This window comes from Gobio gobio (genome assembly GCF_949357685.1).
Source record: "Gobio gobio genome assembly, chromosome: 1".
Classification (NCBI taxonomy): domain Eukaryota; kingdom Metazoa; phylum Chordata; class Actinopteri; order Cypriniformes; family Gobionidae; genus Gobio; species Gobio gobio.
This window is the reverse complement of record NC_137097.1, coordinates 36,232,212-36,376,390: the sequence shown is the minus strand read 5'-3', so window position 1 is coordinate 36,376,390 and position 144,179 is coordinate 36,232,212. Positions and strand designations below refer to the sequence as shown.

Here is a 144,179-nt window from a genome sequence, read left to right as displayed (position 1 = left end):
TGTCAATATTTGCTTTGAGAGCTGATGTTCCAAATATGGTAAGAGATTTCCGTCAGACGCTTAAGGTATTCGGGCCAATCACAATCCACTGGATCGCTGGCTTTTCAGAACGATAATCGAATGGCCAATCACAGGCTTTGAAGTTAGAATCCAGCTAGAATCTACTTTTTGTCCAGTTCTGCATGTGCACAAATCCTCTCTAACAAAGTTTAGACATTATATAATTAAGAGATTCATTGTGTCGTCAGCTTCACCGACTAATATAACAGAACTTAGTGAGATTGCGTTCATTGAATGAGAGACAGCTTTTAGTGATTATAAAGGGAGCGTTCTTTGCGCGCAAAAAAAAAAATGAATAGGCCTATAATGTACTCACCTAAAGGATTATTAGGAACACCTGTTCAATTTCTCATTAATGCAATTATCTAATCAACCAATCACATGGCAGTTGCTTCAATGCATTTAGGGGTGTGGTCCTGGTCAAGACAATCTCCTGAACTCCAAACTGAATGTCAGAATGGGAAAGAAAGGTGATTTAAGCCATTTTGAGCGTGGCATGGTTGTTGGTGCCAGACAGGTCGGTCTGAGTATTTCACAATCTGCTCAGTTACTGGGATTTTCACGCACAACCATTTCTAGGGTTTACAAAGAATGGTGTGAAAAGGGAAAAACATCCAGTATGCGGCAGTCCTGTGGGCAAAAATGCCTTGTTGATGCTAGAGGTCAGAGGAGAATGGGCCGACTGATTCAAGCTGATAGAAGAGGACAGTTGAAGACTGGAAAAATGTTGCCTGGTCTGATGAGTCTCGATTTCTGTTGAGAAATTCAGATGGTAGAGTCAAAATTTGGCGTAAACAGAATGAGAACATGGATCCATCATGACTTGTTACCACTGTGCAGGGTGGTGGTGGTGGTGTAATGGTGTGGGGGATGTTTTCTTGGCACACTTTAGGCCCCTTAGTGCAAATTGGGCATCGTTTAAATGCCACGGCCTACCTGAGCATTGTTTCTGACCATGTCCTTCCCTTTATGACCACCATGTACCCATCCTCTGATGGCTACTTCCAGCAGGATAATGCACCATGTCACAAAGCTCGAATCATTTCAAATTGGTTTCTTGAACATGACAATGAGTTCACTGTACTAAAATGGCCCCCACAGTCACCAGATCTCAACCCAATAGAGCATCTTTGGGATGTGGTGGAACGGGAGCTTCGTGCCCTGGATGTGCATCCCACAAATCTCCATCACCTACAAGATGCTATCCTATCAATATGGGCCAACATTTCTAAAGAATGCTTTCAGCACCTTGTTTAATCAATGCCACGTAGAAATAAGGCAGTTCTGAAGGCGAAAGGGGGTCAAACACAGTATTAGTATGGTGTTCCTAATAATCCTTTAGGTGAGTGTATATTCAGAATTTGAATAAAACTTTTGTTTTCCATTCTTGACAAGTGGCCACATACACACTTCAATACATAGGCCCATCCGTATATAAATACGGGATTCACTCTTGAAATTGTCACTAAACAGGGTTATACTCAGAAAAAAACTTTCCGAAACTTGTTTAAATCCTGAAGCATTTTGCACAAAATGTGGCCATGTTTAGCATGAGAATCACACTCATTAACAGTGTAAATAAGTCAGAATGCATGGAATAGCATCAGATTAAATTTATTTGACGATTCACTCATGTATGCTACACTTACAAAACATGGGTACCATGGTTATTTCTTTTTAACTGCTATAATAAAATATAGGATATAAATACACGACAGTGATTCAGACCATTTGTTATACTGTAAGGAAATGTGATATTATTATACAGCAACTATGTTTTTTTTAAATGTTTTTTTAAAGCCAATTTTACTTGTTGGAGCTATGTCTGCCTGTCTTGGCTCTTAAAATTACTTTTCTTGGTGTACCCTATTGTGCTCAGGTAGATTCTGACATATTAAATGTTATTTTTGAAAAAAATAATAAGTTCATAGATGCTACCACAAGATTGTAACCAGGCAGCACCAATACCCCCAGTAGGCTATTCAGATTAGCATTAACATGGGTTTAATATAATGATTCTGGGGAAAACTGTGGTTACATTATTGCCATAGTCATTAAATAGCACTGTCATTAATTTCTCACCCTCATGTCGTTCCAAAACAAGACTTTCGTTCATCTTCAGAACACAGATTTTTTTTAATGAAATCTGAGAGATTTCTGTCTAACTCTTATTTTGCTATGTTGGTATTGTAACTACGCTTATTTCCATCAGAAATGTAGCCTAGTTTTATGCCAATCATACTGATAATGTTTCTTAGTCATTCTGCAATCCTGCAGCCTGAACCATTTTAGGCAAAGCACCTTTACAAAAGCATCTGCCAAATGCATAGACGTGAATGTAAATAATGAAGAGATTCGAGCCCCTGCTGGACTACTTAAAGAAGAAATATAAATGGATAGATAATGTGAACACATGGAATTGATTTTTGCTTCACAGTGTGTGATGACTAGCATAATTGCAAGTATTTATAATAAGTTCAGTACATTGCCTGCATTTGATGTGTTCTTTATTTTTTTCTTAATGGTTGATAATGATTTCACTTTTTAAAATTTAGTTAGTGTGTAATGTTGCTGTTTGAGCATCTGCAAAGTTACAAAATTCAAAACAAAGGGAGTTCTGTCAGGATCACTATCGTCAAAGTGATAGAAAATTAGCATATAGTTTAGATTGGTGGTATGGTTCTGTTCTGGGCAAGAACTCCCTGCTCATCCATGCAGCCTAGCATGGATAAGAGAAGGGAGAGCAGTGATAAACCCCCCTTAGGGTAAACAGAACAGAAGCAACGATGTATGAGGATATCACATTTATTACAACACAGTACGTAACACAAATGCAATAGCATGTCATAAAGCAAGATGACAACATAACCATAATTAAACTAAACTATACCTGATCTATCTTCATGCAGCATATATTCTCTGGATCTGCATATTTTACAACAGTTCCCGCACAAGCGATTTATAGATTATCATGACAGAATATGCTAATCAGTGACTTGAAGATAGTAACTCCACATCAACAACATAAATTCATCAACTAACCATTCAGAAACGTCCTGTTGGATTCTACATCTTGTCACTTCTTCTTGAGTCTCTCCATTATTGTCAGACTCAGGTTTGAACATAAAAGGCTAAACAGATTCTGAACTTTTCGTTGTGTGTCTGCGTGAAGTAATCTGAGCTGCTAACACAAGCTCTTGAAGTTCCGCACTCTTCCTGAAAGGGGGCCGGGAGCAGCGGCTCATTTGCATTTAAAGGGACAAAAGTGTTTTTGCTCACCCTCAAAAAGTGACAATTTTAACATGCTATAAAAATTATCTGTGGGGTATTTTGAGCTAAAACTTCACATACACACTCTGGGGACATCAGAGGCTTATTTTACATATTGTAAAAGGGGAATTATAGGACCCCTTTAAAGGGTAACTTCAGTGATTTAGCATTAGGCTTTGTATCAGTAGAAACCCGGTAGTATATTCAAATTATGGTACTTTCCCCCCTCATATCCCCCTGAGACGAGAGAATCATGCATTTTATTTCTGGAAAAAAAAACTCTGATGACGCAAATATCGTCATTTTACATCATCTGAGGATTTTTTGGCCAGAGGCTAAAGACTACAGCCACTAGATGGAGCTGTTCCGCATGTTATCAACCCGCCCATAGGGGAGAGATCTCACGCACAGAATGTAAGACACAGACGGCCGCACGGACAATTATAATGGAGCACGGTGCAGAGTAAAGTGAGTGTTTCAACTTTTCAATGAATTACTGTGATAGTTTAGCTTCCATATGCGATCTGAAAATATGCCAGACTGGCGCTTAACGTTATCTCAGCTCTACTCAGCTCGAATGAAATCTGACACTGCTGCGTCTGTGCAGTGACTTTCATTCGGCTCACTCACACTTTGTTGAAAAGACACGTTCAGTTTTTAATTGTAGTGTTTATTCTCTAACTGAACGAAATGATTGTATTACTATGAAGATCAAAACAACGGTGTATGGAGTGGCCTCGTAGGGCAGTGAAGCAAGTGCATTCTGGGAGTTGTTGTCTTTCATCCAAATGAGACAAAAATACATGTTCTGTCTTTTCTCAGTCTAGAAGGCACCAAATTAAAAAATAATGTCACATTTCTACTGCATAAATGACCCAGTTTAAATACAAAGCTTAATGCTAAATCACTGAAGTAACCCTTTAAGTACAGAACACATTTTGTCAGACACTGCGACTGCATGTCTATTTCCCAACATCCTCACACTCTAAAAAAAAAGTCTCGTAATCATAAGGGAACCTTTTTTAGTGCTATATAGCACCAATTTTGGTGCTTCAGTGGTTCTTCAGAGGTGCTATATAGCACCTTAGTCAAAGAACCGGTGAAGAACCTCTGAAGAACCGCTGAAGAACCACTGAAGCACCAAAAATTGTGCTATATAGCACTAAAAAAGGTTCCCCTATGATTACGAGCCAAGAACTATTTTTGGTGCCATATAGAACCTTTTTTCTTTTAGAGTGCATCGTTGTGTCGGTGCATATTTAGGGATTTCCAGGGGCTGTTCCTGATTCACATATAAATTTCAAAAGCTGAATGCCGCATGAATATGCAGAGATAAATTAAGAGCTCCGTTTTGTTCAGACAAGTCCGTGTGACGTGATCACGACAAGCTTTGCACTTCAAACACTTGCCCATCTGCCTCTCTCATTAATACTATTCTTTCAAAAGCATCAAAAACCTCAGGAAAGGTTGGACAGCTTTTATTTCCCTTTATTAAAAAGGAGGAGCATTAAACCTCGATCTCTAAACCTTCAGAAGTGTTTATTAAACCATTCATCTCCTCACATCTCCATTTATTGCTAGTTAGTGCGTTATTAATGATTGTTTAATGTATTCTGTCTCTCTTGGGCTCTGTGCTGCTCATCTCTCTCCCCGCAGCCTTGATCTGTGTGAGCTGTGACTGAATAAACAGTGTTTTAACACCCCAGACAAAAAACTACTTAATCTGAGGATGCATCTACAAAACAACAAAGTCAGGCTGACATCTATTGAACTTGAGTGGAGGCCACTGTGAAACATTCAAAGCAAGACTGCAGCTATTTGTGCATTTGACAAAAGGGTTTTTCCACATTTACAACGTGATCTCATGAGCATACGTGTGAATTTTCACATAAAGTGTAGTACCACACGTACATTTATTTATGTTTTCATACTCATAATATATTGACATATTGACAGCGCTAAAACGTAAATTATTTCTGTATGAACAACTTTCCCAATTTACAAATTTGTACATATTCCTATTTATGAATATTAAAATAGCGGCATTAATGTTTTGACTCTATTATTCAATTGTCATGTCAATGACATGTTTTCAGTCGCATTTATTAAACACATACTCATCTGCTTAAGAAATAATAACATTTCGCTCTGTTCATGACTTCTGCTGCAAACATAATGTTAAACAAGACTATAATAACATTTCTGTAATTGTTTAACCATTTTGTAATATTTTGTTTGTTTACCGTGAGACAAAACAGCGTTTTCTCCTATACAGTGACTGCCAATAGGTCCATATACAATTTTGTTGGCTGTTATCCAAATCTTTTGGATTTTGTGAGGAACAGATCCAAATTCAGCCATTTATCCAGCGATCTTCATCTCCATTCTCAGCACCAACTGTAAACGTCAAATCCCGTGCTCATTATAATTAATTCAAATTCAAAAATTGCACCCTGAAGAAGCATTACGGCATGTTTTATGGCAGTGATGTCAAACGCTCATTGGCTCTTGTCTGCTTCACTATAGATTGTGACATGTCGTTTTTCAGTCGACGTACATTTGAAAATGGGAAATGCGTGCCTTCAGTGAACATTTTAATGGATTAATAACTTAAATTCTTAAATTACATTTATCTGCCTGTTATGCTTTTCTTGATAACTGTATGTAGTTTAAAGAAATAGTACACAAGTACACTGTACACTGTACACCGAAGTTGGCAAAACTAAAAAAAATGTAGGCAATCAAATCAAGTTACATCAAATTTTTTAAGTTAAGAAATTTAAAGTTTAAGTAAGCAGAACTTGCAGATTTTTATTTTGTACTATACATTTTAATTGCTCTTAACTTCAAATGTTTGAGTAAGCTAATTCATACATTTAAATTAAAATGATCAACTTCAATATTTTTAGAAGTGGAAACTAGCTAGATAGTTTAGATAGATAGGAAGCTAGATTTAACTAGCTAATTCTATAGATGCTACCTTGCTAATTGGTAACACGATGCTTTGTTAGTATTAGTATAGCACTTGCTGAATAAGTTCAGTAACATAGAACATTTAACATAATATATATCTCTACTCTCATCCTAAGCTCATGCTCCACTCGTCACCATGATGGTAACCCTACCAAAAAACCCAACATAACTTCTTCTCAACTAACATAGCAAAAAGCTTCGGTTACTAACATAACCTCGGTTCCCTGAGATGAGGGAACGAGTATTGCGTTTGCTAAACGCTATGGGGAATTCCTTTCCTCGAGATATTGAAGCAAATTTTTATCCAAAAATACCATATACACGCAGTGCAGCTGCACAGCTCTCAGCAGGAAGCAGCTGCGTGCTGATTGGCTGTGCCACTGCAACTGCAGCAACCTATGGTGAGACCGCTGGGCGGGACGGACCAATCAGGTCCTTCTATATTCCCGCCACAAGGGGCAACAGAATTTGCATAGCCAAGGGTATATAAGACCCTGGCTGTGTTCGAAATCGCCCCCTATACCCTTAAATAGGGCACTATTTGAGTGAACATCCATTTTTAATGGTGTCCGAAACAATAGTGGACGTCTTTGAGTGCACTTATTCAATCCCACCATGCACCGCAATAACGAGTGTACATTAGATGTACGCGCTGGAGAATATGCTTGTTCGATGCCCGATCGGCGTATGACAGCAAAGTCCCGCGAGAGCATTTCGAGAGCAAACGAGAAACAACTCCTTATGCGTTTGAAACGTTCTCTCACTCAACCAGACGGTGTACTCTCAACGCACTGAGAGTCGCGCACTGAATGAATGAACTTACCGCTGTCCGATTCGCCCCATGTACCCTCATTCTCCATTACTCCAAAAACGAGCCAACAAGCTTAAAGTTAACCCTATAACTCTTTACTTGTGTGGCACTGAACTTACTTGGAAAGGGGAATAATAAAGTAACTAATAAGCATTTAATTAAAAAAAATAATAATAATATTTGTAGTAGGCCTATATATTTCATACTTTATAGTAGGCTACTATTAATATTATGGGCGTCAGAAGCAAAAAAAATGTCGGTGGGTCCTTTAACAGAAACATTTTACTGGAGTAGATGCAATTTACAAAAAATATATTTAAATATATCGGCTTGTTTAAACGTCTGGTTGAGGAAGACACACCTACGGAATACACAATCTTCATCAGCAGCAATAGTGTAGGGGTAAGAGGCTTGACGATAAGATTTGACTTAAATCGATCAGAGGTTCGAATTCGCCTTTTGCCAAACTCGCACTGATCCTTTTTTCCATCATATATCAGATCGGAAAGGATTTTATTTTCTATGAATATGAAGAAAATATTAGAAAAGTGAAAATAAAGCTACTAACGCGTTTAATCAGTGTTTATCAGGGTATGTAAACAGACGTGCTCAATTAGAGGCGATAAGTGAGTGGGTCCAATATCATTGGTCTTAAAAAGTGTGTGAGTCGATGCCATCTCCTGGCGAAACGCGGGAATTCATTCAGTGCACGGCGCGACTCTCACAGTGCATTATGGGTATTCTCTAGCCGTCGAGCATACATCGGTTGCAAACTCGTTATTGTGGTGCATTGTGGGATTGTATGAGTGCACTTAATAACGTCCACTATGGTTTCGGACACCACTAAATGGCTGTTCCCTCAAATAGTGCCCACAGCTGAATCAATCATCCATCCATCTTCCGAACCGCACTGGTCCAGCCCAATATCATGCATACAGGTATAAATGATCCTTTTTAAGATGATTATTATATTGTTTGATTAAGGTTACATGCTAGTTTCCGTAGCAGAGTTCAGGATAAATCTTTTCATTATAACTGGAGCTGCCAAACAGCAAGCACAAACTGCAAAAACGGCTGCCTTTCCGGCGACTTAGTGTCCGAAATCACTCACTCGTTTTCGAAGTGGACTATATCAGTGGACTAATGTAGGGAATAGTGAATGAGGGTATAGGGGGCGATTTCGGAAACAGCCCCTGTCTCGCAAGGTTAGTCAGGTTAATCGACTGAAGCGACTCCTGAGCAAGCAAAGCACGGTCAAGCAAACGCAATACTTGTTCCCTCATCTCAGGGTAACCGACACAGACAGAAATTCATTGAGGTTTGGAATGACATTAGGGTGAGTAAACGTTCACATGTTTTGGTTGAACTATACCCCTTTAAAAACAATAAAAAATGCTCGAGAGTTAACTCCTAATTTATGTAACACACTGATATGATATCTATCTTTCATGAGGTTCTCATTGAAATAACATTTTGTTAAATTTCATTAGATCTAATAAAAAGTTCATAAAACATTTACAGAGAAAAAAAGCTTTGTCCTTAAAGGTATAGTTCACCCAAAAATGAAAATTGTGTCATCATTTACTCACCCTCAAGTTGTTCCAAACCTGTATGAGTTTCTTTGTTCTGCTGAACACAAAAGAAGATATTTAGAAGAATGTTTGTAACAAAGCAGATAGAGCAACTATTGACTATCATAGTATTTTTTTTCCTATGGTAGTCAATGGTTGCTCTCTCTGCTTGGTTACAAACATTCTTCAAAATATCTTCTTTTGTGTTCAGCAGAACAAAGAAACTCATACAGGTTTGGAACAACTTGAGGGTGAGTAAATGATGACATCATTTTCATTTTTGGGTGAACTATCCCTTTAATGCATGGGATCCAGGCTTTAAAGCTGTTTTGTTGAATTATAATTTAATTACCCTACACTCTAAAAAAAAAAAAAAGGTTCTATGTGGCACCAAAAATGGTTCTTGGCTCGTAATGATAGGGGAAACTTTTTTAGTGCTATATAGCACCAATTTTGGTGCTTCAGTGGTTCTTCAGAGGTTCTTCAGAGGTGCTATATAGCACCTTAGTCAAAGAACGGTGAAGAACTTCTGAAGAACCGCTGAAGAACCACTGAAGCACCAAAATTGGTGCTATATAGCACTAAAAAAGGTTCCCCTATCATTACGAGCCAAGAACCATTTTTGGTGCCATATAGAAACTTTTTTTTGGAGTGTAATGACATTTTAACTGAGTTTAACTGTAGGTCAGTTTCATTTAACTGTATGGGCATGGTAGTCACAGGTAAAATCATGCTCCTCATTACCGTAGGTTTATGGTTTTGAAAATAAATAAATAAATAAATAATAATAAACTATTGAATTTGGTTGTGCTAGAGTTACAGGTTTGTAGTTGTGTGTATTGCTGTTTTCCAATTTACCTCGTGATGTATTTACATGGTCGCGGCTGTTTTCAGCTGATTCACCACAGAACCTTTAATGTTCATATATCACACGATTGTATAAAACAACATTCGGAGTCAAAGTGCCGGTTCATCACTTCATAGAGCAGCAGAAATGCAGCGCACGTTCGTCAGCGGCAGCGCTGTTGCGCGGATATTCGCCTTTTGCAGTTTCATGCGCCCAAATATTTAAACAACATGGACACAGTCTATGGAGGAGGGAAGGTCTCTCTCGCTTTGGCCTGAAAATTCAGAAGACAAACCAATGGGCCGCTGTCCCTGCATGATGGGCCAGTCCGTGGCAAAAAATTAAATAAATAAATAACCTTGTATCGGCCCCAAAGTGCGTCGGCCCACCGGGAAAATGCCCGGTATGCCAGATTACCAGTCCAGCCCTGCCTATAGGGCAGCTGAGATCTTTAGACTCATAAGCCAGTGAGATAGCATCCACTATCCATCGTGACAAGGTCTGCTTTGTAACCGCGCACCCTCGGGTGCGGCAGCCAAGCATACAAAGAGCTGTTCAGTTTGCCTGTAAGCAGCGGAGCGCTCTATGTATATTCTCAGTGCTCTGACAGTACAGAGCAAATTAGCATCTTCTTCATCTAACGATGATGAAAGTGCTGAAAGTGAAATGACCTGTGCTCTGAACGGAGTTGAAAGCACTTTAGTTACATATCCATGTCTTGGTTTGAGGACGACTTGGAGTCGTTTGGCCCAAATTCCAGACAAGAGGCACTCACTGAGAGCGCGTGCAGATCACCCACTCGCTTAACTGACGCGATCGCTAACAGAAAAGCGGTCTTTAGTGACAGGAGCTTTAAGCTCACCGAATGCAGAGGCTCAAATGTAGAGCTCTTCATGGCATCCAGGACCGTGGACAGGTCCCATATAGGGACTGAAGGGGGGCAAGGTGGGTGAAGCCTTCTAGCCCCTTTAAGGAAGCGAACAGTAAGATCGTTCTTTCCCAGTGACAGTCCGTTCACTTGAATGTGATATGCTGCTATAGCGGCCACATAAACTTTGAGCGTGGAGGGGGAACGACCCGCGTCCAGTAGCTCTTGTAAAAAAGTGAGCACTTCTGACACTTCACAATTATGTGGGGTCAGGCTTCGTGCTTTACACCAGTCCGAAAAGACTGACCATTTGCCTGAATAGAGCCGCCTGGTCGCGGGGGCTCTAGCTTCAGTAATAGTATTCAATACATTTTCAGAGAGGTTCTCATGTACCCGTTGATGGGCCAGACATGAAGCGCCCATAGATCGGGACGGGGATGCCAGATCTGCCGTTCCGCCTGCATGAGGAGCATGAAAGTTTACCAAAACACCCTGTTTTGGTAAACTTTCCCCTCGAAGGCGAATCTCAAAAATGGCCTGCGATGCGGGGGCTATTTGTATGTGGAAAAAGGCATCCTCTAGATCCACAGTGAAAAACCAATCTCCCGGGCGAATGCGCGCAAGGATTTGTTTTATTTTCAACATTTTGAACGGGCGCTTCATAAGGGCCAGTTCAGATGTCTGAGATCTAGAATGGCCTGAGACCACCACCCTTCTTTTGGCACAAGGAAGTAGCGACTGTAAAAGCCTGACTCGCTCTGTGAGGGGTGCACGGTTTCCACCGCTCCCTTTATTTATTTTACAACTACAAACGTGACTCATGTCGCTTCTCACCGCTGTCTCTACCACAGTGCGAAAGCACGGTGGTCTGCGAGCGAACTGTAGCGAGTAACCTTGTTATCGAAGCCAAGGGTTGAATTAATTTGTGGGGCGGGTCACTGAGTAACAGGGACCTGTTAGCCCGTTTGCACTGTGAGAGGCGGCGTGCACTGAATGGTGACGCACGCTTTATTTGGGTCGCCGTGGAAGTGGCGCTTACCAAGGGGATTGTGTTTGTGTACAGGAGAGCACGTTGCTCACGGGCTCGTAGACTGTGGAAATAATGTTCCCAGCCGCCTGAGTGCAGGGGGCCGGAGAACGCAGAATAGCGGGCGAACACTTTAATTGTGTCGCCGGGGAAATGGTGCATGTGTACAGGTGAGCGCGTTTGTTTGCGGGCTCGTCAATTGTGGGAATAATGTTTCCAGACGCCTGGGTGCAGGGAGCTGGGGACATAGGGAAGTGCTTGAGTGTAGGGGTACAACTTTGATGTTGGCACACTGCCTACTGTGTCCACGTGCACATTAGCGGCAGGGCTAATGGATAGCGCATGCTCCGCAGGCGCGGGTCTGCCTAGCCACTAGAAAAGCTCTGATTCATTGTAAATAATGTGTGGTGGCGCGCACTGTATAATGGGCGCCACTACATTAGAGTACTCGCGGCGTACGCCAGCGAGCGAATTCACAGAGGTAAACGCATAACAGCGTTAATGTGCAACCGAGCATGTTTGACCACAGGCTAGTTATTGCAATATTACATCTCCAGTCACCTGAACTAAGGGAACTGGGAGAATATCAGGTTTATTGAGTGATTTTGTGGCACTGAATTAACAGTGCTTATGCAGGAGTGCACACTATGTAGTGGACACATTACTTACAGTGTTGAACCACTCCAGCCGCCTGAATAGGGGGACTGGGAGAAGTGATATTTCAGGGAAAAAAGGCGCAGGCTTGGCAGCCATTTTACGACACCGTTATGCTCTAGACGGAGAGTGCGTGTTATGACGTAGGACGCGCTCTAGTCAGCGAACGCGCGCTGTGCAGAGAGTGCGCGCTGCCATATAAGGCTGTTTACCTTTGGCAGCAAGCGCGCGCTGCAGCGAGAACGGCTGTGACGTAAGCGCGTTCTCGATATATCCAGCAGCCTGAGTTCGCTTGTCTACTCTAGCATTCTCTGTCTGCGGCCATATCAGAGCGGCGGAGCGAGAGAGAAGGAAGAGTGAGGAGAGCTTATGTTGAGTTCACTCGTGTGCAGAAGTGCACATCATCTGTCCGCAGCGCTATCCGCGTGGCGGCAGTATAACATTCTCTGTCCGCGGCCATTTTCAGGGCGGCGGAAGTGAGAGAGGAAGGCGAGTGAAGAGCCGTGGCGCCGCGGGGATATAACATTCTCTGTCCGCGGCCATTTTAGAGCGGAGGAGGGGAGAGAAGAGAAGAGCTCCGTATGTCCACGGCGTCATTAGCGCGGCGGGGATATAACATTCTCTGCCCGCGGCGCTTCTCAGCGCGACGGAACGAGAGAAAGGGAGAGCTCCGTATGTCCGCGCCGCCATTAGCGCGGTGGGGATATAACGTCCTCTGTCTGCGGCCATCTTCAGCGCAATGGAACGAGAGAAGAGGAGCGTTCCGTATGTCCGCGGCTTTATTTGAAGAGGCGGAAGACTAATGTTCTCTGTTCGAGGCGTAAAACACGCGGCGGACACGAGAGAAGAGAGGTGGAGAGCTAGTAAGCTCTTAGAAGTGGCGTTGCCAGCAACGCACACACACGTACACACATATACACAGTATAAAGGATATTTGAACGCCGGATGGCACAGCTGGAACAGCAGGCGGCTGAAGGCGGAGACCAGGTTGGAATCCGGCATCCTCAGGGCTGCAGGGATTCCGCTGGTAGCGGTTCGACGGCGGGCTTCAATCGATCCAGAGCTCAGCGAAGGCAAGTCGCTGAAGAAGAATTAATCTGACTAACCTTGCGAGACCGGGTCTTATATACCCTTGGCTATGCAAATTCTGTTGCCCCTTGTGGCGGGAATATAGAAGGACCTGATTGGTCCGTCCCGCCCAGCGGTCTCGCGATAGGTTGCTGCAGTTGCAGCGGCACAGCCAATCATCACGCAGCTGCTTCCTGCTGAGAGCTGTGCAGCTGAACTGCGTGTATATGGTATTTTTGGATAAAAATTTGCTTCAATATCTCGAGGAAAGGAATTCCCCATAGCGTTTAGCAAACGCAATACGAGAGTACTCTCGAAAGGGAACAATAAACACTACTAAATTAATCCCACTTCACATTAATCTTGCACAAAAATTTTTTTTAGCATTTGTTTTCTCTTTTGTGTATCATGGCAAAGCATGCTGGGAAATAGAAATCCCAGCCCAGTTTCATTTAAATTTAATTTTGTCTAAATTAAAAGAAACAAGTTCATAAAACTCAAAACAATGAAACAATTCAGATGATTCAAAAGAAAAAGAAAGTACTCATAAACGTTAATTTGATTGAATTAATTTGTTTAATTTGAGTTGGCTCTACTCAAACCAATTAATTATTTTCAGCTTTGGGGTTTACAGTGGGATAAGCGGCTCAAAATACCTCTTTAATGCTATATTGTTGCTAAAATTGTAGCAATATCTCTGTCCATTACATTTTATTATTTTTATACTCTGTATAAAATGGGTATGTTTAGGTTTTGGAGTGGGGTTAAGGAAGCTTACGTTTATTTATAAAATGGTAGAAGGGAAAATTATACAGATATCTTTATGATATGAAAAATTCGTAAATATTACGTTTTTGTAGCTGTAAAAATGTAATGCTACGTTTAAATGTTGTCGATACATCCATATTCTATGTTTCAGCATCTATCCAAATGTACAAAATGTAACTTTTGTGAATTTGAAAGTTACGTATTAATACCTGCGTATTAACAATGAGACCAGGCTGACATTTAGGGTGCTTTCACAATTGCCTGGACTGAACCCGAGTTCGATTGCTTCCCCTTCCCCCTGCCCCTGCCCACTGGACTGTGTTCAGATTATATTATTTGGGTCCGTACCAGGGTGCGTTTTCGTCATCAAAGCAGCAGCTGTATACCCCATTGCCTAGTAACGACTGCGAGTGAGAAGGTGGCAAAATGCATAGCGTTGCTCACCTCACTTTTAAATTTTTGTTTTTGACCCGTTGGTTTTGTTACCAAAGCTTCAGGACATAATGGCACTTGCATCCATCTGCCATGAATGTACTGCAAATGCTCTAAAGAACGCTGAAGGCGAGCAGAAATGAGATTTACAGCTCTCTGCTTGCAGTACATCAGTCACGCTCGCCAGGAAAATGAGTGAAACTCACACAAACACACCTTTTTATCAAATCATACGTCATTAATAGCGGTTCACTTCCGCAATGAATACGATTGCATTCACATCAGCAGCAAACCATACCGGAGTTCACATGAACCGTACCCCAGACCACCTTTTCAAGCGGACTCTTTTCAAGGTACGGTTCGCAGGTGCGCACCAGAGTTCGGAAGACAGTGTTCACATCATCCAAACGAACCGAACTCTGACGTCAATCGAACCCGGGTGCACACCAAAAGTGCTAGTGTGAAAGCACCCTTACCCTGGGTTGACAGAATCTTGGTTATTTTATCCCCATAGCTCACACTGTTTGGATAGGCTATCCAGGCTATTCAGGTTTCACAATGTTTGTACCACTGAAATGGCTTTTTCAGTATAACTGTTCTTCATTCCAATTAACATGGATGAACGTTTCTGTGATTGTAGAAAGCTCTTGAATAAGGCAAGGGGTGTACAGTTTATAATTGGTTATTTTGCTAACAGCTGCCCATTACAGGTTAATACGGCATCGTTATATACCTTTGCTACTGCAATGCAGGGTTAACATCGCAAAAGCAAGGGTTAAAAATGATGCTAACCCCATTTAAAAATGTCTAAAGTTGCTTTATATTCAAGGGATTAAAAGTGAAGTTTAAAAACACGGGAACCCCATGGTTTGCTGGTTTGATTATCTCTAAATCTACATGATCCCTTAATTACAAGCTGTATTTGCATTCCTCTTTGATTAATATCTTCTCTCACTTTTCTTCTATTTGCTATTGTCTTTCGCATCAGACCGTCCAGTTTAATGGTGTTCGGAGTGAAACATTAATGAGGTCATAGCTGCAAGGTTATAGAAACAGCTTTGTTTACTTTTCAGAGCTCTCGTCTGATTATATTCTATTATATCTGATTTTCTAACCCTTAAACTGATCTCTCTAGGTTTGGATGGTCAGATTGCCTCATAATGAAATGGCTGGATTATTTGCTATTTCTAGTCAGTAGCAGGTATAATTAGGAGGAGGGACATCAACATTCTTGGTGAGCATTTAATTGGACAAAACTTTAGACAAGCCCATGAGTGCAACTTGAGTTACATTTTCCAGGAAGGGAAAGATTAAAATCTGTTTATAGTAAAATCCAAATTTTGGAGTACACTAGCTAGCATATAGCAGGATTCTTTAATATGGAGTAAAAGCCAGAAAACTGTCTCTAGAGGAATTGTTTAATAGTTTGCCCATGTCATCTTATGCCCAAATTGTGTGGCTTTTTGAGGAGAGTTGTTGTAATGTCTGGTGTTTTGGTTTTGGTTTTGGTTTTGTTTCATGTTCATGTTCATGTTCATGTTCATGTTCATGTTCATGTTCTTGTTCATGTTAATGTTCATTGTCTTGTTTCCTGGTTGGTCATGTGATTCCATTGTACCCTAAAGTATGCAAACACAGCGCGAGCGTCACTGCGGGAAGCAGAAAGTGTCCGACTTCACGTCTCCGTTTGCAGCTCCTACCCGCCTGCACGCGGCTACTCTCGGCTCCATCCAGCCGCAGCTGATGTCGAACACACCTGTTGTCATTGGTTGATTTAGTCATGTGGGTTCTCAGTTCAGTTCTGTCATTGGTTCATTGTCTTTATTGTTCACAGGTGTGTCTTGTTAGTCATTAGTCTTTATGTATTTATGTATTTAAGCCCTCATGTTTGCCTTGTTCCCTTGTCGAGTATTGTTTCCTGTAACCACAGTTGGTGAATGTCTGTTCTCAAGTCAAGTCTGTTTGTGTTTCAAGTCAAGTCTTAGTTTGTTTTGGATTCTGTTTATCACTATGTAAATAAACTGCACTTGGGTTCATCCCTTCAACTTGCCTCCAGTGGAAATACGTTACAGAATACCAGGGTTGCCAACTCTCACGCACTTGGCATGAGACACACGCTTTCAGGCTCTGTCTCACGGTCTCACTCTGCCCAACTTAATCTCACGCCAAATTGGCAAATTGAAATTCAAACAATAAATATCATTTTGGCGCACTTAATGAGGCATACAGTTAAAGCCAGAGGCGTTGGAAAAACAGAGTTGCGACATGCTCTCATCTTGCGGCGGCATGCGCAGCCACGTGGTTCATGGAGCTCTCAATACTTCTAAGTGTCAATACATTTGAATGGCTTAAGAGGAGACACATCAGCTTCACTATACATGTATTTGTAAGTTTTGGTAAACAGTACAGCATAGTGTGCATTGATTATTACATCAACCATATTTACAGGATCATTTTATTATGGAGAGTGATTGAGATGCAACATTGTTAACATTCATTTTAATGTTTTTCTTGTCTTTGGCCCTCAGGTAGGCTATTCCTAACCAATTGCTCACACTCATACTCATTCGTGGTCAAATGTGACCATACACCTTAACCATTTTTCAATTAAATAAATGTTCTGTATTTCAGTTCAATAATATTTATTGAATATTTTGAGAAGATCGTTTGGTATTAAATACTATTTGTGCAATAATTATAGTCAATCAATGACCACTTAAAATATTTTCCTTCTAATATTTGTATTATTTATATTACAATTAGTGTAGTAATTAAGGTTAAAATAGAGAATTCCAATTCAAAGAGGCAAATTGGTAAAGTTATTTTGTGGCTAGAAAAATAATAATTTTCATTTGTAATGCCATTACCCACTGGTGCCTGTATGGCTCTTTAATAAATATACATGCATCTAGTCTAGTTGCTCAAAAAAGTATTGTAGATCATAACTGCTTACTTATTTTTAGGTTTTGCATTTTAATAAATATTTAGATATGATCAAACACTAGATTTCTTCAAATGTGAAATTTTAAAACGTTAATAACGTGCATCCTAATATTTGTAATGATACTTATATAAGCACACACAAGTGAATATTAATGAATGCGAGCACATATAATTAAACCCAAGAAACGTTTAAAATAGTGCTACGGCGAACTTATTTTTCCTTATATGTACAGTAGGCTATATACATATGAATTGATACTGAATCAAAATCAAAAATAAAATCTCACTTCAACCTGAACTTAAAAGTTGGCAACCCTGGAATAGTCGACCGCCAACCACCCAGCAGTTGCCTTAATTGCTTCGTCTCCGTCAAGGAGAACGGACTATCGAGGACTATGTGGCTGAATTTTGTGGATTATGCCATGCGGTGGATTTTAATGATGTTGCCCTCAAGGACATTTTTAGATTTGGACTAAATGAGGCCATTTGTTCACGGTTGCCTTGGGGAAAAATTCCTTGGTCACAATATATTGATCATGCCCTTTTGCTGAGCGGCTCATCATTTACTGTGGGAATGGTGGAGGAGGAGCCCTGCCATTCCATAATACCCACCACACCAGAGTGCCTCCATGCCACCACTGTCATGTCTGGATTAGTTCACGTCATGCCTGCCACGCCTGATCTCGTTCACGTCATGCCTGCCCTGCCACAGCCTGTCCACGTCCAGAGCCAAGGGACGCCTCCTGTCCCCGTCCAGTGGCGTCTCCAGCCCCTGACCAGCATCCAGAGACGGCTCCAGCCACTGACCAGCGTCCAGAGACGGCTCCAGCTAATTGTGCAAGCTAAATTTATCCATTAGATAGAAAAATCTGAATAAAGCCCATACATTTACCCTACCCATACACCCTCCCCTTGAAGAAATCAGGACAGAAGTGGTCAAAAGTGGACAAAAGAGACTGATTAAAACACAAGGTTTATGTCTCTCAGGTAGGTCTCCCTAGTCTACTTGGGATTCGATCGACCAAAACGCATCTTAATACAAGGTCTAAACAGGGCCTATGCTATTGACAGTGGAACCTAGCTTGTTTTCTCTCTTGCTTCAGATCGTTTTCGAATTTTGGCAATTCCACTCGGATCCACACCAAAATAATTGTTCCGAGACTATCTGAAGGTCTTGGTCCATTTTAAAACTAAATCTGGAGCAGTTCGCTTATGAGAAAGCAAACCGACCCAACGGACCAACGAAACAAGCTGTATTGTAATTTAAAATGGGATAGAGACTTATGAATTGTTAGTGTGCAAACACCTTAGAGTAAACAATATGTATTACTTGTCAGTGGCATTGCATGTTAAGTGCAAATGAAATAAATGAGCTGTCATTACAGATACTTAATTGAAATTGTGCATATAAATTAGTTCATATCAGCACAGATGGTTGGGGCCGGATGTCATTTTAGTCATGCATAATATCTCAGTACAGTACAGTACATATAAAGGTATTAGTATTGTGTGTGTGTGTGTGTGTGTGTGTGTGCTATCATGTGGGTGTTGTTTACAGTTGCAGTAGACCTCTGTGTTGCCCCCCATCCCTCCCTATGAAAGGAGCAAGCTAAAGGTCACCGCCTCCCACATGTGAGGATGTTACAGTTAAAACAGTGCAGCTCCACACGCACCGTTTCATGTCCCCCGGGGGTTTTCTTTGAGCCGTGGGCCCCTCTGGCCACACGCGAGGCCCCGGCAACGCAACTCTTTGAGGGATGAAATGATAAGGTTTTATTATAGAGTGATTATATCTGACACTAGCCAGCCATGAAAGGCGTTTGTTTCAGAGGAGCCTTGTTTTCGAGGTCCGGTTTAACATCAAAGACAAAGAGGACATATGATATTTATTAAAAGGGAAAAGAGCAATGGCAGGGCACTTTCATTTCCTTACAGTATGTCATTTTCTGACTCGACCGACTGGACTTTCTTATCTTCCATAGAAACAAATAAAAAACAGGGGAAAAAAAACATTCTATGTTGTTGGTCAGATATAGCCCAGCTTGAAATCTGTATAATGGTCGGCCGTATGACCTAATAAAATAAAGAGAAAACCAATGCAAATAATAAACTATATAGTGATAGTCATGCCTAGTTAAGTAATAAAGTTTAAAAAAAGAATGTTTAAGGGAACGTTGGAATGTTTTTTTATTCATCGCAGTACAAACAATGGTTTAGCATTACAAGTCTTCTGAAATTGTTTAAATATGCAAATTAGGCATTATCTAATTAATTAAGCTGAACTGATTTTCATACATTTCCAGAACAGAAATCTGAACTTTAGACAAAGTCAGGTTCAAAATTCTTGTTTTATTTTGTTGACATAAAGGTTTTAGACTTCTTAGGTTTTGCATGAGGGGGAAAAAAACTTACTTTTAAGAAACTGCCTTTAAAGGTATTGTAACTTCAGAGGTGGACAGTAGTGAAGTATTTTTAGTTTCTACTCCTCAAGTACATATTTCAAGTATATGTGCTTTATCACTGTTTTTCTTTGGAAAACTTTTACTTCACTACATTCCAAAGCATAATGTCATACTTTTTACTGCACTACATTTCATAAATTAGTGTTTTTTTACCTTTAATACTTAATTACATTAAAAAAATGTAATACTTTCTTATTTGTACTCAAGTAAAACTTTGAATTTCTTTTACTTGAGTAAGAAAGTAAGAAAGTACTACATTTTAAATGTAAATAAGTATTAAATTATATTCAATATGAAACATAGTGCAGTAAAAATTACAATATTATGTTTTGTAATGTTGTGAAGTAAAAGTTTTCTAAAGAAGAACACTGATACATATACTTGAAAAATAAAATTACTTGGAAAGTAAAAATACTTCACTACTGTCCGCCTCTGTAAATTAAATCGGTAACACTTTAGAATAATGGTCTGTCATTAACTATGCAGGAAGTAATGCAGGACTAATGAGTATACTACATTAACATTTCAGCTACTACTATTAACTAATACAGAAACAAGCTTAACTAATCAGTAAGTATTTAAGACTAAGATAGTTCCTTATTGGGTAATCCATAATTACTCAATGGGATTGGCATCACTAAGAACTAATAGGTAACTATGACAAATTATAAATAATTACTAATTAAATACTAATCACAACATTAACGGGTCTGAGATGTGAGAAATTGTCTTTTTTTACTCTCAATATGGTCATAAAATGCATCACTAATTACTCAAGTGTTACCTAGCCACTACGCAGGAAGTATTAGTGACCTGCCATTATTTTAAATTGAAAAAGTTTTTCACTTTAAAATCATGGTCCAGATCACTAGTAGTTCTTGAAGATTCTCCTTCTTTACTCTGAATAAAGTCATAAAATGCATCAGTAATTACTCAATTACCTAGTCACTACCTTTTTCACTTTAAAATAATGGTCCAGATCACTAGTAGTCCTTGAAGAGTGACTAGGTAACCCTTGAGTAACTAGTGATGCATTTTATGAATTTATTCAGGGTTAAAAAAGATGATTGATTACGTCTCAGAAACACAATAATGTTCTTTATAATTTGTCAGTTAGTTCCCTTTCGAAAGGGAACTCGCGCTGCGTCAGCTGACGCTACGGGGAACGCCTCCAGCGTGACAGGTGCCTGAAATCACAATTACAAAACGTCAATCCTATTGACCGGCGACAGCCTATGACGTCATCAAGGTGCAACCAGGAAGTATAAAAGGGCGCCTTGCCAACATGACAGCATCTTTTCGTCTTCAGGGACTGTTTACCGATTTCACGTAAAGCGTCAAGAAAGTTACAATCGAGAGAATGAAGTGTGCTCAGAAGCAACGCCACTTCCGCAGATGTGTGGACCCGTGTACCAGGTATGTTACACCTGAGGATACACACACACTCTGTGTTTACTGTCTGGGTGAGGAGCATGCACGGGAAGTTCTCGAGGGAGCTTCCTGTGCAAACTGCGAGCGTTTTCCCCTGAAGACGCTCCGCTCTCGTCTGGCTCTCTTCTCGAGGGGAGAGAGTTCAGCATCTGGGGACGGCCCCGCTCGAGCTGAGGCTGAGCGGTGTCTGAAGTCCTAGGGTTCCCAGATGGATCTGGCTCGTCGTCTGGAGACTGGTGTGGTGCTCGCAGATGACGATCCAGATCGCGAGGGGCAGACATCGGAGGAGGAGCGGGATTTGGGCTCCTCCTCGTCTGCGGCTCTTCTGACTGAGCAAAGGATGGATGAAGAGGTTGGTGAGTCAGCTGAAGCTGAAACCTCACATCAATCCTGTCCCATGTACGGGGAGCTGGTGGAGGTCATGGAGCGCGCTGCAGGTAGACTGCAGCTGCCGTGGCAGCGCGCGAGGAGAGAGGTTGTGCATCCAAATCGTTTGGATGACCGGTTTCTCTCCGCTCATGACCGCCCAGCTCCCGGGAGTCTTCCATTTCTTCCAGATCTCCATCAGCAGATCTCGAAGGGATGGAAGAAGCCTTATTCAGCCCGCATCCATCGGCATCAGCGAGCTAACTTCGCTGATGTCGAGGGACTGGCTGAGGCTGGATATGTGTCGTTGCCGCCCGTGGACGAGATGTTTGCGAACTATCTCGCCTCTGGGCGGCCATCGACACTGAGGGCTCCCACCCTGCCGACCAAACCTCTCAGGACAACATCACGTTTGAACGGCAGGGCGTACATGTCAGCTGGTCACGCTGGGGCGACTTTGCACACCATGGCGGTGTTACAAGCCTACCAGGCGGACCTGCTGAGGGACCTCGATCAGGGGGAGGGATTAACCCCTGATGCGGTGACCGAGTTGCGCGGGACCACGGATCTCGCTCTCCGGGCTGCCAAACAAACCGCGTTTGCCATCGGTCTTTCGATGGTGGCGATGGTAGCCACGGAGAGACATCTGTGTTTGAACCTGGCGGACATCGGGGAGAAAGAGAAGTCCTTTCTCCTGGATGCCCCGGTTTCGCCCTCTGAACTTTTCGGCACCTCCGTGGAGGCGGTGGTCGGAAAGTTCAGGGAGGTGAAGGCGCGCTCGGCGGCATTTAGAACATGCATCCCGCTGAGGTCCGGGACTGCGCCCAGGCAGCCGGGTGTCCCTGGCCCGTCACGATCGGAGGACTGGAGACGGGACCAGCGAACCAGCATCGCCTCTCGAGCGCCCCCTCCGTGGAGGACTGGTGCGCAGAGAAGGCGGGACACCCTCAACAGGAGAAGGAAGGAAGCCGGTGCTGGTAACCGGAACCAGCGTAGGCAGCGGACTCCGCCTCCCAGGGCGCACAGATGAGCGCTGCCTTTTTCCCTTCCTCCTGTGTTTTCCCCTGGGCGCTTTACATCAGGCCGGTAGGCCAATGACGAGCAGAAAATGTAAGATTCTGACGGCCCGCCTGGTTTGTTTGGTGAAAGCGACCCCATCAGGATGGTGGTTGTATACTAGCTTGATGGCTGGTTTGAAGCGCCGAGAAGAGCGAGTGGTGAGTCCCCCTCGAGAAGGGTGAAACATTTTCTACTAATGTTTTCAGGACTCCGTTTTTCGCTCTCCTGAGAGGGCTCGGGGGATTATGGAACATCGCTGGACATCGCAGGGCCTGCAGCTCCCCGTGAGAAAGCTAAGAACGATCTTCTTTGCAACATTATATGTTTGTGCATAATGCTATACTTTAGCTAGTAGAGATCTACCGCCTCTCCGTGTTATCTCTCTCACTTATGTGAGTGTTTGTATTTGCCGCTCTTGCTCGCGGGCTTGTGGCGCGCGGGGGCGAGTTGTTTGTTTTCCTAGCTTTAAGTATAAAGTAGCATTACGACCGGGTTAAGCACTAATGCGTGAGCTGTAGTGAGTTCTGCGCCCAGCCCTGTTGGGCTTTTAAATGGGTTTCGGGGCCCCGTTGTTTATGTAAGGGGTGATAATATTTCTTTCCTGAGCCCTGGGTAGATCTAGTGCAGGTTTAGCACCGCACCACTTGGCCTAGGCTTTGCTAAGGATGGGGGGCACTTCCTTTAAAAGCAGGTATGTCGCCCTAGGCCCTGTCTTTAAGATATAAGAACAGTGCATGTTTTACTGCATCCTTGATTCAGCCTCCTCTTATTACAGAGTAGTCCGGCCAAGGCCCGCCCCCTTTTCTGCGTTCTGGGGTTATTTAGTAATGCAGTGTAGGTGTTGCAGCGGGGATAGCGACCTTGCCAGTGGTCGTGGGGCCGGGCTGAGCGTCTTTCGCTGTGTGCGTCTAAGACTTTAGTTTTGCTGTGCCCCGCCTTTCAGAGCTGGTGTGGCCACCACCTTCTGGTGGCCCCCGGCCTCATCCTGGAGGATGGTACGGCCGGTGGGTTACATTTTTGTATGATGTGTTTTACCCTCTGCTCTATGTCCTCTGCTCCACCTTCTTTAGGGCTCGGGTCGAGCTGAACATCGCAACCTTCTGCAAAAAGCGGCGGTTTGATCGAATGCTCCCCTGAGGCCCGAGCATTACCAATGGCTGACGTCCTTGCACGAACGGCAGACCGCTGTATGAGAAAGTAAGGCGGCCGCCCTGAAGCAGGTGACGTAAGTTGTACTCCCCTCACTTTAGAGGGTTCCTAAGCATTTGTTTGCTGAGTGCACTGCTGTTGGCAATGTGATTAGGTTCATGTCTGTAGGCACTGCCCTGTGAGACTGCGCTATCGCGGAGGCCCTTTAGCCTCTGGGATGGAGCCAGCCCCAGGTGCGGGCATATGAAGGCCAGCTGGTTGTGAGTAGCCAGCTTGGGCAGTCTGGGCAGCGGACTCTAGGACAAGAGAGTCTCAACGTCGTGGCCCATAGGTGGGCCCCAGAGGATTTTTTCCGTCGACGTCAACTTCAGCAGTAACCTCGTCAACTAGTAGGCCCTCTTTGGCCTCCTTGGGGATGAGTCCCCAGGTGATAACTGGATGTCCAGTTCTTCATCAGCAGCAGACAGCTACCGTCAGCCCGGGTGCAGCAGCCAGCCTTCTTCTATCCGCGGCAGGGTTCATAGAACCTGCAGACCTCCTATTTGGAGGTAGGCCCTGCCAGGCCTCCCTGAGGGGTAGGCTCCCGTTTTTGGGTTACCCTGGCTCAGATGGTAGGCCCCATCAGGCCTCCCTGAGAGCCTGCTGTGAGTAGCAGGCCTTGCCCGGTCTCCCCCGAGGGGGTATTCCTGGGCATAGTCCCTCGACGGCTGGCACGAGCTGCTAGTAGGTGGTAGGCGCTACCAAGCCTCCCTAAGGGCCTGCTGTGGGGTAAGCAGGCTCACTGGACCTCCTCTGAGGGGTTGGTCCCGGGCTCCAGTCACTGGATGGCTAGCACGAGCTGCTAGTAGGTAGTAGGCCTCACCCGGCCTCCCTGAGGGCGAGTTCCCGGTTCCCAGTCTCTGTGGCGGTGAGCGTGGAGTGCTAGCAGGTAGTAGGCCTCACTAGGCCTCCCTGGAGGACTAGCACGTTCTGCTATCAGGTGGTAGGCGGCGAGCCTCCCTGAGATCGTTCCCCGGTCCCCAGTTCCGGTACCACATGGTGGCATGGATTGATAACAGGTAGCAAGCGGCACGGGCTTCCCTGGGGGATTCGCTATTGGATTGTAGGCCTCATCTGGCCTCCTCTAAGGGCATGTTCTGGTTTCGCAGTCTCTAGATGAGTCTAGTCACTGTGAAAAAGCTATCTGTAGCGCACCTATTGTCAGGTGGCAGGCCTAACTAAGCCTCCCTGAAGGAACGCCCAACGACTAAACAGGTGGTAGGCCTCACTAGGCCTCCCTGACGGAGCGAGTCCCTGTTCTCCCAGCTACCTCGAGGGCTAGCTCGACTGCGGTCAGGTGGTAGGCCTGCTAGGCCTCCCTGAGGGCGAGCTCCGTGGTTTGGACACGCGAGCAGTCGGCACAGGTTACCAGGTGGAGGCCCCTTCTGGCCTCCCTGGGGGACGAGTTCCCTAGGAGGGAACACATAACTGGCTTTACGCTGACAGCTGGTGGTCACCTGCTATCAGGCGCCGGTTTCTAGCCGGTAGCACCTGAAGGCGGTGTTCATACCCTAGCATGACGAGACGACGCTGCTACTATGCGGTCCCTACAGGAAGGGACTCTCATAGATCGCCTACAGCATGGTTACCTACCAGGTAGGCTTGGGAGCTCCTCTCATGTGAGAGTCTTCTGTGAGCTGATAGCCGCTTGGCACTGATCCGTCGGTTGTAGGCCCATCGAGGCCTCCCAGCAAGGATCAGCCTGTAGGCCTGTTTGGCCTCCTGAGCACGTTTTAAAATAAGTGCTTGGTAGATCCTAGGATCGAGTGGCTAAACTCCCCTCGCTAGCAAGGGTTAGAAAGCACTTCGCTGAGCGCTGCTCTCCAGGATAACCCGTCTCTGAGGTCCGGCTGGTGGAGGACACTGCCTTTTTTGCAGTACCCTAGCAGGATGTCTCTCCAGAGGCAAGTACCAGAGGCTCTGTACTTAAGCAGACAGGGGTTGGCCGAACTGACGTGTTCCACATAGAGGTCGCTAGGTCAGGCCTCCCTGGTGGCATTCGGTGAATTCTTCCCGAATAGTGACTGGCACGGGTTCCCTCGGGTCCCCCTGCCACGTTCCCTTAAAGGAACCCCTTCTGTCGAACGGGCTGGTTCCAGGCCTTTGAGCGGCCAGGGTAGGACTTCATGTAGTATGCAAAGTTTCCTTCTAAGGTTTATAGCTTGGGCTTTGACCGTAGGGAGCGCTGTCACTGACAGCCTAATGTGACCAGAAGGGGAGTGGTTCAGGCTTTTCAGTTGAATTTGCTTGTCCTGACAGTTGTCACTGCCAGTGGGCATGCACTCCTTTCGGCATGGCGGCGTTGGTATATCGTTCCCCGTAGCGTCAGCTGACGCAGCGCGAGTTCCCTTTCGAAAGGGAACGTCTCTGGTTACGAATGTAACCATTGTTCCCTGAGAACAGGGAACGAGACGCTGCGTCGCTTTGCCATGCCTCAAGGCTTGCCTGCCAAACAGTCCCTTCAGACGTTTAGATACTGTCATGTTGGCAAGGCGCCCTTTAATACTTCCTGGTTGCACCTTGATGACGTCATAGGCTGTCGCCTGTCAATAGGATTGACGTTTTGTAATTGTGATTTCAGGCACCTGTCACGCTGGAGGCGTTCCCCGTAGCGTCAGCTGACGCAGCGTCTCGTTCCCTGTTCTCAGGGAACATAGGTTACATTCGTATCCAGAGACGTTAATAGTTATTAATGAGGCCAATCTCCTTCAGTAGGTATTGATTACTTAACAATGTACAATCTCCTAAATTCAATATTACTTACTGATTAGTTTTTCTATATTAGTTAGTAGTAGTAGCTGAAGTGTTCATATAGTACTACTCATTAGTCCTGCATTACTTCCTGCAAAGTTACCTATTAATGACGGACCATTATTCTAAAGTGTTACCATTAACTCTACTGACGCAAATAGATAATGTAATAAAATAAACACCTAAATGTGTATTTTATAGAAGCAAAGCAGCCCAAAATTGACTAGTGCCTGAAAAAGAACTAAGGATTTGCCTGCAATTTTTCTTTTATGCAAAAAATCATTAGGATATTAAGTAAAAATCCATGTTCCATGAAGATATTTTGTAAATTTCCTACCGTAAATATATCAAAAGGGTATTATATGCATTGCTAAGGACTTCATTTGGACAATATTTCAATTTCAGATTCCAGATTTTTAAATAGTTGTATCTCGGCCAAATATTGTATAATTAAAAAAAAAAAGACCCTTATGACTGGTTTTGTGGTCCAGGGTCACATATTATTTGTTGTTGATGTCATAAGTTGTACATTCAACCAAGCTTGGTATATTGGTATAAAATACATAATTTCTAAAGAATGTGTTCAAATCCTTGCAATGAAGCAACAGTAGTGATGGTTAACTTGGCAAACAACACCACTAATGAAAGATAAATGGGCCATTGTAGCTTTTGTCTTTCCTACAAAGTGAAGGGGTGGTGTGGGGTTTGTCTGGCAGATTTGAGGCTCTAAACAGAGCCCTGGAAGTCTCCCCCTCCAGCTTTTCCTTTGATTTATTTTCTGAATCGGGAGACACAAATGGATGATCATTGACAGGTTATCAGTCAGTGGGGTCGCCTCTCCCTTCTGTTCCCTGCGGTGGGCCTGCAGCACCTGTCTGCAGATGCATGGACGCCCAGAGGAACGTTTAGAGCTCATATGTTCACCTTTCATGGCTCACAAGACTTACAGTTTTTTTCGATTGCTAAACGACAGTGGGCACAACTGGAGTCACATGTGTTGGACCACCTTGTATTTGTCATCATCTCACAAAATCTGTGATATAGTTGAAGAAATGTTAATTCTACCATGAAGACTCGGGAGACCAGATAAAGTATGATAACACCACAAGTTTATTAGCAGACCAGCAAGTATTAAATTAGAGGTTCTTTGGCGTAGGCCCCGTCCGTAGCGCTCGTCACGAGGGTAACGGACTCTGCATTTCCTGCCTGAAGATGAAGGCAGGGGAGCAGCCGACCCCCGGGAGGTATAGACAGGGACCGACCTGGTGGTGGTGGGGAGGATGGAGGCAATGCTGGCGTCAGCATCTGTGAACTCAGACATGTGTTAATTACCGATCTTTTATACTCTGAGAATTATGACTTGATTGGATAGGTCTGAATGTGATAAGTGACGTAACATTGCATCTTCCTGCCAGAACTTGCGCATAAGCTTCATTTCTTGCCATTTGTAGTAGACAAATGTGGGTACTTTACCTAAAAGTTTCAGATGTGTCGCAAAAAAAGGGTAGTTTTAGGTGCTGAAGAAAAAAGTGTTACGACCATACCCGGTCTCCCCTATATATTTTACAAGATAGTACTATTTTAGGCTTCCTACTTCAAAATTATACATTTAATTCAATGTGTTACTTGCAATTTCTTTGTGATTATGTGATACTAGTGATTTCTGAGTGAAAATTGTTTCAAAGTTGTATTTTCTTTCAGTGTGAAAATAGATGTGCACATGTGAAATTAGTCCAATGGCGTGACGGTACGCCATAGGCGGGTGACGTCATTGACCAGGAAACTATAAAGCACCCCAATGTCAGCTAATGTTGTCTTCAGCAAACGCTCTGTGTGAAATTGTATTGTGCAAAAACTGTGTGTGTGTAAAAAGAAATATATAAAATGGCGACTAAGCAGCAATTCAGGCAATATGTTCCTCCATTAGGGCTGTCAACGAATATTCTAAATTCGAATATGTATTCGAATAGTTTTTAAAAAAACACATTTCGAAGGTGAAAATTATTATTCGAATAAAATTTTTTTTGGAAAAAAACGCCTGCGGTTGTAGAGGCGTGGCTGTCTGCTTTGTGAGTGGGCGCGCTAGCGCACCTGAAGCCTTGTTTATACTTGTGCCTGGCTCCGCGACGCGAGCCCCTGCTGACTGCGCGTGCTCCACCCCAAACGGACGAGGCGTTTATACTTGACACGCTCGCCTTTGTGCTATTCTTTGAAACGACAGAGGGCGACTCGGAGTAATTGTTCTATAAACCATCAGGAAAAAGCGTTGAGAAGAAGTGGGCTAATGTACACAGATGACGATATTTATTTTAGTACACTTCACCGAAAACCACACTACAAAAGAATCATGTAAAACAGATAAAAATAAACCTTGATACTACTTGTGACATAAGAACAAAATGTATGTAGAAATGTAACGTTAACTTATACAACTCAAAAAAATCAAAAAAAATTATGATCTCTTAAATGCTTCCTAATTTCACTAAACACTTTCGTGAGTTTTCACTTAGTTTCGTGAACTTTTCTTTATTAAACGGGCTTGTTTATGCTTTTGTAGGCTCGTTTTGTAAATATAAGCAACTAATTTGTAAGTGCAAACTGGACCACCCTTACTTTGCAACGCCCGCCACAAGCTCTTTGTCTGCAACACGACAAGAGGCCAGAACGGAGAAATTAATTTTGTTCATTTGTATGGACATGAGACCGATCAGTGTCGTGGATGGGGCAGGCTTCAGGGAGTTCTGTCAAGCAATGGAACCGAGGTACTTACTGAATAGATATTGCATGAATAAAGGATAAATGCACTGCTTCCACTGGTTTGATTATTTACCGTTTCATGTCAAGGAAAAGTTCCATGTTTACCACAGCACAGCACGCTCTGAGCGTTCAATATGCTGTAAAACTTCAACTAATATTTGTTTCAATCACTGAATGAAGCCTGCTATATTTGGGACAAGAGTCGCAACTTTAAATTGCTTGCACAAAACTCTTGATCAAAATGTGTTTTTTCATTTAAACCGTTATGCGCAGAGAGTGTGAAGGTAAGGGCGAGAGAGAGTGAGGTCTGCGGTCTTGGCCATTAGTTGATTTACTTGTTTTTGTGTAGGTAATACATTGTCAAATATGTTTAAACTTAAATAGACTACCTATACAAGTAGTTATGTCTCTTTGTATTCATTTGTCCTGTTATTGACGTAATGCGCATCATTGACAAAATGCGCAACCAGATGTTCGAATAGAACAAACATTTTTAGAGGGAATATTCGAACGTCATTTTTGAGCAATTTTGACAGCCCTATCCTCCATGCCCTCATTTCCTTACGGGTGGGGATACACATTTGCTTTGTGTTGTTTTTTTGGGACCTGAGCACGCGCATGCAGCCCTCGAGGGGGCTGGTTTTGAGCATTGCGAGCTGTTGTCAATGAAAACACTCTGGTCCCGCCGAGCACTCTTCGGCTCGCGTTCCTCAAGGCTTAGGTCCCGCTGCTGCTGAGGCACAGCGAAGGCTCACATCTTGGGGTCTGCAAATGGATCTAACAGCGGGGTTGCCCTTACCTGTTGGACCCAACGTTTCAGATCGCGAGTCAGAAGCACGCTTTACGGTTTCTTCTGCTCGTGCCGAAACGCAGGTGCAGCAGCATTCCAGTTCTGAGGAACTGGATGCTGTGAGCCAGGATCCTGTTGATGAGGATTCGCCACCTCACACACACTCTCATGAGGAGCTTATGGATGTTATGACTCATGCTGTAGCTGGATTAAAAATAGATTGGCCAGCCGAGAAACAGGAGGTTTGTACGTTCCATAAATTCCTCCCCCGAAAGTCTGATGTCTCTGGGGTTGCTAGGCGGCTGCAGCCCCAGCCGAGTGTGTCCTTCTCATACAGAGCACAGCAGAAAGATATTGTTGCATCCCAAGCCCCCCCACAGAAAGACTGTGGGTCGGGCAGCGCTCACAGCTGAGGTCCTTCCAGAATAAACCAGATTTGAGATCAGTCATTATTTCTAGGAAGGCAAAGAAATCCTGACGCCAGAAGGGTCAGACTTCTGATGGCAGTCCCCTTCGGAGGGAGTCGGTGTTCACCACATTACATGGTGGCCGTCTTCCTTCGGTGCCATCAGGGGGCCGTTCTGTCAACCCTGCCACTTCGTGTGCTTCAGGGCACAGCGGTCCTCAGCGAACACATGTCTCTGTGTCCGCAGCCGGTACTTCATAGCTCCGAAGAAGGATGGAGGGCTGCGTCCTATTCTAGATCTGCGCCAGCTAAATCGCGCTGTCAAGAGGCTAAAATTCAAAATGCTCACCCTAAAACAGATTGTGGGTCAGGTCAGGTCCGAGCACTGGTGTGTCACAGATTTAAAGGATGCGTACTTCCATGTCTCTATCCTACTTCAGCACAGGAAGTTCCTAGGAACTGCCTAGCGTTCCTGAAATGCGCGGATGCAGCTCTGGCTCCATTGCGACTTCAGGGCATACACGTGTTGAACTAAATAGACGATTGGCTCATTCTGGCACAGTCAAGACAATTAGCGGATCAACATCAAGATGTTCACATGAAAGTGTTGGGGCTGAGGCTAAATTCCAAGAAAAGTTTTTGGTCTCCACTACAGAGTTCCACATTTCTAGGCAAAGTTTGGGATTCAAAGACCATGAAGGCTCATCTAGCGCCCGCTCGGGTAAAAGCGATTCTCATAGCCATAAACAAAGTCAAGCTAGGCCAGTTACTTACTATGAAACAGTTTCAGAGACTGTTAGGTCTGATGGCAGCAGCATCCAATGTGATAATAATAATAATACATTTTATTTCTAACGCGCTTTTCTCAAAACTCAAAGCTCTACACGTCATACAATAAAGAATAATAACAATAAAATACAATAAAATAGTTACATTTAGTTACAATAAGCAGCTCTAAAAAGGTGTGTCTTTAAAGACTTCTTAAAACAATCTAATGTTGGATAGACTCTAATTTCCGGTGGTAGAGTATTCCATAGACGTGGTGCTGAGACCGAGAATGCTCGACCACCCTTGGAATTTAGATTATGTCGGGGCTGCTGGAGGATGCAAGACCTGGAAGAGCGCAAAGAGCGTGCAGGAGTATGAGCGGTGACCAAACTGCAGAGATAAGCAGGGGCCGTCCCATGAATGGCTTTATAAGTTAAAACCAAGGTTTTGAATTCGATACGCGCTTGTATCGGCAGCCAATGCAAATCAAAGAGTACTGGAGATATATGTTGACAAGTATTTGTGTGTGTCAATAACCGGGCGGCTGAATTTTGTATATATTGTAATTTTTTGATGGACTGATTTGGAAGACCCGAATAGAGCGCATTGCAGTAATCAAGCCTCGATGTAATGAAGGCGTGAATTAGCCTTTCTGCATCTGGCCGCGATAGAAATGGTCGTAATCTAGCGATATTTCTAAGATGAAAAAATTCAGTTTTTGAGACATTTTTAATATGAGCGTCGAACATAAGTTCAGTGTCAAAAATAACGCCAAGATTACGCACTTGAAAAGACGGGGTAACAAAGTCATTGACAGTAATCAGATCTGGAATATTTAGTTTAAGGACAGATGTTGATGTGCCGACGAAGAGAAGTTCTGTCTTTGCCTGGTTGAGCTTAAGAAAATTCTCGTGCATCCAGGTTTTTATCTCATCCAAGCAGTTGCTAAGGGCTGTGACCGCAAGGTTTGGGTTAGGGTGCATGCTGATGTAGATCTGCGTATCGTCAGCATAAAAATGAAATCCTAACCCAAACTTACGAATTATGTTACCCAGAGGCAACATATAGATGTTGAATAAGATGGGACCAAGCACAGACCCTTGTGGGACACCCTGCTGAACTAATGATGGTAAAGATTTGTTTTCCCCCAAAGACACAAACTGAAATCGATTTGTGAGATAAGATGTAAACCATTCTAATACAGTACCAGAGATTCCTAGCCATACAGACAATCTTTCAAGAAGGACAGCATGAGATATTGTATCAAATGCAGCAGTGATGTCTAACAATACTAAGATGCTACAGGCACCCATATCAGCAGAAATAAGAAGATCATTTGTGACCAATGGTGGCCCCTCAGGTCTGGGAGATACCTTTTGGCCTGCTTTACATGAGACCATTTCAGTGGGTGTTCAAAACCAAGGGGTTCTCCTCGAGGGGAAATCCGTTTTGGATGATCAAGGTCACACGCCGATGCCTTCGTGCCTTGGTTATGTGGAAGAATCCTTGGTTTCTGTCCCAAGGACCGGTGCTGGGGGCTCCTTGTCGTCGCTTGATGCTAATGACAGATGCATCCCTCACCGATTATTAGTGGTCGCTCAGTTCAGGGCCTGTGGAGCGGCACATAAACCAGTTGGAGATGGTCTCTGCCCTCAGGTCTGAGTGCCAGAAACTTCTCCCAGACCTGAGGGCCCACCATGTGTTGGTCCACACGGACAACACAGCGGTGGTCTCATATATAAATCACCAAGGGGGTCTGTGCTTGTGCCCACTATGCAAATTGGCTCACCAGATCCTCTTGTGGGCCCAAGGGAAGTTGCTGTCAGTCAGAGCATTATACATCCCAGGGCACATGAATCAGGGGGCAGATTTTCTGTTGAGGCAGGTATTGACACCCGGGAAGTGGAGACTCCACCCCGAGGTGGTGGAGCTCCTTTGGGAGCGCTTCGGGTGAGCTCAGGTGCATCTGTTTGCATCTCGAGAGACGACTCACTGTTCACTATTTTAATCCCTCTCTTATCCAGCCCTTCTGGGGTTGGATGCCATGATGCAGACGTGGCCGCATGCATACTTGTTCCCTAAAGAAGGGTATGTGCCTAAGGTCCCCACTAATGTGGTGGGCCCTATAATGCTGCAGGCCTTCTCACCGCCTCCATTTCAGAATTCAGACCAGGAGAAGTTAAATCTGCTCTGCCCAGTAAGGGCTTTACTGCCGTTACTGGGCATTGACATTGTTTTATGTCCACAGAGCTGCCCTGTGGCGTAAGACCGATCAGTTGTTTGTGTGTTTTAGGACCCCTAGTAAGGGGAAGCTCGCATCTAAGCAGACCTTGAGCAAATGGATAGTCTAGGCTATATCAGTTGCTTATGAGTTGGCCGGTCAACCTTCACCGTTAAGGGTCCGAGCCCATTCAACCCGGAGTATGGCTGCCTCTAGAGCGTCACTTTCAGGAGTATCTCTTCAGGAAGTGTGTGATGCAGCAGGTTGGTCCTCACCGCATACCTTTGTGAGGTTTTATAACCTTGATGTGGCGTCGACTCCAGGGTCTCGAGTGCTTGTGCCATAGTGTGCACGAAAATTTCAGACAGACAGACACTTGGTATTATGGCGGCGTGGGTATTAAGTTCCCACAGCGCTTTGACACAGCCCTTGAAAGGGAACGTCTCAGGTTACGTATGTAACCATGGTTCCCTGAGAGGGAACGAGATGCTGCGTCGCTTTGCCATACTCCCAGCATGCCAGTGACCTGTGACCAACTTGCTTCGACCTTAGAAGCTGACATTGTTTGGTTCAGGGGTGCTTTATAGTTTCCTGGTTAATGACGTCACCCGCCTATGACGTACCGTCACGCCATTGGACTGATTTCCCGTGCTTCACGACGCAATCATACAGAGGCGTTCCCGCAGTGCTTTGGCGCAGCGTCTCGTTTCCTCTCAGGGAACCATGGTTATATACGCAACCTGAGAAATTTTATATTCTTAAACTCTAGGAGACGCAATAGATTATTGGGGTTTATTTCACAGGAGAACATTGGAAAAGTAGACATTGTTTTTACTTCTAAAATCTCTGAAAATGTGAGTGGTTGCTGCTGTGAATGTTTGCTTGACTAGAACATTTCAGAAAGGTATTTGCCATAAGAGCCTTTAGAATTCTTTGTTTTCCTTCCTTCACTCTTAAAAATAAAGGTTCCAAACAGGGTTTTTGGTTCCACAAAGAACAGTTCTTTTGTGCAATGAAAAGGTTCCATGGATATCTAAGGTTCTTCATTGAACTATCGATGCCAATAAACAACCTTCATATTTTGGAGTGTACAAATGTTAAACAAGTTTCAAAAAGGTGTCCACCAAAGTCTTTGCTGTCCTCCCTTGTGTTACAGTACCTCGGATCTTGAGGGTGTTTAACACTGCCGCTCATCTGCTTTAACTCCACCTGTGCTCCATCTTCAGCCCTGGTTCACTGGGTTCATACAGTTCAGCAGTGTTGGCACACTAATCTCTCTCTCACCTCACGCCTTTCTACACCTCTCTGCCTGACACAGTTTGATTAATTAGTATTGCATACAGCAGAGTGGTGGCCACCATTCCCCTTACGGCTCACACACACCCACCCACACACACACACACACACACACACAGGCTCTCATTGCCATTTCTCTTTTACTCTTTTTTCTATCATAAAGATTTTATGTGGCACCAAATCGGATGATAATATTTCCTGGTAGACTATGCAGAGTAATTATAATGCAAAAGAACAGTGATAATGATAAAGACGATTCTTCTTTTTTTTATCATTCTCATAGCTTGGGCTCTATTGGGTTTTGTGGAAAGTTTTACCATATGTTTTTTTTAGTCAGCTGGTAAAATTCAATGCTGATGATGCGAAGCTTATATAGTCCATGCTAGTAATATTAGTAATGTTAGTAATATTACTTTAATCACTTTTTGTCTTATTCTGCAACATGCATTCTTGGCAGACATTTAGTTGAAATAAAACTGAAATCTCAATATGGCCTAGTTTTTTTTTTTTCTTTAGTTTTACGTAGTCATTTTAGTACTCCAACTACAAGTTGCATTTCTAATTTAAACATTTTTCATGTAATATTTTGTTTTTTTCAGCTTTATTTCAAATATTATTTTGTTTTTAGAATATATATATATATATATATATATATATATATATATATATATATATATATATATATATATATATATATATATATATATTATTATTATTATTATTATATATTTTTTAAATAAGTAAATTACATTAAAATGAGTTTCTTGTCTGTGTTCAACAGAGTGACTTGCTTTTGCTTTCTACGCCATCTATTGTTTCTTGGACAGATCGCAGGCAAACAGTTGTGTTTTTTTTTTTAATCTTTTTTAATGTACTTTAATCTCAAACAAACCTGCAGAGCACAGATCAATGGTACTGGTACTGTCATGGTTATGCTTCATTGATTTCAGCATTTACAGAGGATATGTATGTCAAATATTGATGAATGTGTTTATCTTCATTGAAACAGTTGCTGTTCCAGAATTTCACAGAGCCTGAATACTTTAATAATATTTTATAGATCATTTCAGCCTCTCTTGGCCCTTGAAATGAAGAAACATTTTTTAATTTCTGTATGAATGTAAATTCAAATTTTACATAATTATTTCAGTGTAATCAACTTATTCAATCAGGCTACCCTGTAAATCTCTCTGGGGAAAAGAGTCTAAATTACAGGAAACCAAACAACATGTTATGAAATGTAGGTCACAATCAACAAAATTGCTGTTGATAAAAGCGGTTTGCTTCATTGTGGTTTACTCATTCTTTCTAGGAAGAACTCACTATATTTAGTTTGATTTCTTTAAACCATCTAATAAGCTCCATTTTATTGATAAAAACAGTTATTAACCCTGAAAACCCTTCATTTAAGTGAGCTAATTGAAAGGTTGAGGCTGCATGAGAGGTGAAGATTAGTAGAACTGGATAGAATAGCAACATAATATAACCTTTTATAAGCTTGTAAATGTTAATAAATGTAACATTTATAACATTAACCCATATCAGACTGACACAAATGCTATGTTAGTTTACTTATTTACTTTAAAAGGTGCATTAAAATGACAAAGCACTAAAAGACTTAACTGCGATCTACATTTACAGGCACAGTTGAATGCAAAGCTTTAAAACGGTTATTGAATATTCTATTTCGTACAATATGTTTATTTGTAAATGTCGTATTAAATATTTCATACAATGTGAACACATAGTCTTACTACCAGTAGCTTTTGCATTCACTTAAGTGATCAAATTAGTTATGTGAAAACCCTTTTCTTAGAAACTTGTGTTGGAATTTAATTTCACATAGGCTGTAAAGTGTTGTGAAATGAAATTCAGATATATCCCTTTTTCTTGTACCCATTAGATCCCATTAAATTCAAAGACCAAGAGGGACATGTTTGCATCCAGATCACAGGCGCTTGTAGAAAGACAAGACGTTGTTGCAGTTGGGGCAGCGATGCTCAACATCTTTACAAGAATCCATCCAGAAAGGCGCTATACAGCATGGCCAGCACCTGCAAAACAGACATGAGAGTCAATCAATCGCCTGTCTAAATTTGTCTAATTGACTTGAACAAGCTGCTCTCTAACTCTCTGTTCTTGCAGTATTACAAAAGGATATGATGTACAACATGGAGTCCCTGATATTGAAACTTTCAGGCCTATTTTATCTAATAAGGGAGACCAAGTACACTCTTAAAAATAAAGGTTCTAAAAAGGAGTGATGCAATAGAACAACCATTTTTGCTTCCCCAAAGAACCTTTCAGTGATCAGTTCCTAAAAGAGCCATTTTAAAGGGGTGGTTGATTATGATTTCAATTTTTAAACTTTAGTTAGTGTGTAATGTTGCTGTTTGAGCATAAACAACATCTGCAAAGTTACGACGCTCAAAGTTCAAAGCAAAGGGAGATCGTTTTTGTTAAAGAAATTGCTTTTTAAAGACTACAACAAACGGCTGGTAGGGACTACATGAGCTTCCTCCTGGGTTAGTGACACCACTAACTCTAAAATGTACATAAATCCTACCCCCGGGAACACACAACAAAGGGGGTGAGGCCATGTTGGGCTGCGTTAGAGAAGTGGAAGAGTTATGTTGAAGTGTTGTTGCTGGGCCGTCGAAACGGTTTGCAGGTCCTCTGTGTTTTGCCTGCCTAGGGACACTGGACTGACACCGTGTCTACACCGAACGCGAGTGATGCAATGCAACAGGAAAAATATTGAAACTCTTTGGTCATTTTTTGAGCGAGATGCCAACGGTCTAATCAGACTCAATCTATGCTAAGCTATGCTAAAAGTGCTACCACCAGACCCGGAGATCGGCTGAATGGATTAGAAAAGGGTTAAACTCTAGGGGAGTTTGAAAATTAGCAAAAATAGTGGAGTGTTCCGTTAAAACCTCTTTTTAATCCCACCAGCGAACGTTGAGCAAATGGATAATTTGGGTGTTTGTTGCCTTTTACATGGTCAGTGTAAATTATTCTTTGATTAATTTATTCTCTGGGTCTGATTCGGGCTCAAATTGACACAGCAATATTGACGCTAGGGATGCAACAATACAGTTAGTCCACGGTTCAATACATACCTCGGTTTTTAACCACGGTTTTCGGTTCGGTTCGGTTCTGATGGCTTGTTATATCAGTTTTTTGCTATTCTATTCTTAAGCGACAGGAACAGCAAGAGGTTAAGGAGAAAAAAGACAATTTTTTAATTGCAAAACCTTACTTAAACTTAAAACTTTACTTAAAAAAAAACCCTTGTACACATTCCTAGTGTATGTATAATATAAAATAAAAAATATTTGCATATATATATATATATATATATATATAAAGATTTACACTGGCAGCTCAGAGCTGTACAGCAGCATTTAAGTATGAAATTGAATGAATAAATGTTCAAATAAAACGCTACAGAGACTTCACTATAAAATATACATTGATTCTTATTAAAGCTACTGTATTAAAGTTTTTCGGTCAAGAGCAGTGAGTGATTTTCTCTTTGTCTTTTGTTGTTGTATTAATGAGAAATGAATACAGGTTTGGAACAACATTAGAGTGAGTAAATAATGACATCATTTTATAGGTGAACTGTCCCTTTAAGGACAGCGTGTTCACCAGTGATGCCAGTAACGCGTTACTTAGTAACGCGTTACTCTAATTTGACCACTTTTTCCAGTAATGAGTAATCTAACGCGTTACTATTTCCAAACCAGTAATCCGATTAAAGTAACTTATCCAAGTCACTGTGAGTTACTTTTTTTTGTCATTTTCCTTAGTAAAAATATATATTTTTGCTTTCTTGTTTAGTCTCACAGGGTTTTTCCTGCATAGAGAATTATGAGGCGGCCGCCTCCGTCTGTCGACAAAACTCAAGACAGGCAGACACTTGCTCAGATTAGGCATGTCGTGATAATTAAATAATCATCAGAAATATATATTGTCACATTATCCTTCAGCAATCATTATTAGTATATTATTATTTGCTAGTAGCCTACAAAGTCATCTAAAGCCATTCCATAGCTGAATGTCTTTCCTCCGCTGTAGCTGTCAATCATTCTCTGTTCAGCATTCAAACTGCGCGTCGCGTTCGGTTCCAGTCAGCAGCAGCACGGTAAAGCTCACTCCAATATGATATATTCCCGTTATAATACTTGATTTGTTGATAAAATAATTTATCTTCCTGGAGTTTATATAGCGGTTTTCTGAAAGATGTTGTGCTCGCTACTCAGGTGACAACACAAGGACTTAATTAGCATCACACGCATAATAACCAGAATTAAAAACTGTGAAGAAACAAATAATCAGTGAATGTTTGGACCGATATAGGCTACATAGTAGACTAGGATTTGTGGGCTCAACGCTCATCTTCTCTTTATGCCGTGAACTTTTCAATGTGCACTCGCGCTGCACTGTGCACACTGATTCCATGTTGCTTTAAGCGCATTATTCTGCACCCGGGATGCGCATAAGCGCTTTGTTGCCGCTCTGTTTTGAAGCGTTTCATATATTTTCATAGTTTTGTGCACTTAAAGATTATTAAAGAATATATTGTTCTCACGTATCAATCATATATTTGTTGTCCCTTTACAGAGCTGCACATTACGTTTACAATACAATATAAATCTTGTAATTTTATATTATTTGTGTAGGCCCATATAATTATTTACATTCATATATAAATATATATATTAAAAATTAAATATAAATTGTTTTTCATGAATGTATTTAATAAGAACACAAAGTAATTTGTACCTTTTCATTAACATGTTTAGGGTTTTATGTTTAGTGTTTTATGTTTAGTGTTTTATGTTTAGTGTAGTGTAACATGTTTTATGTTTAGTGTTGGTAAAAACGGTTGTCATTTTTATGTTGAGGCTGCAGAGGTGTTGTCGGCAACTGATGAATGTAACTAATAAAGTAACTTGTAATCTAACTTAGTTACTTTTAAAATCAAGTAATCTGTAAAGTAACTTAGTTACTTTTAAAATCAAGTAATCTGTAAAGTAACTAAGTTACTTTTTCAAAGTAACTGTGGCAACACTGGTGTTCACTAGGCTGCTGCTGTCAATGTAAGACCTGCGTGCATCTAATACAGACACGCGCCGATTTTACTTTCACTTTAGACATAACCGACTGTGTTTATGTAAACCTTGTGTGTATTTGACAGTATTAGCGCAGTAAGACAACTAGTCCAGTAATCACGTGTTTGACAAGCGTTTAGTGCGCGCGTTCGGAAAAGCGCATGTTAAAACCGCGCACATGCCGGCAAGGCTTTAAAACGCATGCAAATAATGAACTTTCGTGATTGTGAATTACTATAGTGTTCCGTGAGTATAACTCTACCACCAACGTGTGATGTGAATGTATGTCGCGTTGTTCAGTGTATTGGGATTGGAGGCAAATGATAGAATTTGTCGAAAAATACTTAATTAAATGCAAAACCGAAAAACCGCAATTCACAGGCGCGTATTGAACAGTGAAGGCCGTACCGAACGGTTCAATATTATATTGAGAATTGTGGCATCCCTAATTGACGCCATTGTTTATTACAGTACACCTGAGCATTTGCAATTAACCATAATGGTAAGGGGTGTGACGTTTCCGGACAACATGCACTAGGCGGTTAGCGAATCACAACTCTCTGGGCCAGCTAACCAATCAGAGCCCATTGTGTATTTCTGAGGGAGGGTTTTCGTAGAACCAGAAAGCTATCTGGCTGTTTTTCCGAGAAGGGACACAGTGGTGTAGAATAAAGCTAAATTATGTGAAAAATAATGTATCGAAGCATGAACACATGTTAGACTCCACCCCATAAACACAATCAAGCCTTCGAAAAAGCTGATCAACCATCCCTTTAAAAATCTAAAGAACTTTTTGTGGAATGGAAAGGTTCCACACTCTAAAAAAAAGATGGTTATTTAAAGGTTCTTTACATGTAGTAACAGTTCTATTTAGAACCGTATCATCCTGAAGAACCCTGTTAAATGTTGAAATGGCTCTTTGTGTTGGAGTCCAGGGTTATTTTTTTCCCGCCTTTGTGTTTATCAAATCTGTAACTGTCAAATCCACCTCATTACTGATTTTCTGGAGCTCAGTTATACAAACTACACAGACTGTCAACACACTCTCGACAAGTAAAGTATTTATTTGTTAAAATGTCTAAATGTTAACTGTCAAAATTGTAACTGGTTTCCTACTAATCATGTCTTTTTCTCTTTTTTAGTGTAGTGAAACATGCAAGTATGAGCAGCTCTGCTCAGTTAAGGATAATGATCTTCTCTTCTCCACAGAGATCTTGAATTTATGATCCATATTGTTAGGTTTGTTTTTACTTTATGCCTAAACATACCCAGTCAAGAAAAAAAAAAGCTATCCAATGACTTTATACCACTTTTTCCTTTTACCATGGTACAATACATAAGGTACGAGGTTTACATAATTGTTTACATAATTGTTTACATAATCAAGTGGAAGAGACTAATTATAACTCTAAACTCAACTGTATTTCAGATGCTGTCACGTACCAGCCTCATCATCTGCAGAGAAAAACTGCCACACACAATAAAGTACTACATAATGAAGTATTTTGTAATTTGGTACTTGTTTAGAACCATTTTTCTTAAGGTTCTTCAAGCAACCATCAATGCCAATAAAGAACCTTTATTTTTAAGAGTGCGTAGTAAGTTCTATGAAATTAACAAGGAGTAAGAAAGCTGAATTTTACCCGATGAGGGCAAGGCAGCCGCAGGCCATCCAGGCCATGAGTCCGGAGTAGTGATCTGTTATAGTGATCACCTGGTGCTTACAGTGAGGGCACATGGTCTGACCAGGTAATTCACGCAGGCTAGGCAGTATCACTGAGGTTGTTACGGCTGTAATGCACATAAACACAATAAACCATATTGTCTCTGTTGATAATCAAACAGCTGCTGAACTACTTCTAAAATTGCACAGCATCATTTATCTTTATTTTTTCGAATGCTATAGGAGATATTTTATTGACAATCTAACAACTTAACCCTCTGGTGCTGGTAAAGCATTCATCTGAATGGTACGAAACTTGGTTAAAGTTTTGGCACTTGCTATGTGAACACACACAAAAAAACATGGACATGATTTGAAAAGGTTAAATGGTCCTGAAAAAATTGTCACACTTGTCTTGTTCGCAGTCAAAAATGAGCGTATTGGAAATGAATAGGAGACGAATTACATCTAGTGGAAGCATTTGGTACTGCGCCCAAATAAAATCTGACTGAAAGCTCATTTTTTAAAAATATAAACCTCAAATGGGAACACAACTTGTTTAGATTTATGGCTTTGATTTTCTCAGTTTTAAATTAAAACGTATTTTGGAAAATATATATTTCATATAAAAAAAATAAAATTAAAAAGTTAGCTTTTTAAACTTTTTTCACTTTAGCAATAATCTGCCAAGTGACTTTTTTAAAAAGAGACCAAACTGTTGGAAAAAGCTGGAAATTAATTTTTTCAGGTCCATGCTCAAAAAGTGAATAAATGGATTATAACTACTGCATAAATATAATTTAGTACCATAAAAACCCTACAAATACAAAATATTAAATAAAAAAACATTATCAAACTAAAGTATTATTTTTTAAATTATTTTTTGGAATAAAAAAGAAAAAATTCTGTCAATTTTGACCGACACACGAACAGTACCAGAGGGTTAAATGGTAGCATTACCATATTGTTTCTTTGTCATTATTTGAACTGAATTTGAAAAATTGCTTGTAAATTTCACAAATAATTACAAAGAAATGTTTACAAGTATCACATTGAATTACAAGTAGTGCTGTCAAATGATTAATCACGATTAATCGCATCCAAAATAAAAGTTTGTGTTTACATAATATATGTGTCTGTACGGTGTATAATTAATATATATATATATATATATTTAAATACACAATGATACATGTATATATTTTTTTTTAAATGTGACCCTGGACCACAAAACCAGTCATATGGGTAAATTTTTTTGAATAAATAATATTTCCATTGATGTAAGGTTTCATTGGTTTGTTAGGATAGGACAATATTTGGCCGAGATCCAACTATTTGAAAATCTGGAATCTGAGGGTGCGAAAAAAATCTAAATATTGAGAAAATCACCTTTAAAGTTGTCCAAATGAAGTCCTTAGCAATGGATATTACTACTAATAATAATTTTTATATATATTTATGGTATGAAATTTAAAAAATATCTTCACTGAACATGATCTTGACTTAATATCCTAATGATTTTTGGCATAAAAGAAAAATGGATACTTTTTACCCATACAGTGTATTGTTAGCTATTGCCACAAATATACCCGTGCGACTTATGACTGGTTTTGTGGTCCAGGGTCACATATATGTTTATATTTAAAATATTTTTATATAATATAAATGATATATAAATAAATACATACATATTTACATGTGTGTGTATATATATATATATATATATATATATATATATATATATATATATATATATATATATATATATATATATATATATATATATATATATATATATATATACACACACATATATATATACACACACACACACATATATATATATATATATGCAAATATTTTTAAATATAAATATACATGTATCTGTGTGTATTAAAATATACATAATAATTATACACAGACACAAATATTATTTAAACAATCTTTTATTTTGGATGCGATTAATCGTTAAATCGAAAAAAGTTTGGCTGCACTAAAGTATCATGAATTACAAGTACCACATTAAATTGAACATGAAGTTTTGAAGCAGAAAGATTGAAATAGTATTTTCTTGTAAAACACTCAAATAATCATTAAAAATTATTAAAAGATTAAAATAATCAAATAAAAAAATAAAGATGTCTTTGTCTGAGATCGATAGTTGAAAACTGTCACTTACTTGTAGTTTGAGGGTACATCCCAGGGTTTGGACCTTTAGAAAGATATTAAAAGTGTGTTATTGCACTAATATCAGTGATTTAGATATTGACTTGAGTCAATTGGGAGTTTATCTGAAATAACTTTTTGAGAATGATCATCAAAAACTGTAACTTACCGGTAACTTGAGGGTACATCCCAGGGTTTGGACCTTTAGAAAGATATTAAAAGTGTGTTATTGCACTAATATCAGTGATTTAGATATTGATTTGAGTCATTTGGGAGTTTATCTGAAACAACTTTTTGAGAATGATCATCAAAAACTGTAACTTACCGGTAACTTGAGGGTACATCCCAGGGTGTGGAGCTTTAGAAAAACATTGAAAAAGATTGTTACTGTGACTGAAAGATTGCCAATACCAGTGTAGTAACTATTAAGTCATTTTAAGCTTTTATATTGTTTGATAGTTAAATACTGCAACATACTGTTAAATTTAGGATATATCCCTTGATGCTGACCTTTAGAAAAAGATTTTAAAGCTGTCACTGGCAGTAGATAAAGTTTGTTTTGTGGAATTTCATGGATTTACATGGTCAACTGAGAGGCCATCACTGGATATTCAGAAATCACTTCACTTGTAATGAGTATTTTCTCAGCATTGCAACACTGCATATCTAATAATTAATTTGAATTATCTAAATATTTTGAATTATCACTCAGTAAGTCATTTAACCATCTTTTTTTAATTAAAAAAAATTAAATACATTTTTATTATGATTTATTTAATTATTAGTTTTTTATTAAACTCACAAACCCCTGTTTGGGAAACCCTGATGTAATGTAATATTTAATGCATCATGTTGATTATAACAAATAATTGAATTTCTTTCTTTCTCTTTGTATTTTTTTATCAATATGGAACAAGATTACCCTAGTAGTCAATTAAAATTTATAAACAGGTTAGGTCAAAAGTAGTGCTGTCAATCGACATTATTTCTGTAATTAATTGTGATTAAAAGTTTTACAAAATTTTATATTGTAATAATTTCACAGTTACACAGTAATTAATGTAGAAACAACTTAAAGACAGTATATTTTAAATATCTGTTGTAATGCCATCTTTTTATGAATGAAGGCCAGTACCACTGATACTAATACTGATGTCTCTGTGAAACATTCATAATAGACATTCAACATTACAGTATAATTGAAAGCTATACATTTCAACATTTATTAGGCTTTCAAAATTTTTTACTTTTAACTTCAGTGAACTAAACAATCTTCACATAAACCTATTATAATAACTGTGATATTTACCTGTGACCTTCTGTCTAACAGGTAGGAATTATACAGAAATTGAATAAAGTTATCAAACAGTCTGCACTGAAAAATTAATAAATTAAATATAGATTAATCTTTATTGAAGCTACAGTTTTCTCTGTTACCTTTGTTCTTTGTTCAACTGGTTTATTAGGCTGCTGTCACTTTAAGATCTGCCAAACATGACATGGATCTGACGCGCATCTAATTTTCTCACAACTCTTTAAGTTAATTTAAGTTATTCAACTAATTTAAGACTGCTCTTTTCTTGCGCGTCTTTCTGTGCGTTGTGTGTCACATAGACAGGACATTCACAGTCAGCGCGCTCTCTTTTGTCTTGTCGCGCTTGAATGGTTTAAAAGCATTTGCATGAATAAGAGCGTGATCATGTAACGCTAGCCCAAGGATGACAGAAAAAAAGTATGCTGCGTTAATTGTGTAAATATTTTTTACGCGTTTAACTGAAAAAAATAATCACATGCGTTAACATGCTAATTTTGGCAGCACTAGTCAAAAGTAATCTAAAAGTAATCAAATAGGAGTCAGATTATATTACCTCAAATGTGTAATGTAATGGATTACGTTACTAACCACAATTTTTGTCATGTAATTTGGTATCAGACTGCAATTTGTAAGTAAATCAACCCAGCAATGTATAGCTATTTATACTATACAGATCGTTTTAAAGCAGCTTTACAGGGATAAACAGGAAAATAATGATGATTCAGTGATGCAAACAGAGTTCAATTCTGCTGTAAAGCAAATCTAAAAAGAAAATAGTAAACAGTTATTATTCAGCTGAAGTCAGTTCAGTGTTGATTCGGTTCTGTTCAATATTGTGTAAAGTTCATCCATTATGGAATGAGTTTAATTCTGCTATAAAGCAGTTCTGTAGAAAACAGTAACCGCGTTTCCATTACCCTTCAAATTGCGCGAATTGAAATTGCGAATTGAAAATACGCCCAATGGAAACGCGTCCATATATCACAAAAATGTTTTTTATGCTCGCATGAGGTGGTCTTTCAGGCAATTCGAAAAAGAAAATTTTTCGCAAACCTGCAATGGAATCACATTTACAGGTCACCTGGCGTATGTAAATGTGGATCATTCTTTACAGATGATGCTGTGTGTTTGGACAGAAGACGAGACAGAGTTCTTTATTAAACTCATAAAAGACAATAGAATTACAGGAATACTGGATTCTAACCACAGAAATACCACATTATCATGAAGACCTTGAAGCAGGGAGGGAGAAACACACACACACACCTCATACGCTTAAGTGTAAGGGGCTTTCCTAGCCATTAATGCTTGGATAACACACAAGTCTCCTTCCATTAAAAATAATGGCCGGTGGAGTGGATGGGATAGGCTACATAAACCTACAAACATGTGGCATAATTTTTTAATGTCTTATCGCGAGAAGAAAAAAAACACAAGTTTTAGCCCATAACATCGGTCAATAGAAATGCTGACATTTAGAGAATATCTGTAATGGAAACGCGGCTAGTGAGAACATCGTCCAGCTCGATTCAGTTCTCATCTAGCGCATTCAAGTCAATAATATTGCTGAAAATTTGAAAAAAAGAAGACATTTTTACTAATAATTTAAGAAAACTATGATACAATAGCACAATAACCATATTTATTGTTCTCACTAGAAATATTTTACCCATCAAGATATTTGCGTGTTTCTAAAATGTTCGATTAGCGCTTTAGCCCTTGCTTGGCCATACCTTTTCATGAATAACAATCATTCTGTTTCCACAGATGTATATGTGCTTAAATTTGTTGCAAATCTAATATGTGTATATCATTCACAGCTGGCTTTTATTCATTGACACCACAGATTTTCTTCTCAACAAGAAAAAAAAATTACCATTGTCTTCCATCATGTTCAGAAAAAATATTTATAAAATAATTGTCCAAATACATTTTACATGAAAATATTATTTCAGTCTGTGTAATTTACTACATTATTTTTTTTTAGTGAAGGCTGCCTTATATTTTATAGGCTTTTTACTTAATTTCACCCCTTTTAATGCATGCAACCAACATGGTTTATCAGAAGAAACGTACCTCCCTGATAGTTAGGATTGGCTCCGGGCTCTGGGTACGAGGTGTATCCCATATTAATATTGGGATATGGAGATGAGTGGTAACCTGGGTTATGGGTCACATCCTTTCCTCCGTAATCGACTGGAGGACCTGGGTAGGGTGGAGCAGATTCAAGAGCATCAATGGCTTCCAAAGCTTCTATAGCCTCCAAATCCTCCAGATATTCCTCCGTTATTCCATCATCCGATGCGGCATCATCGTTATTATCCATATTCTTAGTTCCCTAAACGATAAGTCATAGAAGAATGACACAGAAAATGAGTTACAAGTGAGGTTCACTGTAGTTCTTAGGTGTTTGGACTACTTGCACACCAATGCAAATGGCAACAAAAAAATGTTGACAAGACACATTCAAATTTCCACAGTCCATCCAAATTTCTTTCCGACATGGAAATGCTCTGTTTGTAAAGTATTTTGCGTTGCTTTTCCATCATGGAAACATGCTTTAGTTTTCCACCACATCACCAAGACCAGGAACTGAAGACATATGTAGTTTCACTTGTACTAACCAACCTGTAAAACTTCCATTTGAAAATCCAATTGAGTCACACAGAATTGTCACCTCATTTACAGGTAAGGTTGTTGTTTCACGAATAACAAACATATTTTTTTCTGTCAAACTTTCTCTGTTTTGAAGAAGTGAGACTTAAACCAGGTAGTTTTGTGTTTTGGGGGCTGAACTAGTGACTACAAAAGAATGACAGAAATGATGAATTGTCCTTCTTTACAGACTTTTCCCCACTCCATTCAATGGCAAAAAGTGTCCCAATCACCTTGAATTCACCTACATTATACATGTACATGCAACACTGATTTAGGGTGTGTTCACACACGTTTGGTTGGATTAAAATTAACTCTGGTGCGATTGCTCTGTTAGTGCGGTTCATTTGAATAAGTGTGAAAGCTGCCATCTGAACCCTGGGTGTGCATCAAACAAGCGAAAAGATGGGTCTCGGTCCGCTTCCAAACGAACTCTGGTGCGGTTCGACTGAAATGTGATCGCAGCACGGACCAAAGACATGTAAATGAACCAAAAACAAGGAGATGAGACCCTGAAAAAGGACAGAATTCTCACTCATACCTGTTTTTTCTTGTCAATGGTCGCGTTGTTGCCCATCACAGTTTAGTACACGCGTCAGAACCGCATCTCCTCTCAGCAGATCTTGGTTTGTGTGTGACAGAGGGATTCTTGACACTGTTTGACTCCTTTGCACATTTTATAAGCTCTTCACGAGTTCTCAGCTGGTCAAAATACCATCATATGTAGCTACGCACATACAACAAGTGCATTTAGCCCATTGTTTTAGATGTTCGGTAAGTTCTATCATTAAATATAGTAATAAAAGCCGACCAATCAGGTTGTGAACACATCCCTATGCCTTTAGGTTTGGTATCTTTAGGTTCGGTGTTAAAATGCCAATGTGAACACGAAGCGGACCAGGACTAAATGTTTTTTTTTTTCAAGCGAACCAAGCAAACTGAACTATAAGTGTGAACACACACTAAATGGTGAGCTACAAATTGCGAATGTTGGTTGTGTTACCATTTCAAGAACACTGTTGCCCAACAATGAGTCTTCCAGACTGTTTCTCTCATGCTTTGTCAAAGACTTCTCTCTGTCATCATTCACACAAAGGCAGAAAACTGAGCTCTTAGCCACAGATGCTGAATATACTTTCAAATTCACTGACCGAATCATTGAAAATGAATGCATATAGACTAACTGTCATATTTCTTTCTGGCTAACTTATCTGCTGGTCATTAGATTATATCTCAAAACCAACCAAAGGAAAGTATCAGAGATATCTCTCTTCTGTATAATTAATCTTTATCTCTTTCTCACAATGATAAAATCTGCTTCCAGACCAACTTACCTACAGGAATGAGAGGTCAGTGAATTTTGAGGGTGGGTGTTGTATTTTCTTGGAGACCAGAAGAAACTGAGTTCAGGAAAAGGAGAAACGGGTGTGTATGAGTTCTAGAGGAGGGTGAAGAAAGGAAGCAAAAAAGGGAGGAGATTTTAGACCGAATCCAGACCATGTACGCTTCCGGTGACTTCAGATGACTCTGAAATAGTTTTTTGGTGGCTAAATACTAATTCAATCAACATACTCAATCAGGTGACAGTGGTAGGCCTGGAAATGAATATTTTATTTATTTTATCCAGAAGGTCTCATAATAGACATATATTGCTGTGTCATCTGCTTTTGTGCTTATTTGTTGTTTATTTAGTTTTCTATTTCTGTCCTACTGAACACCACTGCCCTTCGCTGTCTTTGCTCTATTTGATCGGCCAATTTTCTGTGGTTATGTATTCATGCTTATATGCATTAGTTTTGTTTTTTTCCTGATCCTTGCCGTGCCATTAGTTTTGCTGCATGCAGAGTTGTTTGAATATCTTTGCATTCACAAATTGTTTGACAGAATTGCTAAAAGAAGTGAATATAGTGCTTAGTCATGTAGTTGTAATTTTGTGTGAGATTATGGAAAATATATCTATATTAAACCTTTTGTGTGTGTGTGTGTGTGTGTGTGTGTGTGTGTGTGTGTGTGTGTGTGTGTGTGTGTGTGTGTGTGTGTGTGTGTGTGTGTGTGTGTGTGTGTGTGTGTGTGTGTGTGTGTGTGTGTGTGAGCGCGTGCGTGCGTGCGTGCGTGTGTGTGTGTGTGTGTGTGTGTGTGTGTGCACGTGTGGTTCAAATGATTGTTTTCAGACTTATGTGGTCTTTAATTTATTTTTTAGCTGTCAGCTATTTTATTGTATAACTAATGTTATGATTGAACCCAACCTCACAGCCATGATCAAATCTTTTTAGCATCTGTGATTCATAACCTTTAGCCAATGACCTAGAAACAAATTAGGTGCAAGATGGAATTTAAAGGATTAGTTCACTTAAAATGAAAATGATCCCATGATTTACTCACTCTCAAGCCATACTAGGTGTATTTGACTTTTTTTTCTTTCTGACACAATCGGAGTTATATTAATAAATGCCCTGGCTCTTCCAAACTTTATAATGGCAGTGACGGGGCCCACAAGTTTGAAGCTCAAAAAAGTGCATTCATACATCATAAAGGTACTCCACACGGCTCCGGGGGGTTAATAAAGGCCTTCTGAAGTGAACCAATGGGTTTGTGTAAGAAAAATATCCATATTTAAAACCAACTGCCTTCCGTAACTTACGAAGAAAAAAAAACACTCTTACAAAAACCCATCGCTTCGCTTCAGAAAGCCTTTATTAACCCCCGGAGCCGTGTGGAGAATGTTTATGATGGATGAATGCACTTTTTTTGAGTTCACTGCCATGATAAAGCTTGGAAATATCAGAATATTTATCTCTGATTGTGTTTATCAGAAAGAAGAAAATCGTATTCACCTAGATGGCTTGAGGGAGAGTAAATTTTCATTTTAAAGTGAACTAATCTTTTAAAGGGGGGGGGGGGGAACACTCAGTTTCAGTCAGTCTCATGTCAATCTTGAGTACCTATAGAGTAGCACTGCATCCTGCATATCTCCGAAAAGTCTTTATTTTCATTATAATTATAAAAGAAAGATGCGCTGTTCCGAGTCTTTCCGGAAAAAGCCGTGCGGCTGGGGGCGTATCGTGTGGGCGGAGCTAAAGAATGTCGAGCGCGCGCCGCTGTTACTGTGTTGAATGCGTCTGAAAGCTGCGTCATCCCTAAAAGCGGGGAAAAACTTTATTCAACATAAAAAATGGCTTTTAATCAGATACAGCCATACATCTATGATCCGGAATCAGACCCAGAGGCTGAAGTTGAACAGGAGCAGCAGCAAAAACGACTAGAGCAGGACGTCAACTATGTGGTATAAGTTACACTAACTATATAATATGTTTAGCGGCTTGTGTTATTTAGAACACTGTGTCAAGCGCGAGTGTTACAATGTGTGTGTGTGTGTGTGTGTGTGTGTGTGTGTGTGTGTGTGTGTGTGTGTGTGTGTGTGTGTGTGTGTATGTGTATGTGTGTGTGTGTTTACGCGTGGTTTGTGAAGACATGATTTGTAGTAAGCGGACTGGTTTTGCGCGTCAGGCTAGTGTTTACATAGAAAGACATGGAATAGTAGCGCATTTGAATGAAGAACCGCGCTTATTTAGTTCAACATATTTCCCCATTCTTTGTGTATTGTTGTTTGGAGTGCTTTTACAATACACAAACATACACATATAGTGGCCAGCTAAACAAATGTACACACTATACATCGCATGCTCCATTGATCAATACGTGATCATGTTTGGGCTTGATGGGCATAGGCAAAAACAGACATTTGAAGCAGTCAAACCTGCGGTTCCAACGTTGGGACCTTTATCGTTGGGACCGCTCCATCCTTCAGTATTAGGCGATCTGAAAATCCGGCGTCGAACTGGGCCTTGTTTATAAAACAATCGGCACCGAAATGCAGGGAACAGACATAAATATTTGCGCAACTCAGTTGTTGATCCGGAAAAGCAAATTCCATCTGTACGAGCCAGCGCTTTGATGGGCGTAGCCTATTGCTTTCACGCTCTCTCTCTCTCGCGCGCGCTCTTCCGGTAGAATTGTCCGTACGGCCCATACAAGGAAATTCCGCCCTGTTGACGTCAAGCGGACCCATGATCGAAAAAAACTTTCCGAAACTTATGACTAACAGGAAGTACTAATTTTGGCAAAGAAATACTCCCATCAAACGTCCACCTTAGCTTATGAAACGGTGTCCATGTTTAGCATGGGAATCCAAGTCTTTAACAGTGCCAAAAGATCAGTATGCATGAAACAGCATTTCACCCCCCCTTTAAATGTTTCCACTCTTTTAACCACTAGATGTCGCTCTCACCTAACTATTGTGTGCTGCTAAGCTTTTTGGCACCATTTTTCTAACTAATGCACTCCAGCACGGTCAGCAAGATTGAAGATTGTTGTAGCAAGATTGAACGTACGATATGATTAAACAGAATTTACATTGTTAAAATGTATGACACTTTTTATGTCAGCTTGTAGATGTCTGCTAACATCTCACCTAAATATTCCGTTTCCTTTCCACTTTGTACAAAAACATAGGAGCCTTAAAAAGCAACAACCAAAACATTTCTTCACTGACAGATACAAACTGCCTTCAAAAAAATTTTGAACTATAGCGTTTTGTACTTACAGTCTGAAGTAAGATAATGGGTTTAAATAATGGGCAGTTAGAGTTAGCTCTAGAATTTTCTCGTGAACTTTGAGGCAGGATGTGTCTTCTGTAAAGTCTTTTAAACCAAGTGGATATTTCGTCTTTGTGTAGATTCATTGGACTCTAAAACCAGCCTACCTTCACTAACTGAGTAACTGACAGTTCTACTTTTTTTACGTTTTACACTTTTTATGAAACGATTCCCAGACAGCAACATAGTGTTGGCCCAGGTCCGAACCACTAGCCTGGATGCCAGCCGAATTTAGCCCCGCCCACAACATTTAAGTTCAGGAAATTCGGTCTGGACTTGATCCGTTGTGGAGCAACTATGCTTGAGTCGAACCAGAGCTGTTCGGACCAATCAAATTGTCAGGGTGGGCTGTATAAAGATGATCCACAGTAACGTAATCCACATCACCAAAGAGCGCTTGAGTTGAATTCGTTCTAATCCTAAACAGAGAATATGTTCGTATATGCATTCACCTTTACTATTTCTCTCAAAAATAATGATCGTGTTGGCAATTACTCCGTGTATCCTTAAATTATTTTACAACACCGGCAAAGACCGTTTACACTCATCTTGGCCCGGATCTGGGTGACACTATGTTGATGTCTGGGATAGTTCCAGTCCTTGATTTGTTTGGCTGGTTCACTTTTGAAGGTGTTGTAAAATACTCTTTCCCCCGGTTTCACAGACAAGGCTTAAGCTAGTACTAGACTAAAATGCATATTTGAGCTGTTTAAACAGAAGGCAAACAATTTGTAAATATGCCATTGTTTTGTCTCAAGATTAATGTTAGAAATGTTAGAAAACACCAGTAATGTTTTCTAAGGCACGTTTATAAAAAATACTTAAATGCCCTAATTGAACTAAGGCCTAATCCTGACTTAATCTAAGTCCTGTCTGTGAAAACGGGCCATAATATTTTAAAACGGATAGTTCCAGTCCTTGATTCTGATTGGTTGAGCCACAAATACACACCTGTGACCTATCAGTATTACTTTATCCGGTATTTTATTATAACCTTTTAAGCCCAATGAAGCCGTGGTTTATAGTGAAGTTAGAACAAGTGGGTTTTAACAATGCCCCAGCTGTTCTTAATTCACTATAAACCATGGCTTCATAGGGCTTATTGCTTTATTACCTGTGACCTCTTTACATCAGTATTGCTACATGGCTGTGTCCGAAATCCCCCCTTATACCCTTAAATAGGGCACTATTTAAGTGGCAGCCAAGAGTTCAAGATAAATCTTTTCATCTTACTATTGGCGCTGCCAGTTTGTTAAGTTTCAAATGGTTATTAAAGGGAGTGATAGACTTGTGTTTTCAATGGCATCCGCTGTATAAAGATCCTAGATCATGTATGCTCAAATTGTCTGGTGTTTTATGTCTACTGAAGTTTCTTGGAAAGATATTTGTGCAATATTTCATCAGCAGTCCAAAAACAATCTCAAAACATACATATATGATCGGCGTTGTGTCATAGCTGGGGCGTGGTGTGGAATGCATGGAATGCACACTTGAAATGCATGATGGTAACCCAGTATAGCCTATTTAGAATCACTTCTGCCACTTGACAGAGCAAGATACATAGAAAAACTGAGCCGTATTGGGTCGCATTGTCCGTACAGTATCTGTGACTGGAAAAACGACCCAACGCAATGGCCAGAGGTGTCATTTTCTCATCAAAATGCATGCTGTTCCCCCAAATATTACTTACCTGTCACATGCCTGTCCTGTCTTGTGCTGCACATGGGTGTTTTGTTATTTTGGGCCATGTGCTCGTGTCGTTGTCTGATCCCTCCCCCTTGTTATTTGATTAGTGTTTGATTTCAACCACCTGTTCTCCCTCGATCATTTATCCTTTTTAAGGCCCTGTCCCAAATGGCACTCTTCATGTGCACTTTCGGTCTTGTGGACTTACAATGGCCGCTGCGTGCGCGTGTCCGTTAAGTCCACGAGACCACAGGGTGTCCCATTTGTCATTTCAGGTCTCAGAAGGGTGCTTGCGAGCGCCCCCTTTGAGGTCGATATGCGCACTCGATGCGCACTTCTGCCGAGCCCGCACTGGTGCGAGCTACGCAGCGGACTTCTTCCCGGCAGTCAAATCGGCATTACGTCATGAAAGTGCGGACTCAGAGGAAGACCGTGAGGGTTTAGGGTGCCATTTGGGACAGGGCCAGAGTCCCCTTATGTTTGCAGTCTGTGTCAGTACGTTGTCTAATGTCTCCCGTTTCCCCCATGATCCCGTTTGGTATGTTTTCTGTTTGGTGTATTTCTAGTTTTATGTTTTCCCCCTCGTGAGTTTTGTTTTGTTATTATGTTTAGTTTTGTTAATAAAATCATCCTTTCTGCACATGAGATCTCACTCCAGTTTTTTCCTTTGATTTTGACGTAACATAATGTACCGTCCATAAGAGGACTCAGCAGAAGATGAAAACCTTCCTTTTCCCATCTCCCTGCCCCTCTGCTGCACAGAGCGTGAGGGAGTTTGCTTACCGGTTTGTCTTCGCAGCGGAGGGGCTCAACATCAGTGACACAGGGCGTAAGGGCATTTTTAACAACGGCCTGAATGAGCCTATCAGCACCTGGGAGAAGGGAATGCTGGGGATTTTATCATTCTGGCAGTTTGTGGGGTTCATATACAATCGGGGTGGTGGAGAAGAGTTCTGGAAGGGTGGTATTTCACCTCTTGGTCCTCCCCCACTTATCCTCCCAGACTGCCAGGTCCCTAGTCCTCCAATGACCCCTTCAGGGAGAGGGAGGAGGAAGGACGGGGTCGCCATATCGGCCACTTACCCTGTTCCGGTGGTCCCAGTTCCGGTGGTTCCAGTTCTGGGGGTCTCGAAACGGAGGAGGAGAAGGAAGGCTCTCTCCGTGACTGTTCCAGTGGTCCCAGTTCCGGTGGTCCCAGTCCCGGTGGACCCAGTTCCGGTGGTTCCTGTTCCGGTGGACCCTGTTCCGGTGGACCCTGTTCCGGTGGTCCCTGTTCTGGTGGTCCCTGTTCCGGTGAACCCAGTTCCGGTGGTCCCAGTTCCGGGGGACCCAGTTCCGATGGACCCAGTTCCGGTGGTCCCAGTTCCGGTGGTCTCAAAACGGAGGAGGAGAAGGAAGGCTCCCTCCGTGACTGTTCCTGTGGTCCAGGTTCCGCTGGTCCCTGTTCCGGTGGTCCCTGTTCCGGTGAACCCAGTTCCGGTGATCCCAGTTCCGGTGGACCCAGTTCCGGTGGACCCAGTTCCGGTGGTCCCAGTTCCGGTGGTCTCAAAACAGAGAAGGAGAAGGAAGGCTCCCTCCGTGACTTTTCCTGTGGTCCCAGTTCCGCTGGTCCCTGTTCCGGTGGTCCCAGTTCCAGTGGTCCTAGTTCCGGTGGTCCCAGTTCCGTTGGTCCCGAAACAGAGGAGGAGGAGAAAGGCTCTCTCTGTGGAGGTACTAACAAGAAACACGAATAAATAAACACATAAAGCTTATGTGTTTATTTATTAGTGTTTCTTGTTATTACAACCATGTACGAATGAATTAGTTTAGCATTTACATTTTTACAAAGCAAATTTGGAGTTTACATGTCAGTGTCTATTTTCAAATTACTGACAATAGCAAGGTTTTTTGTTTTTTTTATAGCAACCGTCTTGATCGAAAGACTGCATGGATAATTTATGCAGTAGGCCTAGGCTATTATATTATATTTGGGGGAGCAGCATGTATTCTGACGAGAAAATCTTGAAATCTTGAAGCACAAACATGAGCCCAGACATTCCCCTAATGAATAAAGACTTTTGCATGTTTTGTACATTAATAACCTCACACACTATGTGATAGCTTGCGTGAAAACTGCTTTAATGCCAAGTTGATTGCTTTTTGATGCAGTTCGAGTCCTGTGACAAACTTATGACTATATTGGCGTTTTTGTTAAACAAACTTTTGCGATTGCAGTAATTAAATCTCTTATGTTTTCATATTTACAATAATATATCATGTAGTGCAAATGTTTTATTTGTAATGGACGTATTGCACAGGATTTCGGAATTGATGAACGTTATCAATCTCTGTTATTCGGGAGTATAAAACTTCAGATTTATATTAGAGGTGCAGAACGCCATACAGCAACTTTTTGGCATTGCACCAAGCAAAAATCAATCGTAAAGATTGAAAAATAAATCGTAATCGTTACAAAAAGTAAAGATAAAGCATCTAACAAGGTCGACACATGTTCATTCAAATGGGTTGTTTTCACAGCATAAACGGATATGACGTTTTTGTGGGCATTCCCAGTAATGCCGACTTATGCACCTTGATCTTGTTCAAGCAGCCCCACTTGAACATTTCACTGTTACCCACTAGATGTCACTGCCAGATAATTACTGTGAGCTGCCAATGTTTATTTTTTATTATACATGCAGTTTACAAAAATCACTTTAAATCCTTAAAAATTAAATGAAACTCAGTTATTAATTATACAGATTACAATGTTCACTTGAAATCCTTTAAATTAAATTAAATTCAGAGAATAAGGACACACACCAAAACCACATAATTATAAAAAAATATATATATAATTAAAAAATAAATAAATAAATAATAATAATATATATATATATATATATATATATATATATATATATATATATATATATATATATATATATATATATTTATTTTCTGCATTTTAACATTTGTTTTATATCACAAACAACAAATTGATTTTCTTCTAAGCAAAGCTAAAATAAGATTAAATGCACGTATGTTCAGATAGCTATGTTTACATACAACACGATTTTTTCTACTTACATTTATAGCGGCTCCATTACAGTGCAAATAGCATGTGTGGTAAACAGACACGTCTTTTGACTTGCAGTTGGATGTTAACACATTTGCCTGCTTGAATACATTTTATTTTGGTCAAAACAGTGGCATATTATCTTTCAGTTTTTGCTGAGACGGAAACAGAATTTATCAAAATATGTTTTTGTCTTTGTTTTTCAAGTCTCCTCGTTTAAAGTGCGCCTACCTCTTTTTGCAGTCAATTATTTTAGTTATTTTTTGCCTCTCTAATGCTCTGTTCTTTATCCTTGCAACCCTGCAGTCATTTTCCATAACAGTTTAATCCCTTGCATGTAGACCTTGATGCACAGGTGAAATAATGTAGGACAAATTATGATTATTTCCTATCAGGAGAAAATTGATTCCAGGAAATGCCATGCCATTTGACGGACATGTTATTGATGTTTGACCTCCTCGTATTTGCTACTTTTTTAATGGGTTCAGGTGCTGCTTGGAAAATATCAATGTTTTCTTGGAATGATTTGCATAAGCAGTCCTCAAACCGCTTTGATCTTTTGCTTTGATAAGTGGAGTCAAAGACAAGTGTATCAGATATTATAGTCAATACTGAGACAGAAACGTGAGACAAACATACGATCTTCTGCCCTTTCGGTAAAGTTCACAGTGAATCCGTCAGCATGAAAATGAATACCAAATGTGATTTTGAGCTGCAGGGTCTAAGGCGACTCAACTGGTTTTCCAATTCAATCCCTTCAGAAAAATGCAATTTGCTAACAGCATCCCAAAATAATCTACAATCCATCTCTATTCAAATTAAATGAAGGGAAGGTAAAATGTCTTATTTGCTGCATAGTACCTGAAATTGCATTTTCTCATAAACCCTTATCAATGGGGCTTAACACCACACTAAATTGTCCAATTTAAATACAATGGGACTTAGAGGGCGCTGGACAATGTTATTTTCGCTCTCCCATCTATCCGTCTTTGTGTGTGTAAGGGTTCAGGTGACCGAATGCAATTTTCTCCAGCAGGGCGTTTCCCTCGTCCACTTTAAAGGAACTAAAGGTGCATTCACGCACGCTGTGTCGTAATTACCGTAACATAACGATTCTGAACAGTAAGACTTCACGTGCTTGTCGAATTTTTTTACTTTATAAAAAAATGTCCTGGCTCTTGTAAGCATTATAATGGCAGTGAATGGCTGTTTCTGTTTTGAAGTCTATAAAGTGCATCTATCCATCATAAAACTAATTCACATCGGGGGGGTTAATAAAGACCTTCTGAAGTGAAGCCATGCATTTGTGTGAGAAAAATATCCGTAAAACTTTATATACTAAAATAACTAGCTTCCGACAGACATTGTTTTATATAACTCTGATTGTATTCGTCTGAAAGAAGAATGTCATATACACCGGATGACTTGAGGGTGAGTAAATCATGGGCTAATTTAAATTTTTGGATGAACTATCCCTTTCCTAAAAACCCAAACTTAGATTTACTAACAGTTTGTGCCAATGCAAAACGTTAAAAAATCCCTGTCAGGATTTACTAAAGACACGCAGTGATAAATTAGCGCTGAAAAGGCATGGCCAGGGTTATTTTTGTGGCTGATCTTATTACATTTGCATTTGTAGGAGTTTCCCTTTAAGACGCAACATTTATGGGAGGAGAGTATTTAAATGAATCACGCAAGGTGATTTACTAAGGTTTATGCTCGTCAATTTACTGGTATTTGCAGCATTATTTACAGCCCCAAAAAATATGTCTTAAAGACGCTAATTTGCGCTGCTCTTGGTACATTGTGTTGGTCATTATGGAAACTTCTTGAGCAATTTGAGCTACAGTAGCTCGTCTGTTTATAGACCAGGAACACCCCACAAGAGCTGCAGTTTTGGAGATGCTCTGACCCAGTCGTCTAGCCATCACAATTTGGACCTTGTCAAACACAGGTTGAAATGGGGTATTCAGTATTAGAATAGAGTATTAGAACAAGCACTTCTGGACTGTCACTTAGTTGTATATAATGGAGGTTGTAGTTTGCAGGGAATGGAGAACACGAGGAACTGGAGACGAGGAAGACTTGGAAGAAGATGGTGGATACTCAGGTGAGTATACTCAGGATTCCAGGTACGTTTGACGAGACCAGACACTGTAGTGAAGGGAGTATGAGTCTATATAGTGTCTGTGATGAGGAGGTGCAGGTGCAGGTGATTAGTATTCAGGGGATTGTGAACAAGTGGGCCGAGCGTGGAGATCTGGTGATGATGCATGGATGTTGGTGGGTGTTGGCTGTGACTCTGTGACAGTACCCCCTCCTCCACGGACGACTCCTGACGACTGGATGGGGCGACGACGACGGAGTCTACCTCAAGCAGGGCGGTCCGGATGTCCAGCATGGAATTGAGTAAGGAGCAAGGGGTCGAGGATGTCGTTATGGTTGAACAAGGAACGTTCCTCTGGGCCGTAGTCTTACCAACCAAGGAGGTATTCAATACGGGGACCCCGTCGTCGGGAGTCAAGGATCGCCCGGTAGGTGGCTTCTTCCTCAGTGACGTCAGGAGGAGGAGGTACTCTGCCCAGGGTAGGTACTGGCTCCAGCGGTCCTGGTTCCGGTGGCAATATGACCTCAGGTATCTCCTGATTTCCTGGATCTTGTGATCAGTTTAGCCGTTGGTCTGCGGGTGGTATCCAGATGACAGGCTGACTGACACTCCTAGGAGCTTGAAAAAGGCATGCCACACACAGGAGATGAACTGTGGTCCACAGTCGGACACAATGTCTTCCGGAATACCAAAATGATGGAACACATTGTGGAATAGGGCTTTGGCGGCTTCGAACGCAGTGGGCAGGCCTTTGAGGGGTATGAGTTTAGATGCTTTGGAGAATCGGTCCACGATTACCAGTACGCAGGTGAAGTTATTGGATGGTGGTAAGTCAGTCATGAAATCTATTCCCAGGTGTGTCCATGGTCAGCGAGGGATAGGTAAAGGGACTAGTTTACCTTCAGGGAGCCTCCTAGGAGTGTTGGCAACGGTGCAAACTGAGCAGCCCCTGATGTAGCGGGAGACATCCTGAGGCATGGAGGGCCACTAGTAGTGTTGCCACAAGAGCGAGAGGGTACGTGTGCTGCCTGGGTGTCCAGAGCCCAGAGACGTGTGAGCCAAGTCCATGAGGGTCTGACGGTGGGCCGATGGAACATAGAGAAGCCCCTCAGGACCTCCCAGGGGAGCAGGTTCGGAGCGGTTGGCTTGGGCGATGCATTGGTTGATGGACCATTGGATAGGGCTTACGATCATGGAGGGAGGACAGGTTCAGGATCAAAGTTCTCAGGATCGGGTCGATATAGACGGTATAAGGCGTCTGCCTTGCAATTCTTGGTTCCGGGCCGTTAGGAAACTGTGAAGTTGAATCGAGTGAAGAAGAGGGCCCAACGGGCTTGGTGAGGGTTCAGTCTCTTGGTGTCACAAGGTATTCTAGATTACGATGATCGGTGATCACTTCGAACATGTGGTTAGCCCCGTCCAGCCAGTGTCTCCACTCCTCCAAGGCTAGCTTGATGGCAAGCAGTTCCCTGTCCCCAATGTCGTAGTTCTGCTCTGCCGGGGATAGCTTCTTGGAGAAGATGGCACATGCGTGGAGTCGTGAAGGATCACCCTGCCGCTGGGATAACACCGCCCGACCCCAGTAGATGAGGCATCGACTTCGACAACGAAAGGGAGGTCAGGGTTTGGATGAACTAGGATCGGGGTGATCTGGAAGGCTTCTTGGAGCTGGTGGAAAGCTTCTCGGGCAGATGACTTGGGTCAGCCTTTGAGGAGCGAGGTGAGGGGTGAACTGAGCAGACTGTAGCTGTGGATGAAGCGACGATAGAAGTTTGCAAACCCCAGGAATCTTTGGAGCTATTTCACGGTAGTGGGTAAGGGCCAGTTTGGATGGTCTTCCTCTGGTCCATCTGGATGCTGTGTTGGTCGATGACATAACTCAGGAACTGCACAGACGGGATATGGAAATCGCACTTCTCCAGCTTGAGGTACAGGAGGTGTTGGCGTATTTTCTCGAGGACCTGGGAGACGTGTTGGCGATGTTTGCCCAGGTTCCGGGAGAAAATGAGGATGTCATCTATGTAGACTACTACAAATCTCCTGGAACACCTCATTCATATAGTTCTAGAACACGGAAGGAGAGATGGACAGGCCATAAGGCATGACCCGGTATTCGTAGTGACCTGACGATGTAATGAAAGCAGTCTTCCACTCATCCCCCCGGCGAATACGAATGAGTTTGTACGCACTCCGCAGGTCCAGCTTGGAGAAAATACAAGCTCCTCACAGCTGTTCCAGAGCTGCCGGGACCAGAGGAAGGGGATAACTGAATTTCACCGTCTGGGAGTTCAGGTGGCGTAGTCAATGCACGGCCTCAAGCCTCCGTCCATCTTGGCCACGAAGAAGAAGCTTGAAGCGACAGGGGATGTGGATGGTCAGATGAAACGTTGTTTAAGTGCTTCTTGCATGTACTCTTGCACATGCCCTTCTGTTCCGGGATGGACAATGGGTAAACTCTACCCTTGGGTAGAGTAGCCCCAGGCAGCAGGTCAATGGCGCAGTCCCATGGCTGGTGAGGTGGTAGCTGCGTTTCCAACTGCTTCCTGAACACATCCTGGAACGCCTTGTATTCAGGAGGAATTTCCACGTGGTGGCTGGTTTCAGGACTTTTGATGGAAGTGGAGAGGAGAGGAAGGACTTCGGAGTCAGGAGAAGAGGGCCGGAGAATCACAGAAGATTTATTGATTGGAGATAAACAGTTCTGGAAGCATTCATCACTCCACTTGAGGATCTCACCCGTGCTCCATTGGATGTCAGGCTGGTGTTGCATGAGCCAGGGGCGTCCCAGGATGATGTCCACGGTGGAGCCTTCCAGCACCATGAACGTGATATCTTCAGTATGCAGACAGCCTATGCGGAGTGTCAGTGTGGGGTAGTAATGGCGGATGTGGCCACGGCCCAGCGGTTTTTCTTGGATCGTATGGACATGGAGATCCTGTTGGCAGCATTTACGACGGACTTAAATTTTTTGGAGATTTTGGGGGCTGATGAAGTTCCCTGCGGAGCCGGAAACAATGAGGGCTTGTGCTGAAACACAGACATGAGGATTATGGAGATACACTGTGGTACTGGTGAGAGATGCTATACGGGGAGGTAGTTGGATGGTACTCACCGCTGGGCTTGGTGGCCGGATGGGACATGCGTGTGTACATGAGTACTCCCCCACAGTACAGACTGAGATGGTGTAGGATTCTTCTCTGACGCTCCGCACGAGACAGGCGATTAAAATCCCCTTGCATGGGTTCTGGTGCTGGAAGGGCGTCAGATGGTGTGGCGGGCAGAGGATTGGCAGTGGGCATGTGAAGAGTGCATGCTGAAAAGCGTTGAGCCACACGGATGTTTTTTTGGATCAGGTTTTCAAGCCCCATGGTATCATCGTACACGACCATTAACTGTCTCACATGAGGATTTAGGCCCTGTCAAAAGGCTGTTATAAGTGCAGATTCATTCTAGCCACTAGCGGCCGCTAGGGTACGAAACTGAAACTGACATACTCACAGTCTCTTCACCTTGGCGAATGTAGTAGAGTTGGTCATGTCCAGCGAGATTGGCGGTGCTTTGACTGAACAGTAGTAATAGTAGTGGTTACGGGAACATTCGATTCCCAGGGAGGTTTAGCCCATTGTAATGCTCATCCCGAGAGCAAGGAAACCACAAATGCCACTCGGGCACGTTCGGTTGGGAAGAGTTGAGACTGGGCTTCCAGGTAGAGTGAGCACTGCAGAAGGAACCCACTGCAATCCTCCACCGCGCCGGAGAATGTCGCTGGTCGGGCCATGGGACTGACAGAAGCAGCTGGTGAAGAAGCAGCGGGTGCTGGGTGCAGGAGTGCATGGCGGGTGGCGTAGGGATCCAAGATCCGTAGGGACTGTGGGAGAAGTGCTGGTGGATGGCAGTTGTAATGAAGATCACACAGCTTCGACCAGGGTGGCGAATGGATCCGTGGCGAGGATGAGTTGAAATTATATTTATTGACAGATATATATATTAATATATATATATATATATATTAGGGATGCCACAATTCTCAATATAATATTGAACCATTCGGTGCGGCCTTCACGGTTCAATACGCGCCTGTGAATTGCGGTTTTTCAGTTTTGCATTTAATTAAGTATTTTTCTACACATTCTATCATTTGCCTCCAATCCCAATACACTGAACAACGCGACATACATTCACATCACACGTTAGTGGTAGAGTTATACTCACGGAACACTATAGTTATTCACAATCACGAAAGTTCATTATTTGCATGCGTTTTAAAGCCTTGCCGGCGCGTGCACGGTTTTAACATGCGCTTTTCCGAACGTGCGCACTAAACGCCTGTCAAACACGTGATTACTGGACTAAGTCGTCTTACTGCGCTAATACTGTCAAATACATACAAGGTTTACATAAACACAGTCGGTTATGTCTAAAGTGAAAGTAAAATCGCCTGTGTCTGTATATTAGCACGCAGGTCTTACATTGACAGCAGGCAACCTAGTGAACACGCTGTCCTTAAAGGGACAGTTCACCTATAAAATGATGTCATTATTTACTCACTCTAATGTTGTTCCAAACCTGTATTCATTTCTAATTTTTGAGTGAACTATCCATTTAATGTTAATACAACAACAAAAGACAAAGAGAAAATCACTCACTGCTCTTGACCAAAAAACTTTAATACAGTAGCTTTAATAAGAATCAATGTATATTTTATAGTGAAGTCTATGTAGCGTTTTATTTGTACATTTATTCACTCAATTTCATACTTAAATGCTGCTGTACAGCTCTGAGCTGCCAGTGTAAATCTTTTTATATATATATATATATATATATATATATATATATATATATATATATATATATATATATATATATATATATATATATATATATATATAATTTATATTATACAATACACTAGGAATGTGTACAAGGGTTTTTTTTAAGTAAAGTTTTAAGTTTAAGTAAGGTTTTTTAATTATTTTAAGTAAAATAAAGAAAGAGTATTGCAATTAAAAAATTGTCTTTTTTCTCCTTAACCTCTTGCTGTTCCTGTCGCTTAAGAATAGAATAACAAAAAACTGATGTGACAAGCCATCAGAACCGAACCGAACCGAAAACCGTGGTTAAAAACCGAGGTATGTATTGAACCGTGAACTAACTGTATTGTTGCATCCCTAATATATATATATATACATATATATATATACATATATATATATATATATATATATATATATATATATATATATATATATATATATATATATATATATATATATATATATATATATATATATATATATATATATAGCCATAGGAATTTTGAGTCTACACCCAGATGGGAGCATTTCAAAAGTAGAGTAAAGGGGATTAGTATGATATTTTTAAATATAGTTTCTTTCCATAAAATGAACAAATTTCCTGGAGTGAATGTTGCTTGTGTTCAGAGATTACTGTACCATATATCTCAATCACTGATCTATAAACCATGTTTAAAATATGTGTGCTAACATTACATTACATCTACATTACTTTGAAAATTAAGTTTGTTGTCGATATAATTGTTCCTAAGTATTTACAATTTTAGATCTGCTCTATATTTTTCCCTTTATGCTTTACTATCTGCTGCATTGTCCTCAAACTGACTATTTATTCAATCAGTATATTAGTGTGAACAACTCGTTCTCTATTTCTCTTAATTCTCCTCATGCTGTTTGTGCATCGCCAACTGTTTTGCTTCACTCAGCAACACTTCAACTGCAAATTATGTCACCACATGACTCACCTCTCACACAGAGAAAATATGTAAAGAGAAACCCTGTCTATTTGTTTTACTATTAATGTATGGATAAAATGGAATTTCATACATTATTTTTTATGTCATTTGACCGACTAGTATCCAAATACATTTCATAATGTAAAAAATGACCCAGTCTTTTTTCAGTAAACTCTATTGGTGCTAAATGTCAAGTTTATTTGCATTAGAGTACAAATGAAAAAGTATATAATCACACAACTGCAATGAGAGGAACCAGTGTGAATAAACCTTAAAAAAAGAAGAGGCAAAAACACAGCCAACACGTCACATCAAATTTGGATAGATCTAGCAAGAGGCTGGGCTGATGCAAAAATGCAATGCAAACAAAGGGACATTTAGCACCAATATCAGTTTTTTGCTGGTTTTTCAGTATAATTAAAATAAGTAAATGCAACGCAATTCTTGAATTTAGCCAAATTAATTGAAAACGAATCGCATTGCATGCAATCTATTCAAATTGGTAAAACAGAAGTTCACTTTATCCATTTCTGTACACAAATTAATTTGTTTTTGCATTAACTGAAACTGGGCAGGGAATCCTTAGTTCCCAGCATGCTTTGTTTGAGAGTTATGGGAGAATGTATGTTGAATATAAATGCAACATTGAATTTAAGTGTTATTTTATGTGTTTTAGAGAAAGGGGAGACATGAACAGTATGACATGTTCTGACTTAATTGTTGAGAAATTACTTTTTAGCATGCTACTGTGTGTTATAGTAAGCAGGCTTTTTCCTTCTTTTTTTCCTCATTATCTGCACCTGTCTTGTGTGATGAGCCCCAGTGATCCATTTTGGGACCTTTGTTGCTTCCCTTGGCCCACATTTTTACAACATTTCATATCACTGTCGATTCACATCGAATTAAACTTTTATTTTGTTTCATTCGATGTGTTATTGAAATGTGTACGTGATATCAAGAGGTGGATGACAAATAATTTTCTACAACCAATTGAGGACAAAACTGAGGTTTTAATTCTAGGTTGGGTTTTAAAGCCCAGTTCGGCCCTCTCTCAACAAGTGTATGCAAACAAGTCAAAAACATTGGAGTGATCTTTGACTCTTTACGATAAACAAATTAGTGCTGTAATTAGAGGAAGCTTTTAATCCTTTTGAGATGTATTGCAAAGTTGAAGCATCTTCTTTCAAGTAAAGATTTAGCAGTTGTGATTCGTGCAGTTGTAACATCACGATTGGATTATTCTGGTCTCCCTCAATCTTCATTATCACAATTGGAAGTCATTCAAAATGTAGCCGCAAGACTTTTGACTAGGTCTAAAAAGAGGGAATTCAAATCCTTATGTTTGTACAAGGCATTGTCTGACCAAGAAATATTAGTGATATTGCTCCTTTATTAAACATTTTTAAATCTATTTCTTAAAATCTTAAATCATATTTTAAATCTAAATCTTTAATCTTAAATCATTTTAATCTCTAGCTTTTGCAAACCGGTAATTGTTGTTTTTATTGTGTAGACCTGCTTTGTACAATGTACAGCACTTTGGATCAATTTATATTGTGTTTAAATGTGCTTTATAAATATTTTGTTGTTGTTGTTGTTAGAAGCTATACAAAAGATTATACAAAGATAAAGATATGAATCATGTGCATGCATACACTGAATAAAATGATTGTTGGTTTATCTTAAAAAATGAAGTTACCTGGTTGCCTTAAAATTTTGAGTTCATTGAAATTTAACATTTTAGTTAATACAATGTAGGTGATCGGTTTAATCAACAGAAACTCAAAATATTATGTAATCCGAACCACATCAATTATCTAAGTTGATTTGACAAAAGAAAAAAGTTGTCATAACAAATCATGAAAATATTTTTTTACAGTGTAGAATCACCAATTTGGTTACTAAAATAATTGTATTTCAGTACATTGAATTTTTGCGAACAAATAGTGTTCTGACAAAGAAAACTAAGAGGGAAAAAAATAGCTTGATTAATTTCACTGATTTGTGTAACTGTAATGTAAATGGTGTAAATTTAAAGCATTTTTGTTCAGTGCATGATGGGTACTGTCCTCTGCTTTGACATTGAGAGTTTGTGTACAGCATGTGTATATAAAAGAAAAGGACAAGTGACACTAGCAAAATCCTGCACCCTGAGAGAGGAATTGTCAGTAAACAAAATGATGATAGGGGTAGAGACGGCAAAAAAAAGGGGGCCTATGGACAAAGAGATAGAGAGTGGAAAGACAGTGTTTTGGACAAACTGGTTTGTCAAGGCTGTGGTTGGTAAACGTGTCTTTCACATTAACAAGTCAAGCTAGTAGCTCCATCTGCAAATGAGTGACTCAAAACAAACACTTGAAAACATATGACCAGAAACACTAACGGCCAGAGCCTGTTGATGATACATCAACAATAAACACTTTTTTGAGCATCATTGTGCAGCATAATGAAACATTTAAGAGATGTAAAAAAAAAAAAAAAAGAAAGAGTATGCACTTGTAAAGACGGTATGATCTGTAGATTTGCAGGAATTCACATGTGAAAGGGCACGGTGTTGCATTCCTTCGGTAGTCTTATAGAGTCCAAAGTTCAATGGTGACCATTTAATAGAAATGTCTTGAACCCTATTTCAGAAAATCTGTGTGCTTTTTAGCGAAACACAATAAATCTTACTGGGTGGTGATGTAATGTAAAACCAGATCTGATCTTGCTGGAGTTTTTTTAGTTGGAGAAAGTACATCATCTAAGTTGCATAACCATGTTTAAGGGTCAGTTCAGGCAAAAATTTGAATTCTGTCTTTGTCGACCCTCATGTCATTATGACTTTCTTCTGTGGAACATAAAAGAAGATATTTTGAAAAATGTCTTTGTTTCGTCTATATGATGAAAGTCAATCAAGTCCAGAATATGCCAAAAAGAATACACTATATTGCCAAAAGCTTTGGGATGCCTACCTTTACATGTACATGAACTTTAATGACATCACATTCTTAATCTGTCGGGTTTAATATGGAGTTGGCCCACCCTTTGCAGCTATAACAGCTTCAACTCTTCTGGGAAGGCTTTCCACAAGGTTTAGGAGTGTGTTTATGGGAATGTTTGACCATTCTTCAAGAAGCGCATTTGTGAGGTCAGACACTGATGTTGGACGAGAAGGCCTGGCTCGCAGTCTCCGCTCTAATTCATCCCAAAGGTGTTCTATCGGGTTGAGGTCAGGACTCTGTGCAGGCCAGTTGAGTTCCTCCACACCAAACTCACTCATCCATGTCTTTATGGACCTTGCTTTGTGCACTGGTGCGCAGTCATGTTGGAACAGGAAGGGGCCATCCCCAAACTGTTCCCACAAAGTTGGGAGCATGAAATTGTCCAAAATGTCTTGGTATGCTGAAGCATTAAGAGTTCCTTTCACTGAAACTAAGGGACCAAGCCCAACCCCTGAAAAACAACCCCACACCATAATCCCCCCTCCACCAAACTTTACATTGGGAACCATGCCATGGGAACGTTATCGTCATGATGAAATTATATAGTGGGTTATGATTTTGCCATTATGACATGTTGGAGTGTGATTCTCAATTTAATCAGACATTTTATTTACATTATATTATTCAGACATGTTTGAACATGTAACCCAACCCCATCCCATCCCTAAACCTACCCATTTGTGTTTTATATGATATAAAATACAGGATATAACAAGCAGATGCAACTGAATGCACAATTTATAAAAAAAATTACAAATATTCCAAGTGTTCCGAGGCCAAAAGATTGATTTGTGTGAAGAAAATCCCCAAAAGCGATCGGCGTCTCCATCCTCCGAAGATCATGCACACATTCAAATTTAAAAAAATTGCCGTCTGAAGAAACGTTACGTCAGATTTCATGGTGAAATTGCATTGGCTCTCATATGTCTGTCTCGTGACCATTACGTCAGCTTTGATTGTAAAATATCATTGGCTCTTGTGTGTCTTGTGACCGATTGCGTCATGCTAAAGAGTCGTGTGTAACTGTGTATCATTTGAATGAGATATGAATGAATGCGTTGCGTTCACAGAGCGGCAGGATCATCATTTCAGCGATTAAAACATTAAGATCAACTCTGTTCTTTACATAAAGATATCGCATGACTTCAGAAGACTTGGAATGCAACATGAGTTAATACTTTTATACTGTTTTGCAGTATTAGTTTTTGCAATAAATACCTGTGAATGTTCTTTTATTTGCCTGTTATGTGTTTTATATTGTCTAGAAGTGGGTAGGTTTAGGGCAGGAGTGGGGTTAGTTGCTCCAAAATATAAAAGTAGCCTATAAATATTCATAAAATCATGTCTGCTTTTACAAATGCAAAACATTAAATGCGTCTTGATCTGACGCATTGGGCAAACAACTGAAATCTATGGAGTACCCTTTGCGTTGATATAGTGACGCCTAGGGGTGCCTTTAGCGTCTTTAATGTGACGTGAAAGGCAATCGGCTTCAGAATTTGACGCCTTGGGAGTGAGAACGGGTTGAGTGGTGGTGTGCTTTACACCACTGCATCCGACGCTTTGCATTACACTTGGTGATGTAAGGCTTGGATGCAGCTGCTCGGCCATGGAAACCCAAAAAACTGATCTTAAGCTCATCTGAAGGACACACGAAGTTTGGAGGTCTGGAGCTATTGACTCTGTAGAAAGTTGGTGACTTCTGCTCAGTCTGCACCTCAGCATGCGCTGACCCCACTCTGTGATTTTACGTGGCCTAGTTGTTGTTGTTCCCAATTGCTTCCACTTTGTTATAATACCACAAACAGTTGACCGTGGAATATTTAGTAATGAGGAAATGTCACGAATGGACTTATTGCACTGGTGGCAACCTACCACGGTACAACGGTTGAATTCACTGAGCTCCTGAGAGCGACCCATTCTTTCTCAAATGTTTGTAGAAGCGTCTGCATGCCTAGGTGCTTGATTTTATACATCTGTGGCCATGGACGTGATTGGAACACCTGAATTCAATTATTTGGAGGGGTGTCCCAATACTTTTGGCAATATAGTGTATATTAGAAGCACAGTTATGCTGCTTACCTTTTGAAATGGCCATTTCTCTCTTCTTAAAATAAGCTCAATGCTACTGACCACATCTTACTTCTAACACCGTTTGTCTAGGCGGTATGAAGGGCACCCTAATTAAAAAAATAAAAAATAAAATTGGAAATAAAATTTAAAAAAACTATTAAAATACATTTTACAAGAAAATAGGCTACTATTTTATTTTCTCTACTTCAAAATTCAATTCAATGTTACATGCCATTTATTTGTAACTGTTTGTGAAATTCATTAGCAATTTGGAAATGTTTCTACTACACCATTTTTTTTTTGTATTTGGTGAATGTTGACTGTAATGAATGTAACATTTTGCACATGTTATTGTTACTGAATGTTACTGAATGTAACATTTTGTCTGTATGCTTCTTGTTTTGAGTATTCTCACCTCTGTGTGCCTCTCTGTTTCATTGCACCAGCCCGGGGGATATAGTTGAAAATTGTCTAAACTGACCCATTTACTATTGTGTCTATTAATGTGTACAGTCTCTGTAAATCTAAAGTCAATAAAGTACGGAAAAGTCAGCTGACCTTTTTGGCCCTGGACACAAAAATGGAATCGGATGATGTTGAGCTGAGTCAGAAATAAAATAAGTCTTATGTCTGCAATTAAAAAAAAACAAGCTAAAACAAGTCATGAGATGTTAATGTTTAAACTGAGGTGAATGGAGTTTTTTGAAGGTAAGCGACTGTTTATGTACCTTTAGAACTGTGCTTGAACTGTGATGACAGGATTATACAAATAAGCCCCTCCTACCATTTTGCTAGGACTCTAATTTAAAGCAATTAACTTTACAGAATTGTTTACAATACACAGCACATAATAATCAAATAATAGGCATGTCTTAATATTATAATATTATAAAATATCAATGTTTGGATTTGAAACGGATTGTATTTCTGTATCTCAGGTTTATTAGCAATGATACAAACATCAACATTATGGCACAATACAGGTATATACGTTTTCCATCCCTATTAAAGAAAGACATATCTCAATTTCTGCCTGTGCAGATTCCTACTGCTCTGAGGACGTCTGCTCCAACTAGGGAACTTCTTCATCCGTCATAAATAGGTTTGTGTACAGACTTGAATAAATAAGCTATTTGGCGTTTCCACCAAATTCATATGAAATGCAAGTCTGCGCTTTGTTTCTTTGTTCATCACTCTGCTTTGAGAGGAAAATTGAATTTTTTGAGAGTGAATATTTTCAGAACCGCCACCAAATTATCAATGATCCATCAAAATGTAACAGCAGAAGGCACACTTCCTCTCTTAACCGTCCAAATTGGTCCAAAGGTCGTGGATGAACAGTTTCCCAGTTTCATTCAGTCATGCTGAACAAAATGATGAGCCATTATAATACATATTTACAGTCACATATAACATCACTTATTTTTACAGTCACATATAACATTACTGATTTCTTCTCACAGAAGAATTATATTTATATGGAAATGTATCGCCTTTGTGCACCAGAGAGTGTTTGATCTAGGCATATACAACACAAAAATACATATATGCAGTATTGTTTGTATGCAGAAATGACTTCACTTAGACGACATACTTGAACAGAACAAAAAGCATACATGTGTGTAAAATCCATCCAACTTTCCTGCCACATAACTTTTATATGGACTGGCTGATCACTTGTGGTCCAGGTCGCTGGATTTCTGTTTTGGCACAGAGCTCGGCATCCAAACCATTGGACTGAAAAGGAAAAGGTAGGTGTAGAATTTCAGAAAGCAAAAAAACAATGGTAAGAATAAAGCGTTTTGCCTCGTAGCAGCTATTCTAAGAATTGTACTCTTCAAGTGCAGTTCAGATGTAATCTGACTATTTGTTTTCCCTGAGATCTACTTTTGAGGGGGATTTACTTACAGAACAACCAGATGAAATATACATGCCTTCAGTATAGTTATAGGGTCCAAAATACAATACTGACCATTTAACAAAAATGTTGACAAACACCAAATTTCAAAAGTTCCAGCTTCCATGTTTCACAGAACTCTAAATGGGTTCTAATAGAATGTTTGGAATGTCGTCCCCTTGGAATTATAAGGTTCTATCTGACATTTTTGTCAAAATTGAGTTATTCACATATTCTTATTCTGTGACAACTTATTTTCATTATGTGATGTAGTTTTTTAAGTTTTTTGGAACTTTTTATTTAGAAAACAAAAAGGTTCTTTCTACACAGTCAAATGGAATGCAAAAAACTTTAAAGCTCAATATCTCCAAACCAGTCAGAATGCAGATAGAACCTTATAATTCCAAGGTGGCGATGTTGGTGCTGCATGAAAAATGAACACGTTTTGTGTTAAGCTGAATCACTTCTTCCGGTATAGTGTTTCATAAATTGATGACTAAGGTGTGAATTGGTCAGACCGGTGTGATTCGAGAAGATTTAGTGATGTTCTACTTGTGATGTTCTCTGCTGTTTGCTCAGATAAGCCTGACGTTTATGACCGTAATCAATGAGCATCCTTCCCTCTTTACTCACAGTGTTATCACTAATGAACGATAAAATGAAGGCCTTAGAGAAACTGAAAAATTGCAATGACTGTGTTGCAAGAACCTTGGGAACAGAGTGAGGGGCTGCTGCTTTACTTTCGCTTTGTTGTATGTTTATTTTTGGATTCAAATTTACGTTGAGCGTTTGCCAGTTCCCGCCACCTCCATCCCTTATTCCCTTACTGGTTTTCAGTTTTAGATGTAATCAATTTGATGTTGCTGAAAGTTTTTTCAGACTTTATAGCTTTATTTAAATTAACTAAAATGATTTTTAATAGTTTTAGTTAACAATAACAACATTGACCTTTGTCTTCATAATACTGTATGTGAATGTCTATGCATTGTGATTTCAAAATGTAAAGAAGCTGTTTCGAAGGCCCTGTTTACACCTGGTATTAAGATGAGTTTTGGTCGATCAGATCACAAGTGGGGTCTAAACACAAAACGGGCTCTAAAACATTATGAGCTTGTCCACTTTCGACCACTTCCAGAGGTAGTCGGAAACCAGAGCCACAAAAGACTGTCTACTCTCCAACTACTGACCTAATGCGGAAACATTATGAGACGCGCGCTACCCAGACGGGATTTAAACTTTGTTGGCTGGAGACCCAAGTTTAGTTTGGAGACGAAAAACGTACAATGTTCAGCACAATGTTCTCTCACCATTATTGATTTCTAACACGCGTTCACCACGTTCGGTGTGGTCTTGTGGATATCAGAGCAGAAATGAAAGCTGATTCTCTCCGCGTGTCGTCTCCGGTCGTGTTTATATGTAAATTGAGTGAGCTTATTTCGTCCATTAGTTCGAAAGATCTAAAAAAAAACGCCCACAGACCCTCACCTCGAAGAAATCAGGACAGAAGTGAATTAAAGTGGACAAAAGAGATGGATTAAAACACCAGGTGTAAACGGGAATGGATCTACTTGTGATTCAATCGACCAAACCGCATCTTAATCCCAGGTGTAAACAGGGCCTAGGTGTTTTAGAAACATAATAATGATAATATATTGAATGAAAGGAGCTTACTTGATAGCTCTGGACATGGCCGTTGTAGTCAAAGCTCCTTGGAGGGATGAAGGGCTCATTATGAAGGTTCCTGCTGAGGCGTGCGCGACTAGGGAGACCGTCGCTGACCCCGTTGACCCTGTGGATGCACAGCACTTTCTGGAAGCTCCGCTTGAAGTTTTCCGACAGAAATCCGTAGAGCAGCGGATTGGCGCAGCTGTTGACGTAGGTCAGGATGACAGTGAAAAAGTAGATGCCGGAGACGACGCCGTTCTCTGGGAGTGTGCTGATCACATTGATGATGTTGAGCATGAAAAACGGCAGCCAGCACAGGACGAACACCACCACGATGATCACCACCATTCTCGTTACTTTCTTCTCAGACTTGCGGCGTTTGGAGAGTCCGGCCCGCGCCCCGGCGGACTTCACCTTGATCACGATGAGCAGGTAACACAGGCAGATGACCAGCAGCGGACAGAAGAAACCTAGTATGCAGGTGTAGAGGATGAAGGCAGTCGACCACACGTCATGCGGTTCAGGCCAGCTCAGGTTGCAGGTGTTGCGCTCCGGCTGAACGTCACAGTAAATGATGACTGGCAGTGTCAGCAGACAGGACAGTGCCCATACCATGCTATTTATCACCTTGGCAACACTGGGTCGCCGCCACCTTGCACTGCGGATAGGATGTACCACAGCCATATAGCGATCAATGCTCATTACTGTCAGACAGAATGTGCTAGTAAATTGACTGATGGAGTCCGTCCACATCAGAATACGACAGAGGAAGTTTCCAAATGGCCAGTAGGTGAGCACATTGTGGGTGGTCTGAAATGGAATTCCCAGAATGTACAGCTCGTCGGCCACTGCCAGGTTTAAGATGTACATATTAGTGACCGTCTTCATTTTGGTGTAGCGCAGGACCACGAAAATGGCTAGAGAGTTTCCTGTCAAACCCACGACAAACACGACAAGGTATATTACGGCCATGACCTTCGTGCTGTCTTCCCCGATCAGCGAGCTTTCATTCAGGCGATGGCTTATTTCATTAGACTGGTTTGTGTAGTTCAAGACTGACGTGTTGCACATGGGCTCCTGGGTTTCCATATTTAGATTTCTGAGTCACTGAAGGGCTAAAAACAAGAAAATGAGAATGCCAAAATAGTGGGTTATCTCAAATGCACAAAATGAAACATGTGAAATTAAACTTGACTCTTATGCACACACTAATGACACAGTCTCACAAGCTCTTTCAATCTTAAAAGGTTCCTCAATGTTTGTTGTTTTTTTAATTTTATTGATATTATAGGTTCTTAGGATCAGCATACGGTTGAGTGCATCAATGGTTTTCGACAGCTCTAGAGAATAACAGCTCTTTGTGGATTTCCAAGGTTCTTCTATTTGGTTCTATCAGGAATCTTTATTTTTAAACTTAAACCCCTAAAAACTCCCCACACAAAACTACATACACATAGGCTGTAGCATTTAGTTGGTGTAGCGAGGACTATGGACAAGACCCCTTATTCACATTTTTTTTTTTTTAAATCAATGACCTTATTTGCCTTTTTGCCTTCCTTCTCTCTTTTTTTTCCAATTAATTAGTATCATATTGTTTTTTTTAAAAAAACATGCATATTCATACTGCATTGCCATAAAAATTGTTTAAACTTTCAAGCAAAACTCTGATGTCCGGTTGTCTCCTCCCCTATTTTTAAAATAGCCAATAGTTTTGTTAATATCACAGCTCGGCCAGAGCCGTTGAGCTCGGTAAAGCCGCAGTTTCCTTTTAACTTCTAATCTAATCCTAATCTCCTCCATATCTCTTTGAAATACAGAATTCTCTGCCGAATTCAAATGTATGTTTTCTGGTCAGACTGTGTGCGCTGCGTCGATTCGCGTGACACTAACATGCCCCAGACTTCATTCGCTCCAATGGAAAGCATATTTACACTGTCTGAATCGTTCCCTATACCCTATATGATGCAGTATGTACCATTCACCATGTAGAAAATAGTAAATGTGTGAACAAGTGACTGATTTCAGCCGCTTCAGGGTTTATTTAGTGTAGGGGGCTGGACTCTTCAGATTCTAGAAAGCATTTGATTGGACAGAAAATCTGATGAGAAGCTGAAGTGCAGTGATGTCATCAAAATCATTGATCCATAATGGCGAAAGTGAGAGACCGTAAGTTTTGAACACTTATATCTTCTAAATGTGAATTTTGACATTGTTGTAGAGCACACTAGCTTATAGGCTAACATATTCATACTAAAAGCCATAAAAAAAAGTTATTTTACGAGACGTTAATTTAAGACAGGAGTGGGCCTTAATCTAGAATAGTTAATCATGTTCTAGGGGATGTTTATGCGGCACCGTTTTTTAACCGAAAACGGAAAACTGCGTTTTTAGGGGCATAAAAACGCAAACTTTTGAAAACGTTCTGTTTTTAGTACATCATTGTCGTGTAAACGGAGTTGAAACACAGATTAAGTACAGTTTACTTACACCTGGACTATGCAGTCCTGAACTAAAATAAACAAGATTAATTTAAAACCAACTGTGCTAATCTGAATTAGCATGATTGAGGTTGTCTATAAAACATATGAACCAAGAAAAGATTAAAAGTATGTGTGTGTTTAATTTAAGGCACAATTTAGTCCTGTAGTAGCTCTAGTCTTCTAGACTATGGCAGAGAAAGCATATGTTTGTTAATCTGAACATTTAAGTCTAGGACTAGGTTTAATCTCTGTCTTGGGAAACTGCCCCTGAGTGTATTGCATGACCTTGACTTTAAGTGGCACTAGCGCTGGATATGAGGCGTGCAAAGTGAGCTGCGACACAATGTGTTGCACAAATAAAGCTCTGCCTTCAGAAACGCTCTGAACCATAAATCGAAACAAAGGGTAACGATGTCACTGTTATGAGTACAAACAGTCCAGTGGACACCATTTATATGAACTGTCTGCATTTCCACCACACCGGTCAATATTTAACTGGTCTTCTATGCCACACGCTCTCATTATAAGCAAGTGCGTGACCGTGACAAAAGGCCATGTTGATGTGCCGACACATCTACTTATTTTCCATCTTCTGTCTCCAGTCCCTAAATGACAGCTGTAATATATAGGGGAGAGTGTGGCCGGTTGCAACATGGGCCAGTTGCAACATGGCTTATTTCTCCAATCAGGAATGAGCTAGAGAGATGATATTCATATTACACTGCTTAATTAACCCCTCTTCCTTGAAGAAAGCAGCCACATGTGACCATTCCTTCTGCAAAAGATACATTTCAAGTTAAAAAGGATTTTTTTTTTGTCATGCTGTCTAAACTGTTTGCATGAAGCATCGTGGAGTCATATAATTTTATTCAGTGTTTTCCTAGATGTTAAAGAATTATTTTATTACATTTTAATGAATGTTGACACTGCCCTTGTTATAGGGTACTTTGCAACATTTGACTTAATCAAATTGTTCATATATTATCATAATGTGTACACATGTTGCAGCAGCGTGGGTGGGTAGCTGACAGTCAGATGTGGGCATATTGTATTAAAAATGTGGCTTTCCAATACAGTCTCTGAGAGACTAAACAAATTGCAACCGTGTACAGACTGTTTACTTAATCACAAACCCTTGTTCTCTTTTACTCATCTTATGAATCAAACCAGTCAGCAGAATATATTTGTACATGATGATGGTGGTGGTCTAAATCTCCAATTCTTAAAAGGTAAAATTATTGTATATGTTTATTTGTATATGGTTTCAAACGTTTCGATAACTATCTGGTGTTATCTGGTGCTGATTTTAATTTGACCAAATGAGTAACCATAGCAACAGGGCAACAATAGCAACAATACATTTTTATCACAATAATATATATATATATATATTATATAACTTTTTTATTATATATATATATATATATATATATATATATATATATATATATATATATATATATATATATATATATATATATATATATATATATATATATATATATATATATATATATATATATATATAACTTTATAATAATTGCCTTTTAGATAAAAAATGACCCATTGAAATTCTTTACAAGCCCATAAGGAATTATAAATCTAATACAGTTATAAAATAATATATTCATGGGAAAACTAACTGAATATTTATAATATTTAAACTAACAAAACGCACATTTAACGGCAAGTTTAGTTTTTTTTTTTACTTTTTAAGATTTTTAAGTTCAAGTTTAGGCTATGTTTCTGTTGCACAAGTTTAAAGGGGGTAAATGTCATCTATAAGGTTGCAGTTGTAGTCGATTAAATGTTAGCTATTTCGTGGAAATTGTCTTGTTAAGTAGCCTAGTAATCAAATGTTTTCACTGTTAGGTTATAGTGTGTATAATCTTACCTCAAACGCAACGCATCGTCCTCTGGTTTTCAGGCGCGGTTCCACTAATTGACTCTTCCCAGTTTCAGTAATCAATAAAGATTTGATGACTGAATGTCTCTTTGTCTGAGATCCAACATCAAGAGCCAGCACATCACCTTCATCCCCGTTTTCAGTTTAAAAGACTGCACTATAAAGCGTAATAGAGCGCCCACATAATCCGCATTGTTTTTCTGGAGAAACCCCACAATCTATGACAAAAACTTTGACATACGGCAAACCATTTACGCGGCTATCGGTTCCCAAGTACCTAATAAATGTAAAACTATGCTTGTTGTGTTTTCCTCCGAGAGAAGGTTGAATTATCCAGCTCGGTTCAGGTGGAGAGGTGCTGCTCTCTCCATGCGCTCGCGCGTGTAATGGGTTCGGCTGGTCACCCGCGCGCAACAGGACCAGAGCAGAGGACTTCTTACGTCACAGGCATATACGACTTTCTGTTTTTCTGACCAACACTATACCCTAGTCATGCACAGACTACACTATGCTGGATTTATTGATTAGATTGGAGTAGGCTATATTAATGCGTCAGGATCATTCCCTGTGACAGCTCATAAACTGTCTTGCACGAAAACGTAGCAGTGTAAAATTTTATTGTCTTTTTATGATCCTGTGATCCTATGATCACGCCTTTGAAAACACACTACTGTACATGTATGTTCCTTGCCGTGTCATGTGCATAAAAAATAAATTCTCCTAAATTACACCAGAATTAGCTACATAAGAAATGTGTCTGGACACTGTTATTCTGGACGCACGTGTTATTCATTGGGCACTTAGAAGGATATTTAAGAAAACCTTCATATTTTTTGTGCCTCAAATATACATTTTTGTACTTAAGTGACTTTAATATTTGTTTATAAAGTTCCTCAAAGTCTCTTATGGAATTATGATGTCTTTAGAGTGCAGGGTTCCGTTTTGTAAGTTCTTCAGTGATTTGTCCTTTTTAAAAAAGGTTGAATGTCTCAGTAAATCTTTACTGCCAAGGTGAACGACCCGGTGTGCAAAACCAGTGAAAAACTCTATTGTCTGAACTTTAAGGGCAACTTTTACTGGTGTCATGAAATGACAAGGGTGTGTATGACTGCATTCCAGTTTCACAATATAGACCTACAGTTCTAATAGCAAATGAAGTTTACTATACAGTAAAAGAGAAATGCTTTGTATTTTTGTTAGTTTACAAAGCTTTGATGTCAGTTTAGATCGTCAGGCAATTGCATTTCTTTCAGTTGCATAAAGAAATATTTTTTTGACAGTTTCTGAATTTCATCATTAATTTTGAGACATTCTCCTTAATAATTTAGCGATTGTTGCACCTGCTGTTTTGACGTGGACTTGTATGTATATGTATATTTTTTTTCTGATAGCACTTTATTTCCTTTTCTGCAACTGGCTAACGTATGGTGTGTGATTGGCAGGCTTTATAAGAGCATGTTCCTCACAGTTTGAACCCCATGATGTCCTTGCATCTGTGGAGACTCTGAAAGCAGTTACATCAGTGGTTAATTCAGACTAGTTCTTATCAAAGTGACTTACGTGAAAGTGCACAAATTACATATAAGTGGTAGTAACTACAGGTAGCGATAGTAATAAAAGTTACTCACTGAGCTGAAATCACAGAAGGCAAGATACATCTGAGAGGCAGATAACATTTTACAGCACAGTGATGGTAATTTGTCCATCAGAGGTGCTTCTTCTGTAGAGTGGACATGTTAGAGGATATATATTTAGACGTATAGCAAATATCCATGTGCTAATTTGACTAAGAGTCACTCTTTCCTTCTTTCATTTTTTATTTATTTAATGAAAATGGACAAGTATGAAAGTCCAAAAATAACGTTTTGGTATATAAAAGTCAAAATGGAAGTCACAAATATGACTTTTTAATCTCACAAATATGACATAATTCATAATTATGAGATATAAAGTTGAAATTATTACATAAAAGTAGACATTTGTCATTTCTGTCAACTTTTTATCTCATATACTGTAAAAAAAAAAAAAAAAGTTGCCTTGGTACTATCAACTTGGATTTTTCAGTAATTGCAACTTAAATCACATTAAAATTGTTGAATCTTGTATGAAAATCGCTCAACTTATTTTGACGAGTTAAAGCAATGTAAAACCATATATTGTCATAACTTGACGATCATATTTTTTACAGTGTATATGTCATATTTTTGACTTAGAATGTCGCAATTTCCCCTATTTATGTAATAATGTTGACTTTTTATCTCACACATATCATAAATGGGTTTCCAATGGTAGTGTTCTTGAGTCTAAACTAAAAACAAAAAGCTGGAGCCTGGAGAGTATGGCAGGCAGTTAAGGAGGAAATGGAAGTTTCATATCATCCATGTGTTGGTATTACTGTGGTTTCTAATCAGTCTGTGCTTGACTTGGAAGTCTTAAAGGGATAGTTTTGTTTAATATAAAACAGAAAGACAGACACATCTGTGGAGTTTCCACCGATCAATAGAGAAAGGGGATCATAAAGATGTTAAAATAAAATGCAGGATGATCTGGAAAGCAGGGAAACAGGACAGATACAGGAAGAGGAGGAGCAGCTTCCTTCCTACCCAGCATGAGACTTTGAGAAAGGTCAAACACACATGAGAATCATACCTAAATCATCCTGCATTTATATTTTTGACTGCATGTATGATCACATCACAGCCTCTCATAGTCAAATTTATTTGTATAGTGCTTTCCACAATACACATTATTTTTACAGAAAATCATGATGTAAATGTTTAGAGTACCTTAATATTTTCATATAAATAAAGGTTATTTTTTTGGCTTCTATGGATCCATAAATAACTTTTAAAGGAACAAGACGACTTTTGGGGACTTTAGCTTATTCACCATATCCCCCAGAGTTAGATAAGTCCATACATGCTATTCTCATCTCTGTGCGTGCCATAACTCTGTCTGACGCACCCACCGCTAGCCTAGCTTAGCACAAAGACTGGAGGTAAATGGCTCCAGCTAGCCTACTGCTCAATAAGTGACAAAATAATGCCAACATTTTCCTATTTACATGTTGTGATGTGTATAGTTACATCGTGTACTAAGACCGATGGAAAATGAAAAGTTGCGATTTTCTATAGATATGGCTAGGAACTATACTCTAATTCCTGCGTAATAATCGAGGAACTTTGCACCGTACCATGGGTGCAGTGGCACAATGATATTACGCAGCGCCTGAAAATAGGCTAACTTCCGTCAACATAGCCAATGTGACAACCTGCTTGCACAGAGAGCGTACTGGGGACTATGGTACTTGGTACTAACCTATCGCGAAGTGTAGGAGCTCTCTTAAAACTAATTTTTGGAAGTGCAGAAAATACTTCTCTAAGCACAGGGTCACACTTACTAAGTTTCCCATTTGAATTTATTATCCTTTTTATGGGATTGGCCAAAGAGTTATACCTTGTAACAAAAATAAGCCTGGTTTGGTTTAGAAGATCGTTTTTTCTTTTTCTGGAGTAGCTTTGATCTAGGAATGGACTGGGCTTTCCTATAAGCATTATGTACAATTTCTGTGTGATAGCCCCTTTGTGAAAATCGGTTAGACTTTTGCTTGCACTTCATATTCACTGTCAGTATCACAAATACGTCTAAGACGTTGGAACTGGCCAAAAGGTATGTTATTTTTGAGCCAATTTGGATGGAAGCTATCTGCTTTTAACATGGTGCTTCTATGTTGTTTTTCGATATACAGTAGTATGGAGCTTCCCATCTTTACTGTTAGAAATGGTCAAATCTAAAAAGTTAATGATCGTTTTGGAATGTTCCATGCACAGTTTTACATTCCTGTCATTGTTGTTCAAGTGATCATAAAACTGTAACAGTTCTTCATAAGAACCACTCCATGTCAAGAAAATATCATCAATGTACCTCCCCCACCATTTTATCTTGTCACTGTTGTTAGAATAGACAAAATCCTTCTCCCATAAACCTAAAAAAAAAAAAAGGCTAGCATAGTTAGGGGCAAAGCATGCTCCCATTGCAGTACCCCGAACCTGAAAATACAATAGGTCTTGGAAAAGGAAAACATTATTTTTAAGTGTCCATTCAGTGAGCTGAATAATGAATTCAGTCTATAGGCCTATTCATTAGAAAATGTTGTAAAGCTTTCAGTCCGTCATCATGAGTAATATGTGTGTACAAGGACTCCACATCCAATGTGGCTAAAAAACTGTTTTCTGGAACAGGCATGTCACTTAAGACCTTCAACACATGAGTAGTATCCTGTATATAGGAGGGAAGCAGTTGAGCCAATGACTTGATAAGGAAGTCTATAAATTGCGAGGCTGGCTCTGTGAGAGAACCATTAGGCGAAATGACGGGCCTGCCCGGAGGAGATTCGAGAGACTTATGAACCTTTGGGAGCATGTAGAAGGTGGATATTCTAGGATGTTGACATGGTGTTGATGTCCACCCAGTATCCTTGGCTGTGAGCAACAGTTCTTTTAATCCCTCTTTTGTGTTGTTTATTGGATTGGACAATAGCCGCTGATAATAGTCTTGATTGTTCAGTTGCCGTAAGGCTTTTTCAACATATTTGTCTTTGTCCATTACCACAACAGCTCCCCCTTTGTCTGCACATTTTATAATTATACATTCATTCTTTGCCAAGTGATCTCTGGCCAGCTTTTGGGATTTGGTCAAATTCTCCCTGATTCTTTGATTGGATGATTGAAACAGCCTCTCAATATCAAAGTCCACCTTTTTAGTAAAAGCAGTCAAAGTCGCATTCGAAACTGGAGGCATAAAGTACGATTTTGGTCTAAAGGGAGATCTTTGGGCTGTAATGTCATTTCTCTGATTATTTTGGTAATAACAAACTTTTGAGGTGGAGGCTTCGGTAGAATCTAAATAGATCCACCTTGGTGTTAAACTCATTTGTATGGTAAGTGGGAGAGAAAGAGAGTCCTTTAGACAACACACTGACACAGTCAGGGGCTAGGGATGTTTTAGATTGAATTGCCGTCTTCTCTTGTTCCGGTCCTTGAGAATCCAGGGTGGTTGTCTTTGTCCTTTACTGTTTTCTGCCTCTCCTTGTTTTCTTCTTTTTATGTTGGATCTTTTGTGTTTGGGTCTTTCATCTGAAAAAATCAGACGTGGTAGAAGCAGCTGGTGAAGACATATTGGAGATTGGGGTGGATTCTTCATCACTGGTAGTAAAATTGAAGGACACTGATCTCTGCCTTTCTCTGTCTCTGTGATTTGGCCTAGTCCACTTGTAGACTCTATCATGTTTGTAATTGTTTTCATCTCTCTTACATTTCTAAATCCTTTGTTGTCTGACCCAATCTGTAAGTTTCTCAAAGTCATGTTTCAATTTGTTTTCAAATGGCAATTTTATATCATCATTAATCATTCCAGAGATTTGTGCTTTTATCTCATTGAGTTTTTCTTCTTTTTCTTTCTTACTATGTTCAATAATTAGCAAGATCAGATCTAGAGAACATTTGTTCAAAATGGCCTCCCATTTAGATCTAAACCTAGGGTGCGTCTCAAACAGCTCCCTAGTTCAGCAGTCAGGGCACTGATCAGGGAAACAGCCCATTGACTTATGTATATCAGTGCCCTGACTGCTGAACTAGGGAGCTGATTGAGACGCACGCTCAGTGTCTTCTGTGCCAAATGAGGGGATTTTTTTATTTTATTTTTATTTTTTTTTGTGGACTGTTGTTCTTTGTTTTCTTTTCTTTTTTTTTGCATGTGAGTATTTACAGCCTGCCATCTAGTGGACTGTTTTGGCATGATTCATGTGGTAATGTACTATGTTACTCAGGTGTTTCTAATTAGTATACACAAAAGGGGAAAGTGTTTGTCTGGGAAGCACACCCTGAAGAAGGCTGTATGTGCCGCTACAGGTGGGATGCTTTTCCCCCCATGTCTTTTAAATAATTATTTTGGTGATTTGGCTTCATGAAAGTTGCATTGATACATATTGTTTGGCTTTAATATTTGTATTGTGTGGTAACCATTTTATAAAAGCAATAAGGTACTCAAGGCTAGTGCTGTATTATGAATAAGTCACGACTGAAGGGGTTGCAGGCCCTGCATGTAAATGAATATGAATATTATTTATGTCAAGGTAAATTATAAAACATATTTGGATAGGTTGACCATATTTTGATTACCGAAAACCAGGACACTCGGCCTGGCAATGAGATACTCAAATGATACTCAAAGTTTACTCAAAGATTCCTTATTAATTTCAATACATTTCAAGTATGCCGTCTCTGTATGGATAGAAAATTGTTATATTAGGGCCAGGACAGGACTTGAAAACAGGACATGTCCTGGGAAAACAGGACGTTTGGTCACCCTATATTTAGAATGTGTTTTCAGATTAGCCTAACACCAAATCATTACAATAGTCCAAACAGCAGGTATCCCTCATTTAGTACAGCACACTTGCACCAAGGTAAGCTGCAGAATGAGGAATGTAAGGGATGTGAAATGGCAGAAATTCCGCATCAGCCTTTCTATTCCTCAAGGACATCATGAAACTCTTCTCTGTATCTCTACTACTCAAATGTGACAACAGGCTAGTTTTGACCATGTTGACACAAGCATAAAAACATCGTTAGAGCCATTTTGAGCTTATCAGTTTTTTATGGCATCATTCCACGTTCTCATTGGATGCTGCTCTGCTTTTGTCCTGCATCATTCCAAACTCTGGACTCTGGCTGCTGCTAATGTTGCTTAAATGAATTCAGTCCCACCTCAGGAAACCTAAATTACATTTGTAAGGTAGAATGAGGATGACAGCAGACATCTAGGTTATTCTTTTACTTTTGCTGATAAGAGTATTGATATGATTCAGGGCTCAGTTAAATATTTTAAATCAATTCAAATGGAATTTATTAAATAGAACTGCACATTCTCAACTGCATTTTCCCAAAAGTTTTGGGACGCCTGCCTTTACATGTACATGAACTTTAATGACATCCCATTCAAAATCCATAGGGTTTAATATGGAGTTGGCCCACCCTTTGCAGCTATAACAGCTTCTCTTCTGGGAAGGCTTTCCACAAGGTTTAGGAGTGTGTTTATGGGAATTTTTGACAATTCTTCTAGAGGCGCATTTGTGAGGTCAGGCACTGATGTTGGATGAGAAGGCCTGGTTCGATCCGCTCTAATTCATCCCAAAGGTGTTCTATCGGGTTGAGGTCAGGACTCTGTGCAGGCCAGTCAAGTTCCTCCACACCAAACTCGCTCATCCATGTCTTTATGCGCCTTGATTTGTGCACTGGAGCGGAGTCATGTTGGAACAGGAAAGGGCCATCCCCAAACTGTTCCCACAAAGTTGGGAGCATCAAATTCGCCACCAAACTTTACACTTGGCACAATGCAGTCAGGCAAGTACCGTTCTCCTGGCAACCGCCAAACCCGGAAGCGTCCATCAGATTGCCAGACATAGAAGCATGATTCATCACTCCAGAGAACACGTCTCCACTGCTCTAGTTGCAGTCCAGTCCAGTTGCAGCGTGCTTTACACCACTGCATCCCACGCTTTGGTGATGTAAGGCTTGGATGCAGCTGCTCGGCTATGGAAACCCATTCCATGAAGCTCTCTACACACTGTTCTTGAGCTCATCTGAAGGCCACATGAAGTTTGGAGGTCTGTAGCTATTGACTCTGCAGAAAGTTGGTGACTTCTGCTCTCTTTGCACCTCAGCATTCGCTGACCCTGCTCTGTGATTTTACATGGCCTACCACTTTGTGGCTGAGTTGCTGTTGTTCCCAATTGCTTCCACTTTGTTATAATACCACTAACAGTTGACCGTGGGATACTTAGTAGTGAGGAAATGTCACAAATGGACTAATTGCACAGGTGGCAACCTATCACGGTACCACACTTGAATTCACTGAGCTCCTGAGAGCGACCCATTCTTTCACAAATGTTTGTAGAAGCGTCTGCATGCCTAGTGCTTGATTTTATACACATGTGGCCATGGAAGTGATTGGAACACCTGAATTCAATGATTTGGAGGGGTGTCCCAATACTTTTGGCAATATAGTGTATATAGTACCTGTCAACAGTTTGGAAACATTGCAATTTTTCTCTTTTTTTTTTTTTTTTCTTCTGCTCACCAAGGCTGCATATATTTGATTGAAAATACAGTAATATTGTGAAATATTTTTCCAATTTTAAATAACTGTTTTCTATGTGAATATATTTTAAAATGTAATTTATTCCTTAATTCAAGAAACATTTTTGATTATCATTAATAAAGGTTTAAAACTTCTTTTAAAACTGTTTTTGCTGCTTACGTGTCACCATATTCACGAGAATATAAAGCAGCAGTTTTCAGCACTGAACATAATCATAAATGTTTCTTGAGCAGCAAATCATCATATCAGAATGATTTATGAAGGATCATGTGACACTGAAAACTGGAATAATGATGCTGAAAATTCAGCTTTGATCACAGGAATAAATTACATTTTAACATATATTACAATACAAAACAGTTATTTTAAATTGTAATAATATTTCACAATTATACTGTTTTTACTGTATTTTTTACAGCCTTGGTGAGCAGAAGAGACTTCTTTGAAAAACATTTTAAAAAATGTAATGTTTCCAAACTTTTGACAAGTACTGTAATAGCATTATTTAAAATGTTCTTGTGGTTTAAGATACTCTAGCATCATGAGACTTTTTATGATATGAAAACTCTCTTTTTTGGCGTTCTTAATAAAGACATTTTGTCATTCTACTCATTGGTGCAGATGAGGTCTCTCTAGGTATGATCTTTGAGGACATGGCATTCCCAAGACTTCCACCTTTACTTCTTTCTTCAAAAACTTTCAGATGAGTTCCACTCTGTTAACCACTAGATGGCACTATTAGACCACATGTTTTAACAGTGTAATAACGTCACAAGTGGGCTACAATATCAAAACTAGCCCTATATACTATTTTTGTGGCCGCTTATGGCCGTAAAGTAAATCAGTTGAACAATTTTTGTTTGAGACAATTTTTTAACTTTGCTCTGGAGATCTTCACAGAAGAGAAAAGTTCCTGTTTGGATCATCTGGTCTTGTTTTAGTGAACTCTGTTGCAGTGATGACAGAAGGGAATGCAGGTGAGTTTACATAATTCATAAGGCCATGCAGGAGCCCACAGTATGGCTGGGACCATCATTTCATTAGCAAAACATGTTTGTTATGAATCTCCATCCACAGTTAATGGCAAGTCTGGAAGGAGATTTGAGAATTGTTGTTGTTCCATCTGAGTGGCTTTTTCCCATACCTCTGCTGATTTGATCCATGTTTGCACCCTGAGAGTATGAAATGTTGGACACTTCATACACTCATACGTCATATCTTTAATTATCATACTCTGATGGGTAATGACAAAATAACCTTATACAACGCATACACGCACAGTTGTGTAGTGCATAGTTTAAGTGCATTGTGTGTCAACCTTTTTTCCCTCTTCGGGAAAAATATAACTTAAATATAACTTCAAATAGCCTATATTGTTTTTATACATATAAATGACAATCAATTATAGTTTTATATAATAATGCTGCTTCTTATTTATTGATTACAGTCATGTGAAAATGTTAGGATACACTCTAAAAAAAAGGCTCGTAATCATAGGGGAACCTTTTTTAGTGCTATAGCACCAATTTTGGTGCTTCAGTGGTTCTTCAGCGGTTCTTCAGAGGTGCTACATAGCACCTTAGTCAAAGAACCGGTGAAGAACCTCTGAAGAACCGCTGAAGAACCTCTGAAGAACCGCTGAAGAACCACTGAAGCACCAAAATTGGTGCTATATAGCACTAAAAAAGGTTCCCCTATGATTACGAGCCAAGAACCATTTTTGGTGCAATATAGAACCTTTTTTTTTAGAGTGTACCCTATTAAATTCCATGGTTTTTTGTATCATCTAGTGCTTGGCAAGTCTTAAAATTTGGAAAATAAAACCTCAGATGAACAACAACACATGACATATTACATTATTTAGCAAAAATAAAGTCAAGATGGAAAACCCATGGGTTTTCAAGTAAGGACACCCTGCCATTCAATTGCCTGTAGATCCACTTTTAGCTGCAATAACTTGAGGTAATAATTTTCTGCATAATGTATCAGTTTCTCACATCATTCTGGAGGAATTGTGGTCCACTCTTTACAACACTGCTTCAGTTTGTTCAGGTTGGTGGGCATTTGTTTATGCACAACTCTTGCCACAGCATTTCGGTCTGGACTTCGACTGGGCCATTGCAACACCTTCATCCTTTTCTTTTTCAGCCGCTGTGTTGTAGATTTGCTGGTGATCTTCGGATCATTGTCTGGTTGCATCAGTGGCGTGCACAAGCCCCTGCCCCTTTTGTCTCAAAATGTAATGTGCCCCACCCTGGTAATAGTAAATAATATTTATTACTATTATTATAAATATTTTAATAAATAACAATACGCTTCTATACCATTTTACCTCATATTTTACAAAAAGTATTTTTTTCTTTTTTTCTTTTCGGAGGTAGTTGGTAGGCGGATTTTATTAGGCATTACTAATTTTAGTCAAGCTTTAGCTGTCGGACAGATGGTCTCACATTTGACTCTAGAATACTTTGGTTTACAGAGGAGTTCATGGTTGATTCAGTTACTGTGAGGTGCCCAGGTCCAGTGGCTACAAAGCATGCCCAAAGTCATCACCCCTTCACCAGCATGCTTGACTTTTTGTATGAGGTGTTTGTGCTGATCTGCTCTTTTGGATTTCACCAAACTTGGTGCTGTGCATTATGGCCAAACATCTCCACTTTGGTCTCGTCTGTCCAAAGGACATTGTACTAGAAGTCTTATGGTTTGTTCAGATGCAACTTTGCAAACCTAAGCCGTGCTGCCATGTTTTTTGAGCCCCTTCCAAACATGCCATACTTGACCCATTTTTTTTTCTAATTGTGTCATTAACTTTAATATTAAACATGTTAACTGAGGCCTGTAGAGTGTTAGGTTCTTGGGTTGTCTGCAATTTTTCTGAGCATTACACAGTCTGATCTTGGGGTGAATTTGCTGGGATGTCCACTCATGGGAAGATTGGTGTCTGTTTTGAATGTCTTCCACTTGTGAATAATCTTCCTCGCTGTAGAATGATGGACTTCAGATTATTTGGTAATGACCTTGTAACCCTTCCCAGATTGATGGCTGCAACAACTGCTCCTCTAAGATCATTGTTGATGTCTTCCTCCTTGGCATTGTGTTAATACACATTAGCAGTGCCTGGCCGTCACTTACCCTCTTAATTGATTTGTTTTCATTTTGATTTGATTAAAAAAAAAAAAAAATTCTAGCATGTGTACAAGTGTTCAGCATTATGGTAACACTTTACAATAAGGTTCATTAGTTAACATTAGCTAACTACACTAGTTAACATGAACTAATAATGAACTTCACTTTTAAAGAATTTATTTATCTTTGTTAATTTCAACATTTACTAATGCATTATTAAAATCTTGTTAACATTAGTTAATGCACTGTGAACTAACATTAACAAATCACGAACAGCTGTATGTTTTATTAATTTACATTAACAAAGATTAAATAATGCTGAACAGAGGTGTCGTTCATGGTTAGTTAATGTTAACTAATGCATTAACTAATGTTAACTAATGCAACCTAATTGTAAAGTGTTACCAGCATTATGAACTAAATTAGGGCTGCACAAGCGCCTCCAAAGAGACAGACCACGTAATCAATATTAAATTACCTTTCAGCCAATCAGTTAGGTCAACCGAGTCAACGTCACGTTACGTAATTAATATTCATAAGTCTAGTTTACTGGACAGAGACTGACTGCGGGAGATGAACCGGGGATTGAGATAACATTTGAGTTTGCTTCTCAGGTTTTTAAAGTAAGTTTTTTTTTGTCCTTATGAACATGCAATATTAATCCCCTTCTCCAAACCACATATGCGTTAGTGTTGTTTACTGTTTGACACCCGCTGTTTTGAATGGTGTTGAATGAATGCTCGTGGCATTTGTGTAAAAGAGTGTGAATGCGTGTCTTACTGAGCGGTTTTTATGACTTCTGAGTAGTTTAGACGTCCATATGTTCGTATCTAGATAGAATAACTAAACAAAAGTGTAAAGTATTTCTTCACTAAACCTCCTTCATTAATGATTTCGATGGCACGTGAAAGTAAAGTTACAGTTGATTCTACCACTGGCTCATTGGGTCAGCAGTTTATCATGATGAAAGTGGCACTGTGTTTGCCCGGTTGTCCTAATCCCTTTATCCCTTTAACACACGAGCTGCTCGGATTCCCTTTCAACTTCAGACTGACGACGCCACATATTTCACACATGATCTGTTTCACCACAGCACAACGACAATATGGCAATAATGTGTTATTGGCCTTAGTTACATTGTCATTAACTACTAGAACTTGGCTATGCAACTAATAAGACAACTAATTTACAAAAGTCAATATTGGGACTCGAATTGATTTTAAGGGGTATTAACCTTTCTCACAGGAATATGTTCATACACAAAATTTAAACATATTTCTCATAAAGTCACTTCATATTAGTTTTACATTCAACAAAACTTACTTCAAAGCCAGCAAATACATGTATCTGCCAACTACAGGGCACTATGGTTTTAAACCCATAACTAGAATTAAATGTAAACACTATTGGACATTTTACCCTGATCCCTGCAGTACTTTTTATTGTTGTGCTTTTGCTAAATAAACTTAATTTTAGCAGAGCGAGTATTGTTCACTGTGGCTTTAAAAAATGTGCTCTTGGGCCTAATATTTTGAGCATTATTTTTCACTATGGTCATGATTTTATAGGCAACACTTTAAGATGATGCAGACAGGAGAGGTTGACTATTGGTGTTGCTGGTAGTTTGTTTCTTGTTTATTGTAGCTCAACTTCATTTGTTCTCCCTCATTGCTGTTTCAGACTAAATGTACATTGCTTCAGATATTTGCTATGGCAGTAAACCGGATCTCATGTGCCCGAAGGTCAGTTATTGATTGACTGATCAATTGATTGACTCTCTTTCCATATTAACAGAATGGAGAACTCCTCTAAAGAAGATTACAAGATCCAGTCGTTTGATTTGGAGAATCAGAAACTCCTCAAAACTGCCTTGAAAGGTCATTATGTTGGATATGCAGTGGTTTTTGTCTTGATTTACTGTTAGCCTCAAATGTTGTTGACTAAAATATCTTTTTTCACTCAGACCCAGGTTCAGTTGACCTGGAGAAAGTGTCCAGTGTAATAGTGGATCAGTCTCTGAAGGACCAGATCTTCAGCAGGGAGGCCGGACGCATCTGTTTCACCATTGTGCAGGTAAACAAATGCACCATATGTAAACTTGAATTGAGTGTGCTTATCAGTTTTGCATGTTGCATTGTCTTGAATGCATGGAAAAGTGGGACATTTAGCTTGTAGTTTGTTAGGACTGATTTGTAAGCATTTGACTCGCTCGATTCAGGCAGAGGCCAAACAGACCAACGGGAGCGTGTTTCGGCGTAACCTGCTGAACCGCCTGCAGCTGGAGTTTAAAGCCAGGGAAGAGACACGGACGAGATCCACTCAGGAGTGGGTTTGCCTCGTATCCTTCATCTGCAACGTCTTTGACAACCTCAAGGTGAAGAGTTGCCTTCGTTTTAACGATTAAGTTCACAGAATCACAATTTGGAAGGTAACTTATTTAAGTTTGTATGGAGTGCTTCCTAACTTTTTACTTTATTCTGTCGACTGCAGGTGAACAACATGCCCATGATGGCACTGGTGCATCCCGTCTATGACTGTTTGTTCAGACTGGCCCAGTCTGACGCACTGATGAATGAGGACGAGGTGAATCTTAAACATTATTTTTCACAGGTCGAGGGCACCGATCAGGCATAACTTTATGACTACCTTCCTAATATTGTGTTGGTACCACTTTTGCTGTCAAAACAGCCCTGACCCATCGAGGCATGGACTCCACTAGACCCCTGAAGGTGTGCTGAGGTATCTGGCACCAAGATGTTAGCAGCAGCTCCTTTAAGTCCTGCAAGATGGGGCCTCCATGGATTGGACTTGTTTGTTCAGCACATCCCACATATGCTCGATTGGATTGAGATCTGGGGAATTTGGAGGCCAAGTCAACACCTCAAACTCGTGCTAAAAGTAACATCCACATGGATGGCAGGACCCAAGGTTTCCCACCAACATTGCCCAAAGCATCACACTGCCTCCGCCAGCTTGCCTTCTTCCGATCTTGCCGCATCCTGGTGCCATGTGTTCCCCAGCTAAGCAACGCACACGCACCCAAGCTACAGTAGCTCGTCTGTGTGATCGGACCACAAGGGCCAGCCTTCGCTCCCCACGTGCATCAATGAGTCTTGGCCACCCATGACCCTGTCGCCGGTTCAAGACTGTTCCTTCCTTGGAGCACTTTTGATAGATACTGACCACTGCAGACCGGGAACACCCCACAAGAGCTGCAGTTTTGGAGATGCTTTCTTTTTCTATTTTTTCTATATTCTAGTTTCTATTTTTTTAAAAAATTCAGAAGTGTGGACACAAATTATGCTAAATTTTTTGTTGAAATTGTTCTACTGAAATATCAAGCGGTGGCTAGTTGCTAAAGAATTTTACTGACTGGTTTAATTTATCACCTGAAAACACACTGAACACCATAGTTAATAAATGTAAAAATAAATTTTAAAAAAGAATTAGGCTTTCAGACTTTTCACTAAACGAAAACTTCATTTAATCCCGATTGGATTCACTAATGGTTCTGGTGGTTCAGTGCAAAATTCATTTTGGTGCGTCACTATTTAATAAAAACTGAATAAAAGTTAACTATTAGTTTTGTAAAAAAAAAAAATTCATACATAGGCCCAATTTATATTTGTATACAAAATATGTGTATATTTAAGCATATGTTGTTAGATAAAAACATTTTTTTTAAGGCACATTGTTTCCAGAAGTTTTGACACTTGTATGAGAAACCTGGTAAAGTAATAACCAGGTCTTGTGGATCATTGGTTTCTGTTTACTCATTTTTATTTTAATATCCATATTATTTCATTGTTCAGAGACCAGAATTAATTATCAGCTCTCCATCATTTATCTGTTGGTTTTTAACTATGTTTGATTTCTCTCCCTCTCTGTCTCTCTCAGGTGGACTGTCTAGTGTTACAGTTGCATCGTATTGGAGATCAGCTGGAGAAGATGAACATGCATCTGATGGACGAGCTGTTCAATCTGCTGAGGGACGGGTTTCTCCTGCAGGAGGACCTGAGCTCCATGGGTCGCCTGCTCCTGCTGGAGATCCTGGAGTTTCGCGCGGGAGGCTGGACTCTCAGCGACACGGCTCAGAAATATTACTACAGCGAATTGACAGACTGAGGCCTCCACCAATTAGGAGAGAGGAACACAGGAAGAAATTGCTTTAGAAATGAACCCAAAGTGGAGGTTTTATATTTATAATGATCTTTAATGAGGGCTGGGTAATTAACTAGGATTGAAAAATGGTTAAAGTTAGATGCAGTTCTGGGGTTTGGTGTTGTTTTCACTTGGTTACGGGGAGTTTGTGGTCTTTTAAAAAACACAGCACCCCCAACCAAAAACATCTTCCCGCGCCCCTGACATAGTGCGTTTTTCTGTCGGCGCGAGCAAGAAAAATTATTTCACATGATGTGGTGGTCATCTGCACAGTCAAGAATAACTTAAATAGGTTGCCGTTTATTAGACTCAAGACTAGCGTGACTGTCTGAACAGTGAGAGGTGGCATTTTTTTCCATTGTAGATGGTTTTAACATCAATATATTTATGGTTTGATTTTCTAACAAATTATTACTAATAAATGATATTCACCTCAGGAGAATGAAAAGCTATTTTTATTGTATAGTGCAGGATTATTTATATAACAATATATTTATGTTCTATAATTTGTAATGGACCAAAACAGTTTACAAAAGTTTCCTATAGGGATAATATTTGTATACTATGAAAAGAAGAGTGGCTATACACGGTCTGACAACTTAAACAGGTGCTGGATGAAGGAATAAAGCATTACGTTTGCACAGTTACAATAATATTTTTTGCATCATTTCTATCTGATTCATAGAGATCCACTGGATTGAAATGTTAACATGAAGTCAGGTAATATGCCAACATTTTCTATTTGAAAGTATAAAAATAAGCTCCTGCTCAGCTGTTTTTGGTCTGATTGATTCCTCAGGCTCTTGCAGATTAGACAATGACTTGTCAAGTTGTTTTGATGCCACTTAAATAAGTATTTAACACTTTATCCTGTAATGAGATATTTTAGATTTGTTTCATATTTTAATTGTTAGTTAATGTAAAGTCGTTAACACTGTTCAACTCTTGAAAATAATTGGTCAAAAATGGAAATTAAACTTTTTATAGCATGTATACAAAGACAATCTGTATTCTCATGTCCTTTTTGTCAGAGTGATGCTCATCCAAACTCCTGATGCCCTCAGTCCAAAACAAACTAGGAGTCCAGATCTGTCTCTACCACCAGCGGTAGTGAGCATATGCCCTGTTGGCTTCGGCCATCTTGTGAAGGTCGTGTTTGCGTTTCACCACATTTCCCTCATTAGTGAAGGCGGCCAGCAGCTCCTGCGAGAGTTTCTCGTACATGTGTGTGCGACGGTGCTTGTTGTCTCTGCATTCTGTGATCAACCACTTCATGGCCAGAAAACGCCGCCGATTATCCGTGAGAGGGACGGGCACCTGCAAGACCAATGACAGAGTAAGATTCAAAATTTCATCTGGGATTCCTGGAGCTTGACAACATCGTACATAGCATGGAAAAGATCAGAATAGACTTTCTGCTTAACATCCGTTTTTGTGTTTCACAGAAGAAAGAAAGTCATACAGGTTTGGAACAACATGAAGGTGAGTAAATTATTATTTATTATCCCTTTACAATTATTCATAAACTTCAGAGAGCTCCAAAATATTGCAAATAAAATCCACATACTAAAAATCCCTCCGAATAAAATTATACATTTTTCCATTATATAAAATGTTAAACATAACCAGTCAAAAACTTGCTGTACATTCTGTTCATCACAATTTTGTGCATTTCTGATGCCATCATTTTGTTATATACGTACAATTAAATATTCAGTCACATTTCTCAAGATATTTCTATCAGTGTTGGCCATTTAAAAGCATCAGTTTAAAACTGATTCTGAATTTGAACTGAGAATTGTATATACATGCAACTTCTGGGGCCTCATGTATAAAACTTTACAGATTTCATCCTAAAAGTGTGCATACATCAGAAGCACAAAATTCACTTTTTAAAACCCAGTCAGTGTGAGATTGCACGTGCATCTCCACCCCGAAAGAACAATATATAGAGCTTACAACACCTAGTTTAACTGTGCATAACAAGTGTTGGGGGAAGTTACTTTTAAAAGTAGTGCATTCAAATATTGCGTTACTCCTTAAAAAAGTAACTAAGTGTGTTACTTACAGTAGTTACTTTTCATGGAAAGTAATGCATTACATTACTTTTGCGTTACTTTTCTCACTTCCTTTCACACCAAAAGTGACATGAATAAGCATCCAGCTAAAAGAAATGCAAATTCATATCTGTACAGTAGAGGGTGCAGTTTAAAAAAAAAACGTTCAGCTGTGCTGCCATTCTGGATCACAGAAGAATAGGACGCAGGAGAAGAAAGTTCAACACACTTACTTCAGCGATAAAACAAAAAACACAAATGTGATGTTTCTCAAAGTGTGGGGCGGGCCTCACTGGTGGGGAATAGAGACATGACAAGTGCGGCGCGACAAATGGGAGGAAATTTTGTCATTTTTGTCTCTTAATTATTCATCTCTATTAATTCCTTTATTTATTGACCATACACTAAAACAAAACAGTGACACATTTAAATGCAAGCTTTAGCCTACTTAAAACAACATTAGACTGCAAAGAAAATGTCACGTGGAACCATAGGGGAATGATTTAATGTTAACGTTGGCATGTTAATTGAAGCGAACACAAACTTTAATGTGGAGAGGCGGTAGCAGGTATAAAAGGTAGCAATGGATAAGTTTGTGACATGGAATGATTAGAAAACTGATTCGACACCAGCAGAGAAAACCAAGACAGACAGTGGACCTAATCAACCAAAAAGCCAGCCGAAAAGAAAATATGATAAGGCATATCTTGGTCTTGGATTTACGGTTGGTGCGGTGGGGGCCGATGAGAGACCTGTGTGTGTTCTCTGCCTCAAAACATTAGCAGCAGATAGCATGAGGCCCAACAAATTAAGACGACATTTAGAGACAAAACATCAGCAGAAAAGTCGAATGCTAAAATCTACAGCAGTTAATAGATATGCACAAATGGCGTCTTTCAAAGTTGCGTACAGGATTGCCCAGAGCAAGAAACCACATACGATAACCGAGCAGCTCATTCTCCCCGCTGCTCAGGACATGGTGTCAATTATGCTGGATGAGACCAGCACTGCCAAATTGAAAGCTATACCCCTGTCAATCGACACAGTTGCACAACGAATAAACGACATTTCAGATGATCTTGAGGACCAACTCGTGGAAAAACTCAGAGACACACGATTTGCACTGCAAGTAGACGAGGCTACTGTCAGCAATCAAGATTGTTTGTTCATTTCATATGTCCGCTTTGTATATTCTGAGTCACTGAGAGAGGATTTGCTGTTTTGCAAATATGTCCAAACTAGGGCGACGGCTGATGAACTCTTTAAGATTCTTGACAGTCATCTCATAGAACATGATCTGAAATGGGAAAACTGTTTAGGCTTTTGCTCCGATGGTGCTCAGACCATGGCAGGAAGAAGGAAATGACTGCAGGCGCTTATAAAGCGGGACGCTCCACAAGCGTAATGGACACACTGTGTTATTCACAGGGAGGCGCTCGCGTCAAAGCAGCTCAGCCCCGAACTAAACAAGGTCTTGACGGACGTTGTGGCTGTGGTCAATTTCATCAAAACCCGACCCTTGAAAGCGCAAATGTTCTCCGCACTATGTGAGGAGATGGGAGCTGATCATACAGCTGTGTTATTTCACAGCGAGGCAAGGTGGCTGTCCCGAGGCAAAGTGTTGTCGCGAGTTTGAGCTTAGAGTGGAGATTAGGGCCTTTTTGGAAGAGGAACGCATGCATGACGCTGCAGGCAAGTTCAGTGATGAACAATTTCGGATGAAACTGGCCTATCTTAGCGATGTATTTGGAAAGCTGAACAAATTAAATATTCAACTTCAAGGAAGAGACAAGCATCTACCTCACCTAGCAGACAAGATCACTGCATTCATCCCAAAGCTCACCTTGATCAAAGAAGTACTGATGCCTTTGAAATAGCTGAAACCAGTACTTCTGGAGCCACCACAGTGATCCCATATATAAAACAGCACATCTCTACATTGACAGAATTGTTTAATAAATACTTTCCAAACAACAGCGTCCAGTATGACTGGATAATCGATCCATTCAATACAGCAGGTTGGTATTTTCATTTTATTGACTTACTTTTTTTATTATAGTCATATATTGTTCATTTATTTATAATGTATGTTATTTAAAAAGACTGTTGTCAAAATTCATATTCTATCTGCAGCACCTGCAGATTTCAGCCCTGCAGAAGAGGACCAATTCTCTGAGATGACGAGTGACTCCACTCTTAGGCTGAGGTTTCCAGTTCAGACACTGAGTGAATTCTGGCTTGGAGTGGAGAAAGAGTATCCGCTCATTGGCCAGAGGAGTCTGACCATTCTTCTTCCCTTTGCTACAACTTATCTCTTTGAGATGGGATTTTCAGCTGTTGCTTCGCTGAAAACAAAATACAGATCTCATCTTAAGATTGAACATGACTTGAGAGTGGCAGTATCAAGCCTACAACCTCGCTTTGAAAAGATGTGTACTACAAAACAGGCTCATTGAAGATAAAAAATTTTTTATTATTATTTTGTTTGTTCTTTTTGCTAGCAGTTTGCAAAGGGAAAAAATGAAGCAAAGCAAAATGTAACATTTGCATTATTTTATTATTTATTATTATTTAAGTCTTCATGCAAAGTGATAATACAGCTGCACTTATTTTCTCTATTTGAAAGTTTTTAATACTGTTAAAATTAGTTATTTGATGTTATGTTTTTTAAATTTGATGTTAAAGCTACACTATGTACATTTTCCGTCCACTAGAGGTCGCCTGTTCAAAACAAAGGCGTAGTTTGATGACGCCACATTTGAGCGCAGAATCTTGGGATATGTGGTCTTCACCTCACACAGCCGGTGGAAAAGAGTCAGGATAGGACTCGAGCAGAAATCATGTTCATGGATGCGATTATTAACATTACTGTAGTCTGAAACAGAGCAGGGACGAGTGTTGTGGAGCTGAGCAAGGCCGCAGGAGCGATTGAAGAGTGGGACTGTTATTATGGCATAGTCGCCGGCGGGACTTTTATTATGACATGGTCGCCGGCGCCAATTCCTCTTTTCAAGTCATGAGTATGAGGTAACGCAACTCTGTTTATCTTATTAGATATATCTGAGTGTGTTGAAAAGGAAGTTATGGTGTTCGCTCAGCGGCGGCTACGACACTTGTTCACACTGCAGTGAGAGTACAGAGTTTCTTCTAAATAAAACCGGAAACCGAGGGTAACGCAGATATGACGCAATCGACAGGCGACTCCCTCAAACGCATAGCTCACACGTCCCGGTTCCTTGGTTAAAAAAGCAATTTCTCACGATTTACAAATAGTTGGAAACATTTGGGATATTCTAAGTACTAAATATATACAAAATATATAACACTGGCCTAGTGGTTTTTGGATATTTTAACTGCAAAAATCTTACATAGTTCACCTTTAATTAAATAAATTCTTAAAGCCTAGTGTACTACCATTTTGTCGGGGCGATTGGGGAGAGGTGGGGCTCGGAACCCGCTTCCCTACCTCCAAAGTGGGGAATGGCAGAAAAAGTTTGAGAAACACTGATCTAAAGTAATTTTTGCTTCGTATGTTTGAAGAGGATCAACGAAGATCTGCAGCAAAGACATTGGTTAATAAAGTGAGATTAAATACATAGTATATTTGAGTAATTAAATACATGTAATTACTGCAGGTTAGCGTAATATTCTGAGATTGCATTTCACTGTTTTTATTCAATCAATCAATCAATACAATTTTATTTCTATAGCGCCTTACAACAACCAAAAGGAACACAAGGCGCTTTCCAGTAAAACATCCTTTATATTCACTTTTAAGAATACTGAATCAGTTTTTTTTTGCAAGTGAGTTGAGTAAAACATTTATTCTAAAATTACTAGGGCTGCAACTAGTCGATAAAATCGATAATAAAAATAGATTCTCATTATCGATTAGTCGGGTCTTCCCTCTGTGCATGCAAAACTTCCACCAGTTGTGCCAAATTACAGCACTGAGTACCGCATTTCTATGGACAAAATGCATCTTAAAATAGTGGAGTGGAGTGGAAACACAGTGAGCTGCGGGAAAGGTAAATGATCCAAGCGCCCAAAATTCTTTATTCTTTATTTTCAAAAAAATATATATTTTAAGTGTAAAGCTAAATGCATTAGCGTTTAACATACCCTGTCACACGCTTTGACAGATGCGTCTGTGTCCTCAGCACAAGTTATATCCACTGATCTATATAGAGAATAGTGGGTATATCCTCATCTGTAAATGTTACTAATTCACGCGAGGGTTTCCATTTTGGGTGAAAGCGTGTCCTGACAGTGAACTTCACTGAAGGAGCGCTGGTGCGGCGGGCGCATCAAACAGACAGAATGCAGTCGAGAGGGAGACCATTAATATTCGGCGCAAAAACATTAATTTATCTGCTGTTGGACCCTAATTTAGGTTTAAAAGTCAACACGTAATTGAAGTATTTTATGATAGTAGTAACTGTAAAGGATAACAGCGTGTATTGAATATAAATGTAAGACAGGATAAAGACATGACAGTAACAGGTTACTTTGTCCATAGCGTGTGTGTGTGTGTGTGTGTGTGCGTGCGTGTGTTCCTGCAGAACATTCCTCTAATCTGGTAACAGTGAGTTTGTGTTTTTCTTTAATATCATTATAATGCAGGGATTTAAAGTGTCCTTTTGCATAGTAACTTTTTTGCACATAATGTAGGCTATAGCACGTGTATACCCTAACGAAAATGTACCATGGTTCTATTAGATAGTAAAACCATGTGTTTTGGCGTATTGATTACAATTTGTATAACCACACTAATACCACATAGTTAAACTATGGATTGAAGCAAAACTATGGTCAATGTGTGGTTACCATGGAATAACTACAATGTTTTATTTATTTATTATTATTATTAGTTTGTTTTATTCGTTGTAAAACCATGGTTCATTTTTTTAATTTGTATTTTGTAACGTATTCATAGCACTCAGCTGCCGCGTTTGTTTGAAGGACAGCATTAGACAGGATGTGAATTGTGTTTTGTCAGGGGAAACAAAAGGGCTCTTTTATCCGATTAATCAAAAAAAATTATCGGCCAACTAATCACACAGCACAAAATGCCTCTGCATTTACAATTTCTCTCAACATAGGCCCTGTCCCAAATGGCACACTTCATATGCCCTTTAGGTCCTGTAGAATTGCAATGTACATGAGACCGTAGGATGTCCCATTTGTCATTTTAAGTTCAAACGCGTGCTCGCGAGTGTCCCCTTTGCGGTCAATGGGCCTCATTTATGAAATGGACGTACGGCAGAAAAATGTGCGTACGGTCGTTGATCGTGAGCGGTGGCTACGATCAAATCTCACGTCAGGTTTCAGCTCGTGTACACAACCAAAGCACAATTGATCACTAACCATTAAGATTAGAGTGGAACATTTTAATTCAATTAAATTGAATAGATGGGGTGTCTGTGACCCAATAGAAATAGAATAGAAAGTCTTTGGAGGGAGCTAAAAGTCCGTATTGCCTAGCCTGACAAGCCAGACCCACATCAAGATGTTGGGTCTGGAAACTCACCATTGGCAGGGCTCAATCCGAGGGGCGGGATAAACGGTTGTCTTTCAAATTCCCTCTGCACGCAATTGGACAGCGCCATGAGAGCCACAACCAACCAAAGCAAAGAAGAAGGTGAAGCCGAGCTAACATTAGTGGATAGACTTTTGCCGTATCCGGTGGGCAAAACTTCGAACATATCTTCTTTTCTTAAGAATGACTTCAGTGCCGTTCTTTGTTCTTTTTTCTCAAAGAAAAGCTTAACTCCACATCTTCCAGAGTCGAGGCCAAAGCCAATTCAAAAGACCGCTGTTCGTCAGCTTCTATGTTTACGAGTAGCAGAACCTCCGCAAGTCTGCCGTGACGTACCTTCATTATGTTAAGCCCTCCCACCGACTCCACACACGCTGTGATTGGCCTGACCAGAGTTTGGTTTTTCCAGCTCTCAGGTCTGCCGAGAGTTGCTAGACTATACTCGCGGCAAAATACATATTTTCTGCCGCTAGGGTGCGTCTAGATTTCTAGGCTACATATTGCCCAGCGACAGCCCCGAAACTTGAAGGATCTGGAGAAGGTCTGTATGGAGGAGTGGGCCAAAATCCCTGCTGCAGTGTGTGCAAACCTGGTCAAGAACTACAGGAAAAGTATGATCTCTGTTATTGCAAACAAAGGTTTCTGTACCAAATATTAAGTTCTGCTTTTCTGATGTATCAAATACTTATGTCATGCAATAAAATGCAAATTAATTACTTAAAAATCATACAATGTGATTTTCTGGATTTGATTCCGTCACTCACAGTTGCAGACATCCCAAGTCTGCCGGAAGTTCCGGGAGTCTCCCGCATATTTACAGCGGCTCCCTGATGCCCGCAAATTAGTTAAATTCTCCCGCAATCTAGAGCGAGCGAGCAAGAGCGCACATGCAAGACACAAACTGTGCACGCGCGCACGGCAGAGAGGGAGAGAGAGCGAGAGACCTTGCGTGTGTGTGCTAGTGTGCACCTAATGAAGCGCATGTAAGACGGAGAGCGTCCTGATTGGCCTGTTTCGGTAAGTCAACCAATCAATTGTCAGTGTGGGCGGGCTTTTATCTCTTCACCCGAACCGAATTAATCAGTTCAGTGTATCTAGAAACTGGAGCGCCATGGCAGAGGGAGAGTGCCCCAAAAAACGAAAGTATAAAGTATAAACATAATGACAATCATGCACGCTGTACAGTTTGTTACTGACATGTTATGGTTGAGTTAAACAAGTTTCATTTCATGTTCATATTTTTTCAGGTCGGCTAGTTGCCAAGGCTACATGAAAACAACAAACTCCTTAGACCTGTTTAAATTTGCAATGAAATATAAATAAAAGCAGTTTACATAAATAGTATAAGCAGCTTATGTAAATAGTAAAAGTGATCTACATAATTGTACATAATTTTTTACAAATAATTGCATAGGCCTATAGAAATTATATATTAATGATATATTATATTATACTATACAAGTAAAGTCACGGGGGGGGGGGCTCGCTGTCATTAAAATGACTCGCTGTCATTAAAACATTGCATGCATGCCACAGGCAAAGTGTTCAAATGCAGCACATCCACTACAAATATCTAACAATTATCTAATCTCTAGCTCTGACCTCATATGTGGTACCATTTAAAAGCTTAGAGTCTCTACTTTCTGGAGACATGCATCACTTTGGCATTTGTTTTACAGTAACTTCTTTACACTAAATTACTCTGGGACCATTCCCGCCTGGATTTGGCCTACCCAAATTGAAAAGCTTTCCATACCCACATACAGTGGTCTAAATACATAATTTTGGTTTCATTTTACAGTACACTTGAAGTTACATAAAACACTGCTAAACGTGATAAACATTTAAGTATATGTTTTTTGAGCTGTAATTAACCCAATTGGTTTTAATTTATTTTAATCCTCTGACCCATTTATACTGTAACTCAATCATATAATTACATTTCATTACCAAGAAGTGCAAAACAATACCGCATGTTATGATAACATTTGATCATCGCTTCTTTAAAAATATAACTCTGAAACCTCAAGGAACACATCAGGCCCCTGGTCATATTATCTCACACTTGTACAATAAATATTCAAGATTGTCACTGACCTGATAAAACTTCCCTCCTTTCTGAACACTGGCCAGGCCGATGATGGGTTTGCAGTTGTCTAGGGCCTGATGGAAGATGGTGTACGGATTACACTCAACCTCTTCTCTCTTCGCGGCAGGAGATTTGTGGTATTTCTCCACCTGTCTTCTCTTCATGGTCTCCAGCGTCTAAACAGACAAAAAAACATCCAGAAATGATGTCAAGATTCATTTCAGATAGTGTACCATGGTATTATATAATGTGTATATAACATTTACAGAATGGGATTTCAGTCAAACCTGTGTCATGATCCCTCTAGCAAGGATTTTGTTGCCATCTTGCATCATCATGTTGATGAACTTGCTGTTAGAGAAAAACAGATATCAACGTTAAAAAGGATCCACACTGGACTGTGAAAAAATGGCTGGACTGGATTTAGCTTTTTTTAAATGTACTGTAAAGGAATACCAATGCTTTTTTGTTTAATAAAAATATAAGATTATTAATAATGTTCCATTTCCCTGGTAGTTTAAGGCTAGATTTGTTTTTTTGTTTGTTTTTTTTACTGTGAGGGAATACTATTTTTAAGCTATTATAATTATGACAAAATTACAATTTCTCATAATGTAAAAACTGTTAGTACATTTATTATGAGCTGAAGATTGTATTACAATTTGACAAACGCATTACATTATGAACATTATATTACATTTTAACATGTAACATATGTTACATGCACTTACCATAGTAATAACAGTAAATTATTATGCATAATTACATGCACCTAACCATAAAGCAAACCCTAATCCAACTCTAACCCTAAATTAAGTACATGTTGTTAAATAATATTACTCAGTACTTAAATATATAATTACACTGTAACAATGACACCTTCAACAAATAAAGTGTAACCGAATATTTTATTGCAATAATAATGTAATACTTATTACATCATGTCTAGTTGTAACGAGTTATTATGAGCTGCTACAGTTTGTTTAACTAGATTTCAATGGTGGCCTCAGTTTTTTGGACCCCACTGTGTTTATGTACAGGTTTTAAAGCTATAGTAACACTTAATGCTGCATGTTGGTTGAGCTATTTTGTACCTTATTAAAGGGTCGCTGAAAGGAGAGCTGGTGTCGCTTGACAGGGCTGCTTTTATCGGGCTCACTGTTTTCAGCTCCTGCAGCTCTTTTAGTTCAGGACTGAGCTCTGACTCTGGAACAGCATCTTTACTGGGTTCAGGATCCAGATAGTATGGATTATACCGACTCCATCTCACGAAACACACACTGAGAAAACATGCAGAATAATAGATGTAATATTAGCCGATATACCTGCATTACACAGAGAGAAATCACAAAAAACAGCAGCGTTTATTTAGAAACAGATTTAAGCACATGGTTCATTTTGCGAAGAACTGAATGAAAACGACGATAAAGCATACAAATGATGAATTACATTGCAACGTTGATGTGATTTGGACCTCATTTCAGACATGCCTGGCAAAAATAAGTAAATAAAACTAATAAAATGTACCTCGGTGTCCAAGGTTTCAGTAAATATCTGACGGAGGCTGCCATCTTTAGAACGATGTCATGAGTTTGTCTCAGATCAGCTTGAGCGACAGAAAATCTGAAATTCACCGTTAGAGGAGAAACACAAACACTGATCTCAGATCAGCGGTTAAACTCATTCTGACACCACCATAAGAGGACCTCTAATGAAGAACGTGACCTAAAATATTGCCTGAGAAAAATAATGCCACAAAATATTTGTTTTAAAATTTAAGGTCTAGCATTTTTACATTTACAGTATTTATATAGCCTACACTTTTTTTTGCAACGGGTGTAAATAATAGTTATTTATTGTAAAGAGACTGAATGGGCTGAAAATAGAGACTTTACTGAGTCTCTTTTTGCTAAATGTGTTTGTGCTGCCCCCAAGCGTCGCAGGGTGGTATTCCAGAAATCAAGGTTAACTTACCGGCGTCAGATATATAACCCCTTTCTTTTACTGTCTATGCACATAACTCCAGGTTGATTAACCCAAACTAGGGCTGTGCGATATTGAAGAAAAATGCGATATGAAATACCGTTATACATAATGCGATATTCGATATGCGATAGGATATTGCTCTAAGTGTGTAAAATCTATTTAAATTATATATATTTTTAGAAATATTTAAGAACTGACAATGATACGTGTTTCACATTCTTTCTGGGAAAAGAAAGCATCGCTACAACTTCTGAAAGTGACCAGAAGTGTTTTATCAAAAGTTAATTAACATCAATGTAAACAAACAAAAAATGTAATGCCAATATTTTAATACCAAAAACTCTTTGCTTGACTTGGTATTGTTGTAACTTGTATCAACTTAAAACTTAACATCAAGAACATCCAAGTAAACAAAGACACCTGAACTAGGGGTGGATGATTATTTTTGCTATTTTAATGTATCTTTGTTATTAAAAATAAGAACTAAAAACAGTAGCTAGTTTTTCCACAAGAATTAAATATACTCTGATAAAGCTACAAAGGTTATTCAGCCAAGAGCAGTGAGTAATTTTCTCTTGTTCTATTGTTGTTTGACAGACAGCGGCAGTATTAGCAGGTTTACTGTATTAACCGTATTAGCAGGTTTACAGTATTAGCCGGTTTACTGTATTAGCTGTTACTGTATTTACTGTATTAGCAGGTTTACTGTATTAGCAGCCTGTAACTTTAATACCTAATGCACGGATCCTATTGACATGCATTCGGTTTCTTTCCCCAACTGATATTGTTCACTTAAAGCATAACCGACTGTGTTTACATGAATACTCATCAAGACAGCCATTTTGACATAACTGTGTGTGTATTTGACAGTTTGAGTGTGTAACAAGTGTTGCGCACGAGTGCGCATGTTTCAGTGTGTGTATCAGACAGTGCAAGACTGGAAGGAGTTGTTTTTCGTTAATGCGTTAAAGTTAATGCGTTTAATAACTCTTTTTAACGTAAAGCAAGTCACATAAGTAACAGTTGTGTGCTGTATGCATCAACCTAAAATGTACACTTTTCACAATGTTGAAGTTTAGCATATAAAAATAATTTAGATATTGCGTGCCGTTGCGATATGCATATCGCGCGATATGAACATTTGCGATATTTCGATAATTTCGATATATTGGGCAGCCCTAACCCAAACCGAGCTTATTCGAGGTATGCTGGTTCCAAAAAAACTAGTGCTATCGGAATTATCGTAAATACGAGTTTCCGAGGTAAAAATTGCACTTGAACGCCCGCTGATGTCATGTTTACCACATCGGAAGCTCTGAAATAATTGTGATACCCAAATTCCCGAGATGGGTGTGCCATAAACTTTAAACATGGTGGTGGGGAGAACTACTGCTGTGAAAAGTTGTGATTTGCTGGGGACCCCCCAGCTAAAACAGCTAAATCGTTGTCTTGTTGTTAATGTAGACTACTACATTATGTAGTGCATATTTACATACACGAGCAGGGGCGTAGCACTGCACAAGCCCTGGTAATCAGTATTGGTTTTACCCCCAGTCCGATGCTCCTGTACACGAGTAGGCTAATCATTTGAAGCGTAGGCGTACACGGCAAAAATTGCCTGCATTTGAGCGAAATGACAGAATCTGGCATCTTAAATGTTTACGGTTGTCAGTGTATGTGGTGTGACACTACATATGATTTTGGTTTTAATAAGATTTTCCCAAAAAATAGGCAAACATGGTGTCCTCCATGATTCCTGTTCATTCCGACAACAAAGCACTTGAATGCAACAAACTCGTAGTTACGATTTGGGTAGAAGTAGATGTGTCCCCTCCTCTCGACTCCAGTCCAGTGGGTGGTGGTAAGACACATGTGGGAACATAATGAAACAAATTTGACAAGTTTTGGGTGGATAGGTGATGCGAAAGCAAGAGAAATATAGGATTACATCAATTACAGTACAGTAATACAGTCTCACTTTCCTCCATTCCTCCCTGGTTATTCCCTTTGCCAACTGTTGACCTTTGTATACAGCAGGAGCTGAAAGACAATTCTAATCAACTTCCAATAAGGTATACAGCTGGATCCAAGGATCCTGATACAGGATATGCAGGTGCAGCTGTATACATTCCAATGTGTGAATTTTATATTAAGAAAAGAGTAACCGACCATTTGTCAGTATATACTAGAGCTATTGGTAATATTATTGGCCCTACAGTGGACAGAAGAGAAGGAAATAATGATGTATATATATGATCACACACACAAACAAACGTAAAGAAGAATATAATTCATTTATTTGTACATTATTTATACATACATATTATGTACAGTAACAACAACACTCCTCTACTGATGGTTGTATTTGAAGGTGCAATGCTTCACAGCCAGTAGCACAGCCCTTGAAGGAGTGTAGCTCAATGGAGAAGTCTGATCTACAAAATTTGCAGGCAGCATATCCCTTCCCCTTCGAGCTGTCCTGGATGAACATGAATTCTTTTTTTCATTCAGTTAGGAATTTGCAGGCATATTTTCTCTTTTTATTCGCCATGTCTCTTCTTTCTTCCTTTTCCCCTTCTTCTTCTGCTTCTTTTTCCGTTCTGAATTTGCCGTGCTTGACTTCGAGGTGTAACCTTTATTATTGTTCGGTCTGAAACGGCGCCCAGTGACGGATGGTGTAGCAATATTGTTGTCCGCGTGGAAATCGGGAGAAAGGTCGGCCCGGGAGATTTTCGGGAGGGGCTTTGAAATTCGGGAGTCTCCCGGAAAAATCGGGAGGGTTGGCATGTATGGTTTAAGGTCAGTCGAGCCTGCTGGCCAATTAAGAACAGGGATACCATGGTCCTTAAACCAGGTACTGGTTGCTTTGGCACTGTGTGCAGGTGCCAAGTCCTGTTGGAAAATGAAATCTGCATCTCCATAAAGTTGGTCAGCAGCAGGAAGCATGAAGTGCTCTAAAACTTCCTGGTATACGGCTGCGTTGACCTTGGACCTCAGAAAACACAGTGGACCAACACCAGCAGATGACATGGCACCCCAAACCATCACTGACTGTGGAAACTTTACACTGGACCTCAAGCAACGTGGATTGTGTGCCTCTCCTCTCTTCCTCCAGACTCTGGGACCCTGATATCCAAAGGAAATGCAAAATTTACTTTCATCAGAGAACATAACTTTGGACCACTCAGCAGCAGTCCAGTCCTTTTTGTCTTTAGCCCAGGCGAGACGCTTCTGATGCTGTCTGTTGTTCAAGAGTGGCTTGACACAAGGAATGCGACAGCTGAAACCCATGCCCTACATACGTCTGTGCGTAGTGGTTCTTGAAGCACTGACTCCAGCTGCAGTCCACTCTTTGTGAATCTCCCTCACATTTTTGAATGGGTTTTGTTTCACAATCCTCTCCAGGGTGCAGTTATCCCTATTGCTTGTACACTTTTTTCTACCACAACTTTCCCTTACCTTCGCCTCTCTATTAATGTGCTTGGACACAGAGCTCTGTGAACAGTCAGCCTCTTTTGCTCTTTTGCCCTCCTTGTACAAGGTGTCAATGGTCGTCTTTTGGACAACTGTCAAGTCAGTAGTCTTCCCCATGATTGTGTAGCCTATAGAACTAGACTGAGATACCATTTAAAGGCATTTGCACGTGTTTTGAGTTAATTAGCTGATTAGAGTGTGTCACCAGGTGTCTTCAATATTTAACCTTTTCACAATATTCTAATTTTCTGAGATACTGAATTTGGGATTTTTCTTAGTTGTCAGTTATAATCATCAAAATTAAAAGACATAAACATTTGAAATATACCAGTCTGTGTGTACCCTTACAGAAAAAACACATGAACTTCACATGTGCAAAAACACATGTGGTCATATGTGATCGCACGCACATGTGAAATTTAACATGTTAAAAGCACATGTGGTCACATGTGATCGCGCGCACATGTGAAATTTAACATGTTAAAAGCACATGTGAAATATGTGGATCACATGTGAGCAGATGCACATGTGAAATGTAACATGTTAAAAGCACATGTGAAATATGTGGATCACATGTGAGCAGATGCACATGTGAAATGTAACATGTTAAAAGCACATGTGGTCACATGTGATCGCGCGCACATGTGAAATTTAACATGTTAAAAGCACATGTGAAATATGTGGATCACATGTGAGCAGATGCACATGTGAAATGTAACATGTTAAAAGCACATGTGAAATATGTGGATCACATGTGAGCAGATGCACATGTGAAATGTAACATGTTAAAAGCACATGTGAAATATGTGGATCACATGTGAAAAACATGGGAAATGTGTGCTTTTGGAACATTTGCACATGTGAAACACATATTTTCACATGTGAAACACATGTGATGCACATGTTATCACATGTGAAACCCATAAATTCCCATGTGAAACCCATGTAAACACGTGTGTATTCCCATGTGAAACACGTATACAATTCCCATGTGAAACCCATGTGATCACATGTGAAACCCATAAATTCCCATGTGATCACATGTGAAACCCATAAATTCCCATGTGAAACCCATGTAATCACATGTGAAACATATATTCCCATGTAATCACATGTGAAACCCATAAATTCCCATGTGAAACCCATGTAATCACATGTGAAACGTATAATCCCATGTGATCACATGTGAAACCCATAAATTCCCATGTGAAACCCATGTAATCACATGTGAAACGTATATACCCATGTGATCACATGTGAAACCCATAACTTCCCATGTGAAACCCATGTAATCACATGTGAAACGTATAATCCCATGTGATCACATGTGAAACCCATAAATTCCCATGTGAAACCCATGTAATCACATGTGAAACATATATTCCCATGTAATCACATGTGAAACCCATAAATTCCCATGTGAAACCCATGTAATCACATGTGAAACGTATAATCCCATGTGATCACATGTGAAACCCATAAATTCCCATGTGAAACCCATGTAATCACATGTGAAACGTATATACCCATGTGATCACATGTGAAACCCATAACTTCCCATGTGAAACCCATGTAATCACATGTGAAACGTATAATCCCATGTGATCACATGTGAAACCCATAAATTCCCATGTGAAACCCATGTAATCACATGTGAAACATATATTCCCATGTAATCACATGTGAAACCCATAAATTCCCATGTGAAACCCATGTAATCACATGTGAAACGTATATACCCATGTGATCACATGTGAAACCCATAACTTCCCATGTGAAACCCATGTAATCACATGTGAAACGTATAATCCCATGTGATCACATGTGAAACCCATAAATTCCCATGTGAAACCCATGTAATCACATGTGAAACATATATTCCCATGTAATCACATGTGAAACCCATAAATTCCCATGTGAAACCCATGTAATCACATGTGAAACGTATATTTCCATGTTATCACATGTGAAACCCATAAATTCCCATGTGAAACCCATGTAAACACGTGTGTATTCCCATGTGAAACACGTATACAATTCCCATGTGAAACCCATGTGATCACATGTGAAACCCATAAATTCCCATGTGATCACATGTGAAACCCATAAATTCCCATGTGAAACCCATGTAATCACATGTGAAACATATATTCCCATGTAATCACATGTGAAACCCATAAATTCCCATGTGAAACCCATGTAATCACATGTGAAACGTATAATCCCATGTGATCACATGTGAAACCCATAAATTCCCATGTGAAACCCATGTAATCACATGTGAAACGTATATACCCATGTGATCACATGTGAAACCCATAACTTCCCATGTGAAACCCATGTAATCACATGTGAAACGTATAATCCCATGTGATCACATGTGAAACCCATAAATTCCCATGTGAAACCCATGTAATCACATGTGAAACGTATATTTCCATGTAATCACATGTGAAACCCATAAATTCCCATGTGAAACCCATGTAATCACATGTGAAACGTATATTTCCATGTAATCACATGTGAAACCCATAAATTCCCATGTAATCACATGTGAAACCCATGTAATATCATGTGAAACGTATATTCCCATGTGATCACATGTTAAACCTTTAAATTTCCATGTGAAACTCATGAAATCACATGTGAAATATAACATTCCCATGTGAACCCCTGAGATCACATGTGAAACCCATCAACAATCCTTTCTAAAGTAAATCCACAGAAAACGGTACCATGTTCTTCTGTAGGGCCTATAGACATGTTTCCCAACATTAAAACAAATAATACAAATTAAGATTTTATTTATTTTCAAAATATGCAATACAAATTGAATGTTTAAAACAAACAATACAAAACCAAATATTAAAATTATACATTAAAAAGTATCTAAAACGCAGATGTATAGTGTGTGTGTGTGTGTGTGTGTGTGTGTGTGTGTATTGTGTGTTTGTGAATGTGTGTTGTGTGTTGTCCTCCATGTCTCCTTCAGCAGGCTTCCTGTTTTGGGATAGAAAAAAATGATAGATAAGTGCAAACACAAGTGTATCCTGATAAAGTTAACTTTTCTATCTGGATTTCAGGATTGTATCTGTTATTTTCAAGTGATGACTGGTCTATGTATATTGGCAGTAACCAAATATAGGGGTCCAACGGTACACAAAAATGACGGTTTGGTACCTCGGTTTTGAAGTCACGGTTCGGTACAGCAGTTTTACAAAATTGCTTTTTATTTATTTTTATTAAACAGTGGTTTACTGAAAAATTGTGTCTGTCCTTAAATGAATTCAATTATAACTAACAGTTTCTTAAAGATAATGCTGTAAACTATATAGGGAGCCCTTACTCACACATTACTATAATATTAAAGGTTAGAGAGCCCAAACTATTAGCCTAAAATCACTTGCTTTTTATTTTTAGATAATAATCAACACTCATAAGGCAGTTTTTGCATTAACTTCTAAATCTAATTATATATTTTTTTCTCCAATTTGTTGTTGAAATATAATCATTTATACACAGTGTCTGTCATTTTCATGAGATTTATTTAAACATACATTAAATAATCAATACATCACTAACAGGTTAAGTAGAATATAATGAATATATAGGCTAATATAGTGCATATATTTAGTAAGAGTTGATTTCTCTAGTGAACTAACAGCTGTGGACACTGAATGACTTCTGAGGTAAATGTGATGCTATGTGACATTGTTCTCAAGGTGTTTTATTGTCTTTCCGTGGTTGAAACACTGATTGAGCGATTACACGTCATATGATACATTTCAGTAAGTTGTAATGTATCCTCAACATACCTTAAGAGATATTAATTTATGTCACTCGCGCGCCGCGCTGCCGCTTGAAGTTGAATGCGTCTATATAGCGCCTACACAGTCACGTCACATTAAAGGGTTAGTTCACCCAAAAATGAAAATTAGCCCATGATTTACTCACCCTAAAGTCATCCTAGGTGTATATGACTTTCTTCTTTCAGACTAATAAAATCAGAGTTATATAAACATGTCCTGGCTCTTTCCAGCTTTATTATGGCTTTGACTGTAACTCTGTTTTTGAAGTCCATAAAAGTGCATCTATATCCATCATAAAACTGATCCATGCGGCTCCGGGGTGTTAATAAAGGCCTTCTGAAGCGAAACGACGCGTTTGTGTAAGAAAAATATCCATATTTAAGACTTTATAAAGTAAATGATCTAGCTTCCGGTGAATCACCTTCCGTATTCAACTTACGGAAAAGGTCGCCCGCACCTCTCAGTTCAAAATGCTCACGCTGCGTATGACGACATTGCACACCAGTTACGCTCATCAGACGTTTGCTGATAATTTCCTCACCCCCATGTCATCCAAGATGTTCATGTCTTTATTTCTTCAGTCGAAAAGAAATTAAGGTTTTTGATGAAAGCATTCCAAGATTTTTCTCCATATAATGGACTTCAATGGCTCCCAAACAGTTCAAGGTCCAGATGAGTTTCAGTGCAGCTTCAAACGATACCAGACGATGAATAAAGGTCTTTATTCAACGAAACGATCAGTCATTTAAAAAAAACAAAAAAAAAGTTTAAGTTTTATAAGCACAAATGCTCTCCACAAATGCATGTACGTTCTTGACGTCACATAATATGCAAATATTAACACATACTAAGTCAAACTCCGTTTACAACAAAGGGAGTTAAAAGGTAAAACAACGATGTCGGACGATTTTGAACTTCAAGGAGATAAAGTCAAGCGTGACTGTGGCAAGCAGCGAGGCGAGGGACTGTGAGAGCGGGCCGGTGGCGAGTGGTAATGATCACGGTCTCATGTCACGGAGGAGTGACGCATAAGTGAGTGAGCATAAAAGGAGGAGCGACGACAGTGCAAGAGGAGAGAGGACCAGGCCTGGAATTTACGTTGTGTTTTGTTTACGTTTTATTATGTGTGCGTGCGCAGTAGTCGTCCGTGAGGGGCTGCCGCTTTTACTTTCAGTTTGTGTTTATTTTGAATTAAACTTGTTGAACGTTCGCCGGTTCCTGCCTCCTTCTTCCCTGAACATACAAGTCCGTTACAGTGACCTTTTCAACGTAATTAAGTATTACATGACGTCACAAACGCGCATCACCGAACAGAGCAAGGCGAGCATTTGTGCATATAAAACTTAAACGTTTTTTTTTTTAAATGGCCGATCATTTTGCTAGATAAGACCCTTATTCATTGTCTGGTATCATTTAAAGCCCTTGGAAGCTGCACTGAAACTGTCATTTGGACCTTGAACCGTTTGGAGCCCATTGAAGTCCATTATATGGAGAAAAATCCTGGAATGTTTTCATCAAAAACCTTAATTTATTTTCGACTGAAGAAAGAAAGACATGGACATCTTGGATGACATGGGGGTGAGTAAATTATCAGCAAAAGTTTATTTAAAAGTGAACTAATCCTTTAATATGTTCGTGTGGAAACCCGTATTAAAGTATCTTCCATGCTTAAAACAAGACGACTGTTAACTGTTAAAGATTGCATTCGGAACCGTTCAGTACACGCGTGCACCGAACCGAAAGCCCTGTACGGAAACGGTTTCGGTACGAATACGTGTACCGTTACACCCCTAACCAAATATATAAACAGCAGATCCTATACACAACTACAGCATGCCCTCTAAAAGCCATCCAAATTGGGACTCTAAGGAGCTCTAGTGAGGTAAAAACATAGCATAATCATTCATATCGTATGTCTGTTGTGATGTAAATAATAAAGTATTAAAAACCAAAGCGTATTCCAACATGTAAGCAGGAAACCTACGGACACATATATTATTCTCTCATGCTGTACAATATATAAATATGTTACGATGTTCACCTTTCTGTTCATCTTTTGAGATCTTTTCATTTTTTTGCCATGCAGACCATCTCAATGTCTCCAATGGCTGTGTAAACTTGACATAGTCTGTAAGAAATTAAAATAACTATATTAAAATTTAAAAAAACAAGTTCAGAGTTAGCTGCCAAAGAGGGTCTGAAGGTCAAGAACTAATCAAACCACAAACTACATGGCTTAATTGACTGAAAATGAAAACAAGTTTGTATTTTGAAGAAATTCATAGAGTGATACTGTCAATTATTCAGGGACACTCACCGTTCAGGTTCCAGAAAAAACAAGACACAAAGGAAGGGCATGAAGAACGTGGATTGGCCCGGTGTGGATGCTGTGTAATTCCTATAACGATAACATCAAGCACAAAATGAAACTTCATTTCCACAGTGGGTCATTTCTTCAATTTATTAGGCCTATATTACCATTCATAAAGATCCCAACAATATTTCTTTTAAAAAATAAACAAATATCTTGTCAATCTTGCTTCAAAATAATCATACAAATAAATGCAAAAAGCCTAAAAGAAAGACAGTAAAGGTGCGGTCAATTCTGGTGGCATAAAAGGTCCACTTCAATAGTTTATTTAGCCTTTTTTGCCAGCCAAACCCCCTTTGACATAAAATATTTTCTTCAAGTAGATTTTAAGTTAATATTAATTAAGTTAATACCCTATTTGCATGTACAAATTCATAGAACAACTGTGAATATGTAACCACATTATAGCATGTCCTTAGCAATATAACGTTAATAATAATAAAAAAACATGTGAATGTAACCACACCTTAACTGGCTCATTTCCAGTCTAAATAACTGAACATCTAACTGTCCAACAGTATAGAAAATATTACAGATATAAAATGAAAGTTAATTATGTTGAATTTGCCATTTTAAAAAACTAACGTTAAACAGTCCCAACATTTAACGTTAACAGTTACCTCAGAATTATCCTGTCATCGACGGGAGCGCAAAACAGGACGATATGTTACAAACTTATGAAGCAGAAGAGTTTTAAACGCTTAACATATAAAACTGATATTTGCCATCAAATGTGTAAAAACTACTACGTTAACTGTTAATATAAAGACATTTTGCTTACCTTTTCCTCGGTGTACAGTGACTGCGGCCGTTAAGGTTCAAATGATGTTCGTGTGCAGAACTTCACTTTCCAGCCATTTTTCAAAATAGAACAAGCGTTATGAGTATAATTTATAAGAAATGGATCGGCGGTAAATGTTGATGAGTAAACCCCATTATCACATCTTGAATATATATATATATATATATATATATATATATATATATATATATATATATATATATATATATATATATATATATTTTTTTTTTTTTTTTTTTTTTTCTATCATTTTTTCCGTCGTACATGTCTCTCGCACAGTTCAAGTCAGCAGCCGTTGGAGATGTCGTCGGCTCGTCACCGATTGCGTCATCACCCGCCGCGGACGTGCGGAGTAACCCCAAGGTGCAGTCTGGAGTACTACGACGTGCGCGGTTCGTCTGTATGTCAAAATATCCATCCACTTGAAAACATAGAGCTCTCCTAAATTAACATATTAAGGTTTTTCCACTTTCAACGATTTATATTTGTGTTTACATATATATGCATATTTAAATAGGCCTACTTTATATACATTTGCAGTGTGTGTTTTATATATATATATATATATGTGTGTGTGTGTATGTATGTATGTATGTTTCCAACCACTGTACAGGAACCAAGAACAATACGAGTAAACATACAAAAAAAAAAGCTGTATTTGTGACATGTGGTAACATGTTTGCCACATGTGCCACATTTCATTGCAACATGTGGTAGAAGTAACAACAGTGCTGTATTTGTGACATGTGGTAACATGTGATCCACATGTAAAAGCCATTACAACGTGTGGAAACTTTTCCCACATGTGCTTCACATGGTAACATGTTTGCAACATGTGCCACATGTGCCACATGTGCCAAATTTTGTTGTAACATGTGGTGACGTTTCCCACATGTGATCACATGTTTTCCACATGTGCCACATGTGCCAAATTTTGTTGTAACATGTGGTGACATGTTTCCCACATGTGATCACATGTTTTCCACATGTGCCAAATTTTGTTGCAACATGTGGTGACATGTTTCCCACATGTGATCACATGTTTTCCACATGTGCCACATGTGCCAAATTTTGTTGCAACATGTGGTGACATGTTTCCCACATGTGATCACACATGATCACATGTGGACACATGTTTTCCACATGTGGACACATGTGATCACATGTGAAATTCATGTGGTTTTTCTGTAAGGGTAATGAATGAATATATATACAGGTTTCACTTTTTGAATGGAATTAGTAAAAATAAATAAACTTTTTGATGATATTCTAAATATATGACCAGCACCTGTACTGTATGCATATACAGTATATCTTGATCCACACTCCACTCCAGTCCAGTCCAATAGTATCCAGCTGCAGCCCCGCAGCACACCAGTTTCAGAACACCATCCACAGAACCGGAAGTGACGGGTGGGGCTTAAACAGTCATAGTTGCGCTATCCATATATGTAATTTTCTTTTGATAAATATAAGCTGTTTTCACATGGATTTTGATCGGATCGATGTCTACAATATTTAACAACAATACTTTTAAATAAAGTCACTTTTCTGTTCATATAATATGCATGTCATGATGTACAATGATCAACATTTGAAAACATAGCCTATTGATCATGTTTAAATCAATGAATACAAAGACAGTAGTTTATACTTCATGGAAACAGGCTAAAACTATACAGTTTTTATTTAAAAAAATATTAATACATGTATAACATGTTGTAAAGTGTTTCTCATTTGACTATAGATATATTAGTATTATTTTGTTCACATTCATGTTGTTCCAAATAATACTGACAGAAAATAGCCTATGAGATTTAATGTTAATGGACACAAACACTGTAGTTTATTGTTACTTTAACAATACTACAACTTTTTTTATTTTAAAAATATATTAGGCCTAATACATTTGTAACATATTTGACTCTATATTCAATCGTATTATTTCGATTGAAAATAATAGACAGAGAATGTGGCATTTCTATTTTTCAAATGTCAAATAAAAATAACCATTTAATACAAGGCCTTAAAGTGAAACGTGTTTCTCTGAAAGAAAACAAATAGGACATATATAAAATATTTATAAAATAATAGGTTTAAAACGAATTTAAACAGCACATAATAAAAAATAAAAACTTAAAACACAAAAACTTGTGACTCTTAAGCCCATATCATGGCATTTCTGCAGAAATACTTGAAAAGATGAATGTGTTTTCATCTCTGAAAACTAAATGTATACGTTTTATTAATTAATAATTGTTTAATATTAAGACAAATAATATCTTTTGACAAATGCAAAAAAGTTTTAATGATAAAACGTGAAAGACTTGAAAAGATGAAAGTCTTTTCATCCCTGAAAACAAAATTAATATGTTTTATTAATTAATAATTATTTAATATTAAGACAAATAATTTATTTTGACAAATGCAAAAAAAAAAGCTTTAATGATAAAACGTGAAAGGCGTGAACAGATTCAATATTCGTTCACCACCACGTGTATCATGACAGAAATATCACACACAACTCAACATATTCTCCTTCATGCTTCTGTTCACATCTTACTGGCTTAAATGCATGTTTCTCTTGCATGAAAAGTAACTTTAAAATCCATATGAAAACAACGTGTATGGGTAGCGCCGCTCACTTCCGGTTCAGTGGATGGTGTTCTGAAACTGGTGTGCTGCGGGGCTGCAGCTGGATATATCTCGTCCAGTCGGTGGCAGTAATGCACCTCTAAGCTGGTTTGCCAACCGCCATTAAAACACCAAAGAAGAAGAAGACACGTTTGTTTCCATGGTTTGTGTGCCATCCGCCATTACACCTCAGGAAGAAGATTAGTTCACAGCATGCTCTGGTATCGTGTAGCTAGCAAATAGAAAGATACAGATTTTGAATTCGGTCAATAAGTGTCAGCAATATTCCTATCCTCATAGACGTGACTAAGTTTTGAAGCTTCGGGAATGTCTGGAGTATCAACTGACCCGAGATCTGCTGCTGTGAAGATGGAGTTTGTTAAAGTGGAGGACACCAGTGAACCAGAAACCTGGAGAATAAAACAAGAGGAACAAGGAGGTTGGTGTCTATTCTTCGTTCATTTTTAATGACGGTTGTGGTAACGTTAAATTAAACTAACAAAGCTTTAACAGGGTGTCCGAGGATCCTTATTCTTAACTTTAAAAAGGATTTTATTTTCGCTCGTTGCTTTTTTCAATTTCAAAACTCAACTGTGTTGAACCATAGACCGTAAAAAAGTGTTGCACTCGGAGCGTGTGCGACTCTTCATACAGATTCACTTTGTTTTTAGTGGAATCTCATACATTGTGCTGGCAGCCTGGCAGAGGTTTCCTGTCTTACAGAGATCTTCCTGCGGTTTTCCGCTTAAATAAAAGCCCCAAGGTCTAACGAATACAAGTGAATCAGGGATGGAACTTAGCACCCGCCACCAGCCAAATGCGGGTGATTTTTTTGTTGCGGGTAAACTCGCTTCACCTACCGGCCACCGTGGCGGGTACATCCAAATAGCATAGCCTACTTTTTCACCTGGACGGCGGACACTTTTAGAGGAGGCACACCTTCAAACAAAATGTGGCGTTACAAATCAAATTCCCAATAAGTAGTTGAGAAGTTAATTTCCGCGTGGTTGCGTTTATGCGGCTTTGTTGCCATAGCGGCGGAGTCTTGAGAACATGAGCTGTAAAAGTTGCGCGGGTTTTTAAAGGGTAACTAAACCCCTGCTCAGAGCTTAACTCCACCCACTGGCAAATTTTGAAAAATGCTGGAAAAGTGGGCAGAGCCCAGCGGAGACAGAGGGGACGAACCATAGACTGTAAAAAAATATGGACGACGCGACTCCATTGACTTCCGCTGACCAAAGTTGAAGCTTTCATAGGCCCGCTCACGGCGCTGACATCTTGGGACCGAGTCTGCGCAGTAGCGATCTCGGGACCGGAGTTGCGCAGTAGAGAACAGGAAGTAGAGGCGCGATTATCAAAAGCCCGCCCACACTCTCACAGATGCAGAATAATTAATTATGTTGGTGTGAAATAAACAGTTATGGAAGTGTAGAAATGAAAGCTAAAGCTCCAATCTCCTCACAAAAATCCAGAAAAAAGTCCGTTAGTGCCTCAGTGACAACTTCACTCAGAGAAGCCGTCAATCTCAGCTGTCAATCATGACGTCACACCCCCGTTTTTATAGCATCAAATAACTCACTAAAACTAAACTTATTTAAAAAACGAACACTTGAAATGAAATTATTGTAATAAAAACTGCCTAAAATGACAGAAACCATCTTTAGGAAACAATTATTTGAAGTGTAATTAAATAGTTTAGTGTGTCTCGCGCCCATTGAAATACATGGAGAGGCGGGGTTTAGGAGCTATACTGGGACCGGCCACCGGGGGGCGATCGAGGCGCGAAAGCTTCAATTTCTGACTGGAGCACTACAGGCTTGGGACGAACCGAGGACGGAGCTGAGCGGAGGGCGTGCACCTGAGACCAGGGGCGTAGCTAAGGGGGGGAAGTTAGGACGATTCTAAAGGCCCACACACTTTTGGGGCCCCCAGAGATCGGTTTTATTAGTAGTAACAGTACTAGTAGTAATGTATTATAAATGTATAATCTACCAAAGTGTTAAGGCCTTTGCACACTGAGTCCGAAATTTTCGCATGCGTTTTTTCGTATTCGTGATCCGAAAAATTCGTCACGCACAGAGACCTTGCACACTGAGTCCGATGTGTATTAATGAATGCGTTACGGAAAAAACCACAAAACAACACAAAATGCCGTCTTCAAGTAGTGAGGATGATTTTTTTTGTCCTCTCTTAAAAAATGAAAAAGAGTAGAGAGGAAGAGTTCCACCTCCTTATCAAGGAGCTGCGGGATTATCCAGGCTGATTCAAAGTGTACTTTAGAATGTCAGTGACTCAGTTTGATGCTTTGCTAGCGATACTGATATTAAAAAGAAGACCACAAATTTCCGTGAATCAATTTATCCTGAACAGAGACTGACAGCCTAGGGATCCACACGCACACACACACACACACACACGGTTTACAGGGACTTGGTGTGCTATAATTATAGCTGTGATATAATAATATTTGTAGTATTTTTGATACAATAATATTTGTATATGTAGGTATCTGAGCACTGGCGATTCATTCACCACCATTGCCAGCAGTTTTAGGTTGGGCATCAGCACTGTAGATGGAAAAACGCAGAAAATCGAACCTGTACCGTTTTTTTTTTTTTGACGGACGAAAGTTTCGGAGGCAGTGTGCAAGCGTAATTGACTTTATAACGTGAGGGTGAATTTATTGTTTGACGTGCAAAAATTTTGCATGTGAATTTCGGACTCAGTGTGCAAAGGCCTTTACACATATAAAAAAATGATGGCGCATTTCCGGCAAAATCCAGCAAACGCTCCACTCATGAACCGCTCACACTCACCGGTAAAACTACGTTCACTCATATCCCACTCCGACATGACGTGCTATAATTGTTGCAGCCATTATGGTATTTATTTTTATATTTATATTTTAAATATTATAATGTGGGTTTTTTATGTCTATGTGTCTATCTATGTCGATTATGAAAAGTGAACAGCATGAGATAGGACACATCATAAGATGAATGGAGTTGATCAGACATGATTCAATGACCACTTCATTAAGTTTTGTTTTGGATAAATTGTATCTTAATTTTAATCAGTGTTTCATCAGCCAATTGGGGCATTCTGGGTTGAGCGAGGGAGCTTAATTGGTCAGTATTATTAAATTGCAGACAAAGATTTTGGATAGCTAGGTTGGTGTGGTAGAGGGCCCAACATCATTTTCTTTAATAGGGCCCAAAATTGATAGCGGCGCCCCTGCCTGAGACCCGCAGTGACGGGTTGATTGACAGCTGTCTGACTCGCGAGTCGCAAAGATGGAGAATGACTGGAGTGACGCCAGCTTTGCAACAGAGCGGTCATTTCCAATATTAACCAACTGCAGAACCCATATACGTCACTCAGAGCAGTCTGGGTTCTGCGGTTCTGCAGGTCTATCTGGTTAATATTGGAAGACACAGACGCAGAGCCTTATCAATGCGAGCCGCTGCTCAAACTGTTAACTCCCGATGCCGACGATGCTAGTGAAACAGCAGAGCTGTTCAGACCTAAAAGCCTATTATAAACAGATTTCCTCAAATAAGTTAGACATACGCCAGCACGATTGTTGTCCGTTACCGCGTCCGCGGCAACCACTTGCGTGTCAGGGTTTGAAAGCGCGTCTCATGTATGAAAATTGTTATTATAATGTTAAAGCAAGTGTCAAGTCAGTTTCATTCATAATGTTTCCACTTCATGTAATATGACATGAAGCCGTTCTCATCATGTGATTGGGGGAAACATTTCTGAGGGCGTGGTGAGCTCGTGCCAGGGGCGAGGATAGTGAGCCGTTGGAGGTACCATCCTACGTCACGATGTACCACAACGTCCAATAGGAAAATTCAACTGCAGTAGCCACCGTTCAACCTTAAGAGGGCAGCACTTTGGCGGTTTTACACCATATTTTATAGAACTAAAACACTTTATACTCAAATGTCAAAACATTTACTCGAATCAATGAACAGCATTAATAAAGCCCCAGTATTACAGATCATTAACTAAAAAAAGTTGGTTTAGGGTTTAGTTACCCTTTAAAAACATATCGAGCTCGCGTCGCGTCCACCGTTTGAACGCAAGAGGATCTCCAGATATAGAGCTGAATAGAAAAAAAAGATATCAATGGGTCTGTCCAGTAACTCGTGATGAACCTGCACACTGAACCTGCACACCGCGAACTGCACACTTTGCAGAGAAGCATTTCAGTTGCTCAGATTGACTGATTTAAAGCAGCAGCGGGTGACACACATCCGTGCTTCTAAAGGTATAGGCCTATTGTTTTTTTAAATGGATAATATATTTATATAATATTCCATACATTATCAGAGCTTGGCACACAGAATTATTATGTTAGACAGGTTAATTAATAGATTATAGCCTAATTAATGTTATTATTAATGTATAATATTAATCATACATAATAAATAATCCTGCCATATAAAGTTTGACATTTATTAAAAGAATATTTAGATAAAAATGGGACAAATAATTACATAATAATATAGTCATAATTTAAGTAAATTAATAAAAATAATTAACAATTTTGAATTTCAGAATGGTCAAAAAAGTGATTACTGGTTCAGAATGACTGCTTAAAGGGACAGTTCACCCAAAAATGAAAATTCTGTCATTATTTACTCACCCTCAAGTTGTTCCAAACATGTATAGATTTCTTTATGTTGAACACACAGGAAGATTACTGTCAATGGTGCCCCCAAAGCAGCCTGGTTACAAACTTTCTGCAAAATATCATCTTTTGTGTTCAGCAGAACAAAGAAACTCATACAGGTTTAAAACATCATGAGGGAGAGTAAATGATGACAGAACGTTTTAGTTTTGGGTGAATTATTCCTTTAAAGTGCACCAAATAGGCTACTATAGAGTTTTTTTTAAAATAAATGAAATAATCAAATGTAAAATAATATAAAATTTTATATTTTATATTGTCGTGAATGGGTGTCCCTTATTTTGCCACACTGAAGGTGGCAACCCTAGTATGTCGTCAACACGCTTCAGAAGATGCCAAAACTAATAGTTTCATTGTTGGGACTAAAAACCTAAAACTGGAAGCCATAAAAGACCACGAATCATCCAAATGCCACATCCATTAATCTGGCCTACTCATTTAATGGAATGTATATCAGTTCATGGTTTGTGTGTGTATAAGAGAGAAAGAGAAAATGTCAGTATTTCATTGAGACTTGAGATTAAATAAACTGCTTAAGTATTGTAGAGCTTGTAGTATTTATTACTAATCGGTAAAAAACAAGAATGTGGCTGGTAAAAACTAGGGATGGGCATTTTTGTCAATTTCTCATTTCGATCATCGATAGGTCTCAAAAACGAGTACTCGAGTACTCGGGGGCGGGGCATGTGCAGGGGGCGGGGCATGTCCGTCATTGAGATAATGAAAACTGTTATGAAAATGGTCGTTGACAAATACAAACGTGACATGAAAACAGGTATATGAAAACATGAACATATAAAACAAAAAATAACTGCTAGATTATGATGCATAAATGTCTTTGAAACATCTTTATAAAATGACCGTCTCAAATAACCAAGTCGGTAACATCGAGCATTGCCTTTGAGCTGAAACTGTGAAATAACACCACCCTGCAGAGCTTGCTAGCTGGTTAATAAACTCAACCAAACGTACCCTATATCAATGTTAATATGAAGATTATTATGAACCTATTACGACATAAATCAACACAAAAGGACATGAATGCGCACGTGAACTTCAGCGTGCTAGATTTGACAGGCGAAGGGTTTGAAACGGAACATTTTGAATGCGCTCTTCCCTTAACAACGCTGATACACGGACAACGAAAGCACACAGAAACAACATTTTATTAAAATCGTGTTCTCATTATAATGCTTTGACAGATTGACTCTGCACATCATGCACTTAATTGTATTATTCATGATCGAAGCGTTTACAGACATCACTGCGCGTTTTCGAACTCATAACGAAAAACAACTTTAAATAAACTAGGTCTACTGTTAAAAAATACGAGAACAGTATAGCACTGCTGAATTACTAATATCAATGATTCTGAGAAAGAAATGGCCTATCTAAAAAGAATATGACTCTCTCTAAACCGTCATGTCGAGCATGAAATATGCGTTTGAGCTGAAACTGAAGAGAATGAACAACAGCCGGAATAACGGCAGCGCTTTGCTAGCTTATTAAACTCAACAAAATGCTTCTTATATTAGATGAATCAGATATAGACAACATAAAAGTAATCTTACAACGTGCATCTGCAGAAAAGGACGCGAATGCGTCCACGAACAAACATTCACATCTTCACATTTACATATCCTTTTCTTCACAAAACGACACAAATTGAATAGCCTAATGTGACGTCTTGCAAATGCACAAATCCGGACAGACACCTGTCTAATGTGTAGAAAATACATACAAATAAAAACTGTATTGTATTTTATTCCTACCTAAAGAATAGCCTATATACTTATAAAAATATAAGAACAAAGTATGTTTTAAGAAGAGCTCTAGTTAGCCCAGCACACCATTAATTTACACTGTTTAACCATTAATCACACACACACACACACACACACACACACATATATATATATATATATATGTATATATAAGGTTCATTAGCTCACATTAGTTAACATTAACTAATAATGAACTGCACTTATAAAGCACTTATTTATCTTTATGTCAATTTAAACATATGCAATATTCAAATATTGTTAACATTAGTCATTGCACTGTGAACTAACATGAATAAACCATGAACAGCTGGATTTTTATGAACTAACGTTGACAAAGATTAACTAATGCTGAACAGAGGTGTTGTTCATGTTAACTAATATATTAACTAATGTTAACTAATACAACCTTATTGTAAAGTGTTACAGAGAGGTGTGTGAAAGCTCTCCAAGTAGCCTGAAATTCAGGGTTTTCGCTTCTTATCAATCAGATCGAAAGTAACTAGTAACTAACTACTTGAGTAGTTTTCTCATCGAATACTTTTTTACTCTTACTCAAGTAAATATTACGATTGTTACTTTTACTTGAGTAAATATTTCCGTAAGTACTTGTACTTTTACTTGAGTACAGATTTTGGCTACTCTACCCACCTCTGATGATATCTAAATGTTTCCTAATTTCACTAAACACTTTAGTGAGTTTTCACTTAGTTTCATGAACTTTTCTTTATTAAACAGGCTTTTTTATGCTTTTGTAGGCTCGTTTTGTAAATATAAGCAACTAATTTGTATGTGCAAACTGGACCACCCTTACTTTGCAACGCCCGCCACAAGCTCTCTGTCTGCAACACGACAAGAGGCCATAACGGAGAAATTAATTTTGTTCATTTGTAAGGACATGAGAGCGATCAGTGTCGTGGATGAGGCGGCTTCAGGGAGTTCTGTCAAGCAATGGAACCGAGGTACTGACTGAAGAGATATTGCATGAATAAAGGATAAATGCACTGCTTCCACTGGTTAGATTATTTACCGTTTCATGTCAAGGAAAAGTTCCATGTTTACCACAGCACAGCTCGCTCGGAGCGTTCAATAATATGCTGTAAAACTTATATTAATATTTGTTTCAATCACTGAATGAAGCCTGCTATATTTGGGACAAGACTAGAGTCGCGACCTTAAATTGCTTGCACAAAACTCTTGATCAAAATGTTTGTTAATTTAAACCGTTATACGCAGAGACGGTGAGGGCAAGAGAGAGTGAGGTCTGCGGTCTTTAGCCATTAGTTGATTTACTTGTTTTTGTGTAGGTAATACGTTGTCAAATATGTTTAAACTTAACTAGACTACCTATATAAGTAGTTATGTCTCTTTGTATTCATTTGTCCTGTTATTGACGTAATGCGCTTCATTGATAAAATGCGCAACCAGATGTTCGAATATTCATGCTTTTTTTAGAGGGAATATTCGAACGTCATTTTTGAGCAATTTTGACAGCCCTAGAGTAGACTGACTCTGAGTTAAGGACATGCACCCCAACTATGAAAAGCCATGATCAATGGAGCTCCGAAATTGATTCACCATGGCAACTAGGGATGGGTCGCGATTTTCGAATATTCGATTAGTTATTTAATTATAGAATATCGAATAGTATGTGCGATTATCGTCCAAAAAAAATCCCCATGTTGTCGGTGCTGATGCGTTCATGTAACCAGAGGCGCTGCCAATAACGCACCTAAAAGCTGCCAGTCAGCTCTCAGGGTGTTTTATACTGGACGCGTTTGCTGCGGTCCGAGTCTGATTCTTCCCTCCGCCTCCGCAGTGTTGGTCTGGTTTCACACTCAACTTGAACCTGGTGCGTTTGCGTTCATCTTACGTCATCACAAACGTGCACGGGCGTGATAGAAAACAGAACGCGGGTCAATATGGGCTTTTTTCAATTAATTTGGTGCTATTATGTGCAGCTGAGTAAACGACACTTGGGTTCATCGTATGTGTGTCGCTTGAAGGCGGCTTTGCTGCTTGCAAACAGACTCTTTTGAGGAGACGGTGAATTGCCATTCATTTGCTGCCCTGATTGCACTCTATGCGCGAATACACTGCAGGCTCGCTCTCGCGATCGTATCCAGGGTAAATCATCAACACTATCATCTCTTACGTGTATGTTATTGAACTAATGGCATTGTAATTGGCTAAAACGCATGTGCTGGTTACTTTCTTCCAGAACAAGTGCGCACCAGAGTGTTGTTTGCACATTCACGTGAATCACGGCACAGCTCCGAGAGCAACCGAACTCCGGTTGTGTGTTCTCGGGTTCGGTACCTCAGTGCACACCAAGCTCTGTAGGTAAGATTTCACATTAGCAATTTTTCATGCTAACCGTGCCCCATTCCGAACTAAAATGTCAGAGTTAAAACGCCCTGAGACAACAGAAGAATAACACATCGTCTCACGCGCACGCTGTAGACTTGTGGCATTTATCAGGTAACTTGTGGCGATGTCACATTACAGTCATATGTTTCAGCATGTTACAATCAGTGTTGGGAATAACAGCGTCAAGGCCTGTACACACCGGGACGAATATCGCACGCGCTTATCGTCAGCGTTTTTCGTGACGTTTTTCGGCGCGTCTTGAGTGTTCACACCCAAGCGATTTCCACTGGCGATGCGCCGAGTGAACGTGCACATTCAGTAGATGCGCTCCCGGTACACAAGATGGTGCTGTGGCACTTTAAGCTTCTGACACTCGCTTGTCACACAGAAGAAAAGGAGAGACAGTATTTACGTGCTTGCCAAAACCACAGATATATTATGTCTATGGCAAAACCATTCACACACTTGTTGCTAACTGGCAAGCAGCATTAGCAGCCCATCTTCTTCTTTGTCTACTTACTACTTCTTCTTCGTATCAATGTGTGCTCGGCAAGACTAATTTTGTGCTTGAGCGCCACCAAGTCGTGTTTTACTGTCACTTCAGCAGCTCCAGGCACGTGAACAAAAGCGCTGATCTCATTGGCCGGCCAGTTTTTAACGCGCCGCGTCAAAATAAAAAAACGAACCCGAGGCGTTTTTTTTTAAATGACGTTTTTACGCCTGGCGTTTTACGCGTCGGTGTGCACACCCACATTGGCACCCATTGTTTAGTCACGAGGCGTTAAACGTCGGCGATAAACGCGCGCGAAAATCGTCCCGGTGTGAACAGGCCTTTATAGATAAACAACGTTACTAACGGAATTACTTTTTTCAGTAACGAGTAATCAAACGAATGACTGTTTCTTCCGTTACAACGCCGTTAGCGTTACTGAGAAAACGTGCGTGCGTGCGCACGCACGCCAGCCATGGAGGTTGGGTTGGGTGGTACACATAACTGATGATGATTGGTGGGTGGGAGACAAGGTTCAGGTTGATAGGTTGAGTTCACACACACACACCTATGACGCACACGCATATGCACAGTCAGCGATGGCAGTCCAACAACTTCAAAGGTAGCTTTCGCAAACTGAAAGTATAAACGCTACTTTTCCCTCGTTGAGGTGAAAGGTAAGAATGTTTATGTAACGTGCAGCTTATGCCCAGGAAGAAAGAGTCTCTCCACGCCAGTGGCAAGTAATTCTATTTCTAATCTAATGAAGCCTCACGTCATCACAGCCACAATATTAGTGGCTAAAAACCCAGGTGATAACGTGAGCTCCACTACCAGAGGAGTAGTAAAGAAGTACTGATACTATTTACACAATATGTACACTATAGTAGGTCTACTGATAATATTTACAATAATATATTGAATTTGATAGGTGTCTCACATTGTCCCACAGCAACATTACAATAGTGTACATTAATGTACAATGTTTTATAATAATAATTTATTCTATTTAGTGTCCAATTCATTCATTTAACATATTTAATATTGGGGGCATCCAAGTTATTTGACATATTTGAACATTTGAAGAAAAAAAAAAGTAACACATTAGTTACTTTCCCTGGTAATTAGTTACTTCTATAATGATGTAACTCAGTTACTAACGCAGTTACTATTTGTAAGAAGTAACTAGTAACTATAACTAATTACTTTTTTAAAGTAACGTGCCCAACACTGGTTACAATAAATATATGGCTTGAGTTGATATAGCCTATTCCCTAATGAATTAAACAGTTTGTTATCCTACAGATTGAGAGCGTGAATGGTCTCTCTCCCTCTCTCTATGTTTATACGCGTGTAGCCTTTACATGCGTGCATGCGGGGGAGGAGTTGCGATTTTCGAATAAAAATCGAATAATTCCCAGCGATCGTCGAATATAATTTTTGCTTGAAATGCCCATCCCTAATGGCAACAGCACCCAACAAAGACGTTCGCATACTTCTGGGTCAATACATAAGTTTAATTCTTAATTATTTTAATTTAGTTTAATTTTCATGGTATCCAAAAGGCAAAAAAAGAATGTGGCAGCTGCTAAAAAATAAAAACATAATTCAATCAGGTAAAGCTTTAAGCATAAAAGGTTCATGGGTGTAGGTTTAATGACTTTACAAACATTTGACATATTAAATAAATATTGTCCAATGGGCAGCAGCTTTTCCCACATAGACCCTTTTCACAGACTGTGATGACGTGTTTTAATGGTCATCAATTTCGTAAATCCTGCAAAGTTTTTTTTATTTTAATATTTTATTTTATGTACATTTATAACACTAATACTTTGTATTATATTACTTTTGCATGAAATATTTTTTTTAAAGTTACCGCTGCTGTGAGGGTGTTTCTAATAAAACGTCTATGGGAGTGATGGTAAAAATTAACATATTTCTCTTTCACTTCCGTTATCAATCTCTATTTTTTTTCCCTTTTTTTGAAAGTTGTGAAATCACTATTGTAGAGTTTTTCTTTTGCTATTTGAGCAAATGGGGACACAAATATATATTTAATATATTCTCTCATTCACCGCTATAAAAGTTAACCCAACTATGACGACTTCCGCTCTGAGAAACCCGGAAATTTGAAAAGGGTCTATGCTCTTTTCACATAATGAAATGTTCTCTAATCCCACCTTTTACATTTATTAATTAGGGTAATGACATTAACATTTGACTTCTACTCAGGCCAGCCAAACACCAGCACCACTGACAGATGAAGATATTAAAATCCAACAGGAAGAAGAAAAAAGTATTTTTAGGAAATAAAGTTGACCATAAAAATTGTAAATAAATGTAATTAACAGCTGTTGTGATGGTTATGGTATATATCTCGGACTACCATCTGGCAGCATCCTTCCATCCCATATAGTGATGCACCGATCATGATTTTACATGGCCGATTCGATACAGATTTTTTTTCAAGAAAACTGGCCGATTCCGATACCGATTTCCGATTTTAAAAAATATATATATTTTACACAATAAAAGAATGAAAGTATACATTAACAATATGTTTATTTGGCTTTTAGCTAATGAAAACAAGTCCGCAATCTGAAATTAACGGGAAATCGAATTGGAAATTAAAAGGCTGAAAGGTGAAATTAAAGGCAACAACTGCATATTCTGCAATCCAAACAAAGATGTTACTTAAATCAGCATTTGTTTTTAAATTCAGTGTAAAGAAAAGTCTTTACCAGTGAAATTCAATCAAACCAAAGTATACAATTGTTCCAAAATGTTAAATCAAATAATGTTTAGTGCAACGAAAAAAACTAAGATGCTACAGCAGGTGCTTTTTAAATCAAATGAAGTCAATGTAATTTTAAGGTAAAATAAAAAGTAACACTTTAGAATAATGGTCATTAGTTAACATTTGTTACTGTATTTGTTCATCTTTGTTAACGTTAGTTAATATAAATTGATCATGTTAGTTCACAGTGCATTAACTAATGTTAACAAGATTTTAATAATGCCTTAATAAATGTTGAAATTAACATTAACAAATATTAATAAACGCTTTATAAGTGCAGTTCATTATTAGTTAATGTTAACGAATGTAGTTAACTAATATTAACTAATGACCATTATTCTAAAGTGTTACCATATAAAATTGATCATCCTATAGGCTACAGAACTGATAGTATTTCCTTTCAAAAGTGCATGCATGTTCTTCTTTAGGCTTTAGGCTTCTTTAGAAGTATTTCGGCTTTGTCACAAGTTAGTTTCGTTCTCATCCGATCCAACACGTGAGAAGCTGAGCTGAACAAAAGCTCACTATCTACGCTTGTGCAGGGCGTGGAGAGGCAAGCTCGCGCAGGAAAGCGGCTCTTCATTCTCTTCAGCGTATCTCGTCTCTTCCCTCAGTTCTCCAGTTTCCGTTTGTAACACACAAGTGACATGTTCGCGAATGATTGCAATATAGGCGTATGTGCACACAGGCGCACTTCCGGATAAATCGGCAGAAAAATACAAAGAAAACCGGTTCCGGTTTTTGGCCGGTCAACCGGTGCATCCCTAATCCCATACAGTTATCAGTTTTCAGAAAGTGTGATGATGGGAATGAGTGTCATCAATGCGTCCAACCACTGGAAATCCTAAAGGAAATTCTAATTATTAGGTTACTTCCAGAGGTTTATCAAGTGAACGTCAGGATCTTGTATATAAAAGGACATGCCATTTTTGTCACTTCGACCGTGTCCTCATGATGAAAATATGCAATGAATGATTGTTCCTGTACTATTCTTATGTATTTTTGTCTTTTTTTTGTAGTTTCTGACTTTAACCTCCTTTCTGAAAAGGGCCCCAGTGATTAATTCTGACAATATTGATGTCTGTACGTGAAACTTTGCAAAAATGCAAAGGAAAAACTTATGTTTTTAGTACATTGTTGTGTAAACGTACCTTAATTTCTTTTTATTTTCCTATTGTCCCAATTGATTTCCATAATTTTAATGTTTTCATTTTAGGCCTGATCGAAGTGAAAGAGGAAAGACAAGATCTGAATGAAGTGGAGGAGAAACATCAGGATCAGAAAGCTCATGATGTCACCGCTGGAGAAAAATCATTGAGTTGCTCCAAAACTGAAAACAGTTGCTCACAAAGCAGCATTCAAAATACAGAAGTCCAAAGACCTTTAACCTGCTCTCAGTGTGGAAAGACTTTCAAACATAAAGGAGCCCTGAAGAGTCACATGAGAGTTCATACTGGAATAAAGTCTTTTTCCTGCCCTCAGTGTGGAAAAACGTTAAAACGTAAAAAAAGCCTTACGATTCATATGAGAGTTCATACTGGAATAAGGCCTTTCTCCTGCTCTCAGTGTGGAAAAACTTTTAAATATAAAAAAAGCTATAAGAATCACATGAGAGTTCATACTGGATTAAGGCCTTTCGCCTGCTCTCAGTGTGGAAAGACTTTCGCACTAAAAGGAATCCTTAAGAGTCACATGTTAATTCATACTGGAATAAAGTCTTTCAACTGCTCTCAGTGTGAAAAGAGTTTTACATTTAAAGGACAACTTAATCATCATTTGTTAACTCACACTAAAGAAAAGCCTTTCCTCTGCTCTCAGTGTGGAATCTCTTTCAGGCATAAAGCACACCTTAAGAGTCACATGTTAATTCATGCTGGAATAAAGCCTTTCTCCTGCTCTCAATGTGGAAAGCGTTTCGGCCATAAAGTAACCCTTGAGAATCACAAGTTAATTCATGCTGGAATTAAGCCTTTCCTCTGCTCTCAGTGTGGAAAGAGTTTCACTTGTAGACAAGGTTTTAATAGTCACATGAGAATTCACACTGAAGTGATGCCTTACACATGTAATCTGTGTGAGAAGAGCTTTAGATGGAAGACGTGTCTCAAAGCTCATCTACACTATTCTCACTCTGTAGTGAGATCATTTAAAGGAGCAGCAAGCGATTTCTGTGAAGGGCTGTTAAAAGTGGATCAGACCGAGCAGCACAACACACTTGTAGTCAATCAGTAGTAAGGGGGCGTGTCCACTCATGGACTTAAAAATGGGGCCCAGACAGTTTTGTCCAATGTTTTTATGTAGGCCCCACATGGGTTTTCCCAGATGAGTTGATGAAATGCACACTGGTTAACTGGATAATTCAGTGATTAACTGAGGCTGATATTTTCGGTAGATATTTTGAATAAGTAATTACTTCATGACAGCTAAAGAGTATGTTCTAAATAGTAGGAATGTAATCTGGACATGCTACATTCGCCATGTTGTCATTATCATGTGATCTATTAGGCCTGTCGCGATGGTCAATAAATCAATTAATCCCACAATAAAAACAAAATGAGCTTGATAATTTCCACTTGCATGCTTGTTTGTTTTCCTTAAAAGGTTAATGTATATTCATTTATATGTATTTTTTTAAATTACCAACGGTTTCGCTAGAAAAGACCCTATACCTCGTCAGGGACCTCGCAGAGCCCTCTGAAGCCCTTCCTCTGAAACTGCATTGATTTGGACCTTCAACATTTTGGTTGCCATGGAAGTCCATTATATGGAGAAAAATCCTAGAATGTTTTCCTCAAAAAAAAAAAACGAATTTCTTTTTGAAGAAAAAGACATGAACACCTTGGATGAGATGGGGGTGAGTAAAATATCAGTATATTTTCATTTAGAAGTGAACTAATCATTTAAGCTAGTAAACATAAGTGTTGCAATACCTTCTAACTACTCACAAGTAAAGGTAAAACCGAGACAATTGAGTCCATACCGGATGATACAATACCTTTTAATTACCCTCACAAGGATAAACTGGTAAGCAAGACTAAAGGTCCTGATATACTTAAAGCGAAGTCGAAGAGCAAACTGATGTGACGTTATTTCGAACAACATCAGGCAAAAGCATTCTTTTGGGAGTTCGAAGCGGTTTGCTAAAGCGAACTTTCCAGACAAGCTCAAAACGGCTACCATTGGTACGTACCGTAAGAGATAGATGTGCGCGGATGCGCAGCCTTCTGTCATGTAAATCTTTTCTGGTACATTTTTTCTGTTGAGGTCAGACGTCTGTGAGTGAAAACATGAACACACTGGAGAGCTGCTTTAGAAAATGTTGTATTTCTAATTAAACAAAACATTAACACTGTTTTTTTTATGTTTAATAAGGTAAAGTTGTTTTTTTATGTTTAATAAGGTAAAGTTTGATTTTAAACAATCTATTGTAAAAAGTGCTATATAAATAAACGTGACTTTAAAAGTGTGCTGAATTGCAGACCTTGTGCAAACCTATCCATTCCACCCTGCTATGATCAGATGCTTTTCTTATGCTTTAATAAAATGCTTGCCGTTTTCTCAATTTTGTTGTGTGTTTTTGTTGTTGAGAGGGAAGTGTGCAGCACATATTTACATATTCATCTAGCTGTCACTCTCAGAAAAGTGGCCGGTGTCAGATGTTCGCTCACCGTATATCGCTGCTCTTGTTCATTTCGAACTTCGTTTCACCCAAAAACCACTCAGTATGTAAACAAACATCAAACATAAATTTGGCGTTCCCAATGAGGCAATAATCTCTGGGTTTCACATGGTTCAGAACATTCAGCAGGTGTTTGTACCTTTCAAAATAATTCTCATCATACTCAGATTCTAGTCAGAATCTAAGTACTGCTCCATTGGGCTGTGATTGAGGGGCGTGTTTCAACCGAACCAGGAAAGAAAATGCCTCTGTGTTAAATTGGATAGACCTACAACGGAGTAAGTGACGTATGTTTAGCGATGCAGTTGTCAACAGAACTCAACTGCACGCACGCTGGAAGAAGTAGAAGAAGAAGATGAGTGTAAACCACTGATCTATATAAATGAAAAAATCCCATGTGTTTAAAGAACACCGCTCAGTGTGACTATTAGCGTTGACAGCTGAGGTTAACAAACAGAATTACTGAAGGTAATTTCTTTCTAAAGGCTTTATCAGCGTTCAATAATTTTGAAGAATTTGAAACAATAATTGAAAAGTAGTCACTGATACATGTACAAGTCAAAAGAAGTATACTTTGCAAGGCTGTGCGTAAATAAACAATTTTGGTCAGTGATAACTGATTTATTCAACTTTATGATTAAAACATTAAACATCTAAACCTCTGTTAATTCTCAAAAAGAACTTCTGCTGAGATCTTGATTGTCTTCTTTTTTTGCGGTTGATTTCAGGCTGTGTGGCTTTAAGTCAGTTGTTGTGCAATTAACATTGACACATACACATTGATTTAACATTGTTTTGATGGTTGTTTGCTATCTGGGTAAATTCTCTAATTTCTCTCCTGTAATCCGCACAGCTCGAATACCATGTGAGTCTGATATAATTTCAACAAGTTTCACCAAATCTTCGAATTCTTCATTTCATTGTGTTACAACCCCTTGACTCGAGGAGAAGCAACATGAATGGAGAGGCCATACACGTAGTCAAATTTGCAAAATAAGTATTTAATCAAAAAGACAGACATAACTAGGCGCGTCACGTGTTAATTCATGCTGGAATAAAGCCTTTCTGCTGTTCTCACTGTGGAAAGAGTTTTAGATATAAAGGACACCTTAAGGCAGCCTTTCTCAAAGTGGGTGCCGCGGCACACTGGGGTGCCCCCTGACTGTGTCAGGGGTGCCGCCAAAAAATTACGTAGGCTAAAAAAATAAAAATAAAAAAAATATTCAGAAATTTCATATAGGCCTAGCCTATAAAATATATTTGAATTTACATAAATACATTCTTCTTCTTTTTAACCCTTTCGCACGTACGATCACACATTCACACATGTGATTAGAACAGTCAGTGCATCACGTTCATTCAAATGTAAATTCAAATATGCTTTCGCGTTGTCTTGCACTGAGCCAGAGACAGGCGCGCTCAGACTTGTCATATATCACAACTTTTCAGTGTTTTCAGCCACATAATGTTTATTTTAGGTTTCATACATATACGTAGGCTACTAAAAAAACAATACATTTAGAGTTTGTAAATACACAATGATGAAAAATGAAGAGGCAATAATAATCCTTTCCATTATAATTAGTTTTATTCATATCAGATACACATTGTGTAAGTAACTTTAAAGTTTACTCTATTCTTCTCCCAGTTCACCTGCCACTTACTTTTATGTATTTTGGGAGAAGTGGATGAATTCACGTCTTGTCCAACAGATCCGATTTTCTGAACTGCGCCTGCGGCGCCCATCGTGCATACAGCTCAACTAACGCGATCGTTTTAAAGGTGTTTAAACGACAAAACACTTCCACTTGTATAAATTTGACAATCGGAATATCATCTATATAACCATCTCTTGTTGCGGATTATTTTTGTGTGTGTGGGGGTGTATGTGGGTGTGTGTGCATGCGCATATGGCACGGATGAAAACAAGCACTATATGGAAAAACATTCCTGCTTATCTCTGGTGCATGGAACATGGATCTTTTTCTTATCGTATTGTATCTGATTTTATTTATTTTTATTTTTGCTATGTCTGCCACTTTTTATTTTATTTTAACTGCTTCCTGCACTTCAGTTTAGTTCTCCTGGTCAGGATTTGTTGTTGGGTTCCTGTATTGTGCGGTCCACCTCTTACGGTTTTATGGCATTTGTGTCTCTGATTAATTATTTTGTGAATTACTTTGCAAACCTGTGTTTTTAAAGGTGCTATAAAGTTGCTATAAAGTTGTTATTATTATTGTTATTTACAGTTCGTATTATGCTCTGTTCATTACTGTCCTGTCTAAATAAACAGGACATTTGCATTTAAATTTGGGTTATGCAGTGTTTTTAAATTATATTTTAAACTGGGGTGCCTTGAAATTTTATGCACTTTTGAAAGGTGCCCTGACAGAAAAAAGTTTGAGAAAGGCTGCCTTAAGGAACATTTGTTAATTGACACTTCAGAAAAGCCTTTCTCCTGCTCTCAATGTGGAAACACTTTTAGACGTAAAGGATACCTTAAGATTCACATGAAAATTCATGCTGGAAAAAAAGCCTTTCACCTGCTCTCATTGTGGAAAGAGTTTCACCTTTAAACAAGGATTTAATAGTCACATGAGAATTCACACTGAAGCGATGCCTTACGCATGTAATCTGTGTGAGAAGAGCTTTAAATGGAACACAAATCTCAAAAGCTCATCTTCGACATTCTCACTCTGCAGTGAGATCATTTAAAGAAGCAGTAAGCGATTTCTGAAGAACATTGATTGGACAGAGCAACACAACACACTTGTAGCCAATCAGGAGTAGGGGGTGTGTCCGCTCATGATGGGGGAGTAGAGTTCCACCCTGGCCTCTTGAACCTATGGTGTCGTCTGGTCTCTCCATCTCTTCAGCTGCGCCTGAGTCTCCAGTTCTCCGGGCTCCAACATTGGCTGTTGGATCACTAACTCAGCCCTGGCTCCTCCCACCATCAGTTCCGCTGTGGTGATCTTCAGTCTCGTCTGCTCTGCTGTGGAGGTCTTTTGCTCTGCCATGGAAGTCCACTAATTTACGATCACACCTGTTCGTCTTTGAGTTAATCATTATTGTGTATTTAAGTTCCTCATTTCCTTCAGTTAGTTGTCTGGTAGTGTCATATGTTACACGTAGTTACATTGCCTTATTTCCTGTGGACTACCGGAGTTTGTTTGACTTATACATTTGTTTTGAACCTTCTGGCCATCTGACCTGAGATGTGACAGACCCATTTTAAAAAATTTAAGAACACTGACATTTTTCACATTGATATTTCTGTTTCTTTCTCACTGATATTGAGTTCATATTGAGTAAACACTTGGATCTTACTGTTTTTGAGTGCTGTATAAGTTATTAATTGTTTAAGATGTTGCTCTGAAATTGGGTCTCTCAGAACTGGGTCTCTCAGAGGGGAAACAAAACAATATCCTCAAAATCATTCTATTCACCAAAAGTTAGAATCTGATGTTATAGCTTGGCACAGCAATAGACACACACACAAAGGCAAAAGGCTGCAAAATGCAACATCAAGTTCAGAGTCAAGTTTTAACCTCAAAAGCAGTTTTTCAGAAACATCTTCAAAAATATCTTCTTTTGTGGATATGGAATTCACATCACTGGTCATTCAATAGTCCCCTTTAAGAGTCTCAGGTATTTTAGACACAACCCAAGGATGTATTGTTTTTCACGCTATAATCCTGGTTTGATATTTTAGTTCGATTTATTTTCATCAGCTCTCTGATTATATTGTGTTTTAATTGATCTTAATGTCCTATGTTTAAATGCTGTAAAGTCAGTTATTCTGTGAAATGTAGTTTAAGATTATGAAAACGTTTAAACATGTAACCATTAGGGAACGTTTTGTGATTTTTCACTTAAATATTTCACTGGAATAAATTATCTTGTTTCTCTCCTCTATCCTCACTCATGTAGGCTATATAACTCGAATCCCATGCGAGTGTAGCCTATATCATTTTAAGTCCTTTTCATTTCTTTGTACCAAACTTTTATAAAGGACAAAAAACAGTGCACCTCAAGTTGCACACGCGAGAAGTATTTTTTCCCATATTATTATCTCCCTCCTCTCGACGCTTCCCACTCCAGTCCAGTGGATGGCGGTAAGGTACATACGTTTGTTTACCAACCACCATTAAACCTCAGAGGAAGAAGATTAGTTTAGTCTCTGGTAGGCTTAACAAACTGTTATAATGTACTTTTAGTGTATAGAAATTTACAATTTGTGAATCGAGTCAATAAATGCCTGTAATATTACCATCCTCATAGACGTGACTAAGTTTTGAAGCTTCGGGAATATCTGGAGGAGTATCAACTGACCTGAGATCTGCTGTGAAGATGGAGTTTGTTAAAGAGGAGAGTGAGGAGGAAACGAGTAAACCAGAACCCTGGAGAATAAAACACGAGGAACAAGGAGGTTGGTGTCTATTTTTCATTAATCTTTAATCATGACTGTTGTGGTACATTAAACTAACAAAGATTTAGACAATGGGTGTCTGTGGATTTTTAAAAAGGCTTAAATTCCTTGATGTAAAAACAAGACCTCAACTGTCATTAAAATAAATAAATATGTCAAATGTGGGTCAATTTGGATACAGCTGATACTTTTAATATCTGAAGAACAAATCATTTTGAAACTAGAAATGTATCTTTTTTTTCTCTCTCTCTCTATCACCTCAGTTACATAGAGCAAACCTGTCCTAGTGCCATAAGTATTGTTTTTCCAAAGTGTACATACATAAAAGTATTCAATATATCTTAATATCCTTCTAGATTCTTAATTAATCTTATTTTTTTAAGGCCCTATATGGTTCAGTCCCATAGATATGGAGACCCCAACCTGACTCTCTAAATAACCCAACCACATCACACCATTGTGTTCCTATCTGACTTAAGTTCAAGTTTCACATTATATGTGAGTACTACTTTTAATATAGAATCTAGTTTTTATATGCCATTTAAAGCAATGCTTACATTTCTATCTTACATATTTATTCTTCAGACATTCCTCTTTAAATGCAACAAATATAAGCTGTGTGCAAAGTGAACCACATTTGGTTTTTGATCACTGACAATGAGTAGAATTTAACAATTTGAACACAGAGCTCGGTTGAGATCTCCATATCTATGGGACTGAACGGTATAAGAACTGTGTAATAATAATGTTAAAAGAAAAGTTTAAGAACCAGAACCTAAAATCATATTGACACATCTTTAAAGTGTTAGTTGAATGAAAATGAAAATTGTCATCAATTGTCATTAATTACTCACCCTCATGCCGTTCCAAACCTGTAAGACCTTTGTTCATCTTTGGAACGCAAATTAAGATATTTTTCCCTGCCACTATAAAGCTTGGAAGAGCCAGGACATTTTTAATATTACTCTGATTGTATTCGTCTGAAAGAAGAATGTCATATACACCTAGGATGATTTGAGGGTGAGTAAATCATGGGCTAATTTTCTTTTCTGGGTGAACTATCCCCTTAAGCAGATGAATAGCTGTTGAAATTGTCTATAGGCATGTAGTGATTCTTTACAAAGTGACATTGCCAACTTCTGTCCTGGCATGGTTAATACAGCAGTTTTTTTTTTTCAGTTTTTTTTTTCTTTCTTTTTTCTTGGAACCATGGATTTAACGTTGTCATCTGTATGTGAAATTAAAAAATGCAAAGGGAAAACTTTTCAATTTATAGCTCATCTTTGTCGTGTAAAAATACCCTAATTTCCTTTTATTTCCCAATTGTCTCAATTGATTTCCATAATTTTAATGTTTTCATTTTAGGCCTGATCGAAGTGAAAGAGGAAAGACAAGATCTGAATGAAGTGGAGGAGAAACATCAGCATCAGAAAGCTCATGATGTCAACGCTGGAGAAAAATCATTGAGTTGCTTCAAAACTGAAAACAGTTGCTCACAAAGCAGCATTCAAAATACAGAAGTCAAAAGACCTTTAACCTGCTCTCAGTGTGGAAAGACTTTCACACGTAAAGAAAACCTTAAGAGTCACATGTTAATTCATGCTGCAATAAAGCCGTTTGCCTGCTTTCAATGTGGAAAGAGTTTTACACAGAAAGCACACCTTAAGGATCATTTGGTAACTCACACTAAAGAAAAACCTTTCTCCTGCTCTCAGTGTGGAAAGACTTTCACGCGTAAAGAAAATCTTGAGAATCACATGTTAATTCATGCTGGGATAAAGCCTTTCACCTGCTCTCAGTGTGGAAACTCTTTCAGACTGAAAGGAAACCTGAAGAAGCACATGATAATTCATGCAGGAATAAAACCTTTCGTCTGCTCTCAGTGTGGAAAGAGTTTTACACAGAAATCACACCTGAATGATCATTTGGTAACTCACACTGGAGAAAAGCCTTTCACCTGCTCTCAGTGTGGAAAGACTTTCACACGTAAAGAAACCCTTGAGAATCACATGTTAGTTCATGCTGGAATAAAGCCTTTCATCTGTTCTCACTGTGGAAAGAGTTATACACAGAAAAGACAACTTAATGATCATGTGCTAATTCACACTTCAGAAAAACCTTTTTTCTGCTCTCAGTGTGGAAAGACTTTCAAACATAAAGGGAGCCTTCAGAATCACATGAGAATTCATGCTAGAATAAAGCCTTTCACCTGCTCTCAGTAGCTATATTTCTATGCACCTACATTTTGGGATATCGCATAAAAAACGCTGGATGGAAAAACAAAATGCACAAATTCTAAAAATGTATGCGCTCAACTGAGTTGGATACATTTTTATGCGATCTAAAAACATGCGCATAAACTACGATGGAAACCCTTTTACAGAATACAATAAATTCATTGATGCGCACCATAAAAGACATGTGACTTTGCGATGGGACGGCATAACTGGGCCAACTAGCGGATGTTGCAGAATGCCACGTCATGAATGTGGCACATGCAGGGCTCCCCTGCACTCCTGCACCATGAGTAATTTGCCTGCCTGAGCCGTGCCTAAAAGATGCCTTACTCATTGAAAAACTGTTCTCATTGCGAGGGCATGAGTTTTGCCTCGCTGCACTCGCAGGCCGCTTTATTTAAAATAAAATTCAGATCTAATATATTTCACGAGTTCACACTTACAGTACATCAAATTAAATAGAGTAAATATTATGTGTATTTGGCGTGCTGGCCGGGGGAGGACTCGAAATTTTGGCCCGAACCCAGAGTATCCCCCCGTGATAGAGATAGTCTAGAACTAGACCCCATTGTATTATGGATTGTGTTGACGTCTAATAAGAGTTTATTAATTCAAAGTGAGGAGATGGGGTGGTGGAAGGATGCTAAAATAAAAACTGTCAACGAAAAGAAGGTAAATCTGCAATATATATACATCTCTTGTTGTTGATTAAATTGATCAACTTAACGTGCTCCACTCATGTTTAATTAGGTTTAATTATCTGAACGTGCTCCTCCCGAAATGTGTTAATAAAACATCACTTATGTAAACAAACCAGCAGTGTCTGAATCTCTAGTTTATGTGTTTGCAGTCCAATAAACATGTTGAGAGAATGCTTTTTATTAAGTTTTCAAGGTCATCAGATATGAAAAAAAAAAAAGTTGAAGTTTAAAAAAAAAAGTCTTTAATTCCCCATATATTCTGGTCTATTTAATAACAACCACTAGTTTCTTGGTAGACTATTTCTATGATTTTGCTGGTTACTGATCATTTAGAATATTGTCTTTTATTTTTATCGCTTGATCTGTTGTCATCAAACAATAATATACAATTAGGGCTGTAACGATTTGACCAAAAATAAAAACCTTGATTAATTGAACATTTGACCTCAATTACGATTAATGAGCAATCTTTTTTTATTTTTTTTTATTTTTTTGCCCTCATAAGGTTTTTGAGTAAGTTCCTGATAAGGTTTTTACTGTAAATATTTTCTACTATTAAAGGTGGATTTTTTTTTTTAATGAAAAAGTGCATTTCTTTGTGATTTTAAAATACTTGAAGGAAACGCTTCACTTTCAGCAGTTATTGTCTATGGAGCAGATTTCTGTTTGTTGTACATCAGATACAGATAAATTAACACTGTAGGCCTACATTACATTTATTTGAATGCATTAATGAGAGCATGATTGTGTGTGTGAATTACTCATGCAGTCTCTATTCATTATGAAGCTGTGGTTTGTACTTACTTCAAAGGTATTAAAATCTATGCCTATAACGGTTGAGTTTGTAAGCTACTTTAGTGACATTACTTTAGTCATAGGACAGCGTTTTCACTGCGTTTCTGCACTGCTCTCTGCGCGCAATCTTCACGTGATGTGCGAGCTACTGACTGTTTATTGAGTTGCTTCAAAACTGAAAACAGTTGCTCACAAAGCAGCATTCAAAATACAGAAGTCAAAAGACCTTTAACCTGCTCTCAGTGTGGAAAGACTTTCACACGTAAAGAAAACCTTAAGAGTCACATTTTAATTAATATGGGAATAAAGCTGTTTACATGTTCTCATTGTGGAAAGAGTTTTACACAGAAATTACACCTTAATGATCATTTGGTAACTCGCACTGAAGAAAAACCTTTCACCTTTCATGATTCGGATCGCTTGTCAAACCGCCAAACTGCTGAAATTTGGCGATCCAAACTGCTGAATCGACTCACTGATTCATAACGCTTCGAAGCTTCATGATGCCGTGTTTTGAAATCGTCATCACTATATAAGTCGTTATTTAAGGGTTTTTTTTGCGCACAAAAACTATTCTCGTCACTCCATAAAGTTATTGTAGAACCACTGTAGTGAGATGGACTTTGTAACAACGTCTTTAGTAGCTTTTAAGGGTCTTGAGAGTGAACCGTGCATTGTGCCAATGGAGGCCTTTCAGAGCCATCAGATTTCAACTAAAATATCTTCATTTGTGTTCCGAAGATGAAAGGAGGTCTGACGGGTGTCGAACGACATGAGGGTAAGTAATTAATGACAGAATTTTCATTTTTAGGTGAACTAACCCTTTAAGCACGAGAATCCGACTCTTTAACAGTGTATATGAATGCATGTAAAGGCATTAGACACCCCCCCTCCCCTTTTAAAGCTATAATCATCATAGGCCTATTGTGTTTTCACTTATCTTAATATCCTATATTTAAATGCTGTAAATTCAGTCACTCTGTAAAACGTATATGATTATGAAAACATAACCATACTTAACCATTAGGGAACATTCTGTGATTTTTACAGAAATATTTGACTGGAATAAATTCTCTCTATAATCCTCTCTCATATAGGCTGTTAGTTCAAATCCCATTCGAGTGTATAATTTTAAGTTATTTTCATTTCATTTTCGTTTTTTTCCCCATATTATTTTTTCCCTCACTCCAGTCCAGTGGGTGGCGGTAAGAGTTTGTTTCCCATTCGCCATTAAACCTCAGAGGAAGAAGAATAGTTACAGCATGATCTCTGGTATTGTGTTGTGGTACTGCTTAACAAACTGTTATAATGTACTTTTAGTGTATAGAAATATACAATTTGTGAATCAGGTCAATAACTTCCTGTAATATTCCCATCCCCATATACGTGACTAAGTTTTGAAGCTTCAGGAATATCTGGAGTATCAACTGACCTGAGAACTGCTGCTGTGAAGATGGTGTTTGTTAAAGAGGAGAGTGAGGAGGACACGAGTAAACCAGAACCCTGGAGAATAAAACACGAGGAACAAGGAGGTTGGTGTCTATTCTTCGTTCAATTCTAATGACTGTTGTGGTACATTAAACTAACAACAGTGTCCGTGGATCCTTAAAAAAAGTCTTAAATTCCTTAATGTAGTGTAATAAAGGATTTTATTTTCGCTCGTCGCTTTTGGATTCGCAAAACTCGGAGCGTGTGCGACTATTCATACTAATTCACTTTACGTTAGTGATATCTCAAACGTGTGTGGGCAAATCTTTAACTGTTAAGTCTTTCTTCCTGCGGGTTTCCGCTTAAATAAAAGCCTAAAGCATAAACGACTATGTGAATTAGACCTAGTCAAAAATATATATTGTTTTATGTGGTGTGCGGTGGTGTTTTAAAATGAGGAGGCAAAGTCCTCAATTTTTATATTAATCAAATGTAAATTTATGTTGGTTAAATAAACATTACATAAAAAAGAGAGACCAAATGCAGTTATATGTTGTATTTTGTATGTACTTTTTTTT

At 39.2% G+C, this 144,179-nt stretch overlaps 7 protein-coding genes across 8 annotated transcripts in view; 4 read left to right on the top strand and 3 right to left on the bottom strand.

Moving 5' to 3' along the window:
• Positions 1–35,645: 35,645 nt before the first annotated feature.
• LOC307138362 (uncharacterized protein) lies at positions 35,646–49,137 on the bottom strand. Its single transcript, XM_079836627.1, has 7 exons — positions 49,041–49,137; positions 47,128–47,389; positions 44,062–44,094; positions 43,906–43,938; positions 43,750–43,782; positions 41,551–41,698; positions 35,646–36,841 (listed from the first exon to the last, which is right to left on the bottom strand). The coding sequence occupies exons 2-7, from the start codon at positions 47,375–47,377 to the stop codon at positions 36,736–36,738; spliced, it is 603 nt and encodes a 200-aa protein (XP_079692753.1). The 5' UTR covers positions 47,378–47,389; positions 49,041–49,137; the 3' UTR covers positions 35,646–36,735.
• Positions 49,138–70,960: 21,823 nt separating this feature from the next.
• On the bottom strand, positions 70,961–78,453 carry sstr5 (somatostatin receptor 5). The gene is made up of 3 exons (XM_079814820.1): positions 77,976–78,453; positions 73,608–74,716; positions 70,961–71,776 (listed from the first exon to the last, which is right to left on the bottom strand). Exons 2-3 carry the CDS (start codon positions 74,688–74,690, stop codon positions 71,696–71,698), a joined length of 1,164 nt encoding a protein of 387 aa, XP_079670946.1. The 5' UTR covers positions 74,691–74,716; positions 77,976–78,453; the 3' UTR covers positions 70,961–71,695.
• An 11,348-nt stretch (positions 78,454–89,801) lies between these two features.
• Positions 89,802–94,754, top strand: mif4gdb (MIF4G domain containing b). Its single transcript, XM_079818500.1, has 6 exons — positions 89,802–89,896; positions 91,068–91,150; positions 91,237–91,346; positions 91,492–91,647; positions 91,764–91,856; positions 93,171–94,754. Exons 2-6 carry the CDS (start codon positions 91,069–91,071, stop codon positions 93,396–93,398), a joined length of 669 nt encoding a protein of 222 aa, XP_079674626.1. The 5' UTR covers positions 89,802–89,896; position 91,068; the 3' UTR covers positions 93,399–94,754.
• mrps7 (mitochondrial ribosomal protein S7) lies at positions 93,060–104,775 on the bottom strand. The gene is made up of 5 exons (XM_079817262.1): positions 104,647–104,775; positions 104,214–104,399; positions 103,407–103,470; positions 103,128–103,295; positions 93,060–94,751 (listed from the first exon to the last, which is right to left on the bottom strand). Exons 1-5 carry the CDS (start codon positions 104,688–104,690, stop codon positions 94,530–94,532), a joined length of 684 nt encoding a protein of 227 aa, XP_079673388.1. The 5' UTR covers positions 104,691–104,775; the 3' UTR covers positions 93,060–94,529.
• Positions 104,776–118,331: 13,556 nt separating this feature from the next.
• On the top strand, positions 118,332–133,892 carry LOC307130579 (uncharacterized protein). The gene is made up of 2 exons (XM_079823623.1): positions 118,332–118,634; positions 131,552–133,892. Exons 1-2 carry the CDS (start codon positions 118,523–118,525, stop codon positions 132,562–132,564), a joined length of 1,125 nt encoding a protein of 374 aa, XP_079679749.1. The 5' UTR covers positions 118,332–118,522; the 3' UTR covers positions 132,565–133,892.
• A 4,218-nt stretch (positions 133,893–138,110) lies between these two features.
• LOC307126997 (uncharacterized protein) lies at positions 138,111–142,209 on the top strand. Of its 2 annotated transcripts, none has more exons than XM_079817923.1 (3): positions 138,111–138,194; positions 138,293–138,440; positions 139,806–141,807. In XM_079817923.1, exons 2-3 carry the CDS (start codon positions 138,362–138,364, stop codon positions 140,660–140,662), a joined length of 936 nt encoding a protein of 311 aa, XP_079674049.1. In that variant the 5' UTR covers positions 138,111–138,194; positions 138,293–138,361; the 3' UTR covers positions 140,663–141,807. The 2 variants fall into 2 exon arrangements, with proteins under 2 accessions (XP_079674049.1, XP_079674048.1); XM_079817922.1 differs by having other exon boundaries at positions 138,145–138,194; positions 138,236–138,440; positions 139,806–142,209.
• Positions 142,210–143,405: 1,196 nt separating this feature from the next.
• LOC307126983 (uncharacterized protein) overlaps positions 143,406–144,179 on the top strand; it is an 11,805-nt gene continuing 11,031 nt past the window's right edge. The window contains exon 1 of the mRNA XM_079817897.1: positions 143,406–143,705. Coding sequence (XP_079674023.1) covers positions 143,627–143,705 — 79 coding nt within the window. The 5' untranslated portion in view covers positions 143,406–143,626. The remainder of the gene's footprint in view (positions 143,706–144,179) is intronic.

Bases quoted from the DNA above. Each gene is read 5' to 3' on its own strand.
- sstr5 (XM_079814820.1), bottom strand. From the start codon at position 74,690: ATGGAAACCCAGGAGCCCATGTGCAACACGTCAGTCTTGAACTACACA. The intron at 71,777-73,607 runs GTAAGCTCCTTT...TTTCCTTTTCAG, and splicing joins GCCATGTCCAGAGCTATCAA to TCCAATGGTTTGGATGCCGA.
- mrps7 (XM_079817262.1), bottom strand. From the start codon at position 104,690: ATGGCAGCCTCCGTCAGATATTTACTGAAACCTTGGACACCGAG. The intron at 104,400-104,646 runs GTACATTTTATT...ATGTTTTCTCAG, and splicing joins CTGAAACCTTGGACACCGAG to TGTGTGTTTCGTGAGATGGA. The intron at 94,752-103,127 runs GTCAGTGACAAT...TTGGTCTTGCAG, and splicing joins AAGGAGGGAAGTTTTATCAG to GTGCCCGTCCCTCTCACGGA.
- mif4gdb (XM_079818500.1), top strand. From the start codon at position 91,069: ATGGAGAACTCCTCTAAAGAAGATTACAAGATCCAGTCGTTTGATTTG. The intron at 91,151-91,236 runs GTCATTATGTTG...TTTTTCACTCAG, and splicing joins CCTCAAAACTGCCTTGAAAG to ACCCAGGTTCAGTTGACCTG. The intron at 91,857-93,170 runs GTGAATCTTAAA...TGTCTCTCTCAG, and splicing joins CACTGATGAATGAGGACGAG to GTGGACTGTCTAGTGTTACA.
- LOC307138362 (XM_079836627.1), bottom strand. From the start codon at position 47,377: ATGGATAATAACGATGATGCCGCATCGGATGATGGAATAACGGAGGAA. The intron at 44,095-47,127 runs GTACGTTTCTTC...GTTTTTCTAAAG, and splicing joins CAATCCTAACTATCAGGGAG to CTCCACACCCTGGGATGTAC. The intron at 41,699-43,749 runs GTAAGTGACAGT...TGTGCATTACAG, and splicing joins GATGTACCCTCAAACTACAA to CCGTAACAACCTCAGTGATA.
- LOC307126997 (XM_079817922.1), top strand. From the start codon at position 138,362: ATGGAGTTTGTTAAAGAGGAGAGTGAGGAGGAAACGAGTAAACCAGAA. The intron at 138,441-139,805 runs GTTGGTGTCTAT...TTTTCATTTTAG, and splicing joins AAAACACGAGGAACAAGGAG to GCCTGATCGAAGTGAAAGAG.
- LOC307130579 (XM_079823623.1), top strand. From the start codon at position 118,523: ATGTCTGGAGTATCAACTGACCCGAGATCTGCTGCTGTGAAGATGGAG. The intron at 118,635-131,551 runs GTTGGTGTCTAT...TTTTCATTTTAG, and splicing joins AAAACAAGAGGAACAAGGAG to GCCTGATCGAAGTGAAAGAG.